Source organism: Haemaphysalis longicornis, unplaced genomic scaffold, assembly GCF_048455015.1.
Source record: "Haemaphysalis longicornis isolate Haplotype H1 unplaced genomic scaffold, Haemaphysalis longicornis Haplotype H1 scaffold_8, whole genome shotgun sequence".
Taxonomy (NCBI): Eukaryota; Metazoa; Arthropoda; class Arachnida; order Ixodida; family Ixodidae; genus Haemaphysalis; species Haemaphysalis longicornis.
In genome coordinates, this window is record NW_027526445.1 from 127497215 (window position 1) to 127641393 (window position 144179).

Consider the following 144179-nt stretch of genomic DNA (forward strand, 5'->3'; position numbering starts at 1 on the left):
CTCCATCACAGGCAGCGTGCTCGCACGCGTAGTTTCTCTGCTCACGTCTCTTTGCGCAGCTTGTCGACACATATTTATCGCCTTAGTCGTTGAATTGACGCTTATAAAACGCCAAAACGAACATAATCACGGCACGAGGGCCAAAAAACCGGCCAATGACGGCCGTTTTTAAGTATGGACCGGAAACCGGCCCACTGTTTAAAAAACCGGTCGGGCGGGTTCAAAACCGGGCAGGTGGCAACCTTACACGGTGCACAACACTGCTTGCAAAGTTCGGCTAGCTTGAAGATTAGCAGAACATCCAGTCAAAGGTTGCAATTTATTATGTTATACACTCTTTTTTTTAATTTATTATTTGTGGTTGATCTGGTCGACACCATGACTGATGTTTTATGTTGGCTACAAATTTCGCGCCCGAGTACATTTCATGGCCCCTTTTGGCTCCCGTGGCTTGTGTTCCGGCTTGTTTTGTCAGCTGCCTTACATCCTATATTTAGGCTTAACGTTAGTTCACATTCACGTTGATACCTGCCCATGCCCAGCAACGTATGCTCATTGTACTTCACGAGGGGGGTACCAGTTGATGACGTTATACCTCAAAACGTCACCATAGGCTTAATTAACTTCGGTACGTCACGTCATCTCGTCGTCCCCTCCCTCTGCTCCATGTGAACCTTTGCACAAGCGTGTTATATAAAGTGGAACATACGGGAAGCGTCTCGAAAGAGGCTTTTTGAGGGAAGCTTCTCAAAGCACTCCCCACGAATTTCGCGCAAACCGGTAGAGGCAGGCTAATAATGTTGCTTTTGCACTAAAACATGCCTATGGAGTTCCACAGCACAACCAAACGTGGCGTCATAGAAAAGTTTTCCTAGGGAGTGAAGGACATTTCTTGCCCTTGCGGTTATTCGAGATTTCGATCAACCTGCCTTCTTGTATCTGAGAATTCCGGTTCACATGTGTCATTCTCGCGAAAAAATCCTGCTGTCACTTCCTCATATACCTTTAGCCATTTCCTTTTTTCTTCCTCTGATAATTTCGACGAACCTAGGCACTGGGCCCTTCGAGCTATTGAGCGCTTCTGGTGTGGCGTGCATCGTTTCGAAAGGCACTAAGAACTAAAACGATGAAGGAAGACCCGCTAAAGATCCCCGCGCTAACCGAAACAACAAGGTTGGTGGGTTTCGTACGCTTCAGTGTTTGGAGGAGCGGCAAATGAGTTGCATGAAGTAATAACATACTAAAATGAGATATTACTTGGCAGAAATGTTCAGTTATCACGAAGCATCTCCCCTTCGCGGTGCGGCTAAAAATCTCATTGTAAACTGATTGAGTGGTTTGAATAATTTACTTTAAAATTGATCAGCTTAAATTGTGCGGCGAAGCTCATTCGCTGCCGTAGAAGGTGTCGGGGAAGTCAAACATACGAAATGCATAGTGTGTGCCTTCTTCCACTTTCGTGTGGCTTAACTTCGCTCAAACCACTTATCTACATTTTCTTTCTCACTTTTCCGCTTTGCATAACGAGGATTTACGCTGTACATGAATCTTGTGACCATTCGTGACCACACTCCCGGCGGTGGAGAACTCCAGCGGATAATTCCCGCACCTCGTCTTCATCTGTACATGCTCATCAGTACCAGCCATGCGGCACTGTTCCATCATCTTCTACGGACACGATCATCATCATCGTGTGTTCGGCGGTGCTTTCGGCTCGAACGCCTCAGTAAACTCCGTTCCTAGCCCTTGTCTCTCAATCTTTTTATTCCCTCATCGTTAGTTGAGAGGCTTCCACCCCCTCCCCCCTCGCCTTCGAAGTATTTTGTAAATATAATTGAAGCAGCCATTTTAGTGTTCAACCAGTTAGACCCAATTTCCTGAATTCACCGTGTGCATATATTGTTTCCCTCGCGTACATAACTGTTGTGGCGACGTACATTAATGCATAGATAGACCGCTGCATTGTTGACTTTACGAATGCCTGTCCTCCCCACACCAATGGTTAATAATTGTTCAAAAAAAGCTCTGGAAATGCGTAATAAACTACCCTTCGAACAGAAGGCGTGGAGTATGTCTTCATAACTCAGACACGCACAAGAAATCAAGGGGCATCTATTCGCACTTTCCAGCAACGGTGGCGCCGCCGCGCGGCTTTTTTCCGAAGCTGTTTGTAGATGATCGGCGTCCCGGGTGAAGGCCGCCGGAGCGTTCGGAAACGCGGGGATTGAGAATGAAAACGCAAACTCATAAAAGCAATCGAATGTGCTGTGTACCGCAGTATAGAAATCGCTCAGTGTCGGGAAAAGCCAGCATTCATACCTATCCTAGAGATAAAAAAGCCCGAAAGGTTTGGATAACTATGCTCCACATTGGAAAAAGTGACAGCAACACAATGGGGTTTGCTATAGTCACTTCACGAAAGCTGACTTCTTCTGGAGCAATATCAGTAAGATTAGTTCGCTCTCTCGTTATTGGTAGTGTGTTTTTCGTGGTGCAAGTAGAGTTTGTCGTTGATTAATAGATGGTCTGCAGCCACTGAAACCGCGGTTCAAGAAAGGCGCCGTGCCGCCACATAACATTCCTATGCGCACGCACGACAAGAAAGTGAAGTCAAGAACCAACAGGAGAACGTTATTGTTCTTTCATTAACGTGCTAGCTTCTTTTAATAAATGCTGCATTACAGTGGCGTTTTGTGCTTTGTTGGGTTGTTCGCGCTTCGTTCTTTTTTTAGCCTTATGTGTGATTACTGTTTTGAGTTTACTGCTTTGTTTTCTTTCTCAAACCTCCACAGGAGCGGACGATGTAAGTATTTGTAATAAATAAATAAACTTGTTACTGCGGCATCGTCGTTTCCGACAGCGTGCTGATAACACAGCACAGCTGATGTGACAGGCCCTGCCGTAGATGCGTCAGCGTTTGATATTTAGTTTCGATATTTTTATTACTACCTGTAACCTGCATAAACGCCGTTGGATCTTTTCTTGTAAAAAGAGCCCACAAAATTATAATTTACTCGCATTATTCGCACTTAACCCGACACAATTGCCCAAGTGGCAATAACAAAACGCTGTGCTCGGTTGCGTCTACCGAGCTCTGCTTGGCGCCTAATAAATATCTGTAAGGTGTGCTTACACAATTTTACCAGCATGGATGGAAGTCTAGCATCCTCTATAAAACCTGCAGTGCCAACAAACGTTCACGAAGTGCGGTTGGCCGGTGAAGCCATTCGATTGCAGGCACAATCCATCGATGGTCAGCATGTCATCAGTGGCTTCCCTGATGCCGCAAAACACTGTGTGACTGGCCTTATAAACTGCTTCGCCTCCCACAAAGCACCTTTGTGTCTCATCGGCAAGGAAAAAGATGGTCTGAAGAGACAATAATGGGCCTGGATCGGCTTACTCCTCCAGACGCGCGCGCTTACGCGACGTCCAGATCATCGTCCCATCCTCCATTTTGGATACCCCATCGCGCCACCTTTATTCGCTGTAAAGTGCGAATAAAAAGAACATACAAGCATTAATAACGTGTTGCACGACACACTTTATACGACAAATAAGCAGGAAAGCAGAAATTAAGGTGGGTGCAGGGCCTCTAAATACTGTAAGCAGCGTGTCAAAAGCGAGAAACATTACCCGGAATGTACACACGCGTGAAACAAATAAAATATTTTGATTGATTTGATTGATTGACATATTTTGGGGTTTAACGCGTCGACGCAACACAGGTGATGAGGCACGCCATAGTGGAAGTCTCCGGATTAATTTTGACCACCTGGGGGAGGATATTTAACGTGCGCCGAAATCTCGAACACACCGGCGTTTTCGCTTTTCGCCTCCATCGCAAAAGCAGCCGCCGCGGCCGGGAATCGAACTCGGGTCCTTGGGCTCAGCAGCACAAGTTCAGCAATAAAACCAGGCGGCGAAAAATGCTGGGATGCCGCAATATTGCGCGCGCCCAGCACGGCTGACCGCTATCGGGCGGAAAAATGGCAGCTGCGTTGCCACCAACATTGCCTTGGCGGCACCCGGCCTTTCGAAGGCTGGCACCACCCGTGGAGCGGACAGGTAGAGGTACAGTAACTGGCACGGCAGCACCGTCAGCAGCCCCGCTCATGCGGTTAGCAGACGTGGCGGCTAGCGGCAGTTTCTTTCCGCTCTAGTAAATGACGAGCATTTTGTAGCGTAAGCTACACTGACCGAGGTTGAGCAGTTTCGCGTGGACCCTGAAGAGCTGCGCAAGCGCGAGGAGCATAGGAGTGAATTAAATAGGATTGGATTGGATTAAATTGGATTGTATTTATCCAATCCGATTGGAGTACGGTTGTGTAGAGAATTGGGTATGCACATTCGCCGGTCTCCGCATTCCAGAGGAGTGACGTCATAGCCACGGCAGACGCATTGGCGCCGGCGCGTGCCCAGCTGTGCGCCTCCGTTGCGCAGTAGCCAAGTCTGACGCTGCGCCGGAGCCGCTTGATAGCCGTTTCGCGTGCCTCCTGCAGAGCAGTGACTGGACTGGACTGGGCCGCACTGGACTGGATTGAATTGGATTGGAGTGGATTGGAAATCCTTTTAGCAGTACTAAGCATGCTAATCAGCTAATCCTAGACAACCAGGGAATCTAAGAATATCCAGATGAACCTTAGCTCACGCTACGTATATTCTGGCATAGCCGAGCTAAGCCACTGCTACTTTTTTTTTTCTATCAAATCATGACCGGGCGGAGTTGACAGGATTAGTGCTGCCTAAACACGCCGAACGCAGTTTTTTGGCGCTGCTCGAGCCGACAATGCCAGAGAACGCATTTTAAAGCGAAGCTGTATATGCCTGTGGGAATTGTTTGCCGGTGTCCAGGAGGGCACTCGGCAGTAAGCAGTGCGCATGCGCAAAGAAAAAAAAACTGCGATAATTTAGAGAATTGTCTATTCATGCGTTGCATTCCTATTCCGGTTGTCTGGATTGTGAGTTCTTTACAGCCACATTTGGCTATGAGTACCCAGAGATGTTGGTCTGTCCTATTCCGTTTAGGCTTTCTTTCGTTCTTTTTTCCAATGAGGTATATTTCTAACATTATGTCGGTTAAGTGCCATTACTTCGCCAACAATGTATTTTCCCGCAAATCCAAGGTGCAGTTCCGGGTCGGTTTGCTTTCGCTATCTATTATTTGTATTTGTAGTATTTGTATCTAGTATTTGTATTATTTGTATTATTTGTATTTGTATTGTTCAGTTCAGTCCGGGTATCTTTTTTTTAATGTATAGGAATCATATTTTTTAATTCGTCACATCACTTTTGTGAAAGTTTTAATTTTCTGTGTTCCATATTTTTTCGTTTTTTTTTAAACTTCTGTTCGATGAATTACCTGCATTTACGTTATTACAGCGATTACATGTGTCGCTTCCGCGAATTCCGCATTTTTGTGCAAATGGGCCGTTACATATGGTTTGTCAATTTTCGATATTTATTATGCGTGTCTGCAGCGTTCTCTTCCGGGCTTTCTCAGTTTAGTTTTTATTAATTGGGGGAGATGCATAAGGCGCATATTTTTGATTTCGTCGACTAATCTTGGTAAAAATTTTATATTTCACTTTTTCTTATTTTCTGGTTTTTCAAAAATATGTTCTACCAAATATCTCCCTTAACGCTATCGTAACAAATAAACGTGTTAGTTCCTTCAATTTCGTTTTTTTTTTTTGTGCAATCGCTCGGCGTTGCACGGTTCTGGCAATGGGGTACTCGCCAAAGAATGCTACGCATTAAAAAAACACTTGGAGAGACGTTAGGAGTAAGGGGAGAAGGAATGCCTGGATTAATGAAATACATATTTTTTTTTATTATTTATGTATTTATTCATTTATTTATTGATTGATTGTTGGGTTTAACGCGCCGACGCAACGCAGACGATGGGGCGCGCCGTAGTGGAGGGATCCGTTTTAATTTTGACCACCTGGGGATCTTTAACGTGCGCCGAAATAGGAATGTCTGGGTCCCTTTCCTCGGAGTAATGGGTGTTGGTGACTTGCACAGTCTCTCGCAGCGTCAGCGTGGAGTGCACGGGCGCCAAGTCTGAGGGACCACGGGGAAAGGGAAGGTTTTGTCGTTTGAAGGAACTTTATTCCTCTTCTTTCGCAGCCTGCGGTGAGTGTGCATGCGTGAAGGGTTAAAATAAGGTGAGTGAGAACGTGGCGCGCTAGGAACGGCCTCGCGAACCTTCTGTTCCCGAAGGGGTCTGCGCCAACACAACGGGAAGTCTTCGCCAACCTGCTCCATTACCTGGAGAAGACCGGCCTCACGCAGCGGGTGTAGCCCGGACTGCAGTGTCTGACTGATGTGCCCGGACTGACAGCACTGTCTCTTATTCTTCATCCTCTCTTTATACCTTGCGCTCTCTCTCTGTCTCTCTCCACAATATCCTTTCACTCCCCCTCTACTTCCCTTCCCCGCACTAAGAACTTTATGCAGGTGAGTTACCCGTAGAGCTTAAAATCCCCAGTGCACTTCCTCTCCTTTTTCTTCCCCGCAAACCACAGCCAACCTCGCGAACAGCGCCGGGAGTCCTTCCGCCGCCGCCGTGCCACCAACACTGCCGGTGATCGGGCCCGCGACGCCAAGCGGGAGCGTCAATGTCGGGTCGACCCTGCAGCCCGTCTATTGATGGCGGTTTTTAAACGAATAACATGATAAACTCAAGCCAAGCCCACCGTGCCTTTATTGCTCGGCATAAAGAGGCGTGTAAAGTGACACATAAGTCACTGTTCAGAAGCAATTTACTATACCCGAGTGATAAACACCATGTCCGCCCGTTTTCAGCTTCGCCTGTCAACCATATTCACAGGACGTAAGGGCCGAAGCTTTGTTGTTTCGTTTTTGTTGTGTTTAGCTCCGCTCGCGACAGCATGAGGCTGGGTTCCTGTATTAAACTACTACCGTACTAAGTATGCGTATGACCAGATGGCTGTTTTTTACGTACAGTAAACTCCCGCTAAGACGAACTTGAAGGAACCGTGGAAATCTCATCAAAAATCCGTTTTAAGCGGACGTTTTTTGCATTGTGCACGTTATAAGAGAGCAGGAGTGTTGTCCGTCTTAAGCACAAAATTCGTCTTCACCGAGCTCGTAATAACGACAGCCTACTGTATGTGGCTTTATGTTATGATAAAACTTCAAAGTTAGCGCCTGTATCGGCCTCCTAGGACATGCCCGTGCCTCTTTTTGGTGCTTTTACTGAATGCGTTTCTTCTTGTATATAAAAAAATAAAGAATACAGGTTATACACGCTCAATATGGAAGTTTTCATGTACGGATAGTTAATCTGGTGACGACCACCAGTCCAACACATAACTTGCCAACCGGGTCTGAGGCACATTACTCTTTTCTCTTCATGCCGTGCACATTGTTTCCTTCGTTTGCTTTTTTTTTCTAAAAATGGCTGCATCACTTGTATACTAAACTTCCTTAATCGCGCCTTGTTCTCTATTGATATGTGGTATATGAAAATGTGACTACCTAAACTATATAAATATGTATTGTAAATGTCAGAAGTTGCTATTCATTTGTACTAAAATACCCTTTTAGTACGTATACAGCATGTTTCTTCGTTGTTACCTTCTCGGTACATTCACTGCTATGAAAAAATTTTGTTTGTCTCCCCGAAAGTCTATTCTTGTGTGAAATTTGAGTATGGCTTCTCTCACCCGCCTACTTATGTGTCATTGAGAAACCTCAATAATTTTTAATTTTGCTTTTATAGTATTTTTCGGTGGAATGTCCAAAAAAGCAACGATTTCCACGTTATTCCAGCTAATTTGGACTGTCGGCTTCGTTATAGCTAAGAGGTGTCACCGACTGCACCGAGCGTGTATTGCTTTAAAGGACGTACACCCAAGAGCAGGAGTTTACGGACGGCGTAAGCAGCAATTTTGAGTTATTTCTCTGCCGCACGGTACCCCAGAGTACTATGTGCGGTAGTTTTAATTAGTTCAGTACTTGTACGACACCTCGCATGCATTCGGCAGTCTGTCAGGCTGCTTAAGGAAGGAAAGTAACCTAAAGTTGCCATTTGCCTGGTCCGTAAACTTTTGATCGTGGCTGTACATACTCGACGCAGCGACGTCCTGTCACGTGGCGCTCAGAATTGAAATAATTTCGGATGTTGAAAAGAAAAAACTGGCCGCGTATCTGTTTCTTTCGTTGCAAATGTCGTCAAAAGACGACAGTCTTTGTAGACATTTGCCAAGAAAATGCCTCCCTTTGCTTTCCCGCTTACCTCTTATGCTGTTCCTGTTATCTCGCGCTCATCCCAAGGTAAACGCACTAAAGCTTTTCTCAAGGCGATTTGAATTTACCGCGTTCCACTGCCACAGGCCAGGTTCCCCGATGCCAGCGCTACAGTACGGCGGAGACGCGCGTGAATCGAGGCGGCTGACTGCAAGGTTTACAGAACCGCGTTGCCGTGCTCCACGTGCGTTCCAAGCAGAACGTGGACCCCAGCTTGTGGAACCTTTCGTTGCTGTTGCCGCGTGATTTCACATATGCCGCCAGGAGGTGGCGCGGGCAACAGAAGGCGGCAGTTTTGTGCTGTAGATGTAGAATATCATTTGCTATAGAAAAACCATGCATCCATGATTTTTCTTTAAATAAAGGGACACTGTAAATATTCCTTGTGTATTAATTTTCGGTCTTATATTTGCGTAATGTCTTGTTCATGTTCAGCAAAGTTGACAAGTATGAACATATAAACTGGGCTTAGACACTCTCATTTGGCTGTGAGTATATAAAACTATTGCGCAGTATACATTTTACTTTGGCCGGGTGGCTGAATCGAGTCACGGACAGACAGATGGACAGACAGACAGACATACAGACAGACCAAAATTTCTGCGTTTAAGTAGGGCAAGAAAGACTATCGTCTTTAAAAGAAAAACTTGGGCTGTTGTACGCGCCGAAACTGTACCCTGGCTATGGAGGCGCGACGTCGTGGAGGAAGGCTACGGATTCCTTTCGAGCACCCGGGGATCTTTACGGGCGCCAAAATCTCGACACGCCTACGTTTTCGCTTCTACACTCGGTTACAACTTAAGAGCGGCAACGAAGTTGCCGCTGTGCCACGTCCCCGCAGCCGTATGTTATTCCGCGCAGCGCAAGTAGTGCCTTACTGGGAATATCTTGAAGGTGGCACGAGCCGTTTTCGCGATTTTTTGAAGTCAATGCGCTTATAAACTACTGCAGCGACGACAAACAAACTACGTGAGAAAAGGCAGGAGGCATTACACATTAATAGCATTCATCACTCTACCTAAGCGACGGTCCCGGATGTCAACGAGCGCGCGCATTTTGAAAGGATTGTGATGATTGATTCATTGTTGGGTTTAACGCGCCTTCGCAACGTAGGCGATGAGGCGCGCCGTAGTGAAGGTCTCCGTATTAATTTTTGACCACCTGGGTATCTTAAACGTGCGCCGACATCTCGTACACAAAGCAAGAACGCCCGTGTGTACGAGATTTCGGCGCATGTCGTTAAAGATCCCCAGGTGGTCAAAATTAATCCGGAGCCCTGCACTACGGCGCACCTCATCGTCTGCGTTGTGCAGGCGCATTAAATCAATCAATCAATCAATCAATCAATCAATCAATCAATCAATCAATCAATCAATCAATCAATCAATCAATCAATCAATTCTTCCAAAATGCGCGCACCCGTTGACATCCGGGACCGCCGTTAAGGCAGAGTGATGCCGTACATTAGCTATTGCCGTTCCTAACTTGTTCCCGAGTATAGCCTAATCTCGGATGTTTTTTTTTTTTTTTACTCCTCGCGACACCATCACCAGCGTCTTCGGTATACCGCTCCCTCCCACTCACCCATTTATACCGTGAACCCCGTTTCGTACCGCTCTGCATTCCGATAGCCCTCGCTCGCGGCGCCGCTCCTAAGCCAATCGACAACCTCCGCCGCGCACGAAGTCGGCAGCCGTGTACCTAAAAGCCCAGAAGAGAGCCCCCGCGAGGACAAAAACAAAGCTTCCGGCAGTAATATCGCAACGAAAAGGTACACACACGTACAGGCAAAGACAGTATACATAAACGTGCTCGGGAAGATGATCGGGGCCCTCATTTTTACGGTGGGCTTTATCTGCTGCGTACGTTCCCTTTTTTTCTTCCCTAGAGCGGGGCTTTACGAGCAGCAGCGTTCCCCAAAGTGCCGCTTCGCATTGAGCGCTGAGATCGCCGCCTGAGGGACTCGGGGAGACGGAGAGAGAGACGGGATGAAAACGAGCAAACGTTGTTCTTGAGCAAACATTATATGGCCGGGACGGGCTCAAAGGGAATGATTAACGGCGTCCCAGCTACGGACTCGTTCCACCCGTGCCTGTTTATGTACCGGCTACGAGACTCGCGAGAGAGGAAGAAGAGGGGGGGGGGGGGGTGAATACGCTGCCGGTGGTTCTATTTCCTCTAAGCCGCGCACACACGCGCAAGCTTGCTTTTTGAGCTCGCGAATCGATGCGAAGAAATCGATTTGCGCTAAGAGGCGGTGTATATGTATACGTGTATGTATATGTGCGCGTTTCTTTTCGAAGCAACTCGCGAGGATGGTGCCGGCTTCCTAATGTCCTCTCTCGCCTGCCCGATGCGCCGAAGAAGCCGGGTAATGTGAAGCCGCCCTCCTCCCACCTCTCGAAACCTGCCCCCTCTTTTGTTCCTTTTTACCTCGTACGCGTTCACCCAGTTAATCATTCTATACACTGGGCTTCTTGATTTACTGCGCCCCCTGGCGCCCCCTATACCCACTTCTTTGTTCCTCGCGAGAGACGGTTATTCATCACCCTTCGTCTTATAAGGCTTTTTTTCACTTCACTACCCGCCTTTCTCTTTTCTGCTAATCACAATTCTTTCCTCTTCTATTTTCTTGTTAGGAGCGCAGGGCGTTGTTTGGACGGATGGCGGGGAAAGCGGTTGGAGCGTCGTCGTTCTTGAAGGTTAACTTAAGCGTCGGGTCATGGAATTACGACTTAGTTGCTTCGCTGTGCCACCGGCGATGAGCGCACATTGTAAGTGCCGTTGACTGGCTCATAATTCTTTCGCGCTTACCTTAAATCTTGTTTTGAGTAGGTGACGCCACTGCCGTTAAAAAGCAACACGCATCTTCTCTTTCTTTCGCGCAAACCGCCGCCGACTTTCGCAACGCAATATTAGGCGGCCAATAAAAGCGTCCCCGCCACTATGGGGGAAAAAAAAGAAAAACTATAGGAGGAAGACAAAACCATTAAACACGAAAACAGGGGAGCTAGAGCTAGCTGCGGTCCAAGCACTTCAAGGCTTGCCTAAGTGTCAACGGACGGCATTCTTGAAAACACTTATTGCGACGTCGGCGCTTTCTTTGTCGCTCGTATTTGGCCTTCTCCTCGCGCTGTTCAGCGCTCTCAAGTCGTGGTCGCGTTTCCGCTTACAGTGAACCCTCGTTATATCAAAATCCCTTTATTAGAAATATCGCTTTAATGGAAGTGTTGCATGGTCCGCACTGAAGCGTGCATATAAAAGCACATCATGACCCGAGGAAAAATATCAGCCTCCACTGTAGCACGTGCTACTCCTAGCTTTCGGAGATCACGAGCGAATAAAGTTCGTCCTCTACGGATTTCCTTTTGGGGGGAAGCTTCATAATATATTGATCAATGTCACCAGCACACTGTACAAAGGGCGCAAAGGGGTTAAGGCAAGGCTGACCTTGTGCAGCCAAGCTGCTGTACGCGCTGGGTATGTTCTTTGCGGAGCAAACACGCGTCTCCTCTGTTCTTGTCTCCTGCTGGAGTTTTTGCAATCTGCAGGGCAAAGTGATCAGTGATGACTCTCCATGCCTTTGATACGATATCACGTCGCTTAGGCGGAAAAATTGCCGGCAGGTTTATGCAAGGCTAAGCTTGCCTCATCAAACTACTACTACTATTACTACTGCTACTACTACTACTACTACTACTACTACTACCCCCCTACTAGTACTAATCATACTACTACTATTACTACTAAAATTACTACTACTACTACTACTACTACTACTACTACTACTACCCCTACTCGTACTAGTCCTACTACTATTACTACTACTACTACTAATACTACTACTACTATTACTACTACACCCCCACTACTACTACTATTACCACTACACCCCCACCACTACTACTACTACTACTACTACTGCACCCCCACTACTACTACTACTGCACTACCACTACTACTACTAGTACTACTACTCCCCCACTACCTACTACTACTACTAATTACTACTGCTACTACCACTACTACTACCCCCTACTAGTACTAATCCTACTACTACTATTACTACTACAATTACTACTACTACTACTACTACTACTACTACTACTACTACCCCCACTGCTCGTACTAGTCCTACTACTATTACTACTACTAATACTACTACTACTACTACTACTAGTACACCCCACTTCTACTACTACTAGTACTACTACTCCCCCACTACCTACTACTACTACTGCTACTACTACTACTACTACCCCCCTACTAGTACTAATCCTACTACTACTATTACTACTACAATTACTACTACTACTACTACTACTACTACCCCCACTACTCGTACTAGTCCTACTACTATTACTACTACTACTACTAATACTACTACTACTATTACTACTGCACCCCCACGACTACTACTATTACCACTACACAACCACTACTACTACTACTACTACTACTACACCCCACTATTACTACTAGTACACCCCACTTCTACTACTACTAGTACTACTACTACTACTACTACTGCACCCCCACTACTACTACTACTGCACTACCACTACTACTACTAGTACTACTACTCCCCCACTACCTACTACTACTACTACTACTTCTACTTCTACTACTACTACTAATACTAGACATCATGTCCGCTTTTAAGAAAGTATCGTTTATAAGGAAATACGTGCGCTCTTTGTCTCGAGGACTTTGCTCTAACGAGTGTTTGCTGCATACCCACCGAAGCTCCCGCTGCAATGGTTCAAAAAGGCAGTGGCGTAACAATGCGTTGCTGACACACGAAACCTGGACGTGAGAGAAAGCACACCCAGAGAGAGAGAGAGAGATGTTTAGAAACAAAGAATGAGACATAGTTACTCTGGCGCGGCACGTGTTTGCACCGCTGAACTTTAAAGCCCCCGCTCATCAATTTCAGGGCCCGAAAACAAAAGGCCCGCCAGCCGCATCGCGGAATCGCCGCAGCGGCCACGAAATTTAATAACGCTTTCTCCGCGTTCGTACATTCGCTTCCCTTTTCACGGCGATTCGGTGTCGGTGTTCATTTCCCAGCTTCCGTTTATCTTTCCCTCTTTACCTGCTCTTTTTTATTTTCTGTTAACGTTGTCTTTCTGTTTCCCCCCATATTTTGCAATGTCTTAGCACGCAAGACGGCTCGAAAGCTCGAAACGAGCGAACAAACTGACAAACGAGCGAGATGCTGTGACTTGGAAGCTGAGGAGCCGCTCGTACGCACGCCTCGTGTTTTGGGCCCACGTGGCTGCGGGGAATGGGGCGGCTCATTTGACGTTATTGAGAGCGAGGCGCCCCTTTATCATCGCGCGCGACTCGAGCACGTGTCGTTCCCGGAGGCAATGTGTGTAAATCTTACAGGAAAGTACTGGCATGTGGTCTTTAGAGGAGGAGGGGAGGGTGCAATCAGAGAGGGGAAGGGGAAGGGGGAGGAAGCTGGTTAGGGTGTATGGGATGCAGTGGAGACCCTTACACTTTTTAGGGTGTAGCCCCTTAGCGGCTGGGGCTGTTGGCGTCTAATGTCGTCGTCCTAAGCGTCATCTCATGTAGTCACGGCACTAAAACACCGGGACACTCGTTTACGCCTCGCGCTGGAACGCAACGCGTACTAAAAAAAAAACACAGGGATGCTCGTTTACGCCTCGCGCCAGAGAGCTTCGTGCTCCAAAGACAAGAGACCTTTACAGCAGAGCTGTACACATCTACCCCTCAACGGTTTCATTACCGTCGGCAAAAGAACCAAGGCGTCAAGAATACACTTATACACTGCATTCTTCGCCCCTCCCAAGGTTTCACGTTAGCGGAGATGGCCCGGGATTTTATTTTTCAACTGCGCCGGATTGTCTAGCAAACTCCCGCACGAATGCCGGTCTCAGCTACTTGGTGGAACATAGTGAAACGCTACAGATTGATTGATAGAATAAGCGTTTATTTGAAAGGTTGTTGCAGTTTTGGTCTGCTTCTTCGGTTCAAGAAACCGTGGACCTCAGCGGCTCATTCAACCGTCGTAATTATCCAGAACTGGACAAGCCGAGTCGTGTTGTACAGCAGGGCCTGTCCGGGTGGTAGAAGGTATTGGCCGGAGCTGGTCTGGGCGTGCTGGGACAATCCAGCACGATGTGTCGGTGAGTATTCGGTTCGTATTGAGAGCATCGGCGTTAGCTCCGGTAGAATCTGGGGTGCATCTCCTTTAGTAAAGTGCCGTGTTGGTGCTTGTTGGTTCGCTTCGCAAGCAGCACCACAAAAAAAAGAAATATGATAGCTTTGCGCTTGTGGATTAATTAATTATTAACCAATTAAACATTGAATAAATAAGTAAGCAATTATTTAATCGATTAATTACTATTTATTTATTATTCCAGTTAAGTGATTAGTTAATTAACTAATTAGTCAATTAATCAACAATCAATCAAGTAATTATTAATATAATTAATTACTAAATATTTACTCTTAAATGTTGCATAATCAGTCTGAAGGTGTTCTGGAAAAAACTCGACGAGCCTAAAAGCCATTCTTTTCGTCTTTCCTGAATTTCGTTTTTACATTGTCGTACACATAAACCTGGATATAACGAAGTCTATGTAACGAGTTCATGGACTTAACGAAGTTTTCCTGTTCCCCATTTCCACTCTTATTGAAGCCTATGTGACCTCTACGTAACGAAGAAGTTGGGACGGTTAACCTGGAAGTAACGAATTCGCTACGCTGATGAGTGAAGGTTTCTTTCCCTTTTTCTGAAAAATCGGCTGGAGAAATGCACTAATTTAGCGAATTTCGCCCGCACCGCAATCTATCGTGCGTTTCCACGTGTGACTACGGTGTCGGTCAGGTGCTGGGCCTGCCTGTCGGCGTGTGTAGTCGCGTTTTCCCCCTGATATCCGTGGCATTTGTTTGTGAATGATTTTTGCTGCCCGAATACAAAAAGATTTGTCTTTTCAAGACAAGCTAGTAATTTTAAATGCCGTCACCATGGGCGAGAAAGAAGAAAGTCACCGCCCGGTGCAGAGTCCCAGCTAGCATCCCTTAAATAATTTTGACCTTAGAAAAGAGCATGGAGTTCGCGAAAAGGCAGCCTTTCAGCATAAGTTTGGTTCTTGAAACGCGTTAATTAAGGCATCAAAAAGTATCAAAAAGCAAAAATTACTCCCAGCTCCCCTCGCGGGAACCCCTGTGTAGATGCGACGCATAGGGGGTTCGGTTGTTGTTTCCGTTGGGTTGATTCTCCCATCGCGTGAAACGTGCCGTGAACCCCATACCGCGGCTATGACGCAACGTGGCGCGGCTATGACGCAACGTGGCGCGGCTATGACGCAACACAATCCAACACAATCCACTTTAATCCAATCCAATCCAATCCAAGCCAAGCCAAGCCAATCCAAGCCAAGCCAATGTCCTTCGCGACAGAGTGTTCGCTATCGGAGAGGAGAGGGGGTGAACGGCGGAGAGCGCAGATCACGCGGCGAGGAGAATGGGGGAGGGGTGCGGAAGGACAACAACGCCGTATGGAGGGACAAGGCCAGTGAATGAGATGCAGTCGCATCTAAAAAGTGGTACTTAGTTGCGTTTGTGAATTTGGGGGCCGTGTAGTAGCAGCAAGCGCAAATCACGCAGTTTTTGAGCGTGAAATATATCCTTGAAGAAGGGTGGGTTCAGTATCACTGAAGTCTAGCATATTGGTTTCGTTTCTGCTTTATTTAAGCGAGCTTTAACTCTAAACCTGCATGTAACAAAAAAAAAATGCGAATTCTTGCTAACTTCGTTATATACAGGTTTAACAGTCTTTTACATTGCCTCACAGTGAGAGTGGCGTCTCTCGGGCGTGTTTATACTGAGTGGGGACGTAGAAAAGGTTTAAAAAAGAAAAAAAAATCGGCACAGCTGGCACTAGTGGTGCAAGGCCGGAGAAACAGCAGAGCTGGCGGTCCTTCTCCCTTCGTCGGAGGACCGGCTGTTGCCCCTCACATAGATTTCCGAACTAACTTCCCGCTGAAAGTTCTCCCTGACTGGTATGCCCGGATAGTTCTGCCCGCAGCCTTTCACATCTTCCCCGAACTGGACCGCGTTAGCACACGCCAGAGCCAGTGGCAACCAACCGGCGTCGCGAATTCGGAGTCTGTAATGAGAACTCGGCGTCTGTGCTCCGCACTTCAAGCGTGAACGAACGTGAGCTGGCGAGGGGAACAGCACGCGAGAGATTACTTCATAAACGCTGGGCACAGTGTTCTCGAAGGTCGAGCTGGCCGACGCCGTGCGCTCCTCACGGGGCGCACGCTCACGTGTGTCGGTATTTTTTTGTTTTTGTGGGCTCCTCACAGGGCGAAAGCCCATGCGCAAGGCTGGACGACACCGGGCGCTCTTCACGAGGAGCAATTGCTCACGTGCACTCGGCTGGACTGAGTTTTCTAGTGACGCTCGACGGCGGAACTACAATACAAGTTTTTTAAAAAGACCTGCTGTTAAAAAAAAAAAAAAAAAAAACCGTCGCGCTTATGTCGGACCAAACGAATCGGGAACATGTGAGCCCACTGAGCCGTTGAGAGGTTGGCAGCTTGAGAGCCGCATACTTTCGAATGCTGGCGCACCGGAGGATGTAGGGCAGTTTTAAGGAGTCGCATACGTGGGAGCAGCGCAGTAACTGCCGCGGCTTTCCTGCTACAAGGCTGGAAATGCGGCGCATGCGCGTGCTACTGCGGACAATAGTTGCAATGCAGCTACTCTTATACCTCCCATTAGTGCTAGCCGCCGCCAAAGGTCAGTGTGCGCGGAGGATTTTATTAGGCTTAACGCGTTAGAAATGCCCGTAGTCTAACTTTGTAAAGATCATCCCCCTCCTTCGTCAACGTTTTCGGGCACAGACTTTTTCCGGGCTACTTAATACGGGTCGTATTGAACTGCAGCTGCTCCCACCTCGCTCTTTCACTAGTATTTAACCAAGACAAGTTAACAATTATTCCCGATGAATGCCGCTGACGCGGTTGAGCCAATATACCCTTTGCGTTCTTTCAGTAGCCTCCGGGGTGACATTTTTTGTTCTTGTTGTCGTACTTTTTGTTTTCGTATCCGCATGCGTCTGCGACTCTGGATTCCACGACACACAATATGTTCTGTTAGGGTGGTTTTCTTTTATAATATAGAAAGTTCCCTTTGCAGCAATTAGTGTTCATTAAGTTACCAAATCATCTAAGGTGCTAGAAACTCGCCCGAATAATTGTAAACTGTGGGCGCCTCATACGACAGTTCCAATTGTTTTGTGATCAAAATGTTGAGAATGGTAAAAATAGCAAGAGAATTTCAGCAGAACGTGACATCACGGTTTTTAAATTCTTGATAAGCGTTATTTAGCGAAGAAAGTGGATCTTTTGAAAATTTCTACAGCAATTTTCTGGCATTGGAGAGCGAAAGTTATGACAAATTAGCCGTTCATTGTTATTGCATTTTTATTCTAATATTGGATACAATTTGCAAGCACCCGCACCCACCATTATGACGATAGCGCGAGTTTAAATTGCTCTCCCGCTAGTTTTCTCTATAGCTTGACTTCTTACAAAAGCTCAGCCTGACTTTCCGTGTTATTCCTCTTAGGTTTTGTTTCATTGTTTCAACGTTATTTTTTGGCGAAGTCTGGAAGACGTCCTACACTTCGGTAATTGCTTCTCCGCCGGCTTTTTTCGGTTTCCAATTTTATTTCTGCTCAACCTCGGTTTTGTGTAACCGCGAAGAAGGAAAGACAACAAACCGCACGGCGAGTGCCGAACCACCAGCCCTTTGATTTCCCCGTACAACAGTCACGTGCGGTTTCCAACGATCCCTCCCCTTCTCCGGGCGCTCTTCATCCTCTAAAAAGGAGCAATCAGCCCTCCGCAAACATCTCCCTTCAACTGGCTCGCCAGAGCTAGATTGCAGAAAAATACCGAAGCGCTTCTCCAAATCTACTCTTGTTTTAGTTGGCTTTCCTGCAAAGCTCCACTGCGCTAGGAGGTGCAGCCTCTACAGGGAGGTTGGGAATCTGTGAGCGGACGAAAAAATGTTTGGCGAAGCGATTGATCGTCCAGCAAATAAGAACGAGTTTGAACCTATGAAAGGAATTCCGCTGGGAACTAGGTGTCAGATAAAAGAAACCAAAGTAAATAAATGATTGAAAGAAACGAAAACGTTACCAAACGAAGCGGTGGGTGTTATGATCTCACTATTAATGAGGCTAAAGCCTTAGGTGTCTCATCAAACCTGAACAGTGACCGTAGGCGTCCTTGTTGGCGTAAACAAGATTGGTACCAAGATGGCGGCCCCTAAAAGAGAGAATAAATTGCGTTCATGTGAAATTCGAACCCGGATCGTCAGAGCAGCAGCCAAGGGATCTAACCACAGGACTAACCCGGCAGGTAGGCAGAATGGAGCAATAATTAGGCTCATGTGTGCACCGTAACAGGTGCGCGTGGCGGCACGTGCATATGACGGATGCACGCGTGATACAGCTGTGAGTGTGGGGAGGCTAAAACGTGAAGTGGGGCAAGTTTGCCTGTTGTAATATTTCGCGTCAAAGGACGAACAAACGAATGCGAAGAAAAAGACGCACATACGATGTAGAAGTAAAGATATGAATAAGCATCACCAGGCTTACACCTTTCAAGTACGTACACAGATTTAAGTGCTCCGAGGAATCTTTTTACTCTTTAAACCGGTGGTGATTTTGTTGACCGCACAACAACAACAACAACAAAGACGACGACGATGACGACGACGACCACCACCACCACCACCACCACCACCACCACCACGCTTTTTTACAGAAAGAGGTACTTAAGGAATCTGCCTTAAAAACATTGTCGTAGTTGATCGCGGTGAAACCAAGTTTGTCGAGCGAATGGTTGGTTTTCGCAGCGGAAGCGCGCAGTAAACGCGCACAGAATTGCACCGAAAATCGAAACACAGACACTTCTCGGAACAGAATTCGCCGCTCAACGAGGCAGCCAGCTCCTTCTATGTATTGTTTTATGGCATGCATCCTTAGTATTTCTCCGTACCCCCCTATACGCACACCACCTATTGGAGTGAGCGAGCGATTACACGGTTTCACTGCGCAACCGCACGAGGCGCTGGCTTGACCTTGGCTGAGCTTGAGGGTCAGGTGGACGCTACCAGCTATTTTCTGAGTTGGTACCTTTCGTTATAAAACAGACACGCCGTACTTCAACGTTAACGTGGGAAAGGCACCTGAAAAACCGAACTTATTGAGTTTGCTTTGCGAAGAACACTGATAACACCACAAAGCCGTTATTGGCTACGTGTATTCGTCTATAAAAGCACTTGAAGCGCTGCGAACAAACGCGTAGGGGATACGTCGTGAGCCGGGCCAGAAACTGTCATTTGACTCGAATCTGCCGGCCGTCCGCCTTCGGAAAACGAAGTGACGGCTTTAATTAACGCCTGGCTCGACGGCGTAAATAACGCCGCCTTTGCTTGCGCGTGTGGTGAGTGTCTGCTAACGCCCGCCTTACGTGTGCCCATTTCTGCCGAGCCCAGTCGGGCCCGCGACCTTACGCCGGAGTAATTTTGCGACGATCGGCATGTCTCCCTTGTGACAAAGGAGATGAAGCTCGCAATTTTAATAACACTGCCCAACACCGCCGCTGTTCCCCGTCCATCACCGCATGGCCCCTTACTCGCAGCCGCGCCTGTCTACGTCTCGTGACTGGATTGAAATTAAAGTGGGGCCACGTGACTAGGACAGGATTCAAGAACAGGCCAAGGTACACATTAATACGTGGAGAACAAAGAAAGCGTCTCGGAGAAGGGCTTGGACTCGGGATAGTTCCAACCAGCCAATAGCACGTTGAGTGTAAGCAACACCTCTGAGAGAACAGGTATTACGCCTAGCAAGTTCTTGTTGCTTGGTGTCTACGCTGTCCATGTGAAGGGCCATGTTTAAATATACTAATTGACTGTAGCGTTTAAAGCGCCGATGCAACGCAGGCGATGAGGCGCGCCGTAGTGGAGGGCCCCGGATTAATTTTGACCACCTGGGGATCTTTAACGTGCGATAAAATCTCGTACACACGGGCGTTCTTGCTTTTCGCCTCCACCAGAAAAGCGGCCGCCGCGGCCGGGAATCGAACCCGGGACCTCGTGCTCACCAGCACAACGCCATGTTTAAATGTAACCTCTTCCCGTCGGAAACAGGGGTGCATGCGAAGCGTGACCTCAGGGAAAACGAAAACGACCGAAATCGAAACGCAATGACCGCAAAGCGAAAACTACAACGCTACTGCCAAAATCAAAGCACAATGACCGAAATAAAAACGCAGAATTGTCGATTGACCGAAACGAAACCCTTTCATTTCGTTGAGCTTTACCCGTACGCGAATGTTTAGTATACGTTAGTGTAGATCATTCCTCTGCAATTAACGAGAACGTTTACGTTCTCCAATGGCTGCCCGCTATTCCACCGAGCGCAGCTCCACGCGCGGCCTACTCATGCCGCGCTAGAAGAACTGCGCGACGAGAGCGAGTAACCACACCTGCGATGTGGCGTGATGCGAGTGATGACGCTGACTGGCTCACATTGTGGTGTGATTTAGCACGACACTTGCGCGCGCGCCCCCGCGCCAGCTGCGGAAGGCGAGGGGAAATTGCGCCTGAAAAGGGAATTCCCGGGTGGGTTTCAATCTGTATTTAGATCTATGAGCTCCAATAGGGGCACAGTAAACACTTTAAATCTGGTCAATCGGGCAGAGTGGGTGCGGTGGCAGACACTTCAAGGGTATCATCGTCATCGCCATCATCAGTATAAGCCCTCATTCACACAGCCGTTTTTCACCCCACCACGCCACCGTCTTCCGTCATGGGCGACGGTTTCTCGGGTGATTTCTCGCCGAAAACAGTGCGATGGTGACGGGAAGCCGAGCTCCGCGCTTCCTTTCCGTCAACGTGACGGAACCACGCCCCGTGCTAAACTAGCCATTCAGAAAACAAATTTTTGCGGCTAAATTTAGTGAAAAGTGAGCACACGTAAAAATCTAAGCCATTTTCTTTACTGTTCAGATTAAGCGCGCTCAATTCTAGGTTAAACTGATCACTAAGCAGACGACCCCGTACACTGACGGAGAGCTCCAGTACGAACGGTACTGCGTTTACGTCCCCGTCGCGGTTTCTTGACGTGACGGTGCCGTGACAGAGAAGGTGACGGCTGTGTGAATAAGGGCTAACACGTGGATAAAGTTGGCTTTGCCGCTGGGCGTTAGGCGTATGCTACCGCTGACGGTGTAAGTCAGGCAACACGAGCTTTTCTAAAAAAGAGCGTGAGAAAACGTCGCTACGGTGATTTAAAAAAAGATGTGAATAACTAATTGCATGGCAAGGTGAGGGCAAATGGAGCTTTAAAAATGCCAGCTACTGCAGGCTTTGTTGCAATTCTGCAGGAATTCGTCACTGCGCGCTGCTGTACTTTTATTGAACAAAGAAAAATAAAACGCTACAATTTATATTGACAGCGAAAATGCGGTTCTTCTGAGTTTAGCGGAAGAGTTTCTATTTAGCTTTTTTCCCTCGAAACTCCATTGATTTGTATTGAATTACGCCTGGGCGTTTGTTTTGCCATGGTAATCATAGGTGGTAAAAGTTGGTTTGGAAAGGTTGTACGTTAGACCCGAAGGACGATGCCGACAGCTCAGCCTCCAGCCATGCGTGTCGTCTTTCAGTGTTAAGCCTTGACCGAACAAGGTATTCCCGTTCTGTTGAATGGTTATTCTGTGGGATTTCCTTTGATCGCACTTGGGAAACAATACTGCGGAATTCTGGGGAGCGTAGTCAGTCTATGCGCAAAACTAGGCGTGGAAGCAAAACACTAAAGGGGAGCACGTTGTGGTTCATTATCGCCACCGGTCTCAGTAGGCCCCCTAAGGGCTTCTAGCAACTACCAGAGAGGACCTAATGCAGCCGATATCAGAAAGCTATCCGGAAACTACCACCGATATTCCGGACGAGCCTAACTTACGTTTGTTATGAATCGGCACGCAAGGAATGCAGAATAACTTGCTTAGACGAATAGCGACTGCCTTTGCTCGAGGCTGCAATGGCCATTCATTCATTTACATAACTGCAGCACTCTTTCGATAAGATGAAGCGGGTGGCAATATAAAACAACGCCACGATAGCAGTACATGAAAAGGAAAAAAACACATCTTCATGACGTGGCCTGGGAATAAGTAAAGAAAAAAGCACCCCTCGCCACCCAGGAACATTTCAAGGAAAAGTACAACATGCGACGGACACATTGAAGGATGAAAGAGTTGCTGCGGAATCGTCCGTGACGAGCAACGCGCAAAGTTCTAGCATATAAAATAGGCTTTCTTAAAAAGACCATGCAGGAAAGACTACAGAAAACAACAGGAAAAACGGCGATAGATAGAAGTGCGATGCAGGAAGTCCATCGGGGCGGTAAACCCAACTGATCAGTACCTAATAAAAATTACAAAACCTGTTTGATGGACATCTGAAGTAAAACCGAAAGAAAAATATCACTAATAAAAAGAATGCGAGAAAATAACGCAAAAATAATATCGGGAAATGGCTTGTTTGTTTCGTGCCTTTCAAGTTTTTAATATCCGCTGCATTTCTTTAAATGCTATTTATTCTTATGTAGACCAAACAGAAAGTTGCAAGCAGCGACAGCAAGTCTGCCACAATTTGCAGTTGCGCAATTTGCCACTGGCCGTTTTTGAGGCTTCATTCGTTGAAAGATTACTTGAAATACAGTATTTATCATTTTAAAAGTGGGGTTGACTAAATACCACACTTTTGCGGTTTTATTCATTAACTGATTACTTAAATTAGGATACAATATTGAACATTTTTAACCAGTGAATATAACAAAAATAGTCAGTGACAAAACTTGAGGGCGTTGGAGAATAAGCCGCGAAGGAAAAATTGCTAGATCAAGCTGAACTCCAGTCGTACGGGTACACGAAGAAAAGCTCTACAGCTTTCTAGGGAACTTTGGAATGGGAGAGAAATTCGTCCCAGTCCTGGATCCTGAAGTGGACGCCGTATATAGATGTCTTTCGTGCCCGTACCGCTGAATTCCAGGTGAAGAGGAGGAAGAAGAAGAAGAAGAAGAAGAAGAGGAGGAGGAGGAGGAGGAGGAGGAGGAGGAGGAGGAGGAGGAGGAGGAACAAGCGCTTAAAGGAGTCATGAAGACAACATACAAGTTGGGTTTATTAGAAAGACTGCTTAGTCCCGATAACAATGATACCAATATCGTCGCAATGTCCGAACAAATAACGGAGATATTGAATAAAACGTGTGAAGCAGTCGCGACCCCCTAGCCAATTTCCCGCAACTTTTCTATGACGTCACGGAACCTTGTTTGTGTGATCGGCGGCCGCCTAACTGACCTGTCGCGACGACACATGACTGGATGTCTGTTATGGGGCCTCTAGTTCCATTTGACCGCATCACTTGAATGCTAACGTGCAGTTAACACACTGAAAATTATGTTTATATTGTCGGCCCGTATGACGTCATTCTTGCTCATAACACGTCAGTGTGGCGCAAAATTTGAAAGTTTTTAAATACTTCTTGCTTTTTTTTCGTTAAAAATTATCTTTTATGGCTGTAATGGAGCTGAGTGAGATACTGAATCCTAGTTCTTCCAAATTAAGCGAAGTTGTATTTTCTCTTCATGGCTCCTTTAATGGTGAAGTCGATGTTGTTGGTTTGACCGCCAGATGGGGGGGAGGGGGGGGGGACCTCCTTACTCCAGAAAGCCCTGGGTCTTGGCGGCTGTCGCGCTTGATCTACCAGATGTTTTAGGTGATCCGATTTATGTGATTGATTGTAGGGTTTAACGCGCCGACGCAACGCACGCGATGAGGAGCGCCGTAGTGGAGGGCTCCGGATTAATTTTGACCACCTGGGGATCTTTAACGTGCGCCGAAATCTCGTACACACGGGCGTTTTTGCTTTTCGCCCTTATCAGAGAAGCGGCCGCCACGGCCGGCAATCGAACCCGCGACCTCGTGCTCAGCAGCGCAACGCCTTAGCCACTGAGCCACCGCGGCGGGTGTCTCGCCCATTTTAGGGGAAGCACCTGAAGGCCGAGGTTTGTCAGGTGGTCGGCGTCCGTGCCTACGGCACAGCACCTTGTAAATCGAAACATCTGTGAACAAATGGTCCACGAAAGGTTAACAAGAACAAAATAAAAGGTTCAGAAAAGGTTAAAGAGAGAAAGAGAGAGAGATAGAGAGAGAGAGAGAAAGAGTGCCCCTGGAGAGTCGTGCTGCGCATGCACGAGGAGCATTGTATTGTATTGGATTGGATTGAATTGGATTCGGATTTTGATTGGATTGGATTGGATTGAAATGGATTATATTGGATTGTATTAAATTGAATTGCATTGTATTGAATTGGAAATCGTTTTAGCAGCAGTAAGCCCTGTCACGGGTGATTCACGGTAAGAACGATCCCCAGTGCTTCGCCCACTCTTCAGGATTCACTTCGTGGAGATGCGTGAATTTTTTTCGTGCCATTACTGTGCCATTGATGTCTGTCGAGGCGCCCAGTAGCCCTAGAGGTTTTCTGACGGAAGTGGTAGACAGCCTCGTCTTTTGAATGGCTTGTATCAGGCTTGAGTACGTATTCAGTGCTTCGCGCATGTCTATGTCCGATGCCCTTCTTTCCCTGAATTTCAGGAGCTAGTAAGGCGCCAAGTTTCGTTCCATAAATCATCAGCGGCATGCTCAAAACTTGTACTCCGTTATTAAAGACTTTTTTTCTGACCAAATGCATTCTTTTTTCATATTATAATTCATTGGTTATATTTCTTACGTCCAGATGCATTGTTTGCGTCGGCGCTCTCTCATGTGCTTGTGACCTTCAACGCCAGCCACGCTACTTCTGAGAAATATCTCCTAAATACGCATCATATTTCTTTCTTCCTAAAAGTCAAGGCGTATCTTTCTGTTCGCTACGCCACGGTGAAACGATACGGAAAACATCCCATTGCTGAAATTAAAATGTCTCTTTCTTATTGAGCAAACCCACGCCAATTTGTTGATCCTATGGTGCTGAACACGCCCAACAATTGCTTTTGTGATCAAGCTCCCCCAAAGAGAGAGATATATATATATATTATATATATCTAGAATACAAGAGAAGAAATGGGCAGGTCAAACGGAAAAGTTGTTGCTTTGAGAGCGAGATATGATCGTGGCAACAAGAATGAAAGATCCACTTTCGCCCAAGACTCCCGCTCGTCAACCTTCCCCGAATTCCTGATCTTCTTGCTGTCATCAGCAGCTGTACAGTGCAGCCCGAAAGCATTCAGCCGAGTGTAGTATGACCGTTGCAGGTTTTCCTCAAGAAAATTGAAACTCAACGCCAGTTTTATATAACATTTATCATCTAGATTCATATTTTGCTGCTTATTTTTCTTTGTAACCCTGCATCGTATTGTATTTAGTTTCCTCGCCTGCCCTCCAGATCCGAAAACCGTGCGTGGGTTGGACTAAAATGGAATTTTGTCTTTAAAACCACCCCGCCACCCCCGCTCCCCATCTTCTACCTGCTACGGTGGGAGCGCGGGACGAAGATAATTGTCCAGCAACATCAACACGCGCCATTGTAAGAGAAGAAAATTGTGTCTTATGCAAGCAGGTGGTTTCGCCTAAAAAAAAAACTTCTCGCCTGGCTTGGTAGCGCCCCCCGAGGCGCAAATACTTTGTAGAAATAAAAGAAACATTGGTTTATCGCTTGAAGGTGACGCCTGAAAAATGAACCGACATGTCGGGGATTCTTTAATGTTCGCGGTATCTGTGCAGAGAGATTTTTTATGATAGCTACACTTAGGCGCTATGCTTCAACTGTTGACGTATGCCATAATACTCACACACACATATATATATATATATATATATATATATATATATATATATATATATATATATATATATATATATATATATATACAGAAAGATAGGTGGGCAGTCTAGAACACCAAAGGTGGCATAGGGGTGTTGTTAGGCTCTTTTTTACTGCGGTTAGTCAAGTTAACATTTTTGAAATATACGGAAGCAAGAAAGAAAGAAAGAAAACACGCGACCAGAGTGGGGACCGAACCGACGCCTTTCGATTAGATCTCGAATGCCTTACTAATTCGGCTGTTTGGGCGACTGTGTGCTCCTTCACTTTCTGGGGTATTTATATTCACTAGAACTGTATCTGACGCTTGAGGGTGGTACCCAGCGCCACTCTGACTACACGGGGAGAAGGGGACCTGCTTTTCAAGCCCCGGGGCCTGACGTCGACAGCCTGCCATGAGCGGGTAACTGGCGGGAAGCCCTCTTATGCTACCTAGGCATCAAGGCTGCCAGATCCGAAACCCTCACTAGGCTTTCGCAGAATAATATAGTTAGTAAATGAGGGGCTAGTCATGTCATGAGCCCCTCATGTCACGAGCAATTTTCAATATTTTCAATTTTCCATTTTCAATTTTGCTTTTCGCCTCCATCAGAAAAGCGGCCGTTGCAGCCGGGAATCGAACACGCGACCTCATTCTCAGCAGCGCAACGCCTTAGCCACTGAGCCACCGCGGCGGGTTGGGTACACATACATACATGCATGCATACATACACACATATATTAATACATACCTACATACCTACCGGTCGAAATTTTCACGTTTGAGTAGCCCAAAAAAGCCTATCGTCATTAAAAAGTTGGAAAGAGGGAAGATAGAGACCAAGTGGAGGGGCCCCTAGTAGAGGACCCCTGATTTTGCAGCCCCCTTCACTCCCGTCGGACAAAGACGAACTGGCCTTCGGGGGCGGCACGGGCCAAGGCTGCCTCAATGGGACTAAAAGCGCCTAACAAAAGACAAGGACGAAAACGAGAGAAGAGTCCTGTTGTCTTCTGTTAGGCGCTTCTAGTCCCATTCATGCATCACCAACAGGCCCAAACCTCGAACCTCTGGAAGGCTACCTCCCGTGCCTTAGTGCAGTGAGTCTTTTTGGTGGTGTCCACCGACAGATTGCCGTGCACTCCTGAAAAGTGGAGCGGCCCCCGCAGCGGTAACAGTTTTTAACCATCCTGTTCAAAAACTCAAGTGTTGGACGCGATACAGGCACTAAGGTATTCGTCTGACCGTGTTCACTCGCATAATGATCGCAATCGCGTAATGATCGCACCCCTGAAGTTCGTCGTCAAAATACGACTTTTTTTTTTTATTTCCCGCGCCATCATCGCACCCTGAACTTGCCGCAGGCATAAGTCGTATGTAGGCCAAGTCTAGCTGACGATGGTCGTGCTTACCTATGTTTCCTCTTCTTTCAAAGCGGGCATGGCTACGTTATTGCCGCAAAGTTTCCGATATTAGAGATATCGGCAAGCATGGGTTCATTATTGGCGCGGAAGAAACTCTCACTAAATGCACATAGTGTACTCACGAGACATGTAAAAAAACGTGCTCGGCTTGCTTCGTCGGCAGCCGTGTCTTGATGACCCACACTGTGACAGCAGCAGCCACTTATTGGTCGGCCTGTTCTCACCTCGCAGCAAACTCGTTCCGGCGCGTTCCGTAATTCCGTAATTCCGGCGCGTTGCGTAATGAAAACACTGGATTTATGGCTTCGGCTGAGTTATGGCTGAGTTATGGCTTTATTTGGTATGTTGATTATGTCCATGAGACTTATCGGAAGCATTCTGACCTGCAACTTGCGTTTTCTGCGCTCAAACTTTCTTCGCGAAAAATTTACCTGTCGTAATGATCCCACCCCTAAATTTCTATAATGTTTTTGGGGAAAAAAATTGCGATTATTACGCGAGTAAATACGGTGAATGCGCCGCAGTTCGTTGGCATCGCGGTCGTCTACCTCTCTGTGAAGGCGGGGAGGGCGCGGCGGTAGAGTCAACCCTGGGAGAGATATTCTCCGGGGGGTGTGAAGGGGAGTGGGTGTGCTGGAAATTATTAAGGCTTATGCTTGCATGTTATCCGGAGGTCGAAGACAGCGGTACACCACGCGGACTCTTAGGCGCTAACTCTGAGCTAATACTTCTCACAAGGTGTATCAATTTGCTGTACGAAGTGCACAATTGGAAATGTTGCCTGTATTAGAAATAAAAACAAAAATGGTTGATAGGAATCGGTAAAACATACAAGCGAAATGTGCCTTCACATGAGCATTTGAATGTTTATTCCGCATCGATATGAACTTGCACATCGCTGTTTATATTTCGTCGGCATGGCACTGTTAGAAGCATCAACATTGGGCACTGGCTTACACGCTCCGGAGCATTGCGTGCTCCTATTGAAACCCAAGGCGCTCGCACACCGCGCGAACGAAGCCGAACCGGTTGTCAGCGAATCCTTTGGTGAAGTCACGGTCCACTACAGCGAAATGAGCATGATTTGCGGGTCGGCAGCAGTCTACTGGGTGTGCTTGACGAGCGACGTCCTGCTGGAACGCGGAGGCGGTGTTCCACAAGCTGAGCGGCGTTCCACATAGGAGGCGGGCGGATAAACACAGCAGCGTCCGCTGCTATAGCTGCCCTATGGAGGCGCCAACTATGGGCGCTCATTCGCGTCATGACGCACTACTTCGCTTCACCTTTCGTAGAAGGCAGGACTATCTTAATTAAGATGTTAGAGGGAAGGACACAGGGCGCGTTCGTACAACTCTCCGGGCATGACTTCATGGATCAGTTGGCAGAGCGTTATACACCTCCCGTTGCGGCAAGAGTGATCGTGGGCTCGAATCCTAGCGCCGAGGCTCCAGTGGAACTTGTTCTGGTGATGTCAGTTCCGTGACGGCTATGACGTCGGCAAGGTTTGTGTACACGGCATAAAACTCTTTCGTGGCAAAAACTGAGCTTTCATGTTTGTATTGTGTTTTTCCGTCAGCAAAGTTTGGCCGACGGTTTTTAATCCACCCTTGACGGATTAAACGCAATGGGTATAGGGTGTGAGCAAAGGGTAATTTAAAAAATGGATGCAGCTACACTCAACGCGAAAGCTATCAGAAGTGCCGAGCAGGGATTCGCCAGTGTTTCCTTTGTGTTATTATGAGTACCTACTGTTTTATCTTCTGGTTGTTTGTGTTTTGGTTTTATTTACCTGTTTTAATCAACTCGGCGGCAATAACTTGTCAAATTGCCTGATTCCTGGCCAGTCTCCCTCACGGGCATGCGCAAAGAAACAAGGAACAACAACAATCACCGGAGAAGGCTGCCGGGAACTCGCCTGCGACGCCTAGGACTGCCATTGTGTCTTCCAGTGATTTTGTCTTTCGCGGGCACAAAGAAGCTGGTGTGTGGCGCCGTCTACTCATTCGTTGCCGAGAAAGCTCGTCTGCGCGCTAGAACTGTTGTGATCAGGTTGACTTTTAATTTGTTTTCCTACGCCTCCTTCTTTTTTTTTTTTCTTCCTCTCTTGAACTTACTTACTAAATCATTTACTCTTCTCCCCTTATTTGTCTTGCCTAGTTGGTTTTAACAACAACAAAAATGAATTCTTCTTGACCATTCCCCCTAAGTGGGTATGCGTCATTTGACTCGCGTGACGCGCATGGACATTGCACGAACGATACGCTATCCCGGGCCCCTAAAGTGCTCCGCGCTTGGCAGTGTCGCGGCCACGTCGGTAAGGCACCGGCTCGCAACCGAAAGGGCCCAGGCTCAGCTCAGCGCCGGCCCTTGAAGCGAACGGATGTGAAATTGAGTTTGCAAGGCCAGCAGTGCTTGCGAATTGGAATTAGAGCAGGCATGCAAAGCGAGTGACAACCGATGGAGCGTCGGGGCAACATTGGCTACAGAGAGGGAGGCTAGAAGCAGGGAGACGACTTAACTCGATGGGGGAATGAAAGCAAACTGGAACGGGTTCGACAGCACATGATGGGAGAAGCTGGAAATCTTCAAGACGCGTGAGTGGCGACGTTCTCATTTAACATGCGCGATGCTTCACAGCGAACCTTACAGGTGCTAACGAATTTTGGGGGGACCATTCCACCCAGCCGATTTCACAAGGAGTGCAGCACGGCTGGATATACAGTGTGTTGCGACGGTAATTGGAACACTTTAAAAATTTTCCTGAGCGAACCGCCGCTCTGTTCGCGCTCAAACGTCACACGAAGGTCGCATTTTGTGGTTTATTTTGTTTGACACTAGGAACAAAGACGGTATCACCTGTTTATCCTGAAAATAAATAAGAACGATCTTCGCCTATGGGAAAATGGCGCTGATTTGGACGTGGGAGCCCGAAAACCGGATTTTCTGATCGTCTGCTAGCTCATTTCTAGGTGAATTTTTTGATCGTCTGCTGCACCATTTGGCTCCGTACGTGAATCCCAAACGTGCGTTTCACTCTGCAGGTGGTTCCGTTGTCCCAACATCAAGTTGCGCCGGCTCGCACGTCCAAATCACCCGCCATTTTCCCATAGGCGAAAATCGTTTTTATTTATTTTTAGAATACACAGGTAAGCACCATCCTTGTTCCCGGTATCAAACAAAATAGACCACAAAATGCGACCTTCGTGGCAAGTTTGAGCGCTAACAGAGCGGCGGTTCGCTCAGGAAAAAATTTTAAAGTGTTCCCATTATCGTCGCAACACCCTGTATATAAAGCGAACTTCGCATATATATAAAGCGAACGCTACGATTTTAGTCGTGGCGTTGGCTAGTAGCGCCTCCTGGCCAGTAGCTGGGGCCTTCGACAGATAGAATTTCGCCATATCACCGCGAGATGGCGCTTACTCGAGAAGAGCGCCAGAACAGAAGGAAGGCGGAAATCGGAAAGAGAGGATAGACCCGCGAAAATGCAGGGAAGAGAAGATCGCGCCAGGAAAAAAATTCAGAGAAGCTTTCACTACCGCGCAAGACTTGATTGGCGAAGCTGTGGTAGGTGAGCGCTGGGGGACACATAATTAAATTTCAGTGTCATTGTTTATTTGCATAGTTGCGGTGCTAGCGATCGTCGTCATACATATCGAAGAGGTCCTTGCCTTCTTGGCGGCGAATGGTGGATGCAAAGTGATCTTCAGCATTGTGGGCTTCTACCATCTCTTCGTAACCGACTCGAGGTAGAGGTGACGGGATCTGCAAGTCGTCTCGGGAAGGATTGGAAAACTCGTGGCCATGTCTCAAATTATCCACAATGACTTTTAGAAAATGCGGCGACTGCGGTGACCTATACCAACCTTTTCACCTTGAGCATCACCCGCTGAGATTTTTCCTTATTTTTTTTTATTTTACTATTTTTTTTAGAGCCGCTGCGCGAGCCGGGGACATAGCGGTCGCCGCGAGGCATGCGCTCACGAGCGCTCGCCGTTTTCTTGGTATTTTTGCTGCAAAGGCGAACTTACGGCTTGCAGAACAGCTCGGCTGTTAAAATTGATTCGAGATGACACCTACGTTCAGGTCTTGAGATTTACTCGAGTCCCCCTCGCGGGGAGATGGGACCGCCAAAAACAACGCGTTCTGGACTGCGCAGTAAGGTGCCGGCACGTGCGAGAACCGCTCGCGCTGTTCGTTCCAGGCAGGGGGCGCGCGAGCACTACGAAGGCGGGAAATTTGAACTGCTTTGGACAAACCTCCGTTCAATTCATCAAGAGAGAAGTGAGACAGGGAGGCGAAGAGTGTGATGGGTAGTAGCAGTAAGCGGATAACGGTGCCACAGGCCGTTATGGCGAATCACTGCTCTGCATTTACGACAGCTTTCACGTTGAGTGGAACGGCTTTAATTTTTCTCCCCTCTGGGCTCTTTCGTGGCGCACTCTCATTGGCTCCTTGCCTTTTTCATGTCCATATATGGTCATCACGCCACTGGTCTCCTGAGCGGTGTTCTGTAATTGGCTGTCCAGCGCGCTGCCATATTTGACCATGATGCCTCGGGGTTTAGGCGCTGGCGTTCACTCATTGGTGCGCTCCTGGCGCGCACTTCAAATTTCCATTCTTTTTTTTCTTTTTTTCCCTTTTGGGGGAGTTGTGATGCATCCCCCATCAGGGGGTGCCCTGACACATGACAGTGTTCACGTGCGAAGACCATTCTAGAGTGCCCGAAGTTCCCGAGTTTGATTATACTTTCATGAATCCTATCGCCGTCAGCGCTTAAGGGATTGCTAATCTTATGGGATAACTTGCACCATCAACAACATAAATTCTGAGGCCCTCAAAAACACGTCATCCCGCTCAAGTAAAATCCTATATCATATCTTCACGAAATCTTTATCAAGAGGACAACTGCCGGCTGATTGGAAAATAGGTAAAGTAGTTTCCTTATTTAAAAGTGATAATAGATATTCACCAAAAAATCATCGCCCCACATAACTAACATAAATTTGCTGCAAGATGCTTGAGCATATAATTTCCTCACACATTTATTGTCATTTAGAAACCAACAATTATGAGAAACAGCATGGATTTAGACGAGGTTTTTCATGCGACACCCAGTTATTCGAATTCACCACTGATCTTCTCTTCAATATGGATAATAATTTACAAACTGACTGTATTTTATCTGGACTTTTCTAAAGCATTCGACCGCGTACCCCATTCCCGTCTGATCTCAGAATTAACTTCGTTTAGATTCGCTAACGTTACCCTGTATCAGAAATTTTTTGTCTTTTCGACAGCAGTTCACTGTTAATAACTCTGACTCTACAATTTCCGACGTCACCTCCGGAGTTCCTCAGGGTAGCGTCTTGGGCCCACTGCTTTTCCTAATCTACATTAATGATCTTCCAACTAATATTTCTTCTTCAATAAAGCTTCTCGCTGATGATTTACCGATGACCAGCTTGCTCTCCAGAAAGACCTTACTCTCATTAATAACTGGTGTGGTGCATGGCAAATGACTTTAAATTTATCTAAATGTAAAGTAATATCCTTCTGTTGAAAAACATTAAATGTTGCATTTGATTACTACGTAAATAATTCTAACGTGTCACGCGGTCATCTTCGTATAAATATCTCGGCATCCATCTCACCTCAAATCTTCTTTGGGTGGCACATGTAACCTATATATCTGCAAACGCATCAAGAACACAAGGCTACTTACGTCGAAACCTACGAAACGCGCCATATAACGTCCGCAAAACAAGCTACTTTTTTTGTTCGCCCGAGCTGGAATTCGCATCACCGATATGGTCCCCCTTTTAAGCCTGCCTCATTAACCAGCTAGAAGATGTGCAAAACAGAGGGTCAAGGTTCATTTCACACATTTACAGTCGCCCCTCGAGCATCACACAAATAAAACACGACCTTTCATTACAGCATCTGGAAATACGGCGCACAGTTGTCCTCCTGTCTTAGCTTCATAAATATATTCACGTATTTAGGCCACCACCCTTTGCACTAACAGCACCATTGCGCATGTCTGAATGACTACACAATCAACGAAGCATCACACGCATCTTCGGAAAAACAAATTCATTCAGTTCATCGGCTTTGCTTCGCGCCATAGCACTCTGGAATTACCTTACCGACATCATTGTCAATTTAACTGATCATGCAACGTTTCAAGAACAATTATAGGTACATTTACCTTGATAGAATTGTATAAACTCCTGCAATTCTGTTTTTGTTTATGGTGTTTTTTTGCGACCGTTAAATTCTTGTTGTTGCCTATAACCCCTCCTTGTCATTTGTGCAGTCATTGTTATTTGTCCCAGTGTATTGCTTTGTAATGTGGCACAAGTTTCACCCACTAGCATTTTTTCCTATGTACACCTATTACTCGGTGCTCCTTATAGAGCCTGTAAGGTATTTTTAAATAATACGTAAATAAATAAATATCTCGCGACATTTGCGGAGGTAGAAACAACTAACAGCGGTGAATCGTATTCGAGATGCGACGTGATTGGACAAGATTAGAACTCAAACCAGTTTCCGTTTCGGTTCTGTGAAAGAACAGGCTCGGCATCCGACGTTCTCCTTGGCTGGGCATTCTCAATATCTCACGAATCGGCGTACCGCGCTTCTTCCACGTTGTCGGTAGCAAACTGCGTCAAATAATCCTGCCAGCACCGCTTAGCAACGTAACGTTCACCTGCCAAGGCGTATGTAGCGGATGAGCGCCTCCGCGTCAACACAGACGCTGAAATGCAATGCGCTTTTCCCCCACTTTTGGAGCTTGCCTGTCTCCTACCTGTCTTGTAAGGGGTGTGTTCGCACCAGGCCAGAAAGAAAGAGAACGTTTATTAAGAACATTTACGGTGTTCTTGTAGGAGTGGCTCCCTGATCGCAGAAATCCCTGATGGGAGCTTGTGGTTTGCGGGACAGGAAAAGGAAAGGAAATGCTCTGAGGATATTTTGAACTCGGCAGGGAGCTCACCTGCATACAACCCAACTACAGGGGAAGGGAAGTAGAGGGGAGTGATAGGATAAAGTAGGGAGAGAGAAAGAGAGAGAGATAGAGAGAGAGAAAGGTAGAAAGAGAGCTGTCAGTCCTAGAAAGCTGCCAGTCCGGGCACATCAGTCAGTCATTGCACTCAGGGCTACAGCCGCTGCGTGAGGCCGGTCGTCTCCGGGTAATTGAGTAGATGGGTGAAGACTTCCCGTTGGGTTGCAGCAGGCCCCTTTAGGAACACAAGTCCCTGAAGGGGCGTGCTGCAACCCAACGGGAAGTTTGAGTTACCTTAGCATCGGCTGCTGTCCCGTGAGCAGGAGCTGGTGCGAGAGGCAGGGCCTAGACAACATTGTTTCTTGCTATTCTTGAGGGCTGGGGGTGCGGGGAAGGGTTGGTAAGGGCGGGGCTTGGTTTTCCTATACATTCTATGGCAATGTTAGCAGTACCTGCGTTCTGCTAGATATTGGGTGGGGGATGTCCTGTGTATCCTAATTGGATGCGGGAACGTGTTTGTAGTTGGTTTGGATGAGGCAGTGGGAAAGTCAGTCGATCTAGCTCGTAATGTTGTGTTATTTCGCGGTATGTTACAAGAGGTGTAGGTTTCTCCACATCTTCCAAGGCCTGGTCTTCAAGTTCTCGTGCCTTTGGCGGGCAAATCCGTTGCCTTCTATGGAGGCACGTGCAGGCATTCACAATCGTTACTTTGCTGGCGGGGAATTTTGTTGAAAGCATTAGGTGCGTTGCTGGTGCAACCCATCCACACCTGAAACTTCTGCACACGCTGCATGAGTCAGTTACGATCGCCGTGGCTTTCTTTATCGCGTGCAGGAGTTTCAGGTGTGGATGGGTTGCACCAGCAACGCACCTAATGCTTTCAACAAAATTCCCCGCCAGCAATATAGTGAGGGCCAGCGCCACACCTAGCTCCTCCGCTTCTTTGGTCGATGCGCTTATTAAAGTGGCACTGACAAGGAGGTCCGTCTTTGTGATGACTGGTTTCCGGGTTGGTGCCGTATGTCCTGTTTAAGGCTTGGGCTCTAGCTCGTCGGCGGCTGGAGTGGTGAACCCGGTACGCCTGCTTTGGCAGTGGGTGCGATATGATATGGTGCCGCCACCGCTCAGGAATTTCCTTGGTCGGCTTGACTTCCGAGGAGCACCATTTGGTTCGGTTCAGCAGTTTTGACCGGTTATTTATTTTTATTTATTTATTTATTTGCTTCGATGACAATTTATTGGAAATGTCTGTGCGGTAAGAGTCCCCCAAATTCCCACAAATATCTTATCTCTAGCGACTGCACTCCTCAAACAAAAAAAGCGATTCCAAACGGGTAGTCGTGCTGCTGACCGCCGTGCATTTTCACCCAACGCAAAACGTGCTTTCCGCGCCTTGGTTTTACCCTGTTCGGTTGATTTTAATTGGGTAGTACCTATATTAACTTCACTGACTCGTCTCATGCTTTTAATTGGCCTCAGATTTTTCTAATGGTGTACCAGTCAGCGAAGCGTCGCATGTGCGCTTGTGTGTACTACTTGGACTTCACAGAATTCATTAAGCTTGACACAGTCTACAATGGAATTACCAGCACATTCTTTTAAGCACAAATCATGTCGTTGCCTAGCTTCAATTAGGCAGACGCACTGCGACTACCCCCCGGCGGCCTTCCGGTTCACTCTGCCGCAGTACAGTACCCTCTAGATGGAGGGACGACGAACCGCGCTGCTAGTACAGCAGTCAAGCCAAGCCATCTCGAGTGCGCGTCACACGAAATGTCATCGGAAATCGGCAAGGAGGGTGCAGAGAGGAGGACATCACTTTCGAATGAATTTCTCTACCGAATAAATGAGCGTAAATGCACCGAAGTAACCCCACAATGTTTACAAATTAAGGCAGACATGTACGTAACGCGTTACAAGGAACGAGTTACTTCTACTTAGTGTTGCGACCGGGTGGGCCGACCCGAGCCGAGCTCCGTCGCCTCCGACATACGTGTGGTAGCGTGGTGAAGCGAACGGCCAGCCCAAGGAGGTTGTATAAAACTTCTGGAGTGGAAGGCTCCCATAGCCGGCAACGCGGGGAGGTGAAGCCGGGGAAACCGGTCGGCGGCCAAAAGGGCGGTTAGCTGGTAGGGACGCTTAGTGTCTTGCGTGTTCCTTTGGGTTTACTTGGGAGATACCGTTAGCTAAGTTGGATTGTTCGATTAGGTTATTTGACGGAAGCCTTTATTTCGCCTTTCGCATAAACTATTAACGTGATTCGAGCAGCGAATTAGCGTTTGCATCTCTTTAAGTGGTGAAGAGCCGTGGTGAAGAGCCTAGTTCTGTGCTAGTTCTGTGCTAGAAACAACGCTATTGCTTTGATTTCAACAAAATCCGTCGCGGTGGCTCAGTGACTGAAGCGTTGTGCTGCTGAGCACAAGGACGCGGGTTCGATTTTGGGCCGCGGCGGCCGCTTTTCTGTTGGAGGCGAAAAGCAAAAACGCCCGTGTGTACGAGATTTCGGCGCACGTTAAAGATGCCCAGGTAGTCAGAATTAATCCGGAGCCCTCCACTACGGCGAGCCTCATCGTCTGCGTTGCGTCGGCGCATTGAAACGTCATAATCAATCAATCTTTCTTTTGAATAACCGTTTATTTGGTGTCTGTAAGGCTATGCCGTCCCTTAAGTATTAAAATTACATGTTGCACACCACGGAAAGAGGTGCCGCCTGAAAACGGCTACTAATTCCCGCGTTTCACGCTGGAAAGTGCTGTACCCCTCTCTTCTAGCGTGATTAGTGGGCGCTTGCTTCTTCTAGCAGCAGTGCTGGAATTCATTAATGTTAATCACGCAACTCTCACACCCAAACAAGCTTTCTCGGAACAGTGTATCGAGACGACTTGTTTTTAAAATGTGCTGCAATATGAAAGTTTTTTGGTTCATACGACATCCCCATTGATGGCACATGCACAAGGCCAAACTAAGTAGCATGTTGAGTTACTATGCGGGCCACACTTTAGAATTCTCTGTTTCCGTTCATCGCTGCCATTTCTAGCTTGTCCTTGTATTTTACAAAATGTATATGTAGTACCCTTAAGCTGGTCACAGCTGTTTCTTTATTCAGGGTACACAGTCTATACGATTCATGCACTCCGCGACTCCCTCGCGCTTTTTTTTTCAGGAGGTTACTTAATTACATTCTCAATTTCGTTAACCACGCACATTCGCAAGCGATCAACCCGCTATTGAAAAGAAAACTGCGCGCAGGATGTTACTGTTGGCGTTCACAGCCTCGCTAACCGTGTACGTTTGCACGCCAGTAGCGCCTACTGTTGATTAACACAGAGACGAAGAACGCGGGAGAGCATTGCAACAATTAATTGTACAAAGCTAAGCGAAATGGCTCGGCTAATCTCGCCTTTACAATTAAACTCCAATCAAAACCCTGCGAGTACTCGCGTAAGGCGGGCTGAGCGCAAATCAAATATTCGACGGCAGTGCCTTGGTTTATGTCGTTAAATTTTAAGTCGACAGGTTCTATTATAATTACGCGCTTAAATGTCCGTAAAAATCACCTCTACAGTGATGTTATGCACCCAGGAAAAAACAAAGGAGGTGGTAACTATTGATGTCGGTGGCCTAATTAACTAATATTCATTAATTATATTTTAATGGCTGCAGTAAGCAGGCATGTTTGTATTGCAAATGTAGGCGCAATCGTGTTTCTGTGCAGTATCATTTCGCAGAAATCTTCAAGCGCCTCTGTACTCCGAGATATGGAACTGCGAAGTTTAATTGCCGTTCGCATGATTTACGTATGCAAGACAGTGAGGACCGGCATAAAGCCCCACCGGCCCATTCCACACACTTTTGTCAGGTGCCTGCCGTAAATGGTTTTTAGTTTGACTACTGGGTGCAGGCATAGACAAAAGTGATAACTGGCGCCCTTTCCGTTTGGCTGGCGTTATCGCAATCTGCAGTACTCGGAATCGCTATCGAAACACACAACAAAGAGGCGGAGCTCTGCGCCGGTCTTCCTGGTCTAGCATGCGTAATCATGCACAGGGCAATTAAACTTCGCAGTTCGGATGCGGTAGAAGAATTCTGCCGAATGAAACTGCACCGAAGCGCGATTGCGTCTAACTTTGCAATACAAACGTGCCTGCTTACTGCAGCCACTAAAAATTAATTAAACAATGTTAGTTAATTAAGCCAACAGACATCAATAGTTACCACTTAATTCAATGTCCCCCAGGGTACACAACTTCACTGTAGAGGTGGTCTTCCCGTAAATCTACGCGCCTTATTTAAAAAAAATAAACACCTGTTGACTTAATTTTGATCACCCAGTTTATATATAAGCAAACACTCTGCATATAAATTAGTGCGCAAGCAAAAATTGCGGGACACATCAAGTGTGCTGCAATTGCCGCTTCCGCACTACTGCCATTGTTTAATAGTATGTCACATGTTTGTTTAATAGTATTATGTCACATGTTTGTTTAATAGTATTAAACAAACACGTGATCTCGTGGAGTCGGTCGACTACTGACCACCGCAACTACGAGTGAAAACATTTGCATATCTGCGTGAACAAGTGCGTAAACAGGTAGGTGGATCAGCACCATACTGCACAAATAGTGGGAAAGTGTACACTTATAACGCTGTAGTACTCGTTAGACACAAAACGAACTGAGCTCAAGGTTATCCCCGGCGTCTTCTTCGCGCAATTAGCGCCGCCGAATGCGACGCACGAGCACAGCATTGCTTATTTCTACCGCTTTGTAGCGTCCGAAGAATATTCACAACAAACTAAGCCATAAATGCACTCATGCGAGCGTGTAACACCGCAAGACTTTCAGCAGGGAGCCGGCAGAACGCGACCAAAGCGGTGCGGCTGCCGCGACGGAGTGAGTTTTTTGCCCAAGCCAAGATGGCGGCCGTCGGCGTCAGTTCTCGAGAGCCGTCTCCACTCCAGAAGTTCTTACAACCTCCTTGGGCCAGCCGCTGTTGCAGGCGTGAAGAAGTCCAGAAGCCGTAGGCTAACGTAACTGTTTACTTCATAGCGAGAGATGAGCCGAAGCCAAAAAACAATGCCCCGACGGGCGAGGTAACAGTACAGGACTCGAGCAGAGTGACAGCGCGGATTCACTGCTGAAACAGAAATGGAAGATAGCGCTTGCGAGGGTCGTATTTATACCCAAAAGCGTTTACAGTCGAAACAGCGTTCCCTCTAGATTTGTCCACACGCTTCGAACATCACAGACACGCACAACGCTCTTTCCAGAGTTCGTGAGCAGTCGGTAGCATCGGCGCACGTTGAGTCCGAGAGAGGGAAGAGAGGAGGACTCCGCAGCGATCGCGGGGCCTCTGTGTCCTTGGGCGCGTCTCGACGCGTCTCGCCCGGCCGGCAACGGTCGACGTTTGAAACGCGCCGAAAGCGAAGCGTCTGACCCGGGCTTTGTCGAGACGTGAAAACATGAGTCACCGACATGGTGGGGCTTGTTTGGAAGGCGGAGGTAGTGGCTTCGCCGCACAGCCGAGGAGTGCTGAAAGAAAGCCCGTCGGCGGGCCCATACGTAACACTAGTCACTATTTTCGGTAACGAGTAACATATATAGTTACTTTAAAAAAAGGAATGGGTTATGCATTTAGTTCTTTTTAAGGCCAAGTAATGAGTAACAGTATCTCCTAACTTTTGGGGAATAACGTGCACAACCCCGCTTAAATGTTGTTTTATTCTAACCTCTGCATGCGTCTATGGGAACATTGCGCTAATGTTTACCTCGAAAGCAGCAGCGACGTTGTTTATATTCTTGTGGTTCGGGGCGTCATTTCTGTTACGAATGATGCCAAACTTATCACGGCCCCTTGTGGTAGCATTCAATTTACGCAAGTGTCGACGGACTGCCCGAGATACGAACAGCCGGGATTATCACAAGTGGAGCACGGGTGCCCTCACAAAAGAAGGCATCTGGGTGGCGTCGTGATAACAAAGGCCGAGACGAACGAATAGTTTTGTCGTCGATATTAAAACCAGCAAATCAAAGTGCAGGCAATACAAAAGGCAAGAAGGAATCGATGCATTCACCACAGGACGTGATTCACGGCCGAGGAAGCGCAAAAACTCACCGATCAAAACGTCGAGAGGCAGCCACTGATGAAGTGGATGGACTACTAAAAAGGAAACAATGAACCATGAAACAAAACAGTTTTCCATTTGACCTTCAAACTAACTTGTTACTTGTCAGGTAACTCACGCGTTCCTGTTCAGAATCGGCAACGAGTAACATATTTAGTTTTTGAGCGAGTCACGGTATTTAATTACTCTTTCTAGGTAACGTGTACATGTCTGCCCTTTACATTAACGTCGGACGTTTCCCACCAAACGTCTTCGCCAACTTGTGTTTGTATCCCATGCAGAGTTCGCTATTTTTCACTGTTGAGATCCCCGTGCCGTGAGGGGAAGGGCCGTGTTCAAGTCGCAGGATGAGAAGACGTTCTCGAAATTTTTCGGTAAGGGGAGTGTGGAAATCGTGCTCAACAAGGAACCCGGTTTGAGATATGAGAGAGAGAGAGAGAGAGAGAGAGAAAGAGAGAGAGAGAGAGAGAGAGAGAGAGAGAGAGAGAGAGAGAGAGAGAGAGAGAGAGAGAGAGAGAGAGAGAGAGAGAGTAAACGTGTTTATTGCGAAAATCAATGAGGAGGAGTCCTCAGTCCAAGACCCCTTGACCTTTCCCGCCTCAACAGCCCTCAACACCAGCAGGCGCTGGTCATTGAGGTCGGAGCTGGTCAGAGCTCTCTCCCAAAGCTCGTGAGAAGGAATGGAGGGGTTTCGCGAATGTAGTTGGGCGTGCGCGCAGCCCCCAACCATATGAAAGAGCGTCCCGGGGGCTCCGCAGAAGCAGCATAACGGGGAATATATGGTGGGGTGCAATATATGGCATTTATTGGTATGGGGGTGTTGCGGAAGAATGGAGTCCGAAGCCACCGCAACGACAGAATAACTGTATTTCAATCACATTGACTTGCTTGTCACTACGATGATGGCGTTTGAAAGTTCCTCGTCTTTCTCATCTTCTTTCTTCCCTTGCGTCCTCCAGCCATGTCCTCTTCTTCCTCTCGGTTACTTTGCTACGTGTGACACAATAAATTCAACATCCTCCCCTCCCCACAAAAAATGTATTTCAAGCTCCTAGCGTTGTCCGTACAGCCTTTGCCCCAAATTCTACTGTCCCCGTACACCTACATCTTATCTTTATCATAGAAGTGCACCGTTCTTTCGTCTTTCGTCAGACGCTTGTACTAGCTCCAACCTGGATCCTTCTCCGTGTGATCACTTCTTACCGTCGGAAGCAGGTCTTGTGTCTCACTGAGTGATGTACGCCCTCTTCTATTCTTCTCACTACTTTTCATCTGGCTCCCCTTCCTGAAACGTGGACAACTTGGTTCAACTTTGACTTCAGCGGCTTGACTTTGTGGTGGGCGTTTAGGCCGGAAGCTCATGGACTCAACTGTGGAAGATGGCGTACCTTCCCTCTGGCAATTTCTCACAAGTTTTACATGCTTTGACTGTGGCTTTATGACAGTGGCTGGTCTCTCCGGGTACTGCTCGCTATAAGAATTTTTCGTGCACGTGTGGTGAGGCAGGCGACGTTTTCGCGAGGTTGATTCGTTGTCGTCGCCTGTCTTGTCTTCGTAAGCCCCAGAAGTTCCTGTACTTTCAAGAGCACGGAACGGTTCAAAATCTTCATCCACCTTATCGAACGTAGGTCTCACTCGCAACCCAGCGACATTCGCGGCGATATCCAATGAACTGGCTACAGATAAGGGCCCCTGAAACATCCAACCAAAGACCGACTTCAATGCAACCAGGCCGTTGTTTCTTGGGTGACGACGTACCTCTCCTGTCATAACCTTCCAAAGGTGGTCGGCTCCGAGTAGAAGGCTGATCTCAGGTACAGCGGCCATGCCTGGCCGAAGAAGTTTGTCCGCAATAGGTTCGCCACCGGTTTCGATAGAAGCAATAAAGCCACTCTCAGTGGGTACTTGAATGATATCTTTGCAGATGAAGGGGACTTCAATTGCTTCTATAGGGAACACAGGGTCACTGTATTGGCTCCGCACAAAGACTTCCACTAGACGACATTCTCTTTTTAATGACTCATCCTGGCCAAACGCATGAAGGTGCAAGCTTGTCTTCCCAAGCTCTCGCAGACGTAGGGTACGTGCGACCTCTTCGCGTATGAATGAGCGCTGACTGCCTCCATCCACTAAGCCGCGGACGTACGCGCATTGCTCATTCCCTTGAATCCATAACCTGCACGTCGGCAGCAGCACTTCCATGCCGAGAGAAGGGCGAGTGTGGCAATGCAGGTTCCTGGCGTCCATCTTCCGCAATCTGTCTGCTCCTCTTCGCTGCCAGCCAAAATCGCACACCGAAGAGACATGTCGGCCGGAACAGTTGGCGCACTCGACATTACGCCGACATTCCCTTGTAAAATGCCCTCTCATGGTACAACGAAAGCATCGTCGCTCCTTTGCCAACTTTTTTATTCTATCATTGTATCCGATGCTTTCATGGCATTCGTCTGTAGAGTGCTTATCGGAATGACAGAACAGACAACTGAACTCATTCGAGGAGCTAAAACTTAGAACAGCTGCATTTGGAAGCATGAGCTGATTTTCCGACCCATAAACTGACTCGGTGTCAGCTTGGTCTTCTGTAATGCCGATCATACTTCTTTCTCTACTCTCTACTTCCATGGTGAGGTGGGACAAGAGGTTTTCAAGCTCACCGTCAAAGGACGCCGATGACGCAGCTGCCCCACCGACGGAGGACTCTCCGTCCCTCATGCTTGACCTGGGCGAACTGTGCGCTATCTGTCAGTAGTAATCAACTACGATGTCTGATGGTAACGCTCTCAGAAGCACGTCAGTCATCATCGTAGAGTACGTGGCTGAAGAAACCTTCAGCGCCGTCAGGCCGCGCACATGACACTGCACGTGATCCAGCAATTGCCGTAGTCCATCGACATCTTTCGATGACTCCACTGAAGGAAGCGATCGAAGATGCGCCAAATGTTCCTGCACAATGAAGCGGGTGTCACCGAAGCGCCGCGAAAGAATTTCTACGGCGGCTGGATAGCAGTCTTCTTCGGTTGCAGACCGGCAATGGATGCAGCAGCTGGCCCACCCAGCAGTGACCGAAGGTACTGAAACTTCTCCCCATTTCTCAGGCTGGGGTTCTCCTGGACGGCTGATTTAAACTGTGTCCAAAAGCTCAGCCACTGGCAAAACTCGCCGTTGAATGTTTGGAGCTGCAGCGTCGGGAGCTTCACTGAGCTTCCATGGTGGTAACGCTCGACAGTCTGAGGACCCACCACAGAGGCTGGGGCTGTCAATCTCGGCACGCGTTGACCACTCCGGAGTGATCTCTCCCTCACATTTAACTGGCCCAGCATGCCCTTGGCGGCGTATTCGTGTGTCAGCACGTCAACGCACTCTGCAGCGAACTCTTCTTCCGGTATGGCTCCCTCCAGCTCGACGTTCAGCTTGCCCAGTTCGTCATTGTTGGACTGCAACCTTTCTATGAGCGCACCCAAAGTCTCCAAATCAGCCGTATCCAAAAGAGTTTTCGCTTCATTGATCAGCCGTGCGTTCTGTTTGCGACGAGACTTTCTCTTCATTTTCAGCTTCTCCATGCTGCGGTCCTTACCGAGGCCTCGTTCGCTTTGTGCACATTGATACTGCTTTCATTGTTCTTGGCCCCTGATCCGTCGGCTTGGTGGCTCCAACTACGTTCCCGGGTTTACAGGCACCATATGTTGCGGAAGAATGGAGTCCGACGCCACCGCAACGACAGAATAACTGTATTTCAATCACATTGACTTGCTTGTCACTACGATGATGGCGTTTGAAAGTTCCTCGTCTTTCTCATCTTCTTTCTTCCCAGCGTCCTCGAGCCATGTCCTCCTCTTCCTCTCGGTTACTTTGCTATGTGTGACACAATAAATCCAACAGGGGGAAAGTATTCGTCTGGAGTGCACGGAGCTGCCGTTCCTCCTCTTTCGTTAGGTGTTTATACGGTGCTGGGTAGGGGATACGTCCCAACTTGTAGTGCCGTGTTATCTAGTGATACGTGATCAGCGGGGTTGGCCTCTCCTGCTCGCTTCCCGGGGCCCGGCGGGATAACTCTCGGGCCAACAGGTGGGCGGTTTCGTTGCCCGGGACGGCAGAGTGGGCGGGTGCCCATGTGATCATGATAGATCTGCCTGGTGGACGCTGGCAGATGATTTGGTGGGTTGTCCGGTGAATTCGTCCGCACGAGAAGTTGCGACACGCTTGCTGCGAATCCGTGATGATTACGCTGGCGGTAGTTTGCGTTATGGCGAGAGCGATGGCCGCTGCTTCCGCTTGTAAGGGGTCGTATCCGTGTAGGGTTGGGCTGGTGACGTGCTTATTGTTCTGGACAACCACGGCTGTCATTGCTCTTATGCCGGGATAGGAAGACGCGTCCGCGTACACTGTGGTTGGTTCCCTCCCGTAGTATGTGTGGATGGCCTTGGCTCTTGCTTCCCTGCGCCCAGTGTGATGCACGGGGTGAATGTTTCTAGGGAGCCGTGAAATTTACAGCTGTTTCCTGATATTGTGGTCGAGATTTCTCATTTGAGATGCCTGACGCTGCAGAGGGGATGTGAGCCCCAGACGAGAGAGAAGAGTCCTTCCTGTGCTTGTAACTCCCAGCCTCAATCTTTGGCTCGAAAGATGGGCTTCTATGAGCTCGTCGGCTGTATTGTGCAGGCCCAGCTTCAATAGCTTGTCGGTGGCCGTGCTGACGGGAAGTCCGAGTGGGAGCTTTCCTTGAAAGAATCCTGGCCTGTCGCCTGTTCTTGTCTAAATTTGGATCTATATTTTTCGGCAGGGGGAAAGTTTTTATGAAGATTCGCTGTAGCTGTGACATATCCATCATGGCGTCTAACCGACGCTCATTTTGTACTAGGAGTGTGGCCTCTGACACCTCTGATTTCTTTGGAGGTAAGATCAGGCACAATTAAAGAACCCTTGCGAAACATTGGGAGGTTGGCGGCTGCCCTATATGCTGTCCGGACGATGGTTTTCTTTTTTTTGCTTTCCTCAATGCGGCTAAGTGTCTGGTGCGGCAGGCTGTACGATGTCCGGCTCGTGATCAGTGCGTGCATTCGTTGTCTTGTTTCTTCTTTCATTACTGATCTTCCCCTGTTTAGGCGTTTTTTTTACAAGGGGGGGGGGGCTATTGTGAGATCGGCTGTGCCGCTTCTCTTTCGGGTCACGTAAGGAATTTTACATGCCTGTGCCCACAATCACATGCTGAGCTATTTTAGGTTGTTGGGCACGTGGCGCCATTTATTTGCTGGACAGCGCTTGTGGCAGCGACAGCACCGTAGAAAATTGGGATAATAATTATCAAATTAGAGTAATTACGCCTCCTGCACGGCTTTGTTATTTCAGCGAATTTCATTGGTTTCTGGTTATAGTCTAGGCTTTCTTTTGTTTTTTAGAGCACGGCATTCATTTTTCGCCAACTGTTCTAGGTATGTGGCACAATGTTGGCGGGAAACGTTCCGATCGGAGAGGCCCTTTGGTGGGGCGCAAGTTGGCGGCACGGCAGGCGACCGCGTCTTCTCTGAGCCCGCATCCACCGATGCGGCGTAGAGCGAACTTCATTGCGGAGGAGCGGCGCAACTGACGTTGCGTGTCTTTCGTCCCGGCCGCAGTGTTATTGTTCTTTGCACAATCAAGTTGCCGCTCGGCAGTGCCTATTCTGTGGGCCTGTGGGTGATGATGATCATGAACACAGGATAATGCGCAGCGTTGCTGTGGACGATAGGACGGTATACAGTTCGTCGATACTTGAACCCAGGGCATTAGCCCCAAAAACCCCAGACACTTACTTGCGCCAGGGATCCCGACGAGCTGAGCCGTTTTAGCAGTAGCTCAAAACAGAAGGTAACGCTGCGGTCTGGACCACAGAATAAAGCTGACCATTATTCCAGAAGGGTATGCTGACGGGCCAGTTGGTACATTGTTTAGACTAAGAAAAAACAGCGCAAACGACGGGACGAAGAAACGTAACAGCGCCTGTGCTTTAGTCTTACCTTTCTTCGTCCCGTCGGTTGCGCTGTTTTTTTATTCTCTTGTCTGGTCCACAGAATCGGCGGTGCGAATTACTTAGAAGCGGATGAGGCGTGCCGTAGAGGAGGGCTCTGGATTAATTTCTCGAACACACGGGCGCTTTCGATTTTCGCCTCTCCGTGGCAGGGAAACAAACCCGTGTCCTTGGAATCAGCAGCACGACGCCTTAGTCACTGAACCACCGCGGCGGGTAACCAGTGCACAGGCGTGCACTGGTTCTACTAACGTCCCGTCCCGTTCCCGCTCCGTTATACCGCGGAACGCAGTAGGGCTCGTTCTGCCACCAGCAACGTGCCGGGGCAGTGCCCACGGCTTCTAAGCTGGAGGCCCGATTCCCCCACAAACCCAAACGTTCCTCCTGGCGCTTCGAGTTTCGGACTTCGGACATTTGGCAGGGTAGCCTAACGCAGCCCATCTATAAAAGCAATCGCGACGCTGAAGGAAGAAGTCCTCCACATCTTCATAAATCCTTGCCCTGCCCCTGTCCTCCCCACTATATCGGAACTAAGCACCCGTAACATGTTCTACCTCCACTCTGCGCAAGAAGACCACCTTTGACTGTATACGGTTGGCTCTTCGATACTCCAAGAACAATAAAAAATGTGGTGCACATCAGGACCCTCAGCCGCTGCCTGGATCGAGGCTCGTGTAGATCCATCCATCTATCCATCCAGCCAGCCATCCATTTATCTAGCGGTGCGTGCTATGTTACGTAATTTGGTTGGATTGTTATAAGGACTGCCTCTGGCAACACTGTATAGAACCATGCAGGGCACACATTGCTCGAAACGAAGACATTGTGCCAAGGCAAGAGAGTACGTAGCAATAAAATGTTTATTCATAATCTGAAAAGTCCTTTCTCAGCTCGTCGCGCGAAATCGTCAAACTGCTCTTGGCAAGCACCGGGCCAGGACGCAGAGGGGGCATCCGTTCAAGCGGTCTTTCAATGATTCTCGTCGTCGAAGGTGCACATAACGTCGCCGTCACTGCGAAGTGAAAGGAAACGTCGATGAAAGGAATTGCGACTGGGTAAACATGGCTTGCGTGTTCAGTGAGTTTAATGTGTTTGGCCTCACGAGTGAGAAGCGAAAGACACAGTCAAAGCTTGTCTCATGCGAATCTAGCCGAATTACATTTCTTTGGAAAGCTACGGGGGAACAAAGCATGGCGCTCTGCAATCAGCAGGACCCTGCCCTCATCTAGGTCATTCTTGACAAGCGCTTTATCTTACAAATGGAGTGCGACCCACGAATCGGAGTGAAGAAATGCGGTGTAGGAGGAGGATGAATTCAGCAACATTTTCCCTGAAGAGTTTCGTACTGCTATTGCCGCTCAAGAGAAGAGGATTGAGTACAAAATACGGAGCTGCCTTTAAACCATACGGCTTTCTTGACAATTCTTTTCCTCATATGTATTTGGATGGATACAATCCCATTTTAATACAATACGCCGGATAGGTTTTCTATGCGCAGACAAGACATGCCTTATTATTTTCGTTCTCAAAGCTCTTCATTCTCAAGCAACTTGCCCTTGCATCAGAAAGCAATGTCCTGTCCTTAGGGTTATCCTAGACTTCCCTTCCCGATATCAATTTCCTCTCCCTTGTAGACCTCCAACGACGGTTTCGGTAGCATTTTTCCTTCCAGTATCTTAGGTATGGTGTTTCGACACTCTCAACATATTTAAGCGCTAGTCATATTCTCGACGGCTGCATCTCTATACTGCTTATGTAGAGATGCGTAAATGCTCTCCATAAAAATGACCACCGGAGATTTGTGCATTGTGCTAAGAGTGATACCTCGAACAAACATGAGATCATTGTGTATACTGCAAGCGTTCACGCTTTCACTCCGCTTATTGTGGAAAAGCGGTTTCTGCTGCAGTGAACGATGCCATGTTAAAGGAGGCTAGGGTTTCGATGAGAACGTCTCTCGCCTGCCACAGGCGTTGAGCCGTGGTCTATGCCAGTTGGAAGACTACTCGGCCGACATCTTCCCGCAGGACTCAGCAGGCGTTGCTCAAAGACTGGTTGGCCAGAGATGGGGTTGATTAAGAAGCCTCTTTCGCCTGCAGCACGCAAAACCGTATCGGTATGACAAACCCAGGCCTGTAGACCTGGGCCTTCGGAGAGCAACACCAGAGGAAAAGTACACATCCGCGCACGCGTCTCCGCTGCGAGAACCGGTTTGGAAGACCCACCGGATCGGCCGCTAGATATTTTGACGTTTGAAACCAGATGGCCCACACGCACACGTTTTATCTTCCGCTTTCTGCCTGGTGGTGCTTGCCACTTCCACGCAAAATGCATCACGCGCACGTCTAGCGCACTGGTCTTAATAACCGGACCAAACTTTGTTTAAAATATCCGGCCGTATGCTTAAAGCACGCGCAACCGTGTGTAGTAGGAGTCTGTGGATGCGTTAGATGTGCGCAAATAATTTGCGACTTTACGGCGCCGCGTGTTGATTCAGGCGAAATTTCGCTCATGTGGTAATACAATGACATTCACACCTCGAAAGCTGTGTGCAGCAGTCTCGCAGCTACGCGACGTACGAAGACAGTTCCGCCTGCGCAAAGAGGTGTAGGGGAGTACCTCTAAAGGCCCCAACGCCTAATGTCGCTTTGCTTGAGCCTGCCTCCGCGCCATGTTTGGTTGGTTTGCTGAGAAGCGTGTAACATCCACAGGGCTGAGCATAGCTTGTGAAATGAACTATGGGCAAGAAATTCTAGTTATACCTTATATCATTGAAACGGTCGTGTAAGTAAAGTTAATTCTACTGAAGCGCTTACGAATCCAAGCTCCCGTTAACTTCGAAATCTGCGACTTAGTGGTGCCTGCCAGTGCGGCCCTTAGTTGTATAGAGAAGAAATATTTAACTTCTGCGCAACTCGCACACAGCACACGCAGAAATAGGTTGTACGTTTTTAGCTTCAGAAAAGCAGCTCACGAGTACTGTAGCGCTTGCAGTCGCTGTACCAGGAGCCCCGGACTTAAGTGAGCTCTCCCTGTCGGCCACCCACACTTGGCTGGAACATCCTCGGAAGCAGGCCGATGTACTTTCACGTACACCTACAGGAACCTGCGAGACCCTCGCGTAAAAACGGCCACGCAAACAAGAAGAGTACAAAGGCTTATCCGTCGAGTAGAAATGGCTTGCGTGCTTAGTAGAGGTGCAGTGGTGTTGAACTGTTGTTCCATTCACAGCATGAAATCAGTATATAAGAGCGTACCTCTATGTCTTACTCGTAGCCTGTGGGCAGGCTGGGGTTCAGCATGCTTCCTTGGAACTGAAAGTGACTGGGAGGCAGTTAAGCGTTCGTTGGATCGGCGCCCGCGCCGATCGAACAGGATGCCCACGTCGGGTGCGACGGAGGCGGCAGCATGGCTATGCGCAGAAATGTGCGTTACAGTGTCGCTAAAAAAATGTACGAAACCCGCGGCCGCGCCACTCGTTGGCCGCGGAGGCGCGCCGTATTTGAACAGGCTACGCAGTGTCAAGGAGCACTCGCTTTTTATTTGCCCGTAAACACCAGTGCCTGATGGTTACTCCTTGGAATCATCTTCCCCAGTCGCTGCAAAAAAGAAAAGAGAAAGAGGACGACCGTTAACTAATTTTATGGCCAATTACTGCCAACTACTACTACTAATAATAACTTACACGCTACTCTTCGGAATCTTCGTCCGAATCTGCGGGGGAAAAAAGCATGTATGCGTACGTCGCAGTGCGCATAAGCTACTCGTTGCAGCTTTCCTTGCCTAAAATTTTGCTTACCTTTTTTGGCTTTGCGCTTTCTTCCTTTTTTCGCTGAAAAAAAATTCAGGGCGTGTGAGTACGTAAATCCCAGCTCTTCTGCCACGGGGCGAGTTACATTTCGTGTATTGCGAACGGATGACATTCGGCTGTAGTAATTTTATGCAATCTCCGGCACACTTTGTCCCATAGATAATACGAAGTTTTAGCTTAGCGGCTAGCGTCCGCTAAAGCTACGACGGCGGGTGGCAGGGCTTGACTGGGCGGGTGCGCATTCGTTCCTCGGGAACGGTCGGCCGCCTCGCGGAGCCCGTGCATTTGTTCCGCTAAGGGGCGACCCGCACGCCCTCTCTGCGCGCGCATGCGGGTTCGTGTCCCGTAAAGCCCGTTCTACATGGTGCGTTTTCGTCTGCGAATTTGGTAGAACAAACATTCGGGCTTGCGAAGTTCGCAACGCCTGGAAATGTCTACATCAGAGCTGGTCTGCATGGCCTGCGAACGTCACGATCTTCGCAGTTCAGAGGCACATTGTTTGCAGACAAAATTAATTGTGCCGCGAGCAGTTTGTTGTGATTTAAAAGAATAGGTTTACATCGTGGGCGTTTCAGACTGTTTTTCAATAAAGATGAGTTCATCTGCGGTTCCACACAACAATCACCAATTATTTATCAATATACGCAAACATAGCAGAGAGGAAAAACACAGCAAGCAACCCTGGGTTCGCTTGTTGTGCACGCCTAGCACGCTTCGGATTACCTCGAGCGGTTCTTCTTAAGTTCTTTTGTACTTGTTCCCTGCTGTGATGTCCACCACCTGTGCGAATACCGATTAAGCATTCGATGAAAACAGCTAGCGACATCGTGTTGTGAACGTGCGTGCGTTCGTTTCGCTGCACCCGCGCTTACGCTGGGCGTTTATACGAGCAACGCCATCTGGTTGCTAAGCGTGCAGATGGTGATGCCGTGTCGTTCAGCTAGCTGTGTTCCTATTGGCCGCAGGTCCGGCCCCTCTACGCCGCACGAGCCGCACGAGCGGCGTTCGCGGGGGATCCTCGACCGTTCCAAACATTTGGCACTTTGCCGCAGCAACGAAAAAAGGTCGCTTTGCCGCATGAGCGGCACCGCACCTGCGAATTCACAGGGACAATCGTACCATGTAGAACGGGCTTAACTCGCCACCGTAGTATTGGCGCACAACCACTCCCGCCATTAATCACCGGCAACACCGCCGGTCAGCAAGAAGCAGCAGTGTCGCGTGTTGTGTTTCGTAGTACGTGCAACCTAGCGAAGCCGGAGCAGCTTTACTGGGTAATCCACCATAACTGGCCCGGCCACCCAGGCTTCTTAAACCCAGGTCTGTCTGTGTCTGTCTGTCTGTCTTTCTGTGACTCCATGCAGCCACCCGGCCAAAGTTAAGCAAAATCTGCGCAAAAGTTTATACTCACAGCCAAATCTAAACGTCGAAGTCACCCTGACGTCACCGGCCTTTTTGTTAAAATCGTGTGACCTGTTACGTCACTCTTCGTTCATATATCTACTTCGTTGCAACCGCAATAAACGTTGTTAGCCATCCGACTGCCGGCCCACTTACTCAGTGTTTAACAAGAACAACACATTTCGCAAACATCAGACAGAAAATTTATACAGAAGTTATATTTGCAGTCTTTCTATGTAAAAAATTCATAGACGTTTGATTTTTGCGAAAGGAAATGCTAGATCCACTGCAGAAAAAAAATCACTCCGTCGCCTGCTGTCGGCCGCGCCACTATAGCTTCTGGCGGCATTTTAAGAAATCAAACAGCAACAATTACGAAAGGTTCCACTAGATATGTTCCACGTTGTCCTAGGGACGCTCGTGGAGTAGGGAAACGTGGTTCAATAAACGTTGAAGTAGGGCGCCTCGATTCACGCGCGACTCCGCCGTACGGCAACGCTGGCATCGAGGTACCCGGCCGGAAGCAGTTGAACGCGGTAAAATTGACTCTAGCAAACTTTTAGTCTGTTTACCTTGGGAGGAGCGCAACGGAAGACGAACAGCGTGAGAGGTGAGCGGGAAAGAGAATGGAGGCATTTACTTCGCAAATGTCGACAAAGACTATCGTCTTTTGTCTCGTCCTGCACAACGAACATCAGTAAGCACGGGAAGTTGGGCTAGTTGGTTTATGGATGCTGGGTCAATTGTACAGGCGCTGTAGGGAAGGCTGGGAAAACGAACGTCAATTTTCCCAGCCTTCAGAGTGAGGGTAGGGAAATACATGCGGCTTTAAGCGCTTACTGTACCAGCAACCAACTTGCCCACGCAGTAATGACAAGAGTCCTCACCGGGTTTCTCCTCATCTTCGTCCGACTGTTTTGCTGGTTTACGCTGCTTGGACTTCTTGGCCGACTTTGCATTCAGCTTGGAGGCTGCAACGGCAAACGTCATCGCATTGGCTGCCGCACTTCCCTGCTTGCGGCAGCGCTCGCACTCACCGGCTTTTTTGAACTTTTTCTTCTTGTCGCCTTGTCCCTCTTCGTCTTCGCTTTCGTCTTCGGCCGGGGCGTCTGCAAGGAAAAGCTTCGCTCAAACCTCTCACTGTGCTCAATCCGCTACGACAATAAAAAATACCCTTCTGATTATCTAGCCAAGCGTAATGTGTTTCTGCAGCGTTTACGAGCGTTTACGAGGTCGGTGATTGCGATCGCAACATACGACGTTGGGAGCTTTTGTTCGCGCTGACAAATAGCACGACGAAGATTCCGGCCGCTAAATATTCGCCTTTTTGCAAGTCCGCATTTTACAACCGCCTTCATCGAGGGCTTCACACACTGGCGGTTTCGCTAAGAATTCACTTCAGCACAACCACAAAACAGTGAAAGATAGTAGCTTTCTTACGAGCTTTTGGCATGGAATGCCCCTTTTCGAGCTCGCTTTCGATTTTCGTAGACGAGTTACGTTAAGATGCCCGGGAAGAACTTATCTCGCATTTAGCCCATGCCACCCCCCATCAAGAATTCGGTTGGTTTTCCTCATGAACGTGCTCGTAGTTGAACAATCTTTACTGGCAGTTTGGGCATATCAGACAGCGGAATACTTAGTACTGTAGACAACTTTTATTCACGGCAGCCTTCATCAACAGTCTGAGAAAAATGCTATCACCCGGAGGGTCTTTCTCAAACTTGGTCATGTTCCGGCAGCTTGCATCTAAGCCGGCCGCTCCGATCACAAGGGTACGTTGATCGATGTGCAAACACTGCGTGGTATGTGAACGTTTGCTCACCTTGCTCATTGGCCTCTGCATCTGCGAGGAAAAAGACAATACACACAGGATGGTGTTAGCTGACGCGCTATGCACGGCGTATGGCGGGAAAAACAAAAGCAGTCGGCTGATTTCACCCTTACCGTCGTCGCTCTGCAGGTCCCTCTCGTCTGTGGGAAAAAGTTCAGATGCATTTGTTGCAGTGCACCACAGGTGTTTTTTAAGACGATATGTTGCCTTGATTTTGCCTTCCGGCCAAACGTCGAAACAATGCGTCAAAAGAGAAGTATACACTACTGAAGCTGCTGCCGCAATCACATACATGTCCCCCTAAGGGAGGAAGCAAGGCGAGTACAGCCTAGGCGGCGCCAAGTACAGCCGGGGTATGGAGGGATCGAGGACTCTGGTCCATATGTGCCGAAGTTGTCCGTGTGGTCCTAGTGGCCAAAGCGGCCGGCTGAGTCCAACCATGCTGCAGTCGACGCTCGGCTTGCTAATGACTTAAAGCGGAGTACGAGTACGAAGCGTGAGTACGAGCGGCCAAACGACAGGCTGAAAAGAGTTGTGAACGGGAACTTCGCCGAGATAAGCGTAGGGTGAACGATGCAGGAATATGACAGCAACGAGCTTTAGCGACGGCAATGGACGCCTCGCCTTTGACTTCTACGATGGCTTCGCAAACTGACGAAATGGTGGGTGTGCTCGCAGTACGGAACCATCGACTACCCACATCGTTTTGTTGGCGAAGTGTGCTTCGGCTGAGTTCCCACCTAACATATTTGGAAATTTCGCATTCCATTTCGGTATTCTGGAAAACAGTTTAGGCGACGACGTGATCAAATCTGGGCTTTCAATTTTTGTTTTGTTTGTAGTCATTCTGAAGTTGTTAACTTTCAGTGTGGTACATTTGCTGCTTATGTTTTTATAACGTGTCTGTAGTAGACCATGATAAAAATCTCCCATACCCAGAGATATGCTTAGGAAACACGTGAATTTTGTTGGGTAATAATGCTAATGTGATTGGCAATGAGGAAGCAGCTTAAATTGGAAAACGCCAGCTTTTCACCGCTACGGGTCCGCCGATTCTCCACGTTAAAATGAACACCGACGCCTGAATAACTAACGAAAGCAATACCTCGAATAGCATGGCGCGATAACCGCGATCAAAACACTAAATTGTTCTCCCTGGTAAGCATATTGAGGAAGGGAAAACAACACCCCACCCGCAAAAGTCTGAAAAGTTATTCTCCTTAATGTCAGAGACAACCTATTTTTGTGGAGTGTACGTTTTCTATCCCAAATGAAACGGCATCACTTGAAACAGCTTGAACTGAAGGCCCTCGAACGTTTGTTAGAAGCACTTCCTACCACCAAGAGAAGAAAAGCGAGCGTGGAGGAGCACGTGGATGTTCACGGCGGCATTGACTCGCCGACACGTCATGCAGGTGCAGCCGGCCTCCACTCTGGCCGCCCTCCAAACCTGCAGTGCTGGCCCACCTGCAACACTCTCAGAAGCTACTCTCCTTAAAGTGACAAAAAACCTATTTTTGTGGAGTGTACTCCAATGAAACGGCATCACTTGAAACATCTTGAACTGACGTCCTTCGAACGTTTGTTAGACGCACTTCCTAACCACCAAGATAAGTCAAGCGAGCGTGGGCGGCATTGACTCGCCGACACGTCATGCAGGTGCGACCGGCCTCTACCCCGGCCGCCCTCCAAACCTGTAGCGCTGGCCCAGATGGAAAAGTCTGAGAACATTCTCTCCCTAAAGTCACAAACAACCTATTTTTGTGGAGTGTACCCCAATGAAACGGCATCACTTGAAACATCTTGAACGGAAGGCCCTCGATTGTTTCTTAGAAATACTTCCTACCACCAAGATAAGTGGAGCGAGCATGGAGGAGCCCGTGGATGTTCATGGTGGCATTGACTCGCCGACACGTCATGCAGATGCGACCGCCCTCCACCCTGGCCGGCCTCCAAACCTGCAGCGCTGGTCCACATGGAAAAGTGTGAGAAGGTGGAGTCTACCCCAATGAAACGGAATCATTTGAAGTATCTTGAACGGAAGTCCTTCGAACGTTTGTTAGAAGCACTTCCTAACCACCAAGAAAAGTCAAGCGAGCGTGGGCGGCATTGACTCGCCGACACGTCATGCAGGTGAGACCGGCCTCCACCCTGGCTGCCCTTTAAACCTGCAACGTTGGCCCACAAGGAAAAGTCTGAGAAGCTACTCTCCCTAAAGTGACAGAACACCTATTTTTGTGGAGTGTACCCCAATCAAACGGCATCACTTGAAACATCCTCAACTGAAGGCCTTCGAACGTTTGTTAGAAGCACTTTCTAACCACCAAGATAAGTGAAGCGAGCGTGGAGGAGCACGTAGATGTTCACGGCGGCATTGACTCGCCGACACGTCATGCAGGTGCGACCGGCCTCCACCCCGGCTGCCTCTCCAAACCTGTAGTGCTGACCCACATGGAAACGTCTCAGAAGCTACTCTCCCTAAAATCACAGACAACCTATTTTTGTGGAGTGAACCGCAATGAAATGGCATGACTTGAAACAGCTTGAACTGAAGGCCTTTGAACGTTTGTTAGAAGCACTTCCTAACCACCAAGATAAGTGAAGCGAGCGTGGAGGAGCACGTGGATGTTCACGGCGGCATTGACTCGTCGACACGTCATGCAGGTGCGACCGGCCTCACCCTGGCCGCCCTCCAAACCTGCAGCACTGGCCTACATGGAAGAGTCTGAGAAGCTACTCTCCCTAAAATCACAGACAACCTATTTTTGTGGAGTGAACCGCAATGAAATGGCATGACTTGAAACAGCTTCAACTGAAGGCCTTCGAACGTTTGTTAGAAGCACTTCCTAAGCACAAAGATAAGTCAAGCGAGCGTGGAGGAGCACGTAGATGTTCACGGCTGCATTGACTCGCCGACACGTCATGCAGGTGCGACCGGCCTCCACCCCGGCCGCCCTCCAAACCTGCAGCGCTGGCCCAGATGGACACGTCTCAGAAGCTACTCTCCCTAAAGTGACAGAACACCTATTTTTGTGGAGTGTACCCCAATCAAACGGCATCACTTGAAACATCCTCAACTGAAGGCCTTCGAACGTTTGTTAGAAGCACTTCCTAACCACCAAGATAAGTGAAGCGAGCGTGGAGGAGCACGTAGATGTTCACGGCGGCATTGACTCGCCGACACGTCATGCAGATGCGACCGGCCTCCACCCTGGCCGGCCTCCAAACCTGTAGCGCTGACCCGCATGGAAACGTCTGAGAAGCTACTCTCCCTAAAATCACAGACTGGCATGACTTGAAACAGCTTGAACTGAAGGCCTTCGAACGTTTGTTAGAAGCACTTCCTAACCACAAAGATAAGTCAAGAGAGCGTGGAGGAGCACGTAGATGTTCACGGCTGCATTGACTCACCGACACGTCATGCAGGTGCGACCGGCCTCCACCCCGGCCGCCCTCCAAACCTGCAGCGCTGGCCCAGATGGAAACGTCTGAGAAGCTACTCTCCCTAAAGTCACAAACAACCTATTTTTGTGGAATGTACCCCAATAAAACGGCATCACTTGAAACATCTTGAACTGAAGGTCTTCGAAAGTTTGTTAGAAGCACTTCCTAACCACCAAGATAAGTGAAGCGGGCATGGAGGAGCATGTGGATGTTCACGGCGGCATTGACTCTTCGACACGTCATGCAGGTGCAACCGGCCTCCACCCTGGCCGCCCTCCAAACCTGCAGCGCTGGCCTACATGGAAGAGTCTGAGAAGCTACTCTCCTTAAAGTGACAGGCAACCTATTTTTGTGAAGTGTACCCCAATGAAACGGCATCACTTGAAACATCTTGAACAGAAGACCCTCGATTGTTTGTTAGAAGTACTTCCTACCACCAAGATGAGTCAGGCGAGCGTGGAGGAGCACGTAGATGATCACGGCGGCATTGACTCGCCGACACGTCATGCAGGTGCAACCGGCCTACATCCTGGCCGCCCTCCAAACCTGCAGTGCAGGCCCACATGAAAAAGTGTGAGAAGCTACTCTCCTTAAAGTGACAGACAACCTATTTTTGTGGAATGTACCCCAATGAAACGGAATCACTCGAGACATCTTGAATTGAATGCCTTCGAACGTTTGTTAGACGCACTTCCCTACCACCAAGATAAGTCAAGCGAGCGAGCGTGGAGGAGCACGTGGATGTTCAAGGCGGAATTTAATCGCCGACACGTCATGCAGGTGCAACCAGCCTCCAACCTGGCCGCCCTCCAAGCCTGCAGCGCTGGCCCACATGGAAGAGTCTGAGAAGCTACTCTCCTTAATGTCACAGGCAACCTATTTTTGGGGAGTGTACCCGAATGAAACGGCATCACTTGAAACATCTTGAACTGAAGACCCTCGATTGTTTGTTAGAAGTACTTCCTACCACCAAGATGAGTCAGGCGAGCGTGGAGGAGCACGTAGATGATCACGGCGGCATTGACTCGCCGACACGTCATGCAGGTGCAACCGGCCTACATCCTGGCCGCCCTTCAAACCTGCAGTGCTGGCCCACATTAAAAAGTCTGAGAAGCTACGCTCCTTAAAGTGGCACACAACCTATTTTTGTGGAGTGTACCCCAATGAAACGGCATCACTTGAAAAATCTTGAACTGAAGACCCTCGATTGTTTGTTAGAAGTACCTCCTAAAACCAAGATGAGTCAGGCGAGCGGGGAGGAGCACGTAGATGATCACGGCGGCATTGACTCGCCGACAAGTCATGCAGGTGCAACCGGCCTACATCCTGGCCGCCCTCCAAACCTGCGGTGCTGGCCCACATGAAAAAGTCTGAGAAGCTACTCTCCTTAAAGTGACAGACAACCTATTTTTGTGGAATGTACCCCAATGAAACGGAATCACTTGAAGCATCTTGAATTGAATGCCTTCGAACGTTTGTTAGAAGCACTTCCCACCACCAAGATAAGTCAAGCCAGCGAGCATGGAGGAGCACGCGGATGTTCAAGGCGGAATTTAATCGCCGACACGTCATGCAGGTGCAACCGGCCTCCAACCTGGCAGCCCTCCAAGCCTAAAGCGCTGGCCCGCATGGAAGAGTCTGTAAGCTACTCTCGTTAAAGTGATAGACAACCTATTTTGTGGAGTGTACCCCAATGAAACAGCACCACTTGAGACACCTTGAACTGAAGGCCTTCGAACGTTTGTTAGAAGCATTTCCTAACCACCAAGATAAGCCAGGCGAGCATGGAGGAGCACGCGGATGTTCTCGGCGGCATTTACTCACCGCAATGTCATGCAGGTGCAACCGGCCTCCACCCTGGCCACCCTCCAAACCTGCAGCGCTGGCCCACATGGAAGAGTCTGAGAAGCTACTCTCCTTAAGGTGACAGACACCTTAATTTTGTGGAGTGCACCCCAATGAGACAGCATCACTTGAAACATCTTGAACTGAAGGCCTTCGAACGTTTGTTAGAAGCACTTCCTAACCACCAAGATAAGCCTAGCGAGCGTGGAGGAGCACGTGGATGTTCACGGCGGCATTGACTCGCCGACACGTCATGCAGGTGCAACCGGCCTCCACCCTGGCCGCCCGCCAAACCTGCAGCGCTGGCCCACATGGAAGAGTCTGAGAAGCTACTCTTCTTAAAGTGACAGACAACCTATTTTTGTGGAGTGAACCGCAATGAAATGGCATGACTTGAAACAGCTTGAACTGAAGGCCTTCGAACGTTTGTTAGAAGCACTTCCCTACCACCAAGATAAGTCAAGCGAGCGAGCGTGGAGGAGCACGTGGATGTTCAAGACGGAATGTAATCGCCGACACGTCATGCAGGTGCAACCGGCCTCCAACCTGGCCGCCCTCCAAGCCTGCAGCGCTGGCCCACATGGAAGAGTCTGAGAAGCTACTCTCCTTAATGTCACAGGCAACCTATTTTTGTGGAGTGTACCCCAATGAAATGGCATCACTTGAAACATCTTGAACTGAAGACCCTCGATTGTTTGTTAGAAGTACTTCTAACCACCAAGATGAGTCAGGCGAGCGTGGAGGAGCACGTAGATGATCACGGCGGCATTGAGCCGACACGTCATGCAGATGCGACCGGCCTCCACCCAGGCCGACCTCCAAACCTGTAGCGCCGACCCACATGGAAACGTCTAAGAAGCTACTCTCCCTAAAATCACACACAACCTATTTTTCTGGAGTGAACCGCAATGAAATGGCATGACTTGAAACAGCTTGAACTGAAGGCCTTCGAACGTTTGTTAGAAGCACTTCCAAACCACAAAGATAAGTCAAGCGAGCGTGGAGGAGCACGTAGATGTTCACGGCGGCATTGACTCGTCTACACGTCATGCAGGTGCAACCGGCCTCCACCCTGGCCGCCCTCCAAACCTGCAGCGCTGGCCCACATGGAAGAGTCTGAGAAGCTACTCTCCTTAAAGTGACAGGCAACCTATTTTTGTGGAGTGTACCCCAGTGAAACGGCATCACTTGAAAAATCTTGAACTGAAGACCCTCGATTGTTTGTTAGAAGTACTTCCTACCACCAAGATGAGTCAGGCGAGCGTGGAGGAGCACGTAGATGATCACGGCGGCTTTGACTCGCCGACACGTCATGCAGGTGCAACCGGCCTACATCCTGGCCGCCCTCCAAACCTGCAGTGCTGGCCCACATGAAAAAGTCTGAGAAGCTACTCTCCTTAAAGTGACAGACAACCTATTTTTGTGGAATATACCCCAATGAAACAGCACCACTTTAAACATCTTGAACTGAAGGCCTTCGAACGTTTGTTAGAAGCACTTCCTAACCACCAAAATAAGCCAAGCGAGCGTGGAGGAGCACGTGGATGCTCACGGCGGCATTGACTCACCGAAATGTCATGCAGGTGCAATCGGCCTCCACTCTGGCTACCCTCCAAACCTGCAGCGCTGGCCGACATGGAAGAGTCTGAGAAGCTACTCTCCTTAAGGTGACAGACACCCTAATTTTGTGGAGTGCACCCCAATGAGACAGCATCACTTGAAACATCTTGAATTGAATGCCTTCGAGCGTTTGTTAGAAGCACTTCCCTACCACCAAGATAAGTCAAGCGAGCGAGCGTGGAGGAGCACGTGGATGTTCAAGGCGGAATTTAATCGCCGACACGTCATGCAGGTGCAACCGGCCTCCAACCTGGCCGCCCTCCAAGCCTGCAGCGCTGGCCCACATGGAAGAGGCTGAGGAGCTACTCTCCTTAATGTCACAGGCAACCTATTCTCTGGAGTGTACCCCAATGAAACGGTATCACTTGAAACATCTTGAACTGAAGACCCTCGATTGTTTGTTAGAAGTACTTCCTACCACCAAGATGAGTCAGGCGAGCGTGGAGGAGCACGTAGATGATCACGGCGGCATTGACTCGCCGACACGTCATGCAGATGCGACCGGCCTCCACCCCGGCCGCCCTTCAAACCTGCAGCGCTGGCCCAGATGGAAACGTCTGAGAAGCTACTCTCCCTAAAGTCACAAACACCTATTTTTGTGGAGTGTACCCCAATAAAACGGCATCACTTGAAACATCTTGAACTGAAGGTCTTCGAAAGTTTGTTAGAAGCCCTTCCTAACCACCAAGATAAGTGAAGCGGGCATGGAGGAGAACGTGGATGTTCACGGCGGGCTTGACTCGTCGACACGTCATGCAGGTGCAACCGGCCTACACCCTGGCCGCCCTCCAAACCTACAGCGCTGGCCCACATGGAAGAGTCTGAGAAGCTACTTTCCTTGAAGTGACAGACAACCTATTTTTGTGGAGTGTACCCCAATGACACGGCATCACTTGGAACATCTTGAACTGAAGGCCTTCGAACGTCTCTTAGAAGCACTTCCTAACCACCAAGATAAGTCAAGCGAGCGTGCAGGAACACGTGGGTGTTCACGGCGGCATTGACTCGCCGACACGTCATTCAGGTGCAACTGGCCTCCACCCTGTCTGCCCTCCAAACCTGCAGCGCTTTCCCACCTGCAAAACTCTGAGAAGCTACTCTCCTTAAAGTGAGGGACAACCTATTTTTGTGGAATGTACCCCAATGAAACGGAATCACTTGAAACATCTTGAATTGAATGCCTTCGAACGTTTGTTAGAAGCACTTCCCTACCACCAAGATAAGTCAAGCCAGCGAGCGTGGAGGAGCACGCGGATGTTCATGGCGGAATTTAATCGCCGACACGTCATGCAGGTGCAACCGGCCTCCAACCTGGCCGCCCTCCAAGCCTGCAGCACTGGCCCACATGGAAGAGTCTGTAAGCTACTCTCGTTAAAGTGACAGACAACCCATTTTGTGGAGTGTACCCCAATGAAACAGCACCACTTGAAACATCTTGAACTGAAGGCCTTCGAACATTTGTTAGAAGCATTTCCTAACCACCAAGATAAGGCAGGCGAGCGTGGAGGAGCACGTGGATGTTCACGGCGGCATTGACTCACCGAAATGTCATGCAGGTGCAACCGGCCTCCACCCTGGTCACCTTCCAAACCTGCAGCGCTGGCCCACATGGAAGAGTCTGAGAAGCTACTCTCCTTAAGGTGACAGACACCCTAATTTTCTGGAGTGCACCCCAATGAGACAGCATCACTTGAAACATCTTGAACTGAAGGTCCTCGAACGTTTGTTAGAAGCACTTCCTACCACCCAGAGAAGTCAGGCGAGCGTGGAGGGGCACGTGGATGTTCAAGGCGGCATTGACTAGCTGACACGTCATGTATGTGCAACCGGGCTCCACCCTGGCAGCCCTCCATTCCTGCAGAGCCGGCCCACATTGAAGGGTCTGAGAATCTACTCTCCTTAAAGGAGCCATGAAGACAAAATACAAGTTGGGTTTATTAGGAAGACTGCTTAGTCCCGATAACAATGATACCAATATCATCGCAATCGTCGAACAAATAACGGAGATATTAAAGAAAACGTGTGAAGCCGTGGCGACGCCCTAGCCAATTTCCCGCAACTTTTCTGTGACGTCACGGAACCTTGTTTGTGCGATTGGCGGCCGCCTAACTGACTTGTCGCGACGACACATGACTGGACGTCTGTTATGCGGCCTCTTGTTCCATTTGACCGCATCACTTGAATGCTAACGTGCAGCTAACGCACTGAAAATTATGTTTTATTGTTGGCCCGTATGACGTCATTCTTGCTCATAACACATCACTGTGGCGCGAAATTTGAAAGTTTTTAAATACTTCTTGCTTTTTTTTCGTTAAAAAAACATCTTTTGTGGCTGTAATGGAGCTGACTGAGATACTGAATCCTAGTTCTTTCAAATTAAACAAAGTTGTATTTTCCCTTCATGGCTCCTTTAAAGTGACAGACAACCAATTTTTGTGGAGTGTACCCCAGTGAAACGGCATCACTTGAAACATCTTGAACTGAAGGTCTTCGAACGTTTGTTAGAAGCACTTCCTACCACCAAGAGAAGTCAGGTGAGCGTGGAGGAGCACGTGGATGTCCAAGGCAACATTGACTCGCCGACACGTCATTCAGGTGCCACCGGGCTCCACCCTGGCCGCCCTCAAATCCTGCAAAGCTGGCCCACATGGAAGAGTCTGAGAAGCTACTCTCCTTAAAGTGACAGACAACTTATTTTTGTGGAGTGTACACCAATGAAAGGGCATCACTAGAAACATCTTGAACTCAAGGTCCTCGAACGTTTGTTAGAAGCACTTCCTACCACCAAGAGAAGGCAGGCGAGCGTGGATAAGCACGTGGATGTTCACGGCGGCATTGACTCGCAGACACGTCATGCATGTGCAACCGGCCTCTACCCTGGCCGCCTTCCAAACCTGCAGCGCTGGCCCACATGGAAGAGTCTGAGAAGCTACTCTCCTTAAAGTGACAGACAACCTATTTTTGTGGAGTGTACCCCAATGACACGGCATCACATGGAACATCTTGAACTGAAGGCCTTCGAACGTTTCTTAGAAGCACTTCCTAACCACCAAGATAAGTCAAGCAAGCAAGCGTGCAGGAACACGTGGGTGTTCACGGCGGCATTGACTCGCCGACACGTCATGCAGGTGCAAATGGCCTCCACCCTGTCTGCCCTCCAAACCTGCAGCGCTTTCCCACCTGCAAAACTCTGAGAAGCTACTCTCCTTAAATTGACAGAAAACCAATTTTTGTGGAGTGTACCCCAATGAAACGGCATCACTTGAAACATGAACTGAAGGCCTTCGAACGTTTGTTAGAAGTATTTCCTGACCACCAAGATAAGCCAAGCGAGCGTGGAGGAGCACGGGGATGTTCACGGCGGCATGTACTCGCTGACACGTCATTTAGGTGCAACCGGCCTCCACCGTGGCCGCCCTCCAAACCTGCAGCAGCGCTGGGGTCATGGATCATTTCAGCGGTAACTTCTGAACTATATGCACGTGCCAACTTGTTTGTGTTACCTGTGAACTCGTGTGCCATTATGCCGCAGGGCACGCTTTCAAATTAAAAAAAAAGAACGTTTGTAAATGGCATGTTTAGTTCTGCCAGCCTTAGGTATGCTGCTAAAACGAATGATGGCCACCATTACAGTACGTGATGGTGAAGGGCGTTTAAAATATTTTCATTGGCTAAAACCATGTTAAAATGTAATCCTTCCGGTTTTGAAGCATGTTTATGCGGTTTCTGAACCACGAACTGAAACGGGTGGAACCGCTTCTATACCATTTAGAAACCACATTGCGCCACCTTTTAGACTTCATAAAATGTAATCACCATAATCCTTGTCGTCATCATCACCATCATCAGCAGTACTGCAGGACGAAGTCCTCTTCATTCGACCTTTAACTGCTCCTGTCCTTCGCTGCTGGAGTCAGACAGTTTACCCCAGAATTTCCTTATTTTATCCCTCCAGCGGATTTCTGGGCTTCCCCTTTCCAGACGGATCTCTTGGTATCCACTCTGTTACCGTAATTGTCAACCGGTTGTCAGTTCGTCTCACTATATGGCCACTTCAAGTCCGTTTCTTTTTCTTTATATCTTCTGCTCCTGTTCGGTCTCTGATCAAGGTAGCGTATTTGTTGTCCCCAAGTGTTGATTTTAAGATTATTTGTTCAATGGCCTCTCGAGCTGACATAAGTGTGCTTTCCAGTTGTTTAGTAAGGCGCCAAGTTTTATCTCCGTTTGTCATCACCGGCAGTATGCACTGTTGTATATTTTTCTTTTGAGTGACAGAGGTAGCTTACGTTTCGTTATTTAAAAGCGCTTGCCGAGTGCTCCCCAACCCATATCTATTCTGCGCCGGATTTCTCTTTCATGGTTGGGGTCAGCACTAACCGTCTGTCCGAGGTAGTCGTAACCTTTTACTCCTAGCGTTTCGTTTCCTAAGCTGAATAGGACGTTTTTCTCATGCTTATTCCTGCGTACTTCAGATTTATTCATATTTATTTTGAGCTCCATGGGGGTTTCTGATTGTACTTCTTCAAGTATTTTTTGCAGGTGTTCTGTAATCTCGGTCAGCAAGACTATCGTTCGCAAACCTCAAATGGCTCAAGTATTCCTCGTTTATGCTTAATCCTGTGTTTTCCCAGTCAAGCTTTCTAAACACCCCCTTCAGACATTCTGTGAATAGATTTGGCGAGATGGTATCTCGCCGTCTTACCCCCTTCCGGATCGGGAATTTATCGATTTGCTTGTGGAGAGTTATCGTGCCCGTTCATTCTTTATATATGCCTTCCAGAACTTATTTCTGTAATCGTAGTGATTTAGCACGGCTGCGCTGAGTACGGAATCAAACGCTTTCTCATAGTCTATAAATGCCATTTAAATGGGTTCAGTGTACCCTGCGGATTTTTCTATCAGTTGATTTACAACATGAACGTGATTAATGGTTGAGTACCCTTGTCTACACCCAGCATGCTTTCTGTGTTGTTGGTAATCCGGACTGTCACTTGATGATGATGGTGATGATTGATGATTCCTATTGGTTTCCCCTTTGAAGCGGGGTGATGACATGTCATCTTACCAAAAAGGACTAATATAACCATGTTTTACACTCTTGGTTTAATACTAGCGCTGCTTAGGGCAGGCACTAAAGCTTGTTAGGCCCGAAATACTTTGTTTTCCCTGTTACAGGTGGTAACTGTCCTAGGCAATATTCCCCTCTCTGCTTTTCGTCCACCAGCATTCTAATCTTCTTTTCGTCCCCTCGACAGCTTTGAAGTTAACTTCCTCTCTGATACCCTTAAATCCTAGGGCTTCTGGAAGCCCAATATTCTCTTCATGTAGCTCACATTCTAACACTATGTGCCGCATAGTTTGTTTCTTTTCAGCAGACCACGTATACCCCATCATTTTGTGAATACTTCCCCACAAATCTCTTAGTTCGCAGGCAACCTGCTCTAGCCTCAAAAAGCAAAGCACTGCCCTGGGAATTATCGTAGAAATTTTCCTTTCTGATGTTCATCTTCTCAGCCCTGTACATCTCTAACGACGTTTTAGCTTCCATTTTTTCCTCCATTTATTCGTTTCAATTTGCCTTGCCTCTTTTTTGGTTACCTTGGCTGTTTTGGATTATCCGCTGTTCTTTCTGTATTTCATCGTTAGCCTTCTAGTCTTTCTTAACCACTGCGTGACCACGCTTTTCAAGTATAGGTTGTGGGAATTGCGGAGCTCCGCCATCTTTCCTATCCCTCTCGGCCCGCCGCGGAGGCGAGAGGGGTGGTACCTCTCTCTCCGCGGTCGCGCGCTTTCCCCTCCGGGAGGATCCCCGTGAGAGCGGGGGGCGTTGCCGAACCCCTCACGTGACAGGTTTTGCCCGGAGCTCCGGGGCCTGGTCCGCGACGGGCGACACGAACCATCGTCGGGAGCGGCCGTAAGTACGACTCGCTCCTTTTTTGGCCTGCCTTTGTCCGCCCTCGCGCCTGTCTCTCCCGCCCTGGCTAAGGTGGTCGGCGGTGTAGAACGACGCGCCCGACGTCTCCTTTATTGCATTGCAATAAACGTCGGAGTGGGCGAATTCTGTGTCCTGTGTTCCTTGCTATTCGCTGCCGATACGCCAAGTTGGTGATCCGTGGCGGTGTTCAGTGGAGTTAGCCTTGCGGCCGGATCTCGAGGATCGAGCTAGGCCGCCGTCAGAACCCTGGTCCACACAAGGTACCTAAAAACCTTAGCTGCCCACCTTCGTTGATTCATTGCCCTCAACCTCATCTCAAAGCATATTTTACTCTGAGCTTCTCTAACTTCAAACGACGCCCAGCCCATATCTCCCTGAACTGCTTCGTTAGTTGTTTTTCCATGCGCGCTTAAGGCCAAACGTCCTACCGTTCTCTCGTTTACTTCAAGGCCTGATAGAACGTCTGCTTTTAAGCAGAGTACAGCATTCGCAAACGTGAGACCCGGAACCATTACTCCTTTCTACATTCCTCTTACTACTTCATATTTGTTATACCCCCACAGAGCTCTATGCTTCATTATAGCTGCGTTTCGCTTTCCCTTAACCTTAAGTGTCTCCTCGTGAGTTCTGAAGTAGTTATCCCATTCGTTTATCCACACTCTCAAATATTTATATTCCTTCACTCTAGGTAATTCGCCTTGCTGGATAGACACAACGTCAGTGGTAGAGTCATTGAAAACCATTGTTCCTGATTTTTCTGCACTGAAATTTAACCCGAGGTCAGTGGCTTCCTGGCCGCTAATATTTATTAGCCGCTGCATATCGGGTTGGTTATCAGCTAAAAGAACAATGTCGTCTGCGTATAACATTCCCGGAGTATACTGTTGTACCACTTCGCCTTGCAGCATATGGGTTAGGCTGAACCCTACTTGACTTTCTTCCAGTTTCTTTTCTAACCCTGCCATGCGGCTAACTACCTATGCGGCTAACTACATTTGGTAAAAAACTTGTACACAACAGAGAGTGGGCTGATAGGTCTAATTCTTGAGGTCCTTATGAATCCGAATAATGTCGGCGTTTTTCAAGGCTATGGGCACTTTTTGAGCCTTCAAGCATTTCGAAAATGGAACAGCGAGACCAGGACAGTATCTCCTTCCTCCTTCACAAGACGTACCGGCCGTCGTCACCTCCATTCTTCATATTTTCATAACTTTGAGAGCCTTTCCTACCTCCCCTTAACTTACTAGTGGGACATCGGAAGTTAAGCTTGAACTCTCATCAGTTTTCCCTGGTATAACGGCGCTGGCATACAGCCTGGTGCAGAATAGTTCTGCAGCCTTTATTATTACGTCCAAGTTGCGCGCTATGTTACCCTGCTCATCTCTGAGTGCGTACATCCTGTTTTTCCCGATGGCTATAACTTTCTCTTCGTTGCTTTCAAGCTCCTTCTTATTTGCAGCGTTTCCTTGATATCTTATGTTCTATGCACTAATGTCGCTTGTTTTACTTCTGCTAATCAGTTTCGGCAGCTCGGCTAGTTCAATCTCACCTGCCGTACTTGACATTATCAGGTTCTCACGTTTGGCAATTATTTCTTTTGTTTTTTAGTTAGCTTTCCACTTTGTTCCCTACACGTTGCTTCTCCCGCAGCCGCTGCTGATGTGTTAGGTTCTCATATAGCCTCTCTGTACTGACCTTGTTGTCTAAAATCGTGAATTTGTTGAGGTACTTGAAACTCCGGCGATCGGGCTCTGACTGATTCCATGCGGGGTTTGTTAGTTTTCACGAGTTACGGGATTACGGGATGTGTCTTGCGCTTGAAGGAGATGCCCGGCAGTGTTCTGCTTAGGGCGCTTATTTTACAGCACGTGTAGCTTGGACGTCTTCTGGGCAGCCAGCTACATAGAACTACTATTTCGCATGAATCGTGTCCTGTACGCTAGACTAAACGTTCCTGTTTTAGCAAAACAAGTTCGAAGCGCGGGGAAAAGTTCATGTTTCACAGAAAGTTTTTTTCTAACCTCCCCAGCGCTTCTGCTACCACAGTTAGTCAAGCAGGTCATAATGTGCTTATACGCTTTTTTAAGACTGTCTTTGAGCGCGATTTAGAAGGTAACTGACCCAACCAGCCTCCATAAACGCTACGCACAGCGACGTATAACGCCCCCTCCATTCCCCGTCATATATGGACTGCGCTTCGTGCTTACCATCGATGTCGTCATCATCCACTGTGGAGAAAAAACATCCAAGTTGTAATTACAGCACTTTCTTTTACTCCACAGAGCGAAAAACAAGTTTTCGTAAATTGTCATTCCGAACTTTATGAGCATATTCATATACTTCCTTCCAAAATGCTTGATTTTTTGCGACGAGCCCACTGATTCACGCAAACGATTTTTCCTATGCTAGCTGTAAGAGAAGGAGAACGAACATATAACGGAAACGTGTGCTCTCTCTCTCTCGCTGCATATCGATTTGGTTTTTTTTTTTTTTGCTTAGCTCATACGAGATATGAATGTGCGCTACCACGCATTTATGAATAAGGACGTGTTAGTCACACAAACTTTTTTCATGAGAGAATCCTGGGAAAGCCTTGCGTATTTAAAAGATGTCTGCCATGGGACAGGATATTTACACCAAAACGTACTCGGAATGTACTGAGCTCACCGTGGCGTATTATGTGCGAAGGGAATCAAAGAGAAAAGGAATGACACAGCGTTCAAAGTAACTCTGTAGTAGACCCCGTTTGTGGCATGGTGTTGTGCTGCTGAGCCTTAAGACGTGGGTTCGAACCTGGCCACGGTGGTTGCGTTTCTGATGAAGGCGAGAAGCTAAAACGCCCGTGTGTCGAGATTTCGGCGCGCGTTAAAAATCACCAGGCGGAAGAGATTAATCTGGAGCTATTCACAACAGCGCGCCTTAAAGCCCAGGTGTAGCTTCAGCGCATTCAATTACCCAATCAATCAATCAATCAATCAATCAATCAATCAATCAATCAATCAATCAATCAATCAATCAATCAATCAATCAATCAATCAATCAATGAATCAATCGGTCAGTCAGTCAGTCAATCAATCAATCAATGAATCAAATCAATTAAAATCAATCAATCAATCAATCAATTCAATCAATCAATCAAGCAATCAATCTCAATCAATCAAAGTCAGTCAATCAGGTCAGTGATTCAGTCAGTAGACCACGTTTGCATCTAGCGCCGAAACGAGTTCCCGCGCGCCAGTGACGGAAGAGAGACCCGTCCCGCACGCTCCTTCGGCGACCGGCCCGGCTCGTTGCCGGGTTCAGGGAGCTTCTCTGCTACATTTCCACCACGCTGTACCGTGTACATGCATGCCCCGCGTAGTATTTTCCCAAGTGTTTTAGTGGGGCAAGCAGTCATGGCCACTCGATGGAAGCAGCATTGTTGCATTGAGCAGCCGTGCAGTAGAGGAAGCGAACAATTGTTGATCGTCCGATATAGTTCTAGGTCAACCAATAAAGTTTCCGCCCGACCTCTGCGCGACAGCACAGGAAAGGACGCCATACCTGGTGTTCCACGAAAGCACGCGCATTGAGATAATGTCATGTAGAGTCCCAAGAAAACAATCGCTCGGTAAATGAGACTGTGGATGTTTAATTTTAGAACTTTTGCTGACGCATGCTTTTACAGTCTTGCGAAGGAGAAACTCTTCGGCGAATTAAGCTACAGATCACAGATCATTCCCCCCGAGCTCATCTAACGACAGTCGAGGCGAAGAAACTACAGGATAAATTAAAGTAGCGGTAACCAGCGTTGGAATGTTGACAGGTAACAATATTGAAAACGGAATAAATCATTCTAAAAATCCATCGCTTTATCACTTCCCCTCTAACGCTCAATATCTTTTATTGACTCGCAAGTTCTGCACTTTACAAAACTTTAACATAGCTGAAAAGTGTTCTGCTCGTCGGTATAAACTTCTCTCCAGAAAGACAAAACAGTCTTGGTCGCGGTAAGGAATATAGCTGCACTAAGATCGGCCGTCGCCTTCACGAGCCATTATGAGTACGTAACAGCCTCTGTCCTGCACTGCAAATGAGCATTTTTCAAGTCTCGCAATTACTCCTTCACTTCCGCAGAATGTATGATTTTGTTTCGTCAAAAATGGAACATCTACCAAACTGGCTGAAAGAATGTATCAGCAAACAACAAAAAATAGGTAACTATTTGGTGTTTTAGATTTACCGGGTCATCTAGCTTTGTAAGCTGACATACAATTTCAGTCCTTGAAACTCGGTGCTGAATTTGCCTCGAGGTGAAAGTTACTGATCTCAGGTTGACACTACAGTCGAACCTCGTTATAACGAAATAGTATTGGGGCAGTATATTAGTTCGTCATATCCGATATTCGTTGTACCAGCAGAGGTAAAACTCGGATTTAACAAATCGGCAGTGCGGCTCGCGCAGTAATCATGCATATATATATATATACAAAAACGCATAACTAAAAGAATCCTTACTTGCCTCAGTGGCATCTCACACTAAATTAACCGGTACATGACAACGTGAATTTACAACAGAAGTTCGTTTGGAAAACAGGCCTGAGTTCTTATTTTAACGACGATGTGATCTTCATACGGCGGATTTTCAAAGCTCTGCAGGATGACGTTTGCCACAGTGACCACGTAAAAAAGGGCCTTTTGTTCTTATCAGTTTTACAAAATATCAATATTTGCTCAGTTATCTTCTGTGTTTTATTTCGTTTGTTATGAAGCTTTGGTGTCTCCAGCCTCACGCGAACCAGATATTTCTTCGTGATAGCCAATATCCCGCATGGACTCTCGAGGTTTCGGTTTCGAGAATAAGTGTCACTTAAATGAAGCATGACCAACGAAAGTTCATATTTTGTCCGCAATATCATTTGCTATATAAGTGTTCGCTATAACAAGGTTTGACTGTGTTTCCCACTAAGAGATAAATACATCCCACGTAATACATAAGCACAGCTTGTGATTGGTCGTCGCCTTTGCAGTGTTTGCAGTGTGCGTTCCCCGACAAAAGCAGGGCGATAATGAGGGCGCGCGCAAATCAAAAAAAATTGGCCGCGTATCTGCTCCTTTCGTTGCAAATGCCGTCAAAAGACGATAGTCTTTATCGGCTTTTGCGATGTAAATGCCTCCCTTCGCTTTACCGCTCACCTCTCATGTTGTTCCTCTTGCGTCGCGCTCCTCCCAAGGTAAAGACGCCAAATGTTTGCTTAAATCATTCTAAATTTCCCGCGTTCCACTGCTCCAAACCGGGCGTATCGATGCGAACGCTGCCGTACGGCGAAGACGCGCGTTAATCGATGCGCCCTACTTCAACGTTTATAGAACCGCGTTTTCCTACTCCACGTGCGTTGCAAGCAGAACGTGGAACCTATATAGTGGAACCTTGCGTAGCTGTTGCCGGTTGCTTTCTGAAAATGGCGCCAGAAGCTATAGTGGCGCGGGCGACAGCAGGCGACGGAGGAGTTAATTCTTTTTCTGCAATTGATTAAGTATTTAATTTCGCAAAAGTGAAGCATGTTTGCATTGTTATAAAGGAACGCTGCAAATATCACTTCTGCATTGATTTGTTGTCTCATATTTGCGTAATGTCTTGTTCTTCTTTAACAATGATGAGAAGTATGAACATTACACCGGACATAGACGGGTAGATTTAGCTGTGACTATATAAGACTATTACGCAGGCATTCTTTTGCTTTGGCCGGGTGGCTGAATCGAGTCACAGACAGACAGACGGACAGACATACAGACATACAGACATACAGACAGACCAAAATTTCTGGGTTTAAGGAGCCCAAGAAAGACTATCGTCTTTAAAATCCTCTTAGATGCATCACGAGCAAAAGATTTGGTGTTCGGCTACTGTTCTTTAACTCCCAACGCAAGGAGTTTCTCCCCCGCGGGAGAATGATGCACATATGACTGCCGTATGACGAGCATAATCTCGGATGGCAGGTGGTTTGTAACACGATAACGCGCTTTTCACGGCACATAACTTCCAGTAGGAAGTCTCGCCAGAAAGAAAGAAAGAGAAAAGAAAGCGAGTCGCTGAACTTACGAGTCGCTGCTGCTGGTTCTGCATTAGATAAAAGAAGAAAAATGAGTGAGACAGTACCCGGGGCAGAATGTTCGCGGCAGTTTTGTGGAAACGACGAGAAACGCGCTGCCTGTCACGCGCTCCATGCCACGCGCATTCGCACGCTCATGCGAGCGACCACAGGCGCCGGTGCGCCTGATTCTAGCTACGTCACGTCCGGCCGCCGTTAACGGTAGTTTCAGTAATGAAGCCACCTACATGATCGGGCATTCCGTGTCTCCTGTCGTCGTCGTTTCTTATAGTCTCACGCTGCTAAAACACCGGGACACTCGTTTTCCAACGCCTCGAGCTAGAACGTGTTATCTCCGTGGGAAAAACGCGTACTAAAAAAACAAAGCGGGTCACTCGTCATGTAACGCTTCGTGATAGAACGCTTCATGTTTCACAGACCCGAGACTTACAGCAAAGCTGCATACCTATAAACCCCAAAGACAGGGTGCCAAGAATACACTTATCCACTGTAGGCTTACGCACTTATCCACTGTAGGAATACACTTATCCACTGTAGAAACAAACTTAATTCAGTTTTTATAAATTAAAGACGTTCCCGGACCCTTGACGTTCATTCCAGGCATTACCAAGGTATGCATGCAAACGCGTTCAATGTAGTTCCCCCTCTTTTTTTTTTTTTTTTTTTTTTTTTGGGGGGGGGGGGGGCAGAGGCATTTTTTTTAGCAAAGTACAATAAAAGGGACACTAAAGTGAATTCGTCAATCTCCCGTTTTTCCTTGCAGTGCGTAGACTGGCTCAAATTAACACACTTTTAATCATTTATCCGGTTGACAAGTCGGTAATTATTGAAGCCACCTACATGATCGGGCATTCCGTGTCTCCTGTCAGTGCGTAGACTGGCTCAAATTAACACACTTTTCATCATTTATCCGGTTGACAAGTCGGTAATTATTTTATAACACTAGAAAGAACTATCATGCGCGGTCTCCGGCGGCAGCACCAACTAAACGCTATGACGACGGGAGGAGGTGCACCGTGATTGGACGATGCCCACGATTAGCATTCAAACAAGTTTCGGTTCGGTTGTGTAAAACAACATGCTTGACATCCGACGTTATCTGATGGGCATTCTCGATATCTTAGTAATCGTTATACCGCGGTTCAGCCATGTTGTCGGCTGTGAAATGCCTAAGAGAAGCCTCCCAGGACGGCTTGGAATCGTAGCAATCACTAGCCGAGGCGCACGCAGTGGATAAACGCCCACCGCGTCACCGCAGAGGCTCAAATGCCATGCGCTTTTCCCCCATACTTGGAGCTTGCCTCACTCATGCCTGTATCGTAAAAAGCGTGTTCGCACCAGGCCCAGGGTCTTCTGATTCTGGCCTGTGCCCACTGCCCGCCAGCAGCCGGTACTTATGGCAACAACACGCCAACGAGAACTGGCTAGCGCGTCAGGGTCAGTCTGCGCGCGTTCTACGAACTCGCTCGTGGAGCAGGAAACGTTACGGACCAAAAGTGGTGAACTGAGCATAGAAAAGATCGGCTGAAAGCGGAAAAAATCAGGTTACCAAAGAAAAAACGAAACGTACTCTCGGGGATTCGAACTTGCGACTTGCAAAATACCACACCTAGCACTCGTGACCACTCGGCCACAGGCCTAGCTGTACAAAATGGAAACACAACGTATGTAATGTAAAACCAGTTAACACTTTTATTTAGTTTTAGCGTTTTAAGCAGCTTAGGTGACTTGTTTTTGTATAGCGCTCGTGCACTAAGCGTCCCCCAAATTTCTACAATACGTCAAGTCTAGCAATTGCATTTCTCTTAGACGAAAAGGCGTTCGCAGATGCGTAGTCGTGCTGCTGACCACTGTGCTTGTTCACCCAACGCAATAAAGTGCTTCCTGCTCCCTATTCTTACGTTGTAAGGTAAAAGTTTCCCTTGATTTTTTTTCCTTAGTACCTATATTGGCTTCGCTGCCTCCCGTCCTTTAAGTGGCCTTAGATTTTCCTACTAGCGTACCAGTCGGCGAAGCGTCGCATGTGCGCTTGTGCAGCGCTTGTGGGGAGCGACCTGGACTTGGAGCTTGATACAGTATACAAACAATCAAACTAAATAAACGCACATTCTTCCATTCACAAACGTGTCGTCGCTTAGTTTCAACTGAGCGAACGAATAAGCCAAGTCATCTCCTCATGACGTCACACGTAAACGCCACAGAAAATGGGCGAGGGTGCAGAGGGGGGGGACATTTTCGAATATATTTTTCTACTAAATAAATTCGCGTAAACGCACTCAGAGTGGTCGAAACATGGCCTGTGTACTTCGGACTACAATTTGCGCTAGTAATCGCGCAATGTTTAAAAATAACTTCAGTGTCCTTTTGAGTACTGGAGAAATGAAAGAATGTATACTTACGGCCCGTTGTGGCTGCTGCTGAAACGCGAAAAATAAGGGTGGCAATTACTGAAGTGCGAAATTTTTTCCTAGCGAGATATCTTGGAACAAATTAAAATTGAGCCTTTTGCGTTAATTCGCTAATGACGTATTCACGTGTAGAAACCTGATTTGCTTCAGCACGCGACGGTTGTTTACGCGCAGTTTTGGTTTCAGTGGGTGCAGCGAAACGAGGGATTTCGTATAAACAAAGTTGTCCACGTGACCGTCGGACGGATATCACAGCAGAGATGCCGTAGCACTCTATATTCCGCGTCTCCCGACAGTTTCTGCGAATGCCCTTACGTACTGATGTCTTCTGCTTAAGTGAAAAGCGACCGTGGACGTGATGCAGGCGCCGCGAGTGCGAATTGATGCCGCGGCAAGAGAACGACGTGCGACACTGGAGACAGTGGGCGGGGATGCGCGCACTGAGAGCAGCCTTCCGGTCGGCCTACAGGTCTGCCTACAGATTTGTTAGGCTTCAAACTGCGACTGCCGCTCTCGAAAGCTGTGGGGACGACCATTTTTAATTCAATCCGCCATAACATCAATTAACTCCTTTCTCGTGTGTGCTGCCTTCTTTCGTGCAGCAGTAACAAGTTATCGCTGGAGCTACCTGTGCCGGCCTCCGCCACTTCGGGGCCGTGGCGAAGCGACCATGCGACCAGTGCGCTCTTCCTGTCCCCGGCGCGTTTTCGCGTTCAGTGTAATAAAAGGCAATAAAAAAATACAGCGTTTCGAATCGCTGTAGAACTTGAGAGCAAAATAACCGAGCTTTAAGCTCGTGACGTGTTCGGATGTTTATTTACTCCACATTCAGGGAATGTCGATGGCGCGACGTGCTCCGCGTTCTGCTCGGTTGCGTTTCACACATTTTAAAATTGATTTTAAATATGTGTGTGAGAGAGAGAGTAAACATTTATTTCTGAAAATTGGGTCAGGGTAAAGAGGGTGTTAAAGAAGACGGGCAAGGGCGGCCATCCTAGTCCGGTAGGCCACGTGCCACGGCCGCTTACCTAGCCCGTTCGACCAGTGCATCCTAGTCCTTGAGCTGGCCGCGCGCAGCACGCACTCCCACTGCTCGTAGCATGGGTAAGTGGGGGGTGAAGGGATAGTAGGACACTTCCACACCAAGTGGAGTGTTGGCAATGGGTAGTTGCAGTGTGTGCAGTTTAGGGAGTAGGTGGTTGGAGATATGTGGTGTAGATATTGGTGATCATAGAAAGGTTTGTAGGCGGCGCCAAATCCGGGCGTCCGCGATGCGATGGGAGGGGTGAGGTGGTGGGTAGTGACGGCGGGACTGACGGTAGTGGGAGAGTATATCGGCGTAGGTGGGGGGTAAAGGCTGGATGGTAGGAGTGTCTGGGGGTGGTGGTTCATTCTCTCCGGCAATGCCCGGTAGGTTAAGGCGCGGGCAGTAGCGTGAGAAACGTCATTCCCGGGAAGACACGAATGCCCTGGAATCCATACGAGACGGGTGTCCGGTAGTGTGGGTCGTTGGGTGACGATGGAAAGGGAGAGGTTGGTGATACGACCCATGGCGTAGCGACGGCAGGCGGATTGAGAATCAGTCAGGATGGTGATGTGCGTAGCAGGCGTGTGTACAATGGTGAGTGCAATGGCCGCCGCCTTCACGGTGTCAATAGATGTGCGTATACTGGCTGTAGTGGTAGTGTTGCCTGTGGAGTGTATGATTGCGATGGATTGTGCAGAGTGTGTGCTGTATGGGGCGGCGTCTGTGTAGTAGGCGGTGGGGTCGGTGCTGTAACATTAAGTGGTAGTGTGCGGTGTGAACGGCGCCCCTTGTTGTAGATGGGGTGTATGTGCTTTGGTGTTGGGAGTACTTGGATGGCAGCGCGGGTTGGGGGGTGGGGGGGTGTGCAGAAGGTTTTCGGAGTGGGGTTGGAGGGGTAGCCGGGGCGGGTTAGGAGGTGGCGGCCACTGGAGGTAGCTTGTAGCCGCTGTCGTTGACTTGTAAGGTGCTTCAATAAGCCCTGGAACGGTATTATAGATGCCCAGCCGAAGGAGGCGTTCCGTCGAAGTGAAGTTGGGAAGCCCAAGGGCTGCTGTCTACGACTTTCGTATTATTGTGTCGAGTTTGGCGATTTTTTCGCATTTTATAGAGAGGTATGGGGCGCCATACACAATGCGGCTCGTGGTCATGGATTGCACGATGCGGCAGGTGTCTGCCTCCCGGAGTCCGCGTCGACGGGAGCATACTCGTTGGATAAGGTGACTCAGTTGGGATACCGTTGTGCGGATCTTGGGGAGAAAGGCTGCCCCCGAGCCAGTGTGATGGGATTGCACGTTGAGGATGCGTAGACTTCTGACCGTTGGTATGGGCTGGGCGTCAATTGTAACCTTCGGGTCGGGGGTTGGCTGCGGGCGGCGCCCGCGAGTTCGGTCACGTAGTATTAGAAGAGAGGATTTGCTGGGTGAAAAGCAGAGCCCACAGTTCCGTAAGTAGTGCGTGATAGTGTCTGTGCCCTCTTGCAGCCGGTCTTGCTGGTAGCCAGAATAGCTTTTGCGAATCCAGAGAATAATGTCACCTGCATAAAATGCACGAGACATCAGGTATGGAGGATAGCAGTGGTGGGAGACCTGCCAGGGCAATATTAAGGAGTAGGGGAGACATAACAGAGCCTTGTGGTGTGCCCTGTACTGACGTGTGAAAGCTGTCACTCTTGGGAGGGCCGATGCTCAAAGTAGCAGTGCGGTTCGAAAGGAACATTCGGACATAGTTGTACGTTGAGGCGCTGCATCCGGTGTGTTGGAGCTGAGTTAAAATCGCTGAGTGAGTTTCTTTATCAAAGGCCCCCTTTATGTCTAGTGCTAGAATAGAGTTTGGGTTTGTCTTGCTCAGTTATTCGATGACTTCTTTAATTCGGAGGGGTACGTCCTGGGCAGAGAGGTTGGCCCGGAACCCGAACATTGTGGGGGGGTGCTGGTCAGTGCTTTCGAGGTGGGCTGTGAGCCGATGTGTGACCAGGTATTCCAATAGCTTGCCAATACATGATGTCAGGGCGATGGGCCGAAGATTGTCTAAGTGGATCGATTTATTGGGTTTCGAGAGAAGGCTGATATCTGCATGGCGTCATTGTGATGGTAACGTGCCGCGGTTCCAATGCTCATTGTTGTATTTGAGGGGGGCTACGAGATGTTCGTCGTTGAGATTTCGTAGAAGTTGGTAGGTGACTTGGTCATGTCCGGCTGCGATATTACGGGTGAGTTCAGCGAGGACTTGAAGGAGCCCCGTACTGGGAAAAGGTATGTCGAGGTCCGGGTTTTGGGCCCCTTGGTAATCCGGGTGATAGGGTGGCGTGACGGCTGTTGGGAAGAGTCGTTGGCGGAGCGCGGAGAGAAGCTGCGCTGGGGGTTTCCGGTGGTTGTGTATCAGATGTGCGATGTCTTGCTTGGTGACCACTTTGGAGGGGGATGTGCGCATGAGTTTATGGAGAATGTGCCAAGCCCGTTTGATCGTTAGAGCCCCCGCTAGTAGATCACAAAATGAGCGCCAGTTCTGTTGTTGAAGTTCTCTGGCATATTGCAGAGCCGGTTCTTTTAATTCAGCCATGCGGCGTTTTACGCTGCGGTTGCGGCGCCAGCGATTCAGGAGGCTTCGTCGTGCTTCTTAGATGTGGTTGAGATGATTGTCAGCTGCAGGGAGATCCTCCGTTAGGTGGATGGTTCTGGTGTGTCGAGCCTGGGTGTTGATTATGATTTGTGCCCAGCGTTCCAGGTGTTCTGCTGGAGTGGTGCGTGGGAGTGGGTCCATGCAGAAGGCCTCCCAGTCTGTTAGCTTGGCCACACCTGTGCGGTGTTTGTGATGGGGAGAGGGAATTGAAATTTTTATGATTAGGTGGTCGCTATCCAGGGTGTCTAACTGCGTGGTCCAGGTTGTATTTGTGACGTTGCGAGTAAAAGTGAGGTCGGGAATTGTTTCTCGGTTGACGCTAGGGCCGATACCAGTGAGTTGAGTAAGGTCATTCTGTAATTTGAAATGGTGGTACTGAATGGCGTTGAGCAGTGCCGTGCCTTTCCGTGTGGCTTGCGGGTACCCCCATGGGATGTGGGGGGTGTTGAAGTCGCCGATTACGACGCAGGAGCTGGTTTAGGCATGGCTGCTTCTGACGTTCAGGAGGGCTTCAATGTCGGTGAGGGGTTGCTTCTGGGGGCTGTACACGTTTAGTATATAGATGCTAGGGGTGGTGGGTTTCTGGGGAATGAGTTCAATGAGCACGTTGTCGATCGGCAGCGTATAGGGTATCACTTGCGCGGTAAGAGTTTGGGACACCAATATGGCCGTACGGGTGTTGGGGGATTGGTATATGTATCGAATTCTCCAAGGGTAGGGTGGGGGTGTCGGTTTCTTGTAGTGCAATGATGTCGGCTAGATGTGAGGCGAGATAAAGTTCGAGGGCGGCCTTTTTGTTTCTGAAGGAGCAGCAGTTCCACTGGTATACCGTTAAGGGTAGGCGGGCGAGGGGCCTATTGGCAATCATGAGTTCGTTGTTTTTTTTTTAATGGTGGGTTATCCGATTGCATTATACACTCTATATGCCCGATGCGTTCATTGAAGGAACAGAGACGGTCCATGCCGCCGGTTATGGAATAGGTAAGGTTAGCCGTGAGTTGCTCTTGCTGCTTTTTAACTTGCTGGGATGAGAACGGTCTGGCCACGGTAGTCGATGATTGTGTTCAAGCGTGCATCGACAATTGCTACAATTTGGGCCTTTGTAACCTCCTTCGGCGGTGGGGGTAGGGGGTGAGGGGGGTAGTTGGGTGCGCTCAAATTCATGTGCTTCGACACGGGAGAGGAGATCGGCAATCTGCTCTTGGAATGTGGACATCATTTCATTTAGGTCGGGGGGTTGGTGCGGTTGCGTTAGTTGGGAAAGTAGTAAAAGCGTGGTTGATGCGAAGGGAGGGAAACGATCTGTTGGTTTGGGGGTGGTAGTGTGAGGTTGAGCAGCGGGGGAGCGCGCGGCAACAGCCGGCCAGATTACCTGTTGGGATGTACGCGTGTTGGTCTTGCGGGTAGGTGGTTTGAGCTCACCTCACTCATGCCTGTATTGTAAAAAGCGTGTTCGCACTAGGCAAAGGGTCTGCTGATTCTGGCCTGTGCCCACTGCCCGCAAGCAGTAGGAGCTTATGGCAACATCACGCCAACAAGAACTGTATAGTGCGTCAGTGTCAGTCTGCGGGCGTTCTGCGAGCTCGCTCGTGGAGCAGTGAATGTTACGGACCAAAAATGGTGAACGGAGTAAAGAAAACATCGGCCGAAAACGGAATAAATAAGCTTACAAAAAAAAAAGACGAAAAGAACTCCCAAGAATTTGAACTGGCCACTTGCAAAATATCATACCTATACTCGGGAACAAGTTAAGAACGGCAATAGCTCATGTACGGTACCACTCCGCCCAAGCGACGGACCCGGATGTCAACGGGCGCGCGCGTTTTGAAAGACGATTGCTATGAATGCGTGATGTCATCTGTCTATTTTCTCACGTAGTTTGTCGTCGCTGCAGTAGTTTATAAGCACATTAAGTGCAAAAAATCGCCGAAACGGCTCGTGCCATGTTCAAAATACTCCGAGTAACGCACTACTTGCGCCGCGCGGAGTAACATCAGGCCGCGGTGATGAGGCACAGCGGCAACTTCCATTGCCGTTCTTAAAATTGTTACCGAGTATAGCGCTCGAGACCACTCGGCCACGGGGCAGCGCCGTCCGCGATGGCAATATAAGGTATATAATGTATTACCAGTTTATACTTTTATTTAGTTTTAGCGTTTTAAGCAGCTTGGGTGACTATTTCTTGTAAAGCGCTGGTGCACTAAGCATCCCCCAAATTTCCACAATATCTCACGTCCAGCGATTGCATATCTTAGGCGGAAAATCGTTCGCAGATTCATAGTCGTGCTGCTGACCCCTGTGCATGTTCACCCAGCACAAAAAAGGTGATCTTCCTACTAGCGTACCAGTCAGCGAAGCGTCGCATGTGATCTTGTATGGCGCTTGGGTGGAGTGACCTAGACTTGGAGCTTGATACAGTATACAGACTAACAATGTAAAGAAACACACATTCTTGCATTCACAAACGTGTCGTGGCTTAGTTTCAACTGAGCGAACGAATTGCGAGTCGCGGCTGGCGGACTATACGCTGTACAATAAACGCTGGGCCGACTGATTCTGTCGGAAGGTCGGCGAGCCGTGCAGTTGCGCAGTCAAGCCAAGTCATCTCCTCCTGACGTCACACGAAAACACCACAGAAAATAGGCGAGGTTGCAGAGAAGCGGACAGTATTTTCTAATTGATTTTTCTACTAAATAAATTCGCGTAAACGCACTCAGAGTGATCGAAACATGGCCTGTGTACCCCGGACTACAATTTGCGCTAGTAATCGCGCAATGTTTGAAAATCACTTCAGTGTCCCTTTAACTACTGGAGAAATGAAAGAATATACTTACGGCCTGTGCTCGCGTCTGAAACGCGAAATAAGGGTGACAATTACTGAAGTGCGAAATTATTTCCTAGCGACGTATCTTGAGCAGCAATTAAAATGGAGCCTGTGATGGGTATTTAAAAGGGCACTGACACAAAAGTTTTGCATCTTTTTTTTTTGTTGCGTTAAGTCGCTGATGACGTTTTGACGTGTTGAAACCTGATTTGCTTCAGCGCGCGACGGTTGTTTAATTAAAGACGTTTTTAACACGGCCAGTGTCAGTTTTAGTTTCAGTGGGTGCCGCGAAACGAGGGATTTCGTATAAACAAAGTTGACCACGTGACCATCGGACGGGTGCACCGCAGAGCTGCCGTAGCACTCTATATTCCGCGTCTCCTGGCAGTTTCTTCGAATGCCCCTACGTACTGATGTCCTCATCTGCTTAAGTAAAAAGCGACCGTTGACGTGATGCCGGCGCTGCGATTCAGATTGATGCCGCGGCAAGAGAACGACGTGCGTCACTCGAGACAGTGGGTGGGGATGCGCGCACTGAGAGCAGCCTGCCGGTCTGCTTACAAGTCTCCCTACAGATGTGTTAGGCTTCAAACTGCGACTGCCGCACTCGAAAGCGGTTGGGATGACCATTTTTAGTTCAATCCGCCTTAGCATCATTAACTGCTTTCTCGTGCGCGCTGCCTTTTTTTATGCAGCGGTAACAAGCTCTCGCTCAAGCTACCGGCGCCGGCCTCCGCCACATCGCGGCCGTGGCGCAGCGACCGTGCAGCTCGCTCACTGCGGTCTTCTCGTCCCCGGCGCGTTTTCGCGTTCAGCGTCCAAAAATATAGGGTTTGGAATCGCTGTATAACTCGACAGCATAGAACCGAGCTCCAAAGTCGTGACGTGCTTGGATGTTTATTTACTCCACATCCAGGGAATGTCGATTGCGCGAGGTGCTCCGCGTTCTGCTCCGTTGCGTTTCGCACATTTTAAAAAATTTATTTTAAATATGGTCTACGCTGTATTTGCCACTGATATTATGCAGATGATGCATGTATGTTCACATTACGTTATCCCGCCTTTAAAATTATCTTGTCAGTACCCCTTAAGAAGCATCACGAACGAATGAAAGAGTTCGTAATTGAATGTAACCGAATTATTTGGTTTACGCTCTCGGACTCACAGCGATGTGCACAGAAGTGACGCGCACTTTTAAGGAGGAGCATGCTTCCTTATAGGCCGGTATATATTGTTACGTGGTGGAATAACGCTGAGGCGAACCATGATTGATGAAGCGGTGATTTAATGGGTGTCTGCCATCTCGGCGCGAGCACGGTTATGTCGCACGATGTGCTTCATCGCATTCGAGGCCACCAGGTGACCGTGATGGACAGACCACATTACGTCGGCTCCGTCTTTGAAGGACCACAAACCCGAAAAGGAGGACCCAGCCACCAACAGCTGCTACCAGAGGACCAGTTAACAGTCAGCGCGCATACCAACGGCTGTTCCAGTGAGTCTTGCCAATATTCCATACGCAAATAGCGATCAAGTGCAAGACCCCGCCACGTCACTGCGCTACCTTTAACAACGGTTCCACCGGGAAGGGGTAATTTTTCTCGGTTCATGGATGCCACCATGGCTGGACGCATTCTCCCGCTCCACCCACAGGAATCGCTTTACATATTCCCCACCCACCCGAAATTTTTGAGTAGATGACATGATTAGGACCTTGGGATTACACCCAACCAATTATTTTTCTGGAAAGAGGATTTTTCGACGCCTTTTTAGGAACAAGAAGAGAACACCTGAATCGCCTCCTTGCACTAACGCCGAAGCCACCCGGCTGCCGACCACGTGGGGAGGCTCCCCGCACCGACGCCAGGACAGCCGCGGTGCTACGATGAAGCCATTTCATAGATACAACGCCGAGCCGTCTACTTCAAGAACTGAAGAAATGGGGAGCGAAATCTCTGGTGATGTGAACCACGTCGAACAGAACGACGCGACAGAAACCGACGCGGCGGAGATCGGCACCAACATGTACCCGGAGAGCACTGAGCATCGCAGAAACGAGCCCTACGACCCCTCATGGAATCAAGCCGTAAGCAGGAGAACAAAGCAAGCGCTCAAAAAAGAACGCAAGGCGAAAGCTACAGCTCAAAGCTCAGCCACGTTGACCGCCCCGGGGGGAGAAGATGGCGCCGAGATTCAACGTCGCTTTCAAGAGAATCACTCCGAACCTGCCCAAGGAAGACTTCAAAATTATTATTCGACCGAAGAAGGGGCTACAGCTGAGCTGCTTCATAGTGCCGCAACTCAGACGAAGTATCGCTAGGGCCCGTCCCAGCGGAATACATCCAAGACGCCTACGAAAGGCGCTGCTAACGAGCATAGAAACTTGGAGAGCCTATATATTGGTGGCAAGAAGTATGACGTGTCGTACATAGATTGCTCACAACACGAGGTCAAGGGAGTCGTTCATGGCTTCGAGGTACCTCCTCGGCAGAATTATTAGCAGGACTGAGAGTGAGAACCCTCGATACCAAGATTCTTTTTGCACGCATTCTTGGCAGTTCTACGAACGCTCTCATCACCTTCCAGGGAAATGCAGTGCCGCGTGCGGTGTATTTCTGTGGTGGTGAAATGACGTGCTACTTACATAAAGTCACCGACCGGTTTGTCAAATTATGTAGAAAGACCGCACATCGAGCGGACGTATGCCCCGAACCAGACATTTGCGCACGCTGCGGAGAACAACGCCCCAACGAAGACCGCAGCTGCTCGCGACGCTGCGCGTTGTATAGAAAAGGACATCTTACTTTGCCAAACGAGTGCGAGCTGAAATTCAGAAACCCAAGAATACCACCCCGCAACAGGACCAAGCCTGCAAATCAACAGAAGCAACCCAGGTGGTTTGACGACGAATGGCTAGAACTACAAGGACGCAAGTACAAGAAAAAACAACCAGCTGACCGCACCCCCCAAGCCAGGAAGGAGGATGTCCTGCAGAAGAAGAGAAGCAAATAAGCCGTCAAACGGGTGGGCTGGACAGGTGTAGCCTCCCAGTACCTACACAGCCTCTCCGCAAATCAATTTTAAAAAATAACCAACTGAAGAAACTCATCCTAGACATCAAGGCAGAAAATGCTATGCTAAGAGAGAAGTTAGAGATATGCGAACACGTACAACATAAAACAAACTACTACTACAGGCTTTCAGAATTGCAGAGAACAGCCCAGTGCAGACACGCGAATGCGGCAACAACTTGAAGACTTCAGAAAAGAAATCAGAGCCGAAATGAGAAGGTTGCTAGCGGAAATGATAGTCTCCAGGACAAGCCCCAAAAATCTTGAATGAGGATATCGATTGTCAAGCACACCATAATGGAGAAAAATGCAAACATGAGTACGGAGAAATCGGAAGACAACGATATAGTCGCAGTGCACGGCACTAACCATGACGCTTAAATTGAAAAACACGCAAGAACAATTAGTGATATATCTCCTGGAAGCCTACGTAGAAAAGAAGGACGTCCAGCCCGACAATATATCTATTCAAGAGGCAGGATGTTTTACCAACCTAAGAGGCTACAAAAGAATTGATAGATTTTAAGACACAAGGGTGTCTACGTACGCTAAAAAAGACATTACAGGTAATAGATACGATCTTTCTACGAAATCCCCATCTGCCATTCTCGTCGAGGGAATACCTATGCAAAGGAAATGTAAGAGCATCTCTGTTCTCGCTGCATACAGCCCACCGTGAATCAACCAGGAGAACTTAGAACCGCTTTTTATAGAAAAAATGAATATAGTCTCAAAACATAACGTAATCCTTAAAAAACGTAACATAACGTAACATAAAAAACGTAAAACATAACGTAACGTAAAAATGGAATTATAACTTCTGTGCCAAAGGAAAAACTCTGTAAATACAATGGAAGCGCATAACCTGCACCCGATAAACGATACATCCTTCCCCACAAGAACGTGTAACAACCACAGTGTGGATGCGGGCCCCGATTTAACAATATTTACCCACCTAGGTGGCCTCACCACCTAAAAAATTCTCGGAAGCGATTATGACATCATTGAAGTGAAGACATACTCATACAACTACAGAATAAGGCCCAGGAAATAAAATAAAGCAACCAAAGAGTACGGACAGGTGAACGAATACTTGTGCAATGACAGCTACCTGATCAGTCTGTGGGACGAGAAACAGAAGTTTGAAAGATGGAAGAAGAAAAGACACTATAAGAAGCTCAAGCTTCGCATCAGAAACAGACAAACGGACCAGAGATCATGACATGAAGCTCGCAAACCAAAACTGGAACGATTTTTGCGAATCCTTAAACGCACCCTGAACTCCTCCTAAACATGGCCGATTATCAAGGGTATGTTCAACACCGAAACTAAGAGAGAGACGAGTCAAAAACTCAACAAAGTGACTCACAACTTCAAAGGTATTTACGACGGCTTATTTTGGCTATTCAAGAACAATTTGAACTGGACCGAAATATTCCACCGGTACGCAGTAACTATCAAGGTAGCCCCAATGACTTACTTGATAGAGAAATCTGCAAGGCAGAGCTACAGCAAGTTATATTGATCAGCAATAAGGAAAGCGCACCCGGTGCAGATGGAATAACTAACTACATGTTAAGAAACTTAAACGACGCTCAGATGGATGCCCTGCCCCCCCTCCCCCCCTTCAGTGGAAATACTCCTCGACAACAACTATACCCAAGCCGGGGAAACCCCTTGAAATAGAAATTATAGAAATTTTATACCCAAGCCGGGGAAACCCCTTGAAATAGAAATTATAGAAATTTAAGACCAATCTCTCACCTCATGTGTCGGCAAAATCTACGAAAGAATAACTACGAGAAGACATCAAAAGTACATAGAACATCGACATTTTCGAACTGCATGATCGGTTTCAGGCAAGAACTGTCCACCCATGACGCCTTTCTACAGTTTAAACACGATATTATAGATAACGATAACGACCAAGATCAAATCATCCTCACACTGGCCCTTTTCGCTCTTTTAGGTTTGTGTCCTGGCTCCACTCACCCACGGCAACCCTGATTGGGGCATTCAGCGGAAGTAACAACGTGTTGTTGACTTAGCATTTCACTAAGAGCCAAGCCGGGTGAGTGCTTGGTATATTTAATGTCTAGTTTATCGCCTCACGATGCATTGTCATCGCAGATTGCATTATTCATTAGCAAATTTTCACTAGCAATCTTGTGTGCGAATACCGTACTACAGTTGTATTATGCTTGGTGCTGGGGTCTTTACATCCGTCCAGACCCCAGCACCAGGCATAATGGTCGTTCTCAAATGAAGTGATTAAGAAAAGAAGGAATGCCGGAAAACTTACTGCCACCTGAAAAAACACACATGTCAGATATAAGGATGTTAAGCGCATGAGCACACACTTTAAGAGAACAAGAGCACATTGTAACTTCGACATGCCTGGCGGTGCCAAGACGTGAGTGTGGCATGTGGGTATGATGGGTGGCGTTATTGATGGAAAACCGCAGCTAACTGGGTGTTCCGGAGTCGGGGCCAAGAAAGGCCAAGAAATTGGACGACGGATCGCAAACTAAATAACGGAAGGATCAAAGAATTAACGCACAAGTTCTCGACGGAGCTTATTTTCACCGAAGTGGATATTCACTACCCTGACCGACGAAGAAAATTTAATGCTGGCTATATAATTATTTTAATGATTTCTTAAAACATTGACGCATTTGGTAGCCACGTATCCTGTAAACACCATTCACAGAAACGCGCATTCAAGAACACTTCTCGGTATTTACAAGCTTTAATTTGGACTAGTATGACAGCTGCTTCCTGGCGACGATTAAGTCTTTTGCCGCAGTATAAGTCCTGAAAGATTGTAGGCACTCCGTTCCTGGCGCTCCTCTATTGGGAAACCTTCGGCGTCACCCAAGTTACCCGGTCGCCATTGGTGACCACTGATTTGCAATAGGTGACTCCAACCCTCACCGGCGAAGAAAATTTCTCACTTGCTTCACGACTCCTTTAGGCTTCCTCTAGAAGATTCTGACGCTTTCGAGAGCCTCGCATACGCGCTTTTAGTTACACTGTTCAGTATTCGCAAACTTGCCTTTGTACTGGTTTGACCCCTTCCCCCTGATGACCAGTTAGGCTTTTGGTGAATTATCAGGTTGTGAAAGAAATGTGGGCATTCCGCTCCTGGAGTTTCTCGAAAAGAGGTCCTGCGAAGCTGCTTACAGTGGTCCTATCCACTTGTACCCTGTTCTGTACAGAGAGTTTTACCGTTCGTTATGCCTGAACTTCAGGAATGCTGCTTGCTATCAATTCGGCGCCAGAATAAGTGTCATGGCTCCTTTTGGCTCTTTTTGGTTGGTGTACCGGCTTACCCCTCCCACAGCCACCCAGATTGGGGCATTCAGCAGACTGAAAAACATGTTCTTCCCTTTACATTTCCGTAAGAGCCAAGCCGGGTGAGTTCTCGGTATATTTAATAAATGTCCGGTTTATCCCCTTCGGATGCATTGTCATCGAAAATCGCATTATTAAGCAGACAATTTCCCCCTCCGTTCAGAAATAGCATCCTGGTGTGTGAATACAGGGCTACAGTTGACTACATCCGTCCAGCCCCCAGCACCAGGCATAATGGCACGTTCTCAAATCAAGTGACTAAGAAAAGAAGGATTTGCGCAAGGCTTACGACCTCAAAAAAAAAACACAAGTGTCAGATACAGCGAAAGCTCGTTAATTCGCACCTCGTTAATTCGAACTTTTGGATAATTCAAACTGACTCTTGAGGTCTGGCCACACTGCATAGGCGTCTATCGGTAAACCAAGGGCCCTATTCTCGACTGCAAAAATTGCCCGCAATTCTGGCAATTTGCCGGAAGTCTTTTCTGATTGGCTTCCAGTTTTGGTCACGTGCTTCCGGTTGACAAAGCGGTTGTGTGTGCTGTCGTCATTTTGACGTTTCATGTCGTTTACGGACACCAGTTCTGAAGTTTGCCTTACTTCTCGTTACTAAAGGCGCATAATTATTGACCGGCAATGAAAAACCAGACTAAATGCAGCGGACATGACAACGTAAGCCTGTCTGTTATTCAACAACAATACTGCTTGTTATACACACCCCCTCTGTGATTGGCTGAGAAGGCGTGACGTAATTTAAACAGTTGGCGGGAACGATTTCGTCATGCATTGGCAACTTCAGACTGCGTAAAAGTGACGTATTGCTACGTAACAGCTTGAAAATGGCGACTGTTTTTGTCGCAAAATACAAGCGAAATACGGCAAAAAATTGCCCCGGCTTACGGCGCCGCGAAATGTGCGGCAATTTGCAACACGCGCACTTTCCCATGCACGCTGTTTAAAGCGTGTTTTCTACCGAAACAAATTATACTTTCAACTGCTTCCAAGTCAGCGATCATGGAGCATACAAATAACGTGCAGTATTTTGCTTTTATCTTTGGCAATAAAATAAAAAACATCCCCCTCGCGAGGGGCACGATCAAATGCAGAGCATTTCCGCGGGGGGCGCGCCTGCAAGTCGTATGGATTACGTATTGGTTGTTGTTGTTGTAATTGTCTTCCAGCGTAGACATTGTGGATGAAGTCGATGGTGAAACGTGAAACGTGCCGTGAACCCCCTGCCGCGGCTATGACGCAACACAATCCAACACAATCCCCTTTAATCCAATCCAAATCCAAGCCAATCCAATCCAAATCCAGTCAATCCAATAGAATCCAATCCAATGCCCCTCGCGAGAGAGTGTTATAGCGCCGAAATCGCGCTACCACACGAACGCGTGATGTTGACGTCACGATCACGCCACAGATGTTAGCGACCGGAGCGCGCGCGAACGACATATGTGGTTTAAGCGCGAACCGACCGCGGCGAGAGAGCGCGATGCGAGCGCCCCCACCTGTTCTTGCGCGCGAACCGATTGTTGCTCAGCACGAACCCAACGCGGCGAGAGGGATTGTGTTGCGCACGTCCCCACCTGTGCGCCCGAACCGAACGCGGCGAGAGAGGGTGCTGCGAGCGCAAAGAAGGCGAGGAAGACGCGAAGGAGAGGGCGCACCTGTGGCCGACGGTTGAACGCGCAGTGGCCCCGAAGAAGTTGTACTGGGACCTGGTGGAACAGATCCTTCCACCCCCCATGTATCGCTCACCACCTCTTGAGCGCATGAAAAGTGACGTCCTCCGGCGAGTGCGGAAGCGCCCCATTCCTTCTGGTTCGAAGGATTTCTTCTTCCGCTTTCACACAGGGGTTACCCACTAAGGCAAGACAGGGGGAGAGGGGCTTCTTTCTTCCTGGAGGGACCAACTGCTTGTTGTGTGGAAGGAGGGAGACGGCAGAGCACGTCTTTTTGGAGTGCAACACGGCGTCGTATTTCTGGGACGAGCTGCAGTGCTCTTTCGACACGTACTGGCAGCTCACCTGGATGAACTTGAGGTTCTTGGAGGCGGCCTCGGAGCACCCGCTCCTCCGTGACTGCGTCCACGTCATAGGTCTCCACTCGCTATGGAGGGCGAGATGTCGACGTGGTTGAATGTGCCGAAAACCCGCGGCCGGCGTGGAGGCACTTTGTACAGAAGGCGCAGTGGGCAGTGGCCGCCCTTGACGGGCCCGATTCAGACACTGAGCTTCGCGACTCACTGGCGCGGGGCTCACGAGCCCTCATGGAGTTTAAGGTAGAGCAGCAAAGGAGATGGGACTTGATCTGAGGGTCGGAAGCGGGACAGCACCATGGGCCACTTCTGCCCACTAACGACTTCTAGGCCCAACCCCTTGCCCCTACTTCATTACCGTATACTGTAAACAAATGACACCATCGCCCATTTGTAAGTGTTTCTAATAGGAACCACGCCAGCACTGAGTGGCTTTGCTGGCACTGCCTACGAATGGTTTCCACTTCCCTGGCGAAACACGCTGAATCTTGTCTTGGGCTTGTTCAGTTCCCGAACGCGATTATTTGTCTGTGTGAGCAAATGATGTTACACTGTTCTCTGAAACCTCAGTAACCACTTCATCTGGCCCTGTATGTATATTTGTAAATAAAGTTACTGTTACAAAAAAAAAACCTTCCGTTCTGTGTCGGCTTTGTGGCGCAGTGGGTAGAGCACCTTGTACCTTGCGTTCCGCCCGCAGAGTCGTGAGATCGAAACCTGGCGCCGGTAAGTATTTTTTTTATATAGTGTAGGGGGAGCGATGCGGACTACGGACGTCAACGCGGGTGACATCGTGAGTTACTGAAATTCTCTGCATTTAAAATTGTTCGGCGCAACCGCAACATAAGAGGGCAGTACAAGGCTCTCCATGACAAAGAGAACCCAATGCATGGCATTTGTCCATACTCGTCCTAGTAAGCTGTTGGGTCACATGATCGAACTCAAGAGAAAAATAAGAAAACTGACTCTCTGGTTCATTACAGCGCTGATTGAAGTCGAGCTTGACGAATGAGTGAATCGGCGACATCGGTGCGCTCCGCGGTTATCAGGCGTAGCGCTTCGCTGCTCTGATGCGTCATAGAAGTGATGGTCGCGGCCGTCTTTTTGTGTGATCACGCCATAAACTTGTAACATAGCAGCAGACGATGGCGTGGCGGCTGTGGCGGCAGGGAAGGTGATAACGGAACAGAGCTTGCATTGAAGGAGAGAGCCCAGCTATGTTACTAAAAGCGATTGAAAGAAATAAATAGATACGGTAAAAAAATTGTGTATGTTCTTTAGCTCGACATCCGCCTTTCGCTCGCTTTTGGATCAACGTTTCTCGATCGCCTTGTGGTGTTGACGCCAAATTTGACCTCCAGAAATGTGTTTTTCTTGCCAGCGTCAGCTACCGTCCTAACTTTTATTGTACATGCGAAATTTTTTTACATCTTTCTTGCACAATATTTGATACCTTGGAAGCTGTCTTTATGAGTGACTCGTCAAATTACACTGCATGTCGTCATAGCTATAGGTGCAGCACGTCACTGATTGCTTACGTCTTGCTTTCGCAAAAAAAAAAAACATGGGCGAATTGCCGGCAATTTGTGCAGTCGATAATACGGCCCCAACTCTTTAATTCGCACACGCATCGGCTCCTCCATCGATAATTCGAACAACCCGCCGCCGCGCGATGATATTTTATACTGCAACTGCAAAGCTTTCTTGGCGCAACGATAGGTGGCGAGAAGCTTCAAGGGCAGCGCAGCGCCCGGATGTGCGGTGTCGCCGGTGACAACAACAGTTCTTTTGCGTCTCGACCGGTTCGCGCTTCGTTGCTCTTTGTTGCTCCGTTGGACTTCGCAATGTGTTCTCGCAGCAAAGGCTACGGCGCCAAAATGCACAAGGAAAAAAAAAATGATGACGGATGGATGAGTTTATAAGCTCTGGGGCGAGCACCTATGTGCAACCCCCCCCCCCCCACTCCATCTGACAACGGTAAAGTGGAGATCCTTCGTGAAGTGGATGCCATGAAGATCAGCAAATTAAACATTTCTAAGAAGCATTCCATCCCAAAGAGGACGCTCTCAACTTACATAAAAAACATGGGAGCTATTGAGGATGCCTATGCGACTGAAGCTTTCGCCAGCAGTCGCAAGAGACTACGGCCTGCGAAGCACCCGGAATTGGAGGAAGCAGTGGTAACTTGAATTAGAGAGATGAGAAGCCAGGACATTCCACTGAGTGGCCCGAAGGCCATGGCGAAGGCAGCGGACTACGCGCTTCGCCTTAACATCGACGATTTCGGCGCCTCTGTAGGCTGGCTTCATCGCTTCCGAGATAGGCACGACGTCGTGTTTCGCATTTTGTTTGGCGAAAGTAAGGACCTTAACAGTGAGACGTGCGCGACGTGGCAAAACGGTGCTTTGCAGGAGTACCTGAACGCCTATTCGCCTTGTGATACTATATTCAATTCGGACGAAACCGCTCTTTTCTACAAGCTGCTACCAAGCAGGACACTGACGTACAAATGAGACAGTTGTGCAGGCGGGAAGTGGAGCAAGGAGCGCGTAACCGTCCTGGGGCGGTATTCTCGTAACTGTCCCTTTTGAAAACGTCCCTTTTGCGTCTCTTTCATCGTGACGCACTTCCGGTTAAGCAATGGGCGTTGGCAGTAGGTTTGCCGTGCTTGCGTTACGTCACTTCCGGTTGTTTGCTTTTAGCCAATCAGGGCTCGCCTGTGTATACCGCCCCTGGTCGCAGCAAACATGACCGGGACGGAGAAGCTGCCCCTCCTTGTCATAGGAAAGGCTCTTAAGCCTCACTGCTTACAAAATATTCGCACACTGCCTGCGTAATACACAGCCAATCGCAAGGCTTGGATGACGCGGGAAATATTCAAGCAGTGGCTAATCAAGCTCGACCACAAGTTTGAATTAAGCAGCAGAAAAGTGCTTTTGATCGTGGACCACTGTTCCGCGCACACGGCCGATGTAGACCTGAAGGCTATTACGCTTGTGTTTCTACCGCCGAACACAACGGCAGCCCTGCAACCAGTGGACCAGGGCGTCATTAAGAACATAATCGTTCTACAGGCGCCAGATGTTGGAGCGCTTGGTTTTGTGCGCTGGTATGGACACTGTGACGCTCCTCACGGCCTTACATATGCTGGTGCGTGCCTGGGATCAGGTCACGGCAGCAACAATTGCTAACTGTTTCCGTCACTATGGCTTAGCTGTGGCCGATGAGGGCACAGAGGCAGCTTGTCAGCCCTGCCAGCACGAGGTCATCCCCGCAGGATTGCGTGATGTGCTGGAAGAAATCAGCTTCGATGACTACGTCGACGCGGACAGCAGTGCGGTTGTGTGCGGCGCTCTGAGCGACGAAGATATCATCGCGCAGGAATCTGGGGAGGAACCTGTCGATGAAGATGACAGGGACGAAGAGGAAGAGGCGCCGGTGCGGGCCTCAGCTTCGCAAGTGATGGAGGCGATCGGTGTCGCGTGCCTATTTTTCAGCTTCGAGGAAGGCGAAGATGATGCTCTGCGTCATGTTCGCGCTTTGGAAAACAAAGTGACGGCCATCGATTTCAAGGAAAAAAAGCAGAGAAAGTTATCACTGATTATTTTCATCAATAAATATTGTGTGCTGCGACTGCTTTCAAGCAACGCGATCCGAATTCTGGTTGTTTTTCAGTGACTTGTTAGTTCGAATCGGTTTACTTCGACGTCGTTAGGCGTCCCCGTGCAATTCGAATTAACGAGCTTTTCCTGTATTAGGATGTTAGCGCATGAGCACACACATTCAGACCACAACAGCACATTGTAACTTAGAAATGCCTGGTGATGCTAAGAGGTTAGTGTGGCAGGGTATGAGGGGTGGCGTTACTGATGCGAAACCAGTAGCTAACTGGATATTCATGAGTCAGGTCCAAGAAAAGGCCAACAAATTGGCCGACGGATCGCACACTAAATAACGAAAGGATCGAAAAATTAATGACACAGCTTCTTTTTGCCAAAACGGCTTTTCACAACCCTGTCCGACGAAGAAAATGTGCGTTTCTCAAAACAATTGCACGCATTTGGTAGCCGCGCATCTTGTCAATCGCAGTCACAGAAACGCGCGTTCAATCAAGTACACTGCTCAGTAATTACAAGCTTTTTTTAAATTAGTATGACAGCTGCCCCCCTCACGACCATTAAGGCTTTTGGCGCAATATCAGTTGTGAAAGATATGTAGGCGCTCGGTTCCTGGAGCTCCTTTATTAGGTAGCTTTGGTCGCTGCCTACGCTGCCGGGTTGCTGTTGGTGGCCACTTTGATTTGCAATAGCTCACTCCAACCCTGACCGGCGGAGGAAGTTTCACGCTTCCTTCGCGACTCCTTTAGGCTTTCTTTAGACATTTTGAAGCATTCAAGAGCCTCGCATACGCGCATTTCGGAACACTGCTCAGTATTTGCAAGCTTTCTTTGTACTGGTTTGACACCTTCCCCCTGATGACCACTTAGACTTTCGGTGAATTACCAGATTCTCCTGGAGTATCTCGAAAAGAAGCCCTGCGAAGCTGTATACAGGGGTCCTATCCACTTGCACCCTGTTTTGTACAGAGAGTGTTATCGGTCGTTATGCCTGAACTTCAGGAATGCTGCAGCGCTTGCTATCTGACGGTCATGGCTCCTTTTGGCTCTTTTTGGTTGGTGTACTGGCTTAACCCACCTACAGCAACCCTGATTGGGGCATTCAGCGGACTACAATACATGTTCTTGCCCTTACATTTCAGTAAGAGCCAAGCCGGGTGAGTTCTCGGTATATTTATAATATCTGGTTTATCCCCTTTGGATGCATTGTCATTGTAAATTGCATTATTCAGCAGAAAATTTTCATCTCCGTGCAGAAATAGCCTTCGTATGTGTGAATACAGGACTACGGTTGACTACATCCGTCCAGCCCCCAGCACCAGGCATAATAGTACGTTCTCAAGTCATGTGATTAAGAAATGAAGGAGTTCCGGAAAACTTACCGACAACTGAAAAAAAAAAACACAAGTGTCACATATTAGGATGTTAAGCGCGTGAGCAGACACATTCAGACCACAAGAGCACGTTGTAACTTCGACATGTCTGGTGATGCCAAGAGGTGAGTGTGGCATGAGGGTATGATGGGTGGCGTTAATGATGCGAAAACAAGAAGCTAACTGGTTATTTCGTAGTCGGGGGCAAGAGAAGGCAAACAAATTGGCTGATGGATCGCACACTAAGTAACGAAAGGATCAAAGAACTAGGTGACAAGTCCTCCACGGAGCTTCTTTTGCCAAACTGGCTACTCACAACATTGACCGATGAAGAAAATATCATGCTGGCTCTATAACTACTTTGTTGATTGTTTAAAACATTGACGCATTTGTAAATCACAGTCACAAAAACGCGCATTTAAGTACACTGCTCAGTAATTGCAAGCTTTTCTTTTGACTAGTACGACAGCTGCTCCCTGACGACCACTAAGACTTTTGGCGCAATATACCGCCTGAAAGAAATGTAGGCGCTCCGTTCCTGGAGCTCCTCTATTTAATGCCTTGGGCACTGCCTAAGTTACCGGGTTGCCGTTTGTGGCCACTTGGATTTGCAATAGCAGACTAACGCTGACCGGCGAAGATAATTTCATGCTTGCTTCACAACTCCTTTAGGCTTTCTATAGAACATTTCGACGCATTCGAGTGCCACGCCTTTTGCAAACTACGGACATGGAAACACGCATTTAGGAATACTGCTCAATATTTGCCAGCTTGTCTCTGTACTGGTTTGGCACCTTCACCCTGGTGACCAATTAGGCTTTTGGCGAATTACCAGGTCGTTAAAGAAATGTAGGCATTCCGCTCCTGGAGTTTCTCGAAAAGAAACCCTGTGAAGCTGCATACGGGGGCCCATCCAGTTGCGCCCTGTTCTGTACAGGAAGTTTTATCGGTCATTACGCCTGAACTTCAGGAATGCTGCTTGATATCAATTTGGCGCCAGAATAAGGGTCATGGCTCCTTTTGGCTCTTTTTGGTTGGTGTCCTGGCAAAACCCACATACGGCAACCCTGATTGGGGCATTCAGCGGACATAAAAACGTGTTCTTGCAATTTGCATTTCAGTAAGAGCCAAGTCGGGTGAGTTCTCGGTATATTTAATAAATGTCTGTCTTATACCCTTCGGATGCATTGTCATCGGATATTGCATTATTCAGCACAAAATTCACCTCCGTGCAGAAATAGCATTCTTGTGTGCGAATACAAGACTACAGTTGACTACATCCGTCCAGCCCCCAGCACCAGCCATAATGGTACGTTCTCAATTCAAGTGATTAAGAAATGAAGGAGTTCCGAAAAACTTACCAGCTGAAAAAAAAAAAACACGTGTCAGATATTAGGATGTTAATTGCATGAACAGATTCAGAACACAAGAGTACGTAATTTCGACATGTTTGGCGATGCAAAGAGGTGAGTGTGGCATATGGGTATGATGAGTGGCGTTACTGATGCGAAACAAGAAGCTAACTGGGTATTTCGGAGTCGGGGGCAAGAGAAGGCAAACAAATTGGCCGACGGATCGCACAGTAAATAAGGAAAGAATGAAGGATTTAAGTGAAAAGTTCCCCAGGGAGCTTCTTCTCGCCAAACTGGCTATTCCCAACTCTGACAGACGAAGAAAATCCCATGCTGGCTCTATAACTACTTTGTTGATTTTTTTTAAAACATAGACGCCTTTTTAATCGCAGTCCCAGAAACGTGCATTTAAGTACACTGCGCAGTATTTACAAGCTTTTATATTGACTAGTATGACAGCTGCTCCCTGCCGACCTTAAAGGAGTACTGACACGAAATTTCAAAGCTGAGATAACTATGTAAAACGCTTCCTTTTTATCAGGAGATATCTCCCAGCAAGTTTCAACAGCAACCGTTCAGCGAAACATATTTAAATTCCATTTTAATCTTCGCCCGCACGAGGAAGCCCAGAGCGGGCCGACGTGACATCATCTGCTACGTGCCCCAAACTGCCGACGTCGGGGCTCCCGTGACGAAGCCGACGCGCTGGCTGTGGTTGGCGCGCGCTGCTCGGGCGTGTGTACACGTCATGGTTTTGGGACTGACGTCATGCTGCCCGGGCCTGTGGGGACGGCGAAAACCTCGGCCGGTCTGGGCGCGCGTGTGCGCTCGCTCGCGCGCGCTTCCAGAGAGGCAGCGATACGGCAAGAATGGTGACGTCATGTTATACATGCTGTCATGGCGGCCGCTCGGCGTTTTTCAGTCGAAACCGAAACTGGCCCGAATAAACGACGCCGTAAATGAATGTTTACGCTGCGCTCGACCGTCTAATCTGTCATTCTATGATTAGTGGGCTGGTAGGCACGCATAGCAGCGAAAAAAACGTAACAAAAATTTCGTGTCAGTACTCCTTTAAGGCTTTTGGAGATGTAGGCGCTCCGTTCCTATTAGGAAGCATTTGGCGCTGCCTAAGTTACCGGGGGCCGTTGGTGGCCACTTTGATTTGCAATAGGTGACTCCTGCCCTCACTGGAGAAAAATATTTCACGCGTGCATCACAACTCCTTTAGGCTTTCGAACATTTTGAAGCATTCGAGAGCCACGCATACGGGTTATTTTCACTGCTCAGTATTTGCAAGCTTGTCTTTGTACTGGTTTGACACCTTCCCCCTGATGACAAGTTAGGCGGTTGGCAAATTACCAGGGTCTGAAAGAAATGTAGGTATTCCGCTCCTGGAGTTTCTAGAAAAGAAGCCCTGCGAAGCTGCATACAGGGGCCCATCCAGTTGTGCACTGTTCTGTACAGGAAGTTTTATTGGTCATTATGCCTGAACTTCAGGAATGCTGCTTGGTATCAATTCTGCGCCAGAATAAGGGGTCATGGCTCCTTTTGGCTCTTTTTGGTTGGCTTAACCCACCCACAGCAACCTTGATTGGGGCATTCAGCGGACATAAAAACGTGTTCTTGCCTTAATTTACATTTCAGTAAGAGCCAAGCCGGGTGAGTTCTCGGTATAGGTAATAAATGTCTGTCTTATACCCTTCGGATGCATTGTCATCGGAAATTGCATTATTCAGCACAAAATTCACCTCCGTGCAGAAATAGCATTCGTGTGTGTGAATACAGGACTACAGTTGACTACATCCGTCCAGCCCCCAGCACCAGCCATAATGGTACGTTCTCAATTTATGTGATTAAGAAATGAAGGAGTTCCGGAAAACTTACGGCCAGCTGAAAAAAAAAAACACAGGTGTCAGATATTAGGATGTTGAAGTGCATGAACAGAGATTCGGAACACAAGAGTACGTAATATCGACATGCTTGGCGATGCCAAGAGGTGAGTGTGGCATATGGGTATGATGGGTGGCGTTACTGAAGAGAAAACAAGAAGCTAACTTGGGTATTTCGGAGTCGGGGGCAAGAGAAGGCAAACAAATTGGCCGACGGATCGCAAACTAAATAACGAAAGTATCAAAGAATTAAGTGACAAAGTTCTCCACGGAGTTTCTTTTCGCTAAACTGCTTATTCACAAACCTGGCCGACGAAGAAAACGTCATGCCAACTCTGTAACACTTTCTTGATTTTTTAAAACAAAGACTCATTTTAAATCGCAGTCACAGAAACGCGCATTTAAGTACACTGCTCAGTAAATACAAGCTTTTCGTTTGACTAGTATGACAGCTGCTCCCTGCCGACCATTAAGGCTTTTGGAGATGTAGGCGCTCCGTTCCTATTAGGAAGCCTTGGGCGCTGGCTAAGTTACCGGGGGCCGTTGGTGGCCACTTTGATTTGCAATAGGTGACTCACTGGAGAAAAATATTTCACGCTTGCATCACAACTCCTTTAGGCTTTCGAACATTTTGACGCATTCGAGAGCCACGCATACGGGTTATTTTCACTGCTCAGTATTTGCAAGCTTGTCTTTGTACTGGTTTGACACCTTCCCCCTGATGACAAGTTAGGCGGTTGGCAAATTACCAGGGTCTGAAAGAAATGTAGGTATTCCGCTCCTGGAGTTTCTAGAAAAGAAGCCCTGCGAAGCTGCATACAGGGGCCCATCCAGTTGTGCCCTGTTCTGTACAGGAAGTTTTATTGGTCATTATGCCTGAACTTCAGGAATGCTGCTTGGTATCAATTCTGCGCCAGAATAAGGGGTCATGGCTCCTTTTGGCTCTTTTTGGTTGGCTTAACCCACCCACAGCAACCTTGATTGGGGCATTCAGCGGACATAAAAACGTGTTCTTGCCTTAATTTACATTTCAGTAAGAGCCAAGCCGGGTGAGTTCTCGGTATAGGTAATAAATGTCTGTCTTATACCCTTCGAATGCATTGTCATCGGAAATTGCATTATTCAGCACAAAATTCACCTCCGTGCAGAAATAGCATTCGTGTGTGTGAATACAGGACTACAGTTGACTACATCCGTCCAGCCCCCAGCACCAGCCATAATGGTACGTTCTCAATTTATGTGATTAAGAAATGAAGGAGTTCCGGAAAACTTACGGCCAGCTGCAAAAAAAAACACAGGTGTCAGATATTAGGATGTTGAAGTGCATGAACAGAGATTCGGAACACAAGAGTACGTAATTTCGACATGCTTGGCGATGCCAAGAGGTGAGTGTGGCATATGGGTATGATGGGTGGCGTTACTGATGAGAAAACAAGAAGCTAACTTGGGTATTTCGGAGTCGGGGGCAAGAGAAGGCAAACAAATTGGCCGACGGATCGCAAACTAAATAACGAAAGTATCAAAGAATTAAGTGACAAAGTTCTCCACGGAGTTTCTTTTCGCTAAACTGCTTATTCACAAACCTGGCCGACGAAGAAAACGTCATGCCAACTCTGTAACACTTTCTTGATTTTTTAAAACAAAGACTCATTTTAAATCGCAGTCACAGAAACGCGCATTTAAGTACACTGCTCAGTAAATACAAGCTTTTCTTTTGACTAGTATGACAGCTGCTCCCTGACGACCATTGAGGCTTTTGGCAATGTAGGCGGCTCTGTTCCTGGAGCTCCTCTATTAGGAAGCCTTGGGCGCTGCCTAAGTCACCGGGCACCGTTGGTGACCATGTTGATTTGCAACAAGTGACTCCAACCAACACAGGCGAAGAAAGTTTCACGCTTGCTTCACAACTCCTTTAGGCTCTCTTCAGAACATTTTGACGGATTCGAGAGCCACGCGTACGCGCTTTTATGTACACTGCTCGGTATCTACAAGCTTGTCTTTGCACTGGTTTGACACCTTCCCCCTGATGACCAGTTAGGCTATTGACGCATTACCACGTTGTGAAAGAAATATAGGCCAAATGTAGGCGTTCCGCTCCTGGAGTGTCTCGATAAGAAGCCCTGCGAAGCTGCATACACGGGCCCTATCCACTTGTACCCTTTTCTGTACAGAGAGTTTTATCGGTCGTTATGCCTGAACTTCAGGAATGCTGCTTGGTATCAATTCTGCGCCAGAATAAGGGGTCATGGCTCCTTTTGGCTCTTTTTGGTTGGCTTGACCCACCCACAGCAACCTTGATTGGGGCATTCAGCGGACATAAAAACGTGTTTTTGCCTTAATTTACATTTCAGTAAGATCCAAGCCGGGTGAGTTCTCGGTATGTTTAATAAATGTGTGGTTTATCCCCTTCGGATGCATTGTCATCGGTAATTGCATTATTCAGCAGAAAATATCCACCTCCGTTCAGAAATAGCATTCTTGTGTGCGAATACAGGACTACAGTTGACTACATCCGTCCAGCCCCCATGCACCAAGCGTAATGGTACGTTCTCAATTCAAGTGATTAAGAAATGAAGGAGTTCCGGAAAACTTACTGCCAGCTGAAAAAAAAAACACAGGTGTCAGATATTAGGATGTTGAAGTGCATGAACAGAGATTCGGAACACAAGAGCACGTAACTTCGACATGCCTGGCGATGCCAAGAGGTGAGTGTGGCATATGGGTATGATGGGTGGCGTTACTGATGCAAAACAAGACGCTAACTGGGTATTTCGGAGTCGGGGGCAAGAGAAGGGAAACAAATTGGCCGACGGATCGCGAACTAAATAACGAAAGGATCAAAGAATTAATTGACAAGTTCTCAACGGAGCTTCTTTTCGCCAAGCTGGCTATTGACAACGCTTACCGACGAAGAAAATCCCATGCTCGCTCTATCTACTTTGTTGATTTTAAATCCGTCGCAGAAACGCGCATTTAAGTACACTGCTCAGTATTTACAAGCTTTTCTTTTGACTGGTATGCCATCTGCTCCCTGATGACCATTAAGGCTTTTGGCGCAATATAAATGGTGAAAGAAATGTAGGCGCTCCGTTCAAGGAGCTCCGCGAAAAGGAAGCCTTGGACTCTGCCTATAGGGACCCTAGCCACTCGTGCTGTGTTCTGTACAGGAAGTTTTATTGGTCATTATGCCTGAACTGACAGAGGCCACCTAAAAGGACTATCCTGGACAATGCGCTTTCTGGGTACTTTGGGCAGCGTTGAAAATGTTTTTAATGCAGATGTTAAGCATGTTTTTTTTCTGGCGAACCCGAATAAAAACGAACTTTAAGCGACATTAGGCCGCAGGGGCTTCTAGCAGTCGTCTCAAGCTTAGGTAATAGAACGATAATTGACAGGGGTTTTTACGGTATTCTTTAATTTTATTTTTATTAATTTTGCTTGCCTGCCTGCTTACCTAACTACCTTTCTACGTACAGGCGAAAAGCAAAAACGCCCGTGTGTACGAGATTTCGGCGCACGATAAAGATCCCCAGGTGGTCAAAATTAATCCGGAGCCCTCCACTACGGCGCGCCTCATCGCCTGCGTTGCGTCGGCGCGTTAAACCCCACAATCAATCAAACCTTTCTACGTACCTACCTACCCACCTACAAATTCATGTTGGAAAAAATTAAACTTTACAAAAATGACCTGATAAAAATTAAAATATGCATCTTATACAACTCAGCAAAATTCGAAGAATCAACCAATAAAGTCCGCAAACGAACTCTGGATATGCGATCAAAAATGTCAATATTGCGAACCGTGCGACTCCCTGAATTTCCACAAAAATTAATATTTGGCGGAAATCCACCTTTGATCATTGTAATAACGTCAAGAGAGAAAATTGGAAAATAAAATTTAAAATTCCTTGTATACATCCTCCAAAACCGAAGAATAAACGAAAAAGTCGTCAATAGAACACTCGAAATACGAAATAAATTGTTTACTGTTTAATCCCTGCATTTCACCAACAATGCAGATTTGGCGGAAGTTACACGTGTAATCGTTAAACAACGTAGGGGAGATAATTGATGGGGCTGAATTTTGAAAAAACAAAAATGATAAAGCAAATGAAGTGAAAGACAAAATCAAAAATATGCATATTAAACACCTCCAGCGAAAACAGAAGAACCAACAAAAAAGTCCGCAATAGCGCGCTCGAAATACTGCCGAAATTGGTAAGCATGTAACGCCCTGCCTTTCCACAAAAATGCATATTTGGCCGGAGTTCCACCTTTAATTATTACGATAGCGTCAAGGGAGATAATTTACAAGATCCAAAATGTTGGAAGTGGGAATAAATATTCATATATCTATAATGGTATATGTTTACATCATCGGCGAAAAAAACGACACTTCAAAAGAATAAAATACACTTCTTTCGCTACTCATAGCCATATTTTGCTGTAACGGACTCGCACTCGAGGCAAGCGGCATAAGAATTCTGCGCAGTAGTAGACAACTCTGGGATTTTTTGGAAGATTTTGACGCACTTGGTAAACATGCACCTTGCCAATCGCAGACACGGAAACGCGCTTTCAAGAACACTGGTCAGTATTTGCAAGCTTTTTTAGGCTTTTTCGGGCAATGTGAGTAGTGAGAAAAAATGTAGGCCCCCCGCTCCTGGAGCTCCGTAATAAGGGAGCTTGGGGCGCTGCATGCGGGGGCCTTATCCCTTCCGAACGCTTGTCCTTACTTCTGGCATGTAGCGGCAGCCTGCAGCGACACTCATGGACAATGTCGTTTTTGAGTACGTAGCAAAGGGTTGAATAAGAAGCGGTGGCGTACCGGTAGAGCCTCCGCCTCGTGTGCAGAAAGGCCGTGATTCGAATCCCGGTGTCGGACAATTCCCATCGGATTTTTTTTTAAAAATCCGCGTATTGATGGGATTCCAGAATATGGCTTGGGGTGCGGCCTGACCACGGCGACCATTGCCGGTGACGCACTCCCTCACCAGAGCAGGATTGGCCACCCTGGTGTAGTAACGGCCACAACCTCCCATGAATACGCCAATTATCCCACGGCCCTCAAATCTGGCAACATTTAACACGAGAACCTCATCTAGTGAAGAGTCTAGAGGTGTTGTTCGAGGAATTAAAGGGCATTAAATGGGATGTGATAGGGCTTAGTGAGGTTAGGAGGAGAAGTGAAGCCGTTACGGGGCTGCCCGCCACCTTCGCACCCTTACCGCGGGCCGAGCAGTGCTTCCGAGACGATGCGGCGGCCGTCCAGTCCGCCAACTCTACTCCTGAGCCGGTGCACGCAGCGCACTGAAACCTTGCACACATTCTCCGTTAAACTACCAGCCCTCCGGGGACCAGGTTGGAGTACGTACATACCGCGCAGAGGGGCGCTGTGAGCGACCCCCGCCTCGCAAGTGCGCTGAAGTCAGCTCCGCTGCTTCAGCAGATTTCACGGATACAGCAGAGATGCGATAAGCAGCGTCGCGTGGAAACTGGCACCCACAAACAGAATGGCTCGAGCATACCTCAGATGGTTCCCGGCGCACATGGGAAACTTATCGAAGGGGACCCCCAACCGCAATGAGGAGGCGGACAAAGTTGCACGAGAGCTCGCACACCGTGTAGCGACTGCCGAACCTCTTACGTCGCGGGCGGAGGGAAATGAGACTGACTGCGACAGCTCCAATGAAAGGCACCCAATCCTGAATTATGGAGACGTACTCGCCTGGCATCGGGAGCAACGGAGGAAGACAGTGCAGCCACACCCACTCCTCACCCGTACCGAGGGAGTGCTTTATCGTCAACTACAGACAAACACAGTGATTACGCCGGCGTTGGCGCGTTATGTGTGTCCAGGATACTACGCAAGTGACACGTGCTGTGTGTGTGAACTGGTGCTAGCAGACTTACCACACGTAATGTGGGGATGTGTAGAACACGAAACTCAGGGGTACCCGCAGGTGCTCCCCCCGAATGTGCAGTGCGCGCTCAACTCTACGGACCTCAGTGCGCAACGGACGGTGATCCAGCAGCTGGAGCTAGCCCTGGCTAGACAGAAACGAGGCGGATCGGGCAGTCACCAAGGTGGTGGCTGTAATGCCCCTCACGCCCGGTCTCCGCAGGCACATTAGTCATCCAGCCCGGTCCTTTCGGGGACTCCACGGACGGGGCGGAGTCCTGCGTGACGCACCCCCCGGTGCCGGATTTCACCGAATAAATGTCTTTATCTCTCTCTCAACAGATTTCACAGGCGTGGACCTTACTTTTTTAAGTGCGATGCACTTTATAAGCGACCCTGAATCCGCCGTCATCCGCGCTCCTCCTCCTCTCCCCTAGCAACGGCGCGAGGAGCGGAGAGGAGCGTCTGCAGCAACGGCGCAGCGACGTCACACCCCACGTGACCCGCGCGCGCTCCGTCTCCCGCGCCGTGGCTGCGCGCGCCCGCGCCGGCTCCCGCACCGCTCCTCGCGCCGTGACGTCACATGCTCTGCAGCTGGCGCGCCTCTCCCCCCGTTAGATTTGCACTCACCCTCGGCGCGCGCCTCTCCCCTCGCCTGACAGCTCCCCCTCGCCGGTACTGCGCCTCTCAAGGCGATGGCAGAATTACTACGCCGTGTACTCTCGGCGCAAGAAATGCATTCGCACTTCCTCACGATTCCCTTCGGGGAGGTGGGGGCAATTTTTTTGCATGTGGTCGAATCCTCCGAAGTGAGGTGGGGAGGGGGGGGGATTCCGCGAATCATGCTTTCTCTTTTGTTTACATATGCGTTTTGTTGCCGGCGTCTGGCCGCGCCTCTGTTTTCGAAACGAAGTGCGCCTTCCCTTCTCTTTCTTGTGTCGCGCAAAGGCTATTTTATTTGATATGGAAAGTATCGCCCTGTCGACACTCGCCAGTAGTCTCGATCTAATTATGTTGAAAGATATTCTCGCCGGATCAACGCCGCTGTATTCTATTCGTCGACGCAAGAAAGTGCAGGTCACTTCGTTGAATGCGTGTACGCAGCTTGTGTGTTCCTGCAATTTCGTTTTATCCACTTCGTGACAATATATTTTGCCATTTGAGTTCGTGAGGAGACCGCGATCAATCACGTGTCTCTTCCAGAAAAACATGGGTAGGGTATAACTTTTGTAAAATTAGTTTTTCCGAGATCAAGGCACGTTTGGCTTGCTTTTGACTGAATTCAGCCTGTCGCTTCCGCTGGAGCTCACGCACAGACGGCATAACTGGTGCGCCATCCATGGCGAGAGTGGATAATTAATAAGTGCGGGCTAGTGTCACTACCTTATCAAGCGACAGTGCGTGCGAAGCAGCCGTTACACCCTCGCGTAGTCACGTGGTACCGCAGTGGATCCCGTGGCTCGACGTCATTTGCCCTCCGACCGCCTACACAGAGCGGTATTTCTCGTGCGAATGCACAGCTGCGGCGCCACTCATGCCGCCAAGCCATCTATTTTCGGTGCTGCGGCAAATTTTAAGATACCCAGTGGTGTTCACTGTGGAAGATCAACCGTTTTAAACATTCGGATATTTGCCACAACGAAAATAGATCGCTAATGCCGTACGAGAGGATTTGAAGCTGCCAAATCGCACGATAAATTGTCTCCATATATATAGAACGGGCTTATAAGGTCAGTGCGACAGGGTGAATGACCTTGCGAGACATACCGCAGTAATGCGCCTTTCAATTTAAACGACACGGTTGTTGAGCTCAGACCAACCGGCGCTTCGACACCTACCCGAATTTGTTTGAACTGTTTGTAACTGACACGGAAAAGCGACATGATGACAGAGCACAGGCTCTGTAGCTTTATACAGTTGGGCCCACATAAAACGGCCGCAGTTGTAACATAGGTTCGGTTACAGCGAACCAACGTGGCATGACCGGCACAGCAGGCATTGAGGCCATGGCATGTTGTTTCAGATATAACGAACGCGCGCGAGGGTGTAACTCGGGTCCACCGAACGATCGACCATCGCCCGACCGCGCCTGCCGTTCGCAATCGCCACTTGATCGGTATTCCGCGAACGCGAAGCGTCAAGTGAACAGCGAAAGGATTACCCTTTTTCAAAAGAACTTATTCCACCAGCCAAAGGAGGCAGAAATTAGGGGAGGCAAACGGTGAACTTACAGAAAGTTGGGCCAACACCTGTGGGACACTAGCGTTTGTACCGTGCAGCCTGTCTGCGGGCGGACCAATCGGGTTTTGCAGGGCAGCAAAATTAGCTGCGCGTGAATTTCGGCAGTCCCTGTTCATGTTCGCTCTCACTTTCCTCTCCTCTTCAGCCGAGAAGTGAGGGAAAAAACAGGACGCAACCTGAAACACGTGCCACGAAGCTGAAACGCGACGAGTGCCACTGAGGTGTCATCCGTTGCCCATCGGACTTTGTGAAAGCAGATCCTGAGCTCCAAGATCTATTCCAACCCGTTCACAAGAAATCGCAATGGCATCAATCCCAATTCACAGAAAATTTATCAAATGAGCTATTTTTCTGCTCGCCGGGGGTTCCATTCCGGCGGGCGAGCGGAGCGGCAAACTTCGCTTCATGGCTGCAGCCAGGGTCCTGTTATCGCCGCGTGCCGTCCAGGGGATGTCCGCGGTCGTATCAGTGCGCCCGCCATATGCGTGTCGCGTTTTCACGCACAGAAAACGTTTATTACATTTATAACGAACTTCGGATATAACGAACAAATGACAGTCGAGTGGGCTCGACTGTACTTCACAAGTGAACGAGTGCGGTTCACAACTAGATGGCGTCGCCACCGTCAAAGTAACGTACCGTGAGTAACGGACGATGGTCTACTTATTAAACTGCACCCGTCAGACAGGCACAGAAATAAAAAGCAACAAGCTTTGAGGTATCTTCATCTGGCGCATTTACAGAGGCTACAACATATGACGCACATCCTTGCTGTTGAACTTTCCTGAAGTATGCCGGGAGCGGGCTGGTACTTACCAGATGCTGGTGCCTCTCCTACAAAAGACCAGACATGATAACTTCTTTTAACCGGTGAAGCACACACAAACACACATGCATGCACAAAAGCATGACGGTGAAGTAAACCCAAAACCCGCCTGAACCCAAAACCAGCCTGCAGATGTGCCCAATGTTCGACGCAATTCACTCGCCAATGTGAAACCAAAGCAGCTTTTGACAAATCGACATTCTACCCGCCCTGTGATAATCGCTTCGTGGCTATTTTCCTGGAGTACTGTCGGTTATTAACCCCGCACCCCACTATAGCTGCGGGCTCGCTGCGCCTGTCACCTTGACTTAATCTGCCTGCCTGCTGAAATGCTCTTTCGGAAGGCTCGTGCTCGCAGTCTATATAACAACTCCACAACTGAAGGCAACGCCTTTTCCATTTAGAGCCAATCACACATCACGAATACTGGTTACCGGCTTACGGACAGGCTGTTCCGACGACGCACGTCAAAAACCCACGCTCGTCCATCCTTCTGCCATATGATCATCATCATCATCAGCTTCTTATATTCACTTCGGGATGATGGCCCCTCACGATGACCTGAATCAGATTGCCTCCGGACTTTATCCGTCCATCGAGTTAGCTTCTTGTTTGTAACCACTCCGATATCTTGGTTGTCAATCGCGACAAAGACAGGAAAATCGCAAAGCGCGCGATTGGCACGGTGTGCGGCTCGTAAGCGGCGCGCGAGAAACTGTTGCGGGCCTCCGAAGCCGAAGCCATACGTGCTCGCAAAGAATGTCCTCAAGCTCGTGGGGTGGAGCGGATGCGATGACAACGCATTTTCAAGCATTCAATAATTTTTCTAACGGATCCTATCGGTGTCTCAATTCTTCATCGCAGCCGTGGCAATGGCGCCATCTGCGCGCAGTTAGTGTGTACTGGTATTGCATGCGTTACAGTACGGGAGGGGGGTATGAGCGGCTAGAAATAACCACCACCTCGATCAGCGTCATTCAAAGAACGTCGGGAAACATTTGATAAGGCACCTTGCGCTCACTGTGTGGTGGTTTCTTTCAGTCTGATGTCGAAGAGATCCAGCCTCCTCATATGCCATGGACGAAGCGGAAAGTCTACCGTGAAGGCCTCCTATTTTCTGATTCAGCAGCATTTGTTGATCGTGCCAGCAGTGCCTCGCGTTTTCCCTGTCTCGGTGGTCACCTTTGCTCACGTGGCTGCTGCATTGGCTGCCTGCCGCTTCTGGAGCGCAGCACCTCGTATTGACCTCTCCCTGGCACCGTCGCCAGCGTTGCGAAGGGCTCTTTCGCTTGCTCTGTTTGCAGACCGACGCGGCTCTGCGGAGCGAAGCGGTTTTTGCTGACATGCCTTGTGTATGGCTCACGCAATAAATGAGTGCCGGAACAGCACTTCACCAGAGTTCATTATTTACCAGCTGCAAAACTTCGCTGTGGGGTCTAAACGGTGTGGAGCACCCCTGAGTCGCTGAGGCTGAGGTGCAGAGACTTCGGAACTGCGTTGGAAATTGAACGCGTCTTCTTTCCACAGCTCCTTATCCCCTTCAGACACCCTACATACTGTCATTAGGGTTATTGTTTGGTGAGGGTAATCGTTCTTTCCGCGTGGCACTGAAAATGCACATGGACCGTGCCTTCAGACAATACAATGGACATCGGGAATAAAATTATTTCCCTACTTACAGGAACAGTAAAACTCTTAGAAAAGTAAGGCGATTTTGGAATTAAGTAACGCCTTGGCAGACGGGGGGTGGTTAGGGGGTTTGAGCCCCCCCTGACCACATTTTCCGGAGCCTCTGCTGAGAAGAATGTATCCGCGTGGTATAGAGCGGATAAAAACGTACACTGTGCTAAACGTTGACTTCATAACATTAACACCATAGAGCTTGCTTTTTAGATTGCTTCCACTGTTCTTGATGAGTTGCGAGAGCAGCCGCAAGCTCTTCGATACTACTTACACTTTCTGTCGACAGATGACAGGCTCGTCGACTTACCCCGTTTACGCGGGGGCAACCGTGGACCGGTTTTTGATACATGGGGCCTGATGGGGCCTATCTAAGTTTCGAAACTGGCGAGTTAATTCCACTACGGCCTAATTTGGTTCCCGCATTAATTTTCTGCGAGCGGAGACTTGCTAACTTGGCTAGCACTGACGTCAAAAGCAGTGTCAGGTAGATGCGCAGTGCGTCGCGTGCCAAGGAAACAACTTACCAAGCGTCGTTTCAGTTTTCTTCTCTGGGGGAAAAACAAAAAGAAAGGCCACAACCGTAAGTGAGCAGCAACACGTTCCTTGGTTTTGCTTCAGCGCATGCTGTAACTCCGCCAACGTAAACGTCGGATTAGGCCGCGTTCAGACTACAGTTGCTACAGTCGCATCCGCCGTAAGTGGCGTACTTATCGCAATCTGCGCAACAGCTGGAACTCAGCTAGCAACTGACTGTGTTCACGCTGAGCCCTTCGCGCCGATTAGCAAGCGGCTGTTAGCGGGGGTCGAGGCTCTTCAAGCCCAAAATGAGCTTATCGCCTACGCGCTAACCGACGCAGACGCAAGCGGCGTAGAACAATGTGAGGTTCGTCAAATCTTCCTCGATAGAGCCGTTGACGGAGATTTCCGCAATCTTTTTGCGAAGCTGAGGACTAGCGATACTGCGTTGTTCTACAACGTTGCATCGGCGGATGCGTGCCATGGCGGTCACCGGATGAAAAATCATCTGGGGAGGCATGAAGGCCCGTGACCGGAAAGTGAAAACCGAAAATGCTCTGCCCGCTGGCTACGCCGTAACAACAGTCGCATCTGTGCTTGGCTTGTCGTATAAGTTGCCGATCCTCGAACATTTACGCCCGTACTGGCAGCACTCATCGCGGTTTTTTTTTTTTTTTTTTTTTTTTTTACGATCCGTAAGAACGATGCGTACGTAGCGCACATAGTCTGACCGCGGCCTTACAGGGAGAGCAACTGAACCGCATCTACGTTGCTGTGGCGGATGAGCACTCTGGGCTGGTTGGGGACGGAGGGAATTAACGGTTAGGAGGGTGCGGAATACAGCGCAGCAAAAAAAGAAAACGCAAGGGTGATATTAAGACCTACAGGACCAACGCCAGTAAATTCCCTCGGTGTCACTGTTTACACGTGCCACTTTTTCATAACATTGCCAGGTGATATCACATGTGTCGCGCTAGTTTAAATAATTTAATAGGAGACAGTGCTATCAAGGCACGCTTATTCAGCGCGTTATTTATCGGGTTGGCTATACACGTACGTTTTTGATTATGGATGACGGATTGGCAACGAAACTTGTGCCGTAATTGACCATGGATTGCCTAGGACGGCGCGGTCGCCCCCATCACGCGCCGCCTCGGTGCTCGTGCGGGGCTACGTACCCACGATTTCTATGCAGTATCCCTAGGAGTCATTCAGCCGACCTCCTGTTTCCCGTCACAAGTTTCGCCCCGTTGATTTTTTTTTTCTGAATAGTTCGGTATCAATACGGTGAGAAAGCTTTCCTTTCACAGCGCTTTCACGTGGTAACAGCGCGCCCAATTCGAGCTCTTAGAATGAGTGTAGGTGAAGCTGACATCGCATCTCTGTTGCCTCCTCGCACGCGTCTTAATAGCATCCGCATTTGTGCGCCAGCTGGCTGCGGGTGGTAGGTTTCCTTCCTTCAGGACACTACTCTCCACTACACACAAGAAATAAAGCTTCACTACAAGAACATCAGAGAAACTCTTTGTTCCAGACAAAACTAACCACCACGCAACAACGCATTCTTCGACGCATACAGTTAAATACCCTCCTTACACCTGCTCGTTCCTTTCTCTACCGTCTCCGACACTCTCCAGACATGTTTGAATTGTCCCGAACCATAGGCTAATCTAAAACACTGCATTTTTCCCTGCCTCATTGCAATTCAATCCACCACATTTTCCCCAGCCTCCTTCAACGTGGCGGGCTTGCTCGGACCAGCTCACGGACCAGTTGGCGTTGGCGAACCTTGCCCGGGACATTCTCCACGCTTATTGTTGCGTTTGAATTAAGTTTTTTCCTCCTTTCTTCATCGCCGGAAAAAATTTTGCAGGGGTGATTTGAGTTGACCTTCTCGCGTGCCCTGCTGTCTTGTGTTGGACAGGCGGTGAAGGTACGTTAGCCATTCAGAAAGATATAACCTGGTTCAATTTTAAATGCGCAGAAGAAACATTTTATTTCGCGCCGCACAACCTCCGCCGGGAATCGTGAGATTCAGGAAAGCTTAGCTGTCAATTTTATCGCTTGGCCACACTGGAAACGGCCGCCACGGTACAGTGAACTAGAATAGGGGTAGTGTGCTCACTGCGGAGCGCCCGAACGAGGCGCGCTGAGGCCGGCGGCGTCGACTTTCGCCCGCTCCGCTTTGTGTCGCTACGGTTCAAACCACGGTAGGGGAGCTGCGCGGGAGTGTTCCGGCGTGGTGGTTTGATGGTTGTGGCGAGTTCATTTTGCACCTGTGATTCCGTTCCTGGTGCGCGTTTGGTTTTTTGTTTTCATTGAACTGTGAAGTCATCAATGTAGCGTGCAGCGCGTATTTGTTGGCCTGTGAGTCTCCTTCACAAGGAAACAAATAAGCCCGGTAGTAGGCAGAACCATTGCTACGCGCCGGGCTGCAAGACCGGCTATGTTAACAAGAAAAGTGGCCCTAAGGTGGCCCTTTTTAAGTCACCAAGAGAGGCTTCTCGAAGAGAACATTGGGAGAGGAACCTCCGACGTGCAAATAAAGCGCTGAACGACAACTGCGCTGTGTATACGAGCGGCGCTCTGTCATCCGCGATACGCTCATGTCGTGCAGGGACGAGGGGTCCGTAATTTTCGTGGAAAGCCACGCTTAGCACCAGATGCTGTGCCGACTATTCTACCTAACCTACCTGAGTACGCATCGAAGAAAGTACCGCGGGGGAGGCCGCCGAGAAAGTGGAAACGATAAGCTGGGGAAGAAGCAAAATCGTGACCCAATGCAAGGCGTAAAGGGCGTTTCGAAAGTACCGAATGTGGTAGCAGTGAAGACGTGGTTGCGCTGAATGAGCACTCACAAGAGCAGGAGACTTTCACTGGCGAAGCTGCACGACCCGAGGCCGTGTCTTCTGCGATAGATTAATCTCTACAGCCAAATGACTTTTTTGGAAACGCCGAGCACACACCTTCAGTGTTCTGGACGAAGCATGCACTTCGTGGAGAAAACGACATAATGTTTGCTGCACATCTGTGTTGAACTGTTCCATGGAACTAGTATCCGAGAAGGTTCATTCGCATCAGACTGCCCAAGGAGGTCGCGATTGTGACTCTTATGCAAGGACATAGTGAAATTTATACTGTCGTACGGCTTCACTTCTTTGTTAGAGTAAACACGGACAGGTCTGGCCCACGGGAATGATCCAAGCACCTTAAGATGAGCTGAAACTGAGCAAATAAGGCGGTTACTTTGTATTTATGCTCAGCCCAGCCTTACAAAATAAATGTTTGCCTCTGCTGCTTTGGGCAGAAATTAAGAGCTTGAGTATTTAAAATTTTCTTCGGTACGGGAGGAGAGTGCACGTATACTTAATGGGTATTTGGTCTTACCAGTCATCTACTACACCTGTTCGCCCGCAAAAACAAGCGAAGGAAGACAAAAAAATTTTAAGAAGGAAAAAAAACCTATTCTATTAGAATGGACTCCGGCACTGCGGGCCGAGTAATCCTCCGTAGATTTTGCGTGCTAGGTTAATGGGGTTAGTACAGCATCAGCTAACAAGAAATCAAGTTTTGTAACGCTTTCTCATTAATTACAAAATTATTCTGCAGCACGCAACAGCCGGTTATGCCTCTTCTCTTCAGGCGGGTATGCATCTATAAAAAGCATTAAGCTATTGTTAAGAACCGAGAACACGGACTGCAATCAACGACTGCAACACACTACCCCTATTCTAGTTCACTATAGCCACGGACATGGCTTCGTTCTGCTCCGTTTCAACCCGATTCTCAACGGTGGCGTTAACCGATTAATCGCACTCGCATTAGAGTCGACGCATTACTTTGCGTTCAGTGGGATAGCGTTTGGAACGTCCAACGCGTATGCTTAGCACGGACAAGTACCGCCATCCCGCGGAGCCCGACGTAACCAGTGCCGACGCGCTCACATGGTTGCCTGCACGCGTGCCTCTCCAGTGAATACAACCGAAACCAGGAGCCCCACCATAATCGTCAGGTATGTTACTTGGCGGTGGATTTCGTAAATGGCCGCCAATACCACGAACTGTGACGTCATAGAGACATCACCAGAAAGTGGCCGGGAAGTCTCAATCATCGGCACAAAGCCTTCTTTGAACTAAACTAGTCTCCATGGCCCCTTTGAACGCCCATTCGCGCGTCGCTCAACGCGCCTTGAAAGCTCGAAAATGACCTGTAAACTTCGCACCCCAAGGCACAAAAGATAAAGCGTTGTCGGCAGGAAGTGTTCACACCGCCACAATCTGGTAAAGAAAAGGCGGGTTTTTTGTAATGTGGTCCACAGTTCTGGTCCTCTTAACTCATCCAAAAAAAGGGCCACGAAGATAAGATACAACTTGGGTTGGTTAAAAAGACTGCTTTTTTCCGATAACAATCAGGCGAATTATCGAAAACTTACAATCTAGATAATGTGCTTATCACCGCAGCCGCCTGCTGGTGAGGTCTCTACGTCGTCACAAGCGTTCGTGCGATTGGCAGCGGCCAGCCCAAGACAAGACTTATGACGGGGCAATCATTTTTTTCTTAGTGCTCGCCCGTATTCTGTAGCGCGAAATTTGAAGGTTCCTGATATTTCTTTTCTCGGGTAAAAAATGTCCTTCGCGGCTCGAATGAGTTGTATTTTCTTCTCATGACCCCTTGAACAATTGGGGAGCACTCTATTTGCCCCAGATAACCTTAGGTGCACTAGCAAAAGCCATAGAACATTTCCCAGACATTTTATTACAAAAAGCGTTGGTCAGAGGCGCCCCAGATTGACATTGTTATCAGGAAAGCGACACTGGCAGAATATTCTTGGCGTTGCTGGCTACCTCGCCCATCTGATCGACACCTTTCAGCGCGACCTTAAGGTTGACTACGCAGTGTCTTAGAAGCGCACACTCATCAGGCCAGATCCTTTGCCGGATGTCATGGTTTCAGCTGCTTCTGTCTACCGTGTGCTCTCATTGGGGTCACGGAACACGACAGTGCATTGTTAAAACACTGGCGTTCCCACGCAGTCGTGGCAGTGAATGGCTTAAATTCTATCTGCGCTCTTCTCCACTGGATTTCCGCGTATCGGGCCAGTTTGGCCAGTATCGGGCCCACCGGCGCCTGTCCCTCACGTCCTGCGTCCGAATTCTTTCGCGCTTAACGGCATTGTCCGGAGAGTGCCAACCAGCTCGAACCCACGCGTTAAAGGAGCCATGAAGACAAAACACAAGTTGGGTTTATTAAAAAAGACGGCTTAGTCCCGATAACAATGATACCAATATCATCGCAATCTTCGAACAAATAACGGAGATATTAAAGAAAACGTGTGAAGCAGTCGCGACCCCCTAGCCGATTTCCCGCAACTTTTCTATGACGTCACGGAACCTTGTTTGTGCGATTGGCGGCCGCCTAACTGACCTGTCGCAACGACACATGACTGGACGTCTGTAATGGGGCCTCTAACTCCACTTGACTGCATCACTTGAATGCTAACGTGCAGTTAACGCACTGAAAATTATGTTTTATTGTCGGCCCGTATGACGTCATTCTTGCTCATAAGACGTCACTGTGGCGCAAAATTTGAAAGTTTTTAAATACTTTTTGGTTTTTTGCGTGAAAAAAACATCTTTTGTGGCTGTAATGGAGTTGAGTGAGATACTGAATCCTGGTTCTTTCAAATTAAACAAAGTTGTATTTTCTCTTCATGGCTCCTGTAAGTCGCCCATTTGGCTGCTCGGTAACCGAGATGCGCGCAGGCACTTACTTGCAAACACTCCAGTGGCGAATAATATACCGGCAACAGCCACAACGCCCACGACGAGCAAGACGAGGAGGCAGACCATGTTGCTTCCTCCTCCACCTCCTTCCGCCGCCTTATCACTGCGAGGGGAAAGGGAGACGCTCGCATTAAGAGGAGGCTTCTCCGAGGTTCAGGAGGCACTGGTGAATATTCAGGGTTTTACGGCGCACGACCGACAAAAAGAAGGAGCGCCATGACAATGGTAAGATGTTGGGATCAGATAGATAAGTTCGTTATGGGGTGAGGTGTTCCGGGACAGGATTAGGATGTTGAATCTTAGGGCTAGAAGCCTCACAATGCCGCCGGTGTTATGGGATGGGTGATAAGCCGAAGTGAGATTACGCGCGGTGTAATATGCTTTTTGTCAGGTCAATATCGACGAGAGGAAAAGCGTTTCTGTGATAAAACATGCGACGATCTGATAAAACTGTGGGCTACGAAGCGCGCCGTGACGGGGATTCGGATAAATTTTGATTACCTGGGGATCGAACGTGCGCCGAAATGTCAGCACACGGGCGTTTCCGCTTACATCTGAAAAGCGGCCATCGCAGCCGGGATCGAACGCCTTGCCATTACCACATAAAGGAACGTTCACAGCGTCGATAGTGTGGCTTTCTCGTGACTTAAAGGTGGCGCACGTGTGGCTGTTTTTGAGCCCGCATAAAGCTGCTTCTCGCATCATGTTGACCGACCGATCATTGAGTAAAAATGGTAACAGCACTAGTCACTTCAAAGACACGAATGAGGATGCAAGGGAGCCGGGCGACGCGACCTCAGCTAAACGTCTGATAGTGCTCTAGACGTACCGGGCGCCGAACCAGCTCCAGGTTTTCTCTGGTAAAAGTGCTGGGGAAGCGGCATATCAGCGGTTCGGCTTCGTGTTCGATCATAATTTTTGTACATTTATTTCACAGTTAAAGCTGTAAAGACCACCGGAGGCATTACCAGCGACTTTTTTCTTCCTTGGGTAAATGTTTTGACAACATCTGCTGGTTTCAATCAGCTTTGCCCAATTTAAGCCTCCAAGTTGGCCTCCCTACTCGGTTACAGGCTTGCCGTGAAGCATCTATTACTGGGAGTTTCCCGATCTGACGGCACGGGACCCTGGTAGTCTCCGCAAACCCTCGTTACGACTAAATCATCTGGCTACGTTATAGCAGGTACTTCGGCTAAGCGGGATGTCAGTGGAGCGGCTTCGTGTTCGATGCGGGAAAGACTTCTAATGTTTAATTTTTTAGCAGTTCACAGCCGCAGTCTTTCTTACAAAAAACGGCTCTCGAGTGGAAACGTTTCGAAAATATATGTTGGTTTAAAAAGTGCACACAACGGTGTTCCATTTACGAGCAACAACATCGACCAATTTCTTCCTGACAACGCCGCCGACTCCAGCTGACTCCACTTTTTGCGCAAAGGCTTGCAGTGAAGTCTCCGTTACCGGCATTTTTAGGGACTGCAGACTTCACACCAGTACTTCATTGAAAGCGTGTATAATTTCCACTCTACGAAACTCGTTGGGGGGACCATTAACCACTTCGAGCGAAACGAGAAACGAAATAAAAGACAGTGAAAGCTCGTTAATTCGGTGCGCAAGGGGGTGACATCTATGTTCGAATTATTGAGGGTTCGAACTAGTGGACAATAACCACAGGCCAACTTCTTATGGCGATGGTCAGCCCTTTTTGGTCTAACAAACGAATGTAGCGGAAGGCCTCATCTTCATTTTCTGCAAAAAAACTGGCTTCAATCCACGACTTCGAAGCTGTAAATGACACCCCCGATTACTCATGCGGCGTCACTTGAATTCACACGCGTGGAATCCGCTCACGGCTACCACCCGCCACGCTCTTCACCTAACTGTCTCACTGCAATGCAATTCAAGCTTGCCCCCTTCGCAGTGCTCGCGCGCCCCCTATCTTGAACGCGTAAATGCGTTTCCTAGTCCGTTCAGCCAGCCGTCACATGAGCGTGCTTGTAGGGGTTGTATCACAGCATAAACGTACCTAAAGCATAAAAACTACGCGAACTGAAATAAATAACAGCCAAAACGGACATGCAATGGTTAAAAACCACGGCGTAGAAAAATATTCAACAAAAATAGCCGAAACCGACCTTAAAGGGGAAAACCCGCAAGAAAATACAAGAAGCAGTAGCTTAAACTGACCAAAAGCCAACGAAAATTCTCGAAATACCATTTATAATGCATAAAGATGTCATAAATAGATTCTATGCGTGATAACAAGTGTTAATATACAAATATGACAAACCCTTGAAAATTAAAAAAAGCGGTAACGGGATTTGACCCCGTGTTAGGACGTTCGCTTTCCTGGAGCGGAACTACTGCACCACGAGACTTGTTTCTAATAAGTTTGCTTTGTGTTTCTGTGCTGTGTCGAATACCGGCATTAAAGAAAAAAAAATACACTACGAGACCAAGCGGTTCTGCGCGATTAAATTGAGGGCCACGTGCAGGTGGACATAGCTTCAAACATGCCCCTAGATGGCGTCGCGCGTCGCTTGGCTGTGGTGACTAGGAAACACCTATACGCTGTCTGAACAGCGCGAGAGGGAGTTCCTTGCTTTCATGTTGCACGTGCCGGCACCTAATTGCGCAGTTTGGAACGCGTCGTTTCTGGCGGCCACTTTCAGCGTCTTTCGAAGCGTGAGGAGGAGGGTGAAACCGCTTCTTCGGCGTCATCTTTCACTCCTCTTCCCTCTTGTTTTATTCGTCGCCCTCCCCATACCCACACGCTGAATCTAAACAAACGTCGTCGAGCTTCTCCTACACGTCTGGGCGTAGCTTAGTCGGCTCCGCTTCTCTGCGCGGGCCCAGGTTTAATCCCTTGCGGTGCCAGCAGTTCATTTGTGAAGACAGGGTGTAGCCAGAAGCCAGTAACATGGGAGTTTTCTGCCGACGCGGACACGATTTTCCTTGGCTGGTTAGAGGTATGCTGCTCCGCAGTAAAACGGGCGGCATGTCACCTGGTCATAGTTTGAGAGGACGGCCGCAGTATGATCTGTTCTCGTCATCGTCATCGGCTTCTATAGGTTCTGCGCTTCTGGACGTAAAGATGGTGCCCTCACCTGTCAGCGATCCATGGACACCACGGAACCCGCGTCCTCATCGACGAGGAGTGTTGGGTACTGTCTAGGAGTAAAAACTTTTGCCCCATATTTCACTCCCTTTTAAAGCATTGGGCTACTCTGCCCAGGAGTGACGCGTGGTTGTCAAAACTAAAGGCGAAATACTCCTCGTGGGATTCACTTGCTGCTTTCGAGGCGGAGTACTTGAACCCTGCATTGGAATTGCAACGCCATCTCCAAGGCAGCGTTCCGTCACTCCGTTTAGGCGTGAATAAGCTCTATTGGCTGCGGCGTTACCGGAAACTGCAAAAGGGTAGTACTACTCTCTTGGAAAGCAATCCGTTGCGCCCTAACCAAACGCGTACTGCTATTCCCCGCGAGGCAGCGTGTTTTCGCTCCGCCTGCTACTATCCCCCCCCCCCAACGAAGATACTGTAGAAACAGAAAAGTACAAGCTAATTTGAAAGATGGAAAAGAAGAAATAACGAGCTCCGACAATTTTCCAAGAAAATATCGCAACGATCGGTTAATTCTGCAATTTCAAACAAAAGCAATTTATTCGGAATTAAAATATCAGAGCATAAAAAACGGTTCCTACTCCACATCCACACAGAAGGAGACTTAGCTCTTATTTAGGACACATTCAAGAAAAAATCACAAATAAAATAGCAGCAAAGCAACTGAAAACACTGAAAATACAAACATTAAATTCAGACAATAAAAATGACATTAATACCCACAAATAGAAAGGTACTGGCATTAGCACGAAAAACATCAGTAGAACTGCAGTAGTGGGACAATAGTTAACAGTATTAAAATAAAACAAAATGGCCTTAGTACATCAGTGAGCGCTTCACACGGACTGGAAAGCCAGCGTTTATTTAGGATGCAGTAAAAACATTTACAAAAAAATTTTGCGAAACAAAAACCTGGGACAAACGATTCAGCTGGGATTGGTATTAACGCATTACAAGATGCCATCAACACAAAGATAAAAAGACGTTGATACAGAAACTCTCAAACAGAACAGATATATGTTGGTGGGACAATAGGAAACCGCACGAAATACTCCTCGTGGGATTCACTTGCTGCTTTCGAGGCGGAGTACTTGAACCCTGTATGGGAATTGCAACGCCATCTCCAAGGCAGCGTTCCGTCACTCCGTTTAGGCGTGAATAAGCTCTATTGGCTGCAGCGTTACCGGATACTGCAGAAGGGTACTACTACTCTCTTCGAATTAAAGCATCCCGTTACGCCCCAAATTTCGCGTACTGCTATTTTCCGCGAGTCAGCGTGTTTTCGCTCCGCCTGCTACTACCCCCCCCCCTCCCTTGATGGTACTGTAGACAGTTACAAGCAAACAGAAAAAAAGTACAAGCTATTTTGAAAGATGGAAAAGAAGAAAGAACGAGCTCAGACTATTTTCCAAGAAAATATCACAACGATCGGTTAATTCTGCAATTTCACACAAAAGCAATTTATTTGAAATTAAAATAACCCAGCATAAAAAACGGTTCCTACTCCACATCCACACAGAAGGAGACGTGGCACATATTCAAGAAAAAAATCAAATAAAAATGCTGCAAAGCAACTGAAAACAGTGAAACTGCAAATAAATTAAGACAATAAAAATGACATTACACCCACAAATAGAAACGTACTGGCATTAGCACGAAAAGCATCAGTATAAATGCAGCAGTGGGAGAATAGTGAACAGTATTAAAATAAAACAAAATGGCCTTAGTACATCAGTGAGTGCTTCACACGGAACAAAAATTTCAAACAAACGATTCAGCTGGGATTACTATTAACGCATTACAAGGTGCCATCAACACAAAGATAAAAAGACGTTGATACAGAAACTCTCAAACAAATATATGTTGGTGGGACAACAGGAAACCGCAGGAAGCATTGCCACTGGGTTTTTTAGTAGGGATGGTTCTCAAATGATGATGTGCTAGTAATATTAAAAAAAAGGCATAACTTGGTAATAAAAACAAACACGTTCGAGGTGACTGCTTCATAATGTTGGTAGCGGCCTTCAGAACTGTACGGACCAGGGCACTAGGCTTGAGCCGAAGCAACGTCTCCAGAAGCAAGAATGTGCGCTTCGCCATTGAAGCGTACTACACACTGAACAGCCAAACACAGACAGCAGCAATGGGAACCCATCCGCGATGTCCAAGGCTGTGAAGAGTCGAATCCGACGGCCACTGCTGCTGATGCCTCAAGGCTCTCTCAAAAAAAAAAAAAAAAAAAGTCTTCGGGCAAGTAGCGTAATTCCCCTGGTTCCTACATCGGCAGAAAAAGGGGGAAAGCAAAGATAAGTCCTACAATGAAAAAAAAAATCACGAGGTTGAACAACGTAAAATGAGCTTTATCCCTTTCAGTACCGTGTCTGCATATGGAGACGCGATTTTCTCCGTCGTTTTCCACTTGAAAACGGAGAGTTCATGCTGCAGAGTGGTGCGGCTGATGTTCGAAACCTACGGAAGTGAAAGGTAGCACTATGTGATGTGGAATTCGGAACCGAACTCATAAACATCGTTTCAAAATGGAAGCCACCAAGTTTTGTAGGAGCTCCGGTGTGTTCCCGTCCTAAGTTCTCTTTTACTGTGGTGTAAATCATTTATAAAGGCTTAGAAACATATCTTTCATGTGCAGAAATTGTTATTTCACCTCCTTGTTTATGAACTGCCTCATGATATTTATTTGTATAGGGAAAAGCAGGATTGAGTAATGGTGTCTCCGTGTGAGGCCACGACGCCATTTGCTTAATACGTATTCTAGAAAGACAACCTTTTTTTCTTACCCCTAGACACTTGACACTGCTAAACCTCCAAGTATGGAATTTTTCTGCAGTGAATATAATAATTCGTGACTGAAAGGGTTATTGGGTGATAGCTTGTTTTGGTAGTGTATTATCCCGGCGACCGGGAGAATTACCGTCAGAAATTTCTCACGGCAGTCTCTTCTTATTGGCTGAGCACGCTACGCGGAGATTCAATCTGATAAATAATCCCCTAAAAAGCCCTGCCTGCAGCTGCCCCTGTAGCTCTGTAGCATAGTGCTCGGTTTTAAACAAGAAGGCTCAGGTTGACTCCGACGTTCGGATTTTTTTTTTAAATGCAGAGCATTTCAGTAACTCACGATGTCACCCCCGTTGACGTCCGTAGTCGTAGTCCGCACCCCTCCCCCTACACTACATTAAAAAAAAGCCATCCGGGGCCTGGTTTCGATCCCTCGACCCTGCGGGCGGAACGCAATGTACATGGTGCTCTACCCACTGCGCCACAAAGCCAACACAGAATGGGAGTCTACGAACGCGCCTTATATCCTTGGCTCATTCAAACTACGTCAAGAAGCTGCTGATACAACGCATTCACTACCTGTGGGCGGAACGCGAGGTACATGGTGCTCTTCCCACTGCGCCCAATAATCATACACACCTGCTAATAAATGATGTCACGTGACCACGTAATTACGTCTCCTGATTTAATTACAATACAACAACCAACAGCAACAAGTGCAACAACATTAACGTAGCGCAAACTACTTAACGTCGTGCGCCCCCGGAAATGCTCTGCATTTGATCGTGCCCCTCGCGAGGGGGATGTTTTTTTTTGTGTAGCTTTCGGAATTTTTTGGCCATCGGGATTTTGTTAGTGCTTTTCTTACTCTGGTTTTTACTATATCAAGTGAACGACGCCCAGGACTTCTATAATTGGTTGAATTACGTTTAATACAGATTGTGTTCTGTGTCGTTGGGCTGGGTTAGATTGGGTTTGTCGCAGTTTGGCAGGATTTGGGTAGGTTATGACGCGTTGTGTTAGGTTTGGTAAGGTTCGGTCAGGTTATGTTACGTTTGGTTACGTTGGGACGTAATATTATTCAGCAAATGTTCCGCCAGACAGCTTTTATGGAAACTGCCGTGAGAATTTCGCGGAGGTAATTCTCACGGCTGCCGTGAGATTAGACGCAGCCCTTAGTTTTCGCACCGATAGCACGCAGTGATTGTGGGCGACGGCGACAAGCGAGAAAAAATCATGCATTGCCGCCAATTCCCTCCGTCGTCGTCGCTGCCGCTCGCTTGTGGGCTGCTTCTGGCAGGAAAAAAGCCTGCGACGGCGGCGGCCTTCAAAAGTTTTTCGCCTGTCTGTGTCGCCCACAATATCTGTTTGTTGTACCCATTCAGTGAGGCTTCTAGCGTCGTTCATCGCCGTAGACGCATGTAATTACCCATTAACAGCGCGAGGCGTACGCCCCAAAAAGTCCCGTTTCCGTCCATCGTGCCCTCAATCAAAACGCCAAAAAACTGTCTAGACAGCATTTCAGTCTGCTCCTGTACAGGCGGAGGTCACTAAAATTTAGTGACTGCCTAGCGCTACACGCGCTCCTATCACTCAGCCTATTGTAAGCAATTCTTTGGGGCCGTGCAGTTAGCCACAGCCACTGCACGGCACCCATTCTAACCCTAGCCTCCGAGCTAAAGTGCTCCCAGTATTCCCGCGACCGTGCTTCTTACCTGCGAAAACATTCGGCTAGGATACCAACACTTCACGACACAAAGGGATTAAAATGGTGCAAGAATTGATGCTGTTTGCACACGGGTACAAAAAAAAACGCCCTTCAAATCTACGCAACGGTCAAATGAGTCGCGAAACCATTGGGGCTAACTACCAACACTTCACGAAACAAAGGGATTAAAATGGTGCAAGCATTGATGCTGTTTGCACACGGGTACAAAAAAAAACGCCCTTCAAATCTACGCAACGGTCAAATGAGTCGCGAAACCATTGGGGCTAACTACCAACACTTCACGAAACAAAGGGATTAAAATGGTGCAAGCATTGATGCTGTTTGCACACGGGTACAAAAAAAAAAAAACGCCCTTCAAATCTACGCAACGGTCAAATGAGTCGCGAAACCATTGGGGCTAACTACCAACACTTCACGAAACAAAGGGATTAAAATGGTGCAAGCATTGATGCTGTTTGCACACGGGTACAAAAAAAAAAACGCCCTTCAAATCTACGCCACGGTCAAATGAGTCGCGAAACCATTGGGGCTAACTACCAACACTTCACGAAACAAAGGGATTAAAATGGTGCAAGCATTGATGCTGTTTGCACACGGGTACAAAAAAAAAACGCCCTTCAAATCTACGCAACGGTCAAATGAGTCGCGAAACCATTGGGGCTAACTACCAACACTTCACGAAACAAAGGGATTAAAATGGTGCAAGCATTGATGCTGTTTGCACACGGGTACAAAAAAAAACGCCCTTCAAATCTACGCAACGGTCAAATGAGTCGCGAAACCATTGGGGCTAACTACCAACACTTCACGAAACAAAGGGATTAAAATGGTGCAAGCATTGATGCTGTTTGCACACGGGTACAAAAAAAAAACGCCCTTCAAATCTACGCAACGGTCAAATGAGTCGCGAAATCATTGGGGCTAACTACCAACACTTCACGAAACAAAGGGATTAAAATGGTGCAAGCATTGATGCTGTTTGCACACGGGTACAAAAAAAAACGCCCTTCAAATCTACGCAACGGTCAAATGAGTCGCGAAACCATTGGGGCTAACCGCTTCCGTGTACCCAAGTTAGAGAGTAACACTGCTTCGTTAAATAGATAGGACAAGACGAGGTTGACTAAAGGCTTACCTCTGCTTCCCGCCAGCGTTTCTTCGTCCGGTATATAAATCCAAGGTCGCCATAGCAACGAAAGATCCCAAAAAAAGCTCAAGGCGCGAAGCCTGCGAAGGCCGCGAATTTACTTCGGCCAATTGCGAGCGCCTGGCTACACAGTGCACATGATGATGATGATGATTATTTCTATTGGTTTCCCCTTTGTATCGGGGTGATGACATGTCATCTTACCAAAAAAGACTAATATACCTATGTTTTACACTTTTGGTTCAATACTAGCGCTGCTTAGGGCAGGCACAAAAAGCTTATTAGGCACAAAATACTTTTTTTTTTCTGTTGCAAGTGGTAACTGTCCTAGGCAATATTCCCCTCTCTGCTTTTCGTCCACCAGCATTCTAATCTTCTTTTCGTCCCCTCGACAGCCTTGAAGTTAACTTCCTCTGTGATACCTTTAAGTCCTAGGGCTTCTGACAGCCCAATATTCCCTTCATGTAGATTTGGATGGATACCCTCACATTCTAGCACGATGTGCCGCATAGTTTCTGTTTCTTTTCCGCAGACCACGCACATAGTTCCGGTATCGGCCTCTGCGCCGCCACCGCTGGAATGTTCGTCCGAAAGAAAAACTAGTACGAATATACGGCTTGCTCGCGTGTTCGTAATCTAGCGCTGACGCATAGGTATGCAAGCAGTTAGCGAGCACGCGTCGTACTGCGTAGAAAAGTATGACGATAAGGGCAGGTCCAACTTCCAATGTTGCATGAAGCGTCTGCTTGGAAGTCCAGTTCGTGCATAGCAAATTGTTTACAAAGCATAGCCCTGTACAGTCGCGTGCGATTTGAAGGTAATCGCGCGAGCGTCGACCGACCACGACGATAACGCCCCCACGCGGCTTGTTTCACTCTGCCTGGTTCCTGGTTTACGCATTCCTTCTCTCCCTCGGTCGCTGTTTATTCCAGCAGCAAAGTCAATAGCCCCTTCCTCTTTTTTTATGGCGCACGCAGCGACGACGTCGCACTCGTGGTATTTAACGGCAGTTCTCGAAAAGGTGCGCAGAAACACATTCTCGGAAAATACTGGACATTTATAACAATGGGTGCTATCGTTGCTCCCGATAACCAAGAAAAAAACGCACATGTGATTGCAACCACACAAGATCACCACAAAGCGGAAAGGGTGATTTAATAGCCGTGGGAGTGATCACTGCTTGATGGAACAGCGACCGAGAGAGGAGAATGCATAAACTAGGTCCCAGTCGCTCCGAAAGAGGCCGCGTGGGGGCGTTATCGCCTTTATCGGTCGAAGCTCGCGCGATTACCTTCAAATCGCACGCGACTGTACAACGCCCTGGCGGGACATAACGGTCTGGCGCAGTCATTCGCCCGCCCGGTACACCGCCTGTGCCGGTTTTCAGCGCGAAATGGCCGGCAGCTCCACTGAAATCGGCACGCAGTATTCTTTCTTCCGTGGTGCACACCTTTTATGATGCATAGTCTGCCAACTTTTTAAATGTCGAAAACGAAGCCATGACAGAGGGGAAAAAAACAAGATAAATCGAGACATGCATTTTTTCAGTTTTGTTAAGCTTGCCCCATTCATGTCACTGAACGCTGCGAGCAATCGTTACATATTCTTACAAATTCATATTCTTGCACGTTTAGAATGCGCGGAGGACGTAATCGGGCGCTTTTCACACAACTGCATTATATAATATATACGCATGCAAATAAAACCTCGCTGATGAATACAGGACCGAGGTAATTGGAGAAGACTGGGAGAGGCCTTTGCCCTGCAGTGGGCGTAGACAGGCTGGTGATGATGATGATGATCATGATGATGATGATGATGATGATGATGATGATGATGAATTGGTGTGCGTAAATGGTAGAAGTGGACTTCCATGCTTACCCGCCGCCACTGGAAGAATGAAATTGCAATTTTACTGTTAGTACAGGAGAGAGGGAAACGGTGCGCCGGTTTACTCTTCACTGGTGCGGGAGCAGAATTTGTGCGGCACTCCGCCCCACACGAGAAGAGCACGCAGTCAGTTTTGCTCTTCCTCCGCATGGGGAGCGAAAATTGCATTTAACTCCCCGCAGCTTTCGAGGGGAGTGCGCCGATGCTTACAAGAGTACAATGACTCCCCCGATTCTTACAGTGTAGTTGGCCCTATCTTGCCCTCTGCTTTTCAATAAGCCTCGCGTGTAGGGTTTCGAAGTTTCCGTCTCACAAATTTTATTCGTTTGCTGTCGTGCGAGAACAGACAGCGGTTGACTACTGGCTACAAAAAAGCTAAAATATGCAGGTTTACGTAAAGTTTAAATGGCTTAGGACGGGCGTTCGCTGCACAATTGTTTTACCCCTTTCGCTTTCTAGCTACATTCCCGTGCCCTTTATACATCGTCATACATACAAACTTCCCACCACTCTGCATGAAATCTCCAGCTCCTGTAAACTTCTGAAGCATTGGGCTCCAAAGCGACGGCGTTGCTTGAAGGCTTTGACGCTAGTCATACGACATCAGGAGCCGGATATTAAAAAGCGCAAGGCAAATTTCGATTTGTGCCGATAAGCAGCACTGTAGTGTGGTGTGTTTGAGTGGTTTAATACGTTGGGACCTGTTCTAGACTTAGCCAGACCACTGTGATCTGCTTAGAAGTTTGTTCCGTTCTGTTTGTTCACTTCGACGGCTGAAATGCACTGAAAGGTATAAGGCCCCTTTTGCCGAAAGTGGGTCGTTGGAATGGCCCGGAAATATGAAATCATTAATGCTCGACGGAACTAGAAAGTATTCAAGTCGACACACGGACATTTCCAGTTTGGCGACTAACAGCTAGAACTGGCAACTCTGACCCGGCGTTTCTCTGGCCGTGTGCCAGGCGCAAACGCGCCGGCGCGGTGGCGCGCAGTTCGAATTATCCGTGGCGGAATTTATTCGGGTTCGAATTAACGCGCTTCCTTATAGTTTTATCTAGACCTGGCCAGACTGTACTAGACACGTCTCTCTGAGACCACCGCCTTCAACGATAGGTGTTGTCCCGCCTTCCCGCTAAAAAAGCTGTACGAGGGACACTTTTTGCGGGAACACCTTTTCGACGTGATTGATCTCTTACCCGGTTCAGCGCACCACATGTAAGCCGTGCTGCGTCCTATAGACCTAAATATATAAAATATGTATAATTATAACGACCTCTAGACCTGCCTATAAAAGGGGAGGCGCGGTAATTCACTGCGGGGTTGCCCGTTTTAAAACCACCAGAATTAGTGCCGCGAACAACCGCATTGCAAGCAGTGTAGCTTTTTTAATGTTACGTTCGTTTTAGTAATCACCCCGCGCTTACTATTCGTGATCTTGCTGGGAGGGGGGGGGGGATTCAATTGAATCCCCCCTCGCACTTCCAGCGCATCGATCACCCGTGATTTGGAAGAACCCGGGTGTCACGTGTCGCGTGCTATCATACTGAAGCGAAGAACTGTGTTGATATTGGAAGCTCTTGTAACGTTTCGTTTTCGTTGTGGCGTACGCGTTTGTATCCCCCCTGTACCGATATGTTGTACTAGTTTAATTCTGGCGCTGCGCTTAGGCCAGCCACAAAATACACTGCTTGAAATAATCATAGAATTTTTTTCTGATGTCCAATTATCTGCCCTGTACATGTTTAACGATGTTTTAGCTTGTACGTTTTCTCTCAATGTACTTAATCCTATCTGTCTTGCTTCTTTTTTGGTTACCTCGGCAGTCTTTGGCTCTCCACTGTTCTTTCTGTATTTCATCGTTAGCCTCCTAGTCTTCCTCAGCTTCTGCGTGTACACGATTTTCGTGTATAAAAGTTAGCTGTCCACTTACGTGGATCCATTGCTCTCAACTTCCCCTCAAGACATTTTGATCTGAGCTTCTAGAACTTCCAACGACGCCCAGCCCAAATCTCTCTGATGTGCCTCGTTAGTTGTTTGATTGCTCCAAGGCCAAATGGCCTACAGTTCTCTAGTTCACTTTGGCGCATGATAGAGCGTCGGATTTTAAGCAGAGTACTGCATTCGCAAATGTTAGGCCCGGGGCCTCCATGTTAGGCCCGGGGCCTCCACTCCTTTCCAAATTCTGCTCTACTTCGTATTTGCTATGCTCCCACAGAGCTCTATATGATTCGGTATAGCTGCGTTCCGCGTTCCTTTATTCTTAAGTCGTTCCAGATGAGTTTAAGTAGCATTCCGCCTTTGTTTGCCTCCAATCTCAAATATATATTCTTTGACTCTGGGTAATTCGTCATGCTGGATTGACACTGCGCCAGTGCTAGTGTAATTCAAAACCATTATTCCCGATTTTAGTGCTAATATTTTAGCACAGTCTGGCGTAGAAAATGAATTTCGTCTGCGTAGAACATTCCCGGAATACGCTTCTAACCCTGCCATGTAAAGTCACCACCGACAACAGCGCCACCACGTCTTCAACAGCACCGACATGGGGGAAATTGTGTGTGCTTACGCCGTCGAATCTGCAGTAGAGCCTGCAGTCGAAGCCGCGGACTCCGCAGTCGATGCTGTGGGGGAAGAAACGATTTAGTGTTTTTAGAGTTGGTTGGATTGCGCTGGTTAAAACACAAGACGGACTAAAGGACGCATACACTTTACCTATAGACAGCGCACTAACAACTGTTTATTAAAATTGAAATGACAGCATTTAATAAAAACGCTGTGTCTAAAGGTACGCCGGACGTACCCGCACTATTTCTTAAAGATACGTCGGACGTACCCACAAAGTTTTTTAAATGATACGTCGGATGTACCCGCAGTATTTCTTAAAGATACGTCGAACGTACCCGCAAAGTTTTTTAAAGATACGTCAGACGTATCCGTAAGATTTCTTAAAGATACGTCGGACGTACCCGCAAGATTTTAAAGATACTTCGGACGTATCCGCGAAACTTTTTTAAGTACGTCGTTGTATTTGGTTTCACTTGGCCCAATCACATGCAGCGTACTTTCAGCATTTTCTCGCGTCGACGTTGTCCCGCGTCGACGCGCGTCAGCGCGCGTCTCCAGAAATGCATGGCGACGCGAGCTGACGCCCGAGCGACGCTGATGTCTACGCTCGCCAGATATCGGCGTCGACGCAGCGCCAGAGAGCATCGAAAAGCGGGTGGCAGCGCCCGTCTTCGCGTGGTTTGGGGTCGTTCCTTTCAGCAGAAAACAATTTCTTTTTAACTTACGGTAATCGGTTGCCTTGAGACAAATTGCAAGCAATTTCTGTTCGCAAGCGTTCATCCATTCGTGGCTTGTTCAGCTTTCAACGGGGAGAACGGGAATCTGCGATAGCTTTGTGTGAGTTAAATGAGGGAGCTCTGGTTACATCGCATTTAGTATTAGCATAATGTGGCTTGTCTGCAAGATCGGTGCGTGACGAGCAAGCGTTATCAACGCCAGAATTCTAGCGGCGCATTCCATTCCATTCGTAGTTCTTGTGGCTTGCGCAGGGGAGACCGGGGATTTGCGATAGAGAGCTGTGGTTACATCGCTTGTAGCACTAGCATTATTGTCCTCGGCTCCAAGATCGGTGCGCAAGAAACAAGCGTTACGACTGCTCAAATCTCTCAAATACGACAAAAAGAAAGCACACCCGACATTATTCGTGGGCAGCCTCGGTTGGTTCACCGACTGGGGCGCGGCAAGTCATGCGCCCGGAGAGCTCTCCGAGAAGGACCGGCGCGGGCGCGCCGGACCGGTTTTCCGACTATTCTCGCCCCGCGCCTGCGGCCGCGACGGCCTACCGGACCTTGCTGCCTACGCTCCCGACCGGCAAAATGAGCGAGAACGCCGTATTCCTGCACGCGGACCCTTCGGCCAGACCGTACGGCATCGACGACATCGTCGCAGCGATATCTGCAGTGGCGGACCTGAAGACCATCACCAACCTGGGGCCATTTCAGTTCAACCCCGTGTGGATGGTGACCTTCAGGACGGAGAAAGAAATGCAGCAGCTGGCATCGCAAACGCAGATCAAGGCCAAAGGGAGGAGTTGCCTGGTCATGAACCCCAAACAGCAGGAAAAATTACGCCCACCTCCCCTCGCGCGAACCCTGGTGTGATGCAACGCATCTCATGGGGTGTTCCATTGGCGTTTTTCATCGTATTGATTACGCTTATAGCAGGGATTCTCACACGAAGGGGAGGTGGGCGTAATTTTCCATTTTCACCATGCAATGCACATGTACACGTATGCTCAGGTACGGTCTTTATTGCAGACGAGAATGAGTGCCTTTATTCCTTTATTAATTCCGTGTTCCCCATAATAAAAAAAAACAAAGAAAAATCGGGGAACGAAACCCGGTCCAGCCAAGCTATGGCAGGTTGACAGCCAATAAAAAGTGCCTTGTGGTCCGTAAATTGCACAGTTACGGGCTCGACGATTGCATCAAGCAATCGTCGAGTACTGCGAGAGCGTAATGCGGACGACCGCCGACTGAGACCGTCGGAGCGCGGCATGCCGCTTTATATTCACAGCGCCCGAGGGAGAGGAGAGCGCGGAGAGAGAGAGAGTACTGCACATGCGCAGCGCGCGCAGTGCCGAGCGCAGCGCCGCCCACCGGCGCCTAGCAACGGAGTGAGAGCGCGCTGCGCCAACCCGCAGCTGTTTGGGAGAGAGTTTTAGCTATCGCAGAGAGGAGAGGATGAGAGGCGCAGCTGTGCGGGCAACGCCGGACAGACGCAGGAAGGACAGAGGGGCGAGCATGAGATGCGTTGCATCTAAAAGAGGCCAAGATCCATTGGATGCCGCCCGAAGCCCCGGACGAGCTGCTCACACGACAGTTCGCCCGCTTCAGCCGAGTACTGCGCGTCGTTAGAGAAGGGTGGTGCTACCCCGGCCTAGAGCACATGACCAGCACCACCAGGGTGTTGCACATCATCCCCAGGGAGCCCAACTCGCTCGACACCGCAAGCACCCATGTGCTTGCAATGCCGCCAGATCGGTCACATCCGGAGGTTGTGCACGACACCGTGGTGCCGCGCCTGCCGTTCGTTCGGCATTCGCAGGCAGACTGCTCGCAGTCGTACGCAGCCAGGACTAGGCAACCTGAGGCAGCGCAATTTTTAGAAGAATACATGAATGCCGAAGAGCTGGCGGCCATGTCTGTGCCACTGACACCAGCCCCAAGCCCGCCGAGCGAGAAGGAGCCCTCTCCGGCGGCCCTCACCCACCCTCCCGCAGTCGAGACGAGCCGGATTACCGTAGCGTCCCACACTACGGCTGCCGGTGGTGCAATGGGAAAAGAGGGAGTGCCGCAGGCCAACTGTTGCGCAGGCACACAACCCTTTCCCCTCTGCCACAATGCAGCGATGGGGCTCACGAGAGCGGCGCGGCCGGCGAACTCGAGGAGAGGCGAAAACCACCGATGTTGAGGGAGAGGAGGCGGCCTTCCTGAACGACAAGCCTGGAGGGACCAGCTGTGACGACGCGGACGAGGAGCTCCCGACGAAGGTCGCCGCAGCACCGCGCACGGGAGTTGAGACGCGACCGAAGGCACGTGGGAGACACGGCCAACAAGCCAAGCCAGGGAGACACCGGGTCAACAAATCTTGGGGGAAGCTCAAAGGCGGAAGGAGTTGAAAGCCCAGTCGGTAAGCCCCTCTCATCATGACAGCACACCAGAACGCATTAATGCTAGCCACGTTAAATGTGGTGAGCCTAACCTCACATAAAAGGAAACATTGGCTGGCCGACCTTTTAAACGAAAAAAATATAGACATCGCTTTTCTACAAGAAACCAAAATTGCCTCACGAGGACGCCCAAAATTTCGTTCGTTTTTTTTTTTTTGCCACCAATTTTGGTGTTTTTACACTCTCACTCCTACGCGAGCGGGTGGAACCGCAATTGTAATTCGGAAGCATGATTTCGTAACCGTAATTGACTGCGAGCTGGCAAAGGATGGGCGTTTTTGTATCGTCGACGTCCTGGTGGGAGGGGAGCTTACACGCTTTGTATGCGTTTATGCGCCGAATGACTATGCGGCGCGTGCCGACTTCTTTTCTTCCATTCGGGACATTCTCGTGGTTCCGGGTCGTCTCGTCCTAGCAGGCGATTTTAACTGTGTTGTCAATGCCAGCGACAGAGCGGGTGCTCGGAATGTAGTGGACCCATCGGCACGTATTTTGAAAGCTATCCTTCGCGAAGGTGACCTGATTGACGCGGCGCTGCAGCGCGGGTGGTCGACCACTCGCTTCAGCAGGTGGCGTGGCACGTCCCAAGCTCGTTTAGATCGGGTCTACTTGACGGGTGACGCGCTATCACTAGTGACCGATTACACCGTCACCCCTGTCGCTTTCTCGGACCATGGCCTCGTAGCACGCTCCCTCAAAATCAGGCCTGAAATCAAAAGAAAGGTCGGCAGTCGTTGGCTGATGAACGCTATGGTCCTTGACAACGCTGCCTTCGTCGACCGCATAAGAGGGGAGATAGAAGCGCTCAACGCTTCAACCGTCGACGCGGTTGCGTGGGAACGTTTGAAAAAGCGCGTCAAAGGAGCAGCCATTGCAGTCGGGCAACAGGAGGCGCGAGACAAAAAGGCGAAATTAAGTCGACTAGTAGAATGTCTGCGCTCTCTCGTAGAAGCGGGTGAGGAGAGACCGGGAAAGTTCGCTGGGGATATTCGCAACGTCAAGGAAGAAATCCGGTCTGAGCTCGAAAAACTATTGGGGGGCTCTTGTGCGGAGCAGGGAGCAGCGAGTAGTGTCCGAGGCACAGCCTTCGAAGCTTTTCGGTGCTTTCGAGGGAGCAAGGAGCGCCTCTAAAACAATTTCCGAGGTGAGCCACTCCGGTAGCATTGCTAGTGGGAGCGGGGAGGTGGCGACTGCCTTCTGTGAGTACTACGGTAAGCTGTTTTCCTTGCGCTCGAAGCTTGACGATCCCCCACCGGACGTCCTTGGTGAGCTGCCCACGGTGCCAGAGGACGTTAGAGTCATAATAAACAGCCCGACAACGGTCGAAGAGGTAAAACACGCGATAAAAAAACTGACAAAAAATAAGTCACCGGGGCCTGACGGGATTGTTTCTGAATTCTACCAGGTAATCTTTCTTCGACAATGAAACACAAAAGTGCTGCCACCTTCAATGCGTTCTCATACCCAAAAAATTCGTCCTAGATATGTTACCGAATGTGGAAGATTTCAGGCCCATCAGTTTACTGTCGACAGACTATAAAATCCTAGCACGTATCCTGGCCCGACGACTCGAGATGGCCCTCAGTAGTGTGGTGGGTCCACATCAGACATGCGGATTTAGGGGCAGCTCCATTAGCACCAATTTGCATCGCATGCGGACGGTCTGTGAGGTGGCAGAGTCAGGCACTTACCCCATAGCTGTCCTACAACTCAACCTTAAAAAGGCCCTCGACCAGGTAGACCACACCTTTCTGTTCATGCTCCTTAGTCAATGTGGGATAGGAGATCAATAGTAGATTGGATAAAGACCTGCTACACAGAAATGACTACCAGCATCATCATGAATGGCGAAGTGGGGCCGCCAATGAACATCGGACGCTCGGTCAGGCAGGGCTGCCCCATGTCCCCTATTCTATTCGCACTGTACATAGAACCTCTCTGCAGGATGGCAATAGCGTCCAAGTCGATCCGAGGCTTGGTTCTCGGAGACGAAGAGCTAAAGGTCCTGGCCTATGCGGACGACGTCGCCTTTGTGTACACATCGAAAGAGCAGGCGGGGGAGGTTGTTGCACTGGCCGAAAAATTTTGTCGATTCTCCGGGGCCCAGCTAAACCTTTTGAAGTCGGAGGAAGCATGGCTAGGCGAATGTCTCACCAAACCCCAACAACTCAACGGAGTTCGATAAAGGGGGGCCATCACCCTACCTTGGAATAAACCTAGATACCGGCGCAGCCATCGCCCCCCGGTGGCAAACTAAACTGGCAGCTGCTGGAAGGAACTTGGAGCCCTGGAGAGCGCGACATATTGCTTTCTTTTCTAGGGCACATGTTTGCAACGCCGTGGCATATCCAGCCATCTTGTACGCGGCCCGTGTCTCGACTATTGATGCAGGCTCAGTGGCCAAGCTGCACCGGTTGTTTGCGGTTTTCGTCTGAAGATCCACGTATGAACCCATGCGCCGCACTAACATTTTCTAGAGTGCCGAAGCCGGGGGTCTTGGGCTCGTTAACACGGAACTTGAACTGATTGTACAGAGATTTGTGTAGTTCTGAGATCGCAGTGGCGGTTCTCCAAAGTGTAGGCGCCCTACACTTGGCCCCTTGGCTCCTTACAACAACAGAGCTTGCACATGGCGCCCGAGCAACAGGCTTTTACAGGAAGTGGCGGGGGCACTGGCCCTCTTGCAGAAATTCTTCTCCTGGACGTATTTGTGCGCAGTGAAGCCGAGGAAGCTCTACTGGAATTTGGTGGAACAGACCCTCCCACTCCCCTTGTACCACTCCCCACCTTTAGGCCGCCTAAAAAGTGACGTCCTCTGCGTGGGCGGAAGCTCCCCGTCCCAACAAGCTCGAAAGATTTATTCCGTCTGCACGCAGGGATACTCACAACTAAGGCAAGGCAGGAAGAGCGGGGCTTCTTCCTCCCTGGAGGGGCCAATTGTCCGCTGTGCGGAAGGCGGGAGGCGCATCGGAAACAGTTACGGAAAGTACTGGGCGTCACGTCGCTCCGTGCGAGGCGCAATGTCTCAGTCGCGGCTCTTGCTCCGTGGTCGCGGCCAATCCACATCTCAATCGCCGCTCGAGATCATGCATTTCGGCGGCCATTCTAGGCGCCCAGAGTTCGCTATATCGGATGTGAACTTCGTTATAGGGAATATGTTTCCCATGTATTTCCGTAACTGAATTTTTTTTTGTTCGATATATAGCATAATTCGCTCTATCCGGGTTCGTTATAGCCGGGTTTGACTGTACTTAGCAATAAATAAAGACGGCAAGTGATTTTTTTTTTTTTGGCTAAAGCTATGGTCTCGATAATTGCAGTTCAAGAAGCGACAATAACTGCTCATAAACGACTTCAACAGGATGGCATACGTGTCCAGCAACGCCCGCCGACGCAGCGACTGGCGCGCGACTTCGCCGGTCTCATGCGGTTACTCGCGCCATCTCCTGCGGGCCCGCGCGTTGACGCCGAACGACGCCTACGCTCGCGCGACGCGTGATTTCGCGTCCATGTGGTTAGGGTTTTAAACAGAACTCAGTGTCTAGGGTGCCGTCCGACAGCTCTTTAGCTTGGCCTTGCAGTGCCGTCGGACGGCTCTGCAAGCGTATGCTCCCTTGCCGTCCGGCCGGTCCGGCGCTTGAGCGGCTCCTGTACGGAGCTTTCAGCACGCGGTCAGCATGCGGCCAGCACGGCGCCTTTTGAGCCTCAGTCGCCTTGAGGTATACCTACACGAAAAAAAAAAAAGTTTCTTATACGACGCATCATCCAGCTCAAGGTCGGACCCTCGCGGGTGGTTATATAAGATCCTGTGACCAAGCGAGCTGAAACCAAGGTGCAATGTGCGCTCAACCGAGTGACTCGGGCGCTGGGAGTGTCGCGAGATGAGGCGGTCTTCGGACGTACTTGCGGCGAGAGATGATGCGACTGCATTTAGCTACAGTGTAATTTAGCGGAGCTACTACCCGACCTGTACGACTTACACGAACGCAACGAAAACAGGTAAAAATCACTCGTAAAGCACCTGCTACTAACCTGGCGAAAGCATTGGGGGTTGCGGGAGAAGTCGGAAATAACGAACTCATTTTCAACATATTATTGCGGGTAGTAATATACACATTTGCTTTCTTGCCACAACACTCTCCCAGAACGCAAAGTTCGATTCTTTTCACAGACGCAGCAGAAGTTCTGGCAAATTCGAACTACACGGTGTTTACTGTAGACTTTCATACAATGAAACTCTGTGGGTGTTTACTACTCGCCGATTGAGGTACCGAAAGGCTGCAAGTCAGCCCACGCCCGGCTGTATCAAAATACAGCCGGTTGTGAGTCAGCCTACCGTCCCGCTATCCAAGATATTCCTTGCTTTCGCAATGCAAACACGTTTCTCTACTCTGATATGGGTCCCACGCTGCTCGTCGCTCGATTGGTACATGTGTACGACCAAAGAACCGGAGTGTACGGGACGCTGCTTGCCGGCCCAGCGGGCCCGCCTCGGTGGGCAGGACCAACTTTGGTCGGGCGGCGACCTGCCGCCGTTTTACATGTCAGATGTAAACAAACGTTTCGTTACCGGCTACGTCAGCCGACTCCGCAGCCATGATGGCTATCTGATTTTGCGATGTCGTCGTGCAATGAGGGACTTCGGACCGAGAGCGATCGGCTCGGCCGTCGCCACCCGCGAGCGTCCTATCTTGAGCTGGATGATGCTCCTTTTCTAAGACGACTGAGGCTCAAAGGCGCGGCGCTGGCCGCGTGCTGGAAGCTCCGTAGAGGAGCCGCTCACGCTTGCAGAGCCGTCGGACGGCACTGCAAGGCCCAGCTAAAGAGCCGTCGGACGGCACTCTGGACACTGCGTAAACCGAAACAAATGAGGGGGGGGGAGGGGGGGGGGGAGAAAAATACTCGCGTCGCACATGATTTTGTTTCCCTCTTGCCGTAACCCGCAGTGGTCAGCATTCGACCTCTGACCTCAGCAAAGGCTCTAACCGCGCCTAGGAAAAAAATACATTCTGCGTCAGGTTAGGCATCGTAGATTCTTGGCTTATACAGCAAAAGCGTGATCGTTTTGCCGTCGATGTTTCGAGATAACCACGCTAGTTTCGAGCAACGCCGCTTTCGAGCCACTCTGGGCACTGTACGTCCGACGTATCTAAGAAATCTTGCGGATACGTCTGACGTATCGTTAATGAATAAAGCTACGTACAGGTTTTTTTTTTTTGCAATCAAAACCGGCATGCATGAAATGAGCTAATCAGACGCCATTTGCTGTTGTGTAAAGGTAACTTACGAATGTTGTCTTCGCGGGTTCAGATCTCAGATGCAGTAATTTTTTTTGACGTTGCTGGAGTGTTTTAATAGCTACACTTCACGCCCGTTTTATAATTCACGCAGTGAGAGCAGTCGGTATTGATTTTTACTCAAACGGCCGAACCGCTACCGTTCACTGAAGCCAGGTCCAACGTAGCCGTCATTAAAGTGATTAACAACTAACCGTGACTCTGGCCAGTCAGTGGCCGGAAGCGGTTTGGCTGGTTGGGTGAAAATCAAAAAATACTACTGTCACCATTAAAGAGCCCGGATAAGCTCACTAAGGTGGCTCAGAGTTCCGAGTGAAACCGAATACACCGACGTACTTTAAAACGTTTCGCGGACATGTCCGATGTATATAAGAAATATTGTGGGTACGTCCGACGTATCTTTAAGAATATTGCTGGTACGTCCGACGTATCTTTAAGAAATATTGCGGCTACGTCCGACGTATCTTTAGAAATTTCGCGGGTACGTCCGATGTACCTTTAGACACAGCGTAATAAAACAAGGGGGGGGGGGGGGGGGGGGGGGGGAGTGCGCGAATTTTTTGAAGGCTAGGTGTGATAAGGCTGACCTATGTCCGCTGATAAGGATGTCCATAGTTCCCTCCCTTAAGTTCAGACATTGTTAGTAGAATCTTGCTATAGTAGTGGGCCTGTCTTGCTGTTATTGGTTGCATGTCACAAAACCCGGTCGGCTGCCTTTAACCCATTGAACTGTTGATTCATTCATTCATTCATTGGTTCATTGATTGTTTAATTGATTAATTAATTGATTAGTGGATTAATTAATTGACTGATTGACTGACTGACTGACCGACTGACTGACCGACTGACTGACCGACTGACCGACCGACTGACCGACCGACTGACCGACCGACTGACCGACCGACTGACCGACTGACCGACCGACTGACCGACCGACTGACCGACTGACCGACTGACCGACTGACTGACTGATTGATTGAAAATGTCAAATGCGAATGGTTTGAGGCTTGCCTTTTTTCGGGTTGTAATTGTCTAGGGAAACGAATAAATACGGCAACCAGCGCATGGGAGCTGAACCGCACTTATTACTCGTTTTGACTTGTTTACCCAGAAGTACCCTTTACTCAACGCCCATGCAATCGACGCTTTCGTAGGTTCCGTTATTGCATTATATGTTGCGCGATGGTGATACCTACTCCTCTCAGTACTAAATTCGTGCTTTCATTTTCATTTTTGGGCGAATTTCTGAATGAAATCGAATTTATTTCGTTTAAAAATTGTAACTTCCCCCTCCTTTCTTTTACGAAAACTGAGGCCAATGCATTTAAGAATACTGCCAGCGAAGCCATCGCTGTGCTTACGCATTCACCCCCAAACAATGGCGTGATGTTGTCGGACAGGAAAGCCAAACCAGTGCACGAAACAACGCGTTTTTGATTTGCGATATAGCACACGTCGGCGTACATATATGAGGTTGCCCGTTTCTCTCCCGTGGAAGGTGATGTACTGATAGCCGACGGGAATTCGGATCATTTTGATGAAACAAGAGTCGAAGAACATTAGCAATAAAGTTGGCTTTGCCGCAAGGCAGAAAGCGTGCGGACGATGCAGGAAGCTTCGTTGCAAAACTATTTCAGCAGCACTGGTAACCTGGTAGGAATTATTTTTATAGCCGCTTTTAATGGTGAAAACCCAATTTCAGTGGAACCACCGACTCCTCACAGCATCGAGTTTTCCGCAGTGGATAACAACCACATTGAATGGTAGCCCAGATTGATCAGTAATAGTGAAAGGGATAAGAAGGGGGGGAAAAACAATGTAAGGGAACAGAAAAATTAACAGAACAATATAATAAACCAGAGCGGGCGCAACTACGCCATTTCTTGCCGCAATAATAGTATGGCTAAGTTACAATACCGGGGCGCAATTCCGAGTGGCGTTTGCTTAAGTGAACTTGCGGGGCCTCTGACCAATAAAATTGCCCGGATTGTGCTGCGTCACATCCGGTAGTCTGCTTTCAGCCAATCAGAGCTCGCTTTGAAAGGGACATGACATGGACGGAACTCCGTTGCAGATGTTAGAACTTTCTAAACGCCTTTAAACCATTCGAAACGCATACGTCAACCGTCCGCTATATCTGTTTCGTGTGTTCTGGACGTGGCTTACAAAATGGCCCTTCGGAGTCAAGGGGAATTGCCTATAGGTTCACAGGCCACAGCTACGTGAGCGACTGGTGGTTGCCAATCGCAGCCTAGCTAAATAACAGTTGAGCTAGAAACATGAATAGAGGCTATGTAGAGCGGCCTCTATTAGAGCGGCATACGCAATATTAGGCTAACTGAAGCTAGAACGAACAATAGCGTGAACAGGTACATTATGCCTAAAAATAGCGTAAAAAACACGGCGCAAGAAAAGAAGAGAGCACAGACACGGCGCTGAACACGTCGGAATTTTCCATCCGAAGTAATTTCGCCCAAACGGCAGACCGTTCAGAATCCGTTGTAGACCGTTCAGAGCCCGTTGGTGACACCGTTGTAGAAACGGTTTGTTTCCCATAGAAAAGTTGCGTTTAGAACGCTCATTAAATCGGCACACAAAGCAAGCTGTCACCCCTCCCAGCGGGCGACGAGTTCGTCCACGCGAAAAGAACCTGATCCCACCCAGGTCCAACATTACGGGCTGGAACGTAGGATCGATTAATTGCCACGCATGCGATTAAGCCGTTAAGTAAAAAAACAAGGCCTCCACACATCGCTTTCTACAAACCAACGCGTTCCTTCGCATAATCCGACTCCGATGCAGTTCTCCAACCGCCATTCAGCTCAATCCAGGCATTGTGCCCATTCAGGCTCCCTGTACCTCAGCCGGGAACATCTCTACCCCACACCCGAACAGCGGGAGACCGTGCTGTCCCGCGCACACCTCGCGGACCAGGTCATGCGAACGGCCCCGCGAAAAAATCGGGCACCCCTCCACTTAACGACGACGAGCTTTCTCGTGATGGATCATCGTCGTCTCTACACGGTGGGGAGAAGCGTAAAGGGGCGAGTCACCTTAGGGGTTCGGGCTGTCGGTGCGTCATGTGGTAATGACGCACACTCGTTTTCCAAAGCCTAGCGCTAAAACGTGACGCGTACTAAAAGAACACTTCGGGATACTCGGTTTTCCAACGCCTCGCGCTAGAAAGATTCGTATGCGAGACTAAACGCAAAGCTGTGTAGCTTTAACATTATTGGACCACGCTTGTGAACCACATTAAAAACACGCCAGGACTATAGACGCGTCCCTGTAACCCAAGCAGGAAGCCGAGCAGTTCTTTGGACTCTACACCCCAACGGCTTCATCTCTGTAGGCAAAAACGCCAAGGCGCCAAAGCCTAAGACGCCGAGCTTTTAGCATCGAAACCTCATTATACACTTCATCGTAACTTCGAAACAGTATCATACATCGAAATCGCGTCACCGAAACCGCGCCATATACTAATACACCGCATGCTTCGCTCCTCCTCAGGTTTTACGTTAGTGGAGATGGTCCGGTTTTTTTTCTCTTTCGCTTCACACGTTTTCGTGTTACAGACGCCATCAGTGTCTTCTAATTGACCGTCATTAACGTGCGCCGAACGCCGAGAGCCATTACGGTAGACTACTGCCAAAACCATGACAATCGGAAGATTTTCGAACCCAGCGAACGCCGTAAGCCTGTGTGGCCTACCTGCAACATCGCGTCTTTGAGCAGCCAGACCGAGGCCTATGCACAACGTCTTGCAACCGCTCGCCTGCTCAACCGCCGACATGGAAGTCGACCCCTCTGCGAGAAAACACTACCTCCTCTCGCACCCTCATTTACACTCCTCCCACCTGCCCGCTCTCATTACTCGAGTCTCGTACTTCACGAAGCAACCAAGCATTCGGTACTTAATACTTTTATCCTCGGAGATGCCCCCATGTAACTTGGGGCTACCTCCACGCCTGCAAAAAAGGCCTAGCAGGAGAGTCACCATTCCTGATCTCGGCAGATATCACTTTCATAGGGCATCCTCTGCAATAGCGCAGTCTTCAACATTATTCCGTAGGCCTTGTCTATGCAAATGTTCATCCGCCTTGCCATTCCCCACCCAGCAAGTCATGGATGAATAGGCACCGCCAAACTCGCCAACTGGCAAGCTTTCCGACAGGACCCTACGACTCTCCCGAACCCCGGTCAAAACGCCTCCTTGAACTACATTAAACTCATACCAAGGGAAGTACATCTCGCTCACTCTTACTGGCCCAGCGGCTGTCCTCCACCTATGGGCCGTTCGCAGAGGCCTTCTCAACAGATAGCGCCGCAAAAAAACGAGCTGCTCTCAAACGCCGCGTAGCCTATAGGTAACCCAACGAGCCCTTAAAGGGGCACTGACACAAAATTTTGAAGGCGAGATAACTTCGGAGATAGATTGGTGGGAACACATATACATCATCTGCAAAATATCAGCGGCAAATACAGCCTAGAACATATTTAAAATCAATTTTGAAGTGTGCGAAACGCAACCGAGCATCCAGCAGAGGACCACGCGCAATTGTAAATAAACAACATCCAAACACGTCACGAGTTTGTGTTTGCCGCTTCCGCACTACCGGCGTTTTACACGGGCTCGCCCGGCTCGCCGCTCCAATCGGAGGGCCGGAGGGCGGAGCTTCTGCTCTCGAGAACGAACGACCCGATCGTTGGCGGCGGAGGCGCCGTGATTTTGTCAGCTAATCGGGCAGCTGGCCGCGACCAAAGTTCTACAGCGATTCCAGGCACTCTGTTTTTATTACTGTTTATTACCATTGGATGCGAAAACGCGCCGGAGGCACGGAAAGCCCACTGAGCTAGCCGCACGGTCGCTGTGCAGGCGGCGGCCACGGCCGCGAAGTGGCCCAGGCCGGCGCAGGTAGCTCGAGTGATAGCTTGTTACCGCTGCACGAAATTGTCCCCAAGTCCCGACCATGGTGGCTTACATGAGAAAGGAGTTAATGATGCGATGGCGGGTTGCATTAAAAATTGTCATCTGCACCGCTTACGAGAGCGGCACTCGAATATCCGCCGCAGTGCTGAGCCGAACACATCTGTAGGCGAACCTGTAGGCAGACCGGCCGGCTGCTCCCAGCGCGCGTCTTGCCACCCACCGTCTCGAGCGTCGCGCGTCGTTCTTTAGCCGCGGTAGCATTTGCACTCGCAGCGCCTGCGTCACATCCACGGTCGCTTTTTAATTAAGCGCCTCACGAGATCAGTACGTGGGGGCATTCGCAGAAAGTGCCGTCGATGCGGATTCGACAGTGCTACGGCGGCTCTGCTCTGTGATATCCCTCAGACAGTCACGTGGTCAGCTTTCTTCACACAAAATCCACAAAATCCATCGTTTCGCGGCACTCGCTGAAACCGAAACTGCGACTGGCCGCATTGAAAATGCCTCTAATTAAACAGCCGTCGCACGCTGAAGCAAATGAGGTTTCTGCAGGTTATAAGTAGGTCACTAGCTACTTATCGCAACAAAAAAAAACAAGATGCAAAATTTTTGTGTCAGTGCCCCTTTAAGTACACGAAGCACCTCCATTAGCACCTGCGACCAGCTGGGCGGCACCTTGACCACCAGGCGCACCTGGTGCATTCTCCGCCGCCTCATGGGTGCCACCCCTCCTAAAACTGCCACCTCGAAAAGTGTTAACCCGACTACGTCACAACAACTCGCGCTCCCCCACCGACATTCTTACCCATATTCGAACCAAACTTTTTGGAACAAGCACTACCGCCTCACGCCTCCCCGACTATACTGGAGCACCTAACTCAACCTTGGACGCCCCTTTCACGAGTACAACTTGCCTAAGCTCTTGCTGAGCTAACCAGGAACATGGCACCAAGCCACCTACGGCCTCCTCCGCAACCTCAATCGAGAAAAGCTCGACCCGCTACTCGACAGCTACAACCACCACTGGCCTCACAGCACAACGGCTCACTGGCGCCACGTGGGCATTACTCTGGGCATTACGCAGAAGCCCAACAAGCCAATCACTATCGAAAATCTTCGTCCCATTTCCTTGACCTCATTCGTTGTTAAACATTTTGAACCTCTTGTTGCATGCCGCCTCATCGACTACCTCGAAAAATTGGTTCAGTACCCCATACAATGGTTTTCGGCCTCCCCTACCAACCCATGGCATCCACAAAAAGCAAATCATTGCCAACCTCAGAAAGACTCCGCCCATCTCCATTCTAGCCCTTGCCGTGGAAGGGGCTTTTGGCAATGTCACACTTGGCCATTCTAGCCACGCTACGTTCCCTCAAATGCGGGGCCTCCACTCATAATTACGTCCGGGCCTTCCTCACGGGCCGCACAGTGACCATGGAACCCGGCCCTCACACGTCTGACAGGTTCAGCAAAGGGTTCCCCGCAGGGCTCAGTTATTTCAACCCTATTTTTCAACATCGTACTGTCGGGATTAACATCTCTACCTATCCCTGGAATCGGTCTCCGGGCAACCAAAAAGACCATCTACAGCAAGCCATCGATACCACCCCTCACTATTAGCAAACATGTGGCTTCACGTGCGCTCCACCAAAACCTGCCCTCTTTATTCAAGGGTCCTGACACAGGGACGGCCTCCGAATCCCACCCCAGACCCGACAGTTACCATCAACTCCCAGCCGGTCTCCATTGTTAAAACCCTCCGTAGATCAGGTTACCCTTACCACTATGATGGCTCAGGGGCAGCCCTGCTTCCCAGACTCACAAACGATATTCTAACTCACCCTCACCCGCCGTCGATGCCTCAGAGAAGCGATACCTGTCGAATACTACAATTTCTTGAAACTGCTCTCGGACACCCAGCTTTTACCTCTATCTAACGACTATTACAACTAGGCACGCAAGCAAACCGACAGTTGCAACGCCTACGACTCGCAGCAACCGGGCTACAAGTACTCGCCTAGCTACGATACTCTCTTCCTCAACCGCCTATCGGCTGTTCATCGATCCGCCATACACGTTCTACCGATATCCAGGCACATGCACCCCATCAACGCAAGTCGTCGGCACAATCGGGTTAACCTCTACAAAATATACCAACCAATGACCAAGACGTCTAACCAGCACACACGGCTGAAGCCATTTAAGCCAATGGCGCAACTCACTACGACTACCTTCCTCACCACCCCCCTCACCACAGCCGAAGGAGCAGC

General features: G+C 48.7%; 2 protein-coding genes and 1 long non-coding RNA gene across 4 annotated transcripts; 1 reads left to right on the plus strand and 2 right to left on the minus strand.

The window, feature by feature from the left end:
- Nucleotides 1-50283: 50283 nt before the first annotated feature.
- On the minus strand, nt 50284-115354 carry Bthd (BthD selenoprotein). Of its 2 annotated transcripts, XM_077680878.1 has the most exons (10): nt 115253-115346; nt 109491-109514; nt 107274-107291; nt 53918-53944; nt 53796-53816; nt 53008-53079; nt 52858-52941; nt 50558-50590; nt 50444-50472; nt 50284-50357 (listed from the first exon to the last, which is right to left on the minus strand). In XM_077680878.1, the coding sequence occupies exons 1-9, from the start codon at nt 115329-115331 to the stop codon at nt 50447-50449; spliced, it is 384 nt and encodes a 127-aa protein (XP_077537004.1). In that variant the 5' UTR covers nt 115332-115346; the 3' UTR covers nt 50284-50357; nt 50444-50446. The 2 variants fall into 2 exon arrangements, with proteins under 2 accessions (XP_077537004.1, XP_077537005.1); XM_077680879.1 differs by lacking the exon at nt 107274-107291 and having other exon boundaries at nt 115253-115354.
- Nucleotides 93166-93762, plus strand: LOC144149693 (uncharacterized). Its single transcript, XM_077681344.1, has one exon. The coding sequence runs from the start codon at nt 93166-93168 to the stop codon at nt 93760-93762; it is 597 nt and encodes a 198-aa protein (XP_077537470.1).
- A 4589-nt stretch (nt 115355-119943) lies between the features above and the next one.
- LOC144149860 (uncharacterized) lies at nt 119944-124177 on the minus strand. Its single transcript, XR_013318378.1, has 3 exons — nt 124044-124177; nt 120763-120855; nt 119944-120661 (listed from the first exon to the last, which is right to left on the minus strand). It is a non-coding gene; the product is annotated as an uncharacterized LOC144149860 (long non-coding RNA).
- Nucleotides 124178-144179: the final 20002 nt, after the last annotated feature.

What these genes read in the sequence shown, in the direction of transcription:
- LOC144149693 (XM_077681344.1), top strand. Translation starts at nt 93,166, where the DNA reads ATGTTGGAGCGCTTGGTTTTGTGCGCTGGTATGGACACTGTGACGCTC.
- Bthd (XM_077680878.1), bottom strand. Translation starts at nt 115,331, where the DNA reads ATGGTCTGCCTCCTCGTCTTGCTCGTCGTGGGCGTTGTGGCTGTTGCC. An exon ending in TGCAGAGGCCAATGAGCAAG is followed by an intron (nt 53,080 to 53,795) that starts GTGAGCAAACGT and finishes TTTTCCTTGCAG; the next exon opens with ACGCCCCGGCCGAAGACGAA. An exon ending in AAAGCGCAAAGCCAAAAAAG is followed by an intron (nt 50,473 to 50,557) that starts GTAAGCAAAATT and finishes TTTCCCCCGCAG; the next exon opens with ATTCGGACGAAGATTCCGAA.